Source organism: Rhyacophila brunnea, unplaced genomic scaffold (assembly GCF_057557595.1).
Source record: "Rhyacophila brunnea isolate RB1 unplaced genomic scaffold, BYU_Rbru_1.0 scaffold_17, whole genome shotgun sequence".
NCBI classification, from domain to species: domain Eukaryota; kingdom Metazoa; phylum Arthropoda; class Insecta; order Trichoptera; family Rhyacophilidae; genus Rhyacophila; species Rhyacophila brunnea.
In genome coordinates, this window is record NW_028232827.1 from 37,946,895 (window position 1) to 38,068,790 (window position 121,896).

Here is a 121,896-nt window from a genome sequence, read left to right on the forward strand (position 1 = left end):
CAATAATTACATATTACTAACAACTTTCTAGATATAGTTTTATCGGTATCTTTAGTTATAAGTTGTTTTGACTAACCTTATTCAAAAAATTTAATGCTATCGACCAACAGTATGTTACTTTATGGAATTTGAATAAAAATTCTTATTGATTTGTACTATTCCATTAGTCATTTTTAACTGTATTCATTGCCAGTGGAATGACAAATGGAATAGTACAAAACTTAAATCAAATTAGAATATAACCTTAAACATTTAATAATCTCTATTTTATATTAATGAATCTTACGTATCGGTTTATAGTAAGTGTAGTAACATTTGTTAATTCATTCATAATTGATCGTTGTTAATTTGTTAGTCGTTCTACTAAACCTCACAAGCTATAGTAACTAAAGTTAAAACCTAATAAAATTATTGTAGACCTTCATGGGATTAAAATAAAATATAACTACCTTGTTATTGACTTCCGGATAATAAAAACAATATTAATTTATAATAAAGTTTATATATTTTATCCACTGGTTTAATAACATAATATAATCATACAGTAATTGTATAAAGTATTAAAAGTATGCAAACAACATTCAATGTGAAGTTGTTGCCAACGCGTTCAAAATTGTAGTGACACTGATTCGGTCAGCTTGCAAGTCCGCTTCAGGTAAGAATTTGAGAATGTTGAAAAATGAATAATTTAATAATGTAATGAAATATGACTATATTCCAAACCACAGGTTACCAACCAATGGGTTGCGACCCTGAGCGGGGTCACCGGCTGAAACAGTAAACATAAAAAATATTGATTTTGAACCAAATCGCACTCCTAGTATGACAAACCAACAAAATTTACATTTTGAGTTTGTGTTGAGATCGTATATCTCCATAATTACAACATAAATATTATTATTTTCACGATTATCAGCTGAGATACAAATTTTCAAGGTTCCAGCTGCATTCGTTAATTTTAAAAGTTTTAATAGTTATAGGTACATCCAATGCACACACTAGAATCCAATCTAAGTTAACACTATCAATATTGCGAACTGCCATAGACAAATATGCCAGGTAGGTTATGAAAATAAGCTATTAGTTTCCGTAATGCAACAGAACTCAAGTGAGTCATCACAAGATTTAAAAGGGGGCCTCGAATATACAATAATTTATTAAAGTGGATATACAAAAATCTTAATGTGAAAAGATTTTTGTTTTAATAATAAAAAAAACTTTTATTTTTGATTATCGTTCACTCATAGTACACAAGCGATTTCTAAACTGGAAGGAGCGAAAAGTCCAACACAATTAATGTAGCCACAGGTTTGCAGTTTGCAAATACATAGTTTATAAAATGGCCGCTAGTTATAAAATACTTCAAAAAAAACAGTCCTATAAAAGGTTATTTGCAAACCTGTCTGAAAATATGGAGACTAATTTTATAATCCCTCACTTCAATAATACTATTATGAAGCGCGCTGGCTGTCTCGTAAAAAATTAAATAAAAGGGTCAAATCATAATGTTGAAATTTGAGGCAAATTAGTTTAAGAACGATAATTTTATTGTTACACTTTAAATTTTACTGTTAAGATTTTAAAAAAATTCAGTGAATAAATCAATGCAGGGACCACTATTGCATTCACTGATTTAAAAAGACAAAGTGAAAGCATTCATAAAAAATTGGAGCTATCAAAATTACAAGTTTGCCATGTTTCCACTTTTAAATGATTTCTGCGCCAGATATATTGAAGCAAACAAAAATCTATTCACCGAGTTCTTGGTTAGTTTGCTAATGCACTTTTCACATTATTTTATTAATAGTAAGTAGTTAACAGTATGGCGCTGTTTTTTTTCAGAGTTATTGAATATTTTAAATAATGTGGTTATACGCTGCAATTTGATGTGATATCTATATGATGATTGATATATAAAATATACTTAAATGATAACTCCCGTACATAATTTAGGAAATACTACATTAGAGCACCACACTGCCCTTAACCTCAGCGATAGGTAGATGGGTCCACCAAAGATCCTGGCCTGGAGGCCCGCTTCAGGATGTGGGGCCCATGATAGAATCCATTTGTCAATGAACGATGATGAATTTGGATTCACTACTATTGAAATTGATTGTGCTTATAAACAAGCACATTCATCGCATGAAAAACAAATTAATTTAAAAATTATTATAATACTTAACGGCCCACATGCTCAGCGTAGGTCAAAATGGAGCTTTTATGGTATTAACTAACCTAACCTAACCGAAAAAAAAATATTTTTTTAAAAACAGTACATGTTCAAACACGAGCGTTACCATGATCTTACTCCCTACTTCATTTATCGTTTGTCAATTAATAGCTACGGCCGTATGTTGTAGCTTAACCACTGGGAACTGCCAATAGAAATGGCGTATTTAAAAAAAATACTACCTTATTCTTAGGTCAATAATTATTATAAAGCAATCATTATTCGTTGGATGTTTATCACATTTGAATGGTCTAAGACATAGCTTATAAGTATATTTGAATTATCTTCAAATCTGTTAATCATGCCATTTTTTTAAATAATAAAATGCCTAATTCTTGTCAAATTTGGGATTGAAAAACTGGGAAGATTATAAAATATAATTTTTTATCGTAAATATGTCACTATATAATGTTAACATTAATTTTACTAATAGTTTTGTTAATGCGTTTAAAAATTAATAAAACTAAAATATCTTAACCCTTTATAGGGCAAAGCATTTTTTTCTTCATTTCAAACCGATCTCTATCATTTTGCATCAGATATTTAATATCTTAAGACAATTTCAATATAAAAATAAAAAATATCTATCAGAAATTTGGAAAAACTATAATTTATGATGGTTTTTTTATCAACCAGTGCCCATTCAGGTGTTTTTTTTTTGAGTTTTTGATAAATTTTTTTCAAATAAAACAAATAAATAATGGTTTTACATATTATTTATCTAATCTTAAGGAAAGTTAAAATTATTTTTTTATTTTTTTACACCCATTTACGTAATACTTTTCAAAACATAGTATGCAAAGCGGTACGTTACATTGCTTACAAAAATAAGATATGTTTTTTGGCTCTCTAGCCATACTACAATAAGCACATCGACAGCTCTTTTTCTTAGATTGAATGAACTGCAACAAATTAAAACATATTATCGTAACAATACCTACCGACCTACAACATTACCATATTACGAAATGACCGAGAAAAGTAGAGTATGATGGGGGAGGCCTTCATTCAGCAGTGGATAGACCCCAGCTGACGATGATGTTACTTCTACAGTCAAATATAATACAATACAAACCCATGAAAGTTGCGATATTGATAGTAATTTCGTACTTTAGCATTCAATTGATGTCACAACTAACAAAAAAACACCATTTCTTTGCGGATATTTTGAAAACTTTTCCGATCCCAAATATTTTGAGTAAAACTAAAATATATCTATGATAGTATACTATATTCACAATAAAACATAACTATACACAGCTGCCTAAGCTGCTTTTTTATTTTTAAAATAATTTTAGAAGTCAGCCGTGCGAATTGCAAATTTGAGGTTATGTACTTCCCGCTTGGCAATAGAATGATGAAACAAGTACTCTATCACAATATATTTGTAAAAAATATAATGTAAATCGATAAATAAATGCATATTAAATACTTATGTACATACCTTTTTAACACATAATATAAATGGGAACAAAATGACTTGCAAAGTCAAGTGTCACTCGCGAATTCGTCGAGTCGCGACCGCAAACGCGCAATGGCTGATACATCGACCAATCGTCTAAATAGTGTTTTGCGAGTGATTGACGTACACTTCATATTAGATGGTTTATTTCATAGCCAGAGAACGTTCTCGACAACGTCTTGACGCACTAAGGGTGATATTTCCATATTTAGTGTATGACTTATAGCTCATAAATGAGGTGGTCGATAAATAAACCGTTTTCGGCCTTTGCCCTATAAAGGGTTAACACCACTGCACATGGAAGTACTGAAATATGACTATATTCTAAAACATTGGAGTGAGAGGTTTAAAATACTATTTCATGTAATAAAAATACTTTATGCAGTCATCACACGTTTAAAATAAATATAAAGAATAATAAGGCTTCAAAATTATATAAATAGATTATCCAAAGCGTTTAAGGAATGTCCAGGGTTATGCTCTGAATATACCATAAAAGCTCCATTTTGACCTACGCTGAGCATGTGGGCCGTTAAAGCACGTTAAAATCAGTGACATGCCGTGGGACTATACAGGCCATGCGCTGTTTGGGACAGAAAATGAAGGCAGATAATTACATATCTTCAATAGTGAATTCCTTGGACATGAATTTTTATTAGTGAAAATAGGACGTTATATGATATACTTATATTAAAGATTGTATAATTTATAGAAAATAAAAAACAACTGTTTGAAAGCATGGACTTATTTAGGGAAAATTAAAATTTGTTTTTTCGTTTTTATTGTAGTGGGCCTCAAAATCAGTCATAGTGTCGGGCATCTACGTCAATAAACGCGCCACTGCATGCATGCTTGGTAATCAGGTCTTGTGTTCAAGACCATTTACTGCATGAAACTTTCGTCTGTCATCATGAGTAAATCGTGATAATTAAGTGTCAACCATTAGATCAACAATCATGGCAATTTTTCATCACGTACCAGAGGGTTTCACTCTACTTGAGATATTAGATGTACCAAACGACATGCCTGTATAAAAGTTTCACTTCAAAAAGAAGTCAAAAATATCTACCTGTACAACGCTATCAGCACCAAGAGGAAGTATGTCACCAATATTGACTGTCGCATATCCTGTGGTAATACGTACATTGGGATCAGTCTTCAATTCATCAGAAGACAGTATAATTATTTCTTCAGTAGCACCTTTCTGCTTATTACACGCCTTGTAATTGAAAGCATACCCACACACTCCCGATATCTTCCCCGATACACCAAAATAGTGGGATGCGTTTATATCTTGAGCTACAACTCTCCCCATGATATTTTCAAAAGAGCAATGTTCCAACTGACGGTTGTAATCGGATGATGATTTAAAAATAATCCACAATGCTTCATCAAGCTTGAACCCCCACCCCCAAAGTAGCTGGCTTTTTAGAATTTTTTTAACATTGACCTTACTATCGGAGAAGTTACTCTTTTGATCACATGTACTTTTGTGATCATCTCCAGCCAATTTAACAGATTTTGATAACATGTTCAGTGATTGAGGTAACAATGTTTTGCAAGAATCATACAACCTCGATACATTATCAACACTGCCTGGAAAGTTGATGATGAGTGTGGAAGCTCGAATTCCATAGTGAAACAAACAACGCACATCAGACGGAATAATGTCCAAGCATTTCATGGACAAAGTGGATGACGTATCTTCAATTTCATTGAGAATAATGCTTTTTGTAGCCTTAATAACCGAATGTTCAAATGAGACACCCATATTTCCCACGGTTATTATCAAATTGAACATCAAAGTGTCCGAATAAAACATTAAAGCTTTTTGAATAGTTTCTTCATCTTCAGATATACATTGAGTCTTAATTGTTGCTCGTTGAAATGTCTCTTGAAGTGCCTTCATCAGGTATGTTTCAGATTCCATAACACTCTCATTTTCTTCATCATTATCATTGGTAATTATCAATATAATGCACTTCATTTTCTGAAAAAGAAAAAATTATGACATAAAATGGTAAAGATACGATAATCTATATTGTTGTTGGTCTCAAAAGACCTCGAGCACAAGGATATGATGTAGGTACTGCATCTTTACAAACCACTAAACTTATTGATTAGGTAGGTACTGTAGTAGTAAAGACCTAGTGAATCCTAATGGATTTAGTGAATGTTTTTTCCCACAAACTACTACCATGGCTGGATGGATTCCGGTATACACCACCACCACACCCTATGATGAACCAAATTGGCGTAGCGTAGCGTACCGTACCAATGGTAAAATCAATACATATCTATACAGATAGTTTGCAGTGCTTATGGAACAAGACAACCCAATCAAATAATTAAATTGATTCAAGAAAATTCATTTTAATATCACAAATTTTTGTTGCGCACGCATCATGAAGATCAACCTTCACTTTGTGATAACAGCATATAATACACAATTTAAATTTGTGACAAAACATAAGACAATCCGCAAAATCATACACTTTGAAATAATTAGGGACATTTTACACGGGCAGATCACAAGCTACCGACACCATCAAACAGAACCATTGGTTTATAATAATTATTAACCCGTCTACACAAACGTTCTATCGACCATAGGAGGATGAGCTTGGAAAGCAGCGGCCGTCATATGTGATAAGTCAGTGTATGTGTTCTGGCGCTCAGATTAGCCGTGTTTTGACTGTCACTTATAGTTTGTAAATTTCAGAAGTAGTCGTTAACCAACCTGCAATGTTTTACCTGGTCGTGTGAAATGGCCTTCAAATTAACAATAGTGAAAATATGCAGTCATTGCAGGTTGTTTTTTTCAATCACTGTGGCGGCCACTGTGTTCGATTTCATCACTCAGTTTGGGTCTTTTTACTGGTTCTCCGCCACCGCTCTCTGTCATCTGTCAGTGAGCGCAGTGTTGCCAACCGAACTATAATTATAGTACATTTTGGTTCGCGTACTATTCGAAAAGTTACATTTTCGTCCGCGTACTATTAAAAAAGTATAGTACGTCAGAAATACAATTTTGAAAAATTTTATTAATTGAATTCACCGGTTTGGTTAGGGGTTCATATGTAGTTCCGTAAAATGTTCGTACTTCAATCATAGCAAATCGTAATAACGTGAAGCGAGGGACGTAGTAAGTATAATCTAGGTCTATAATATAAATAATATAAAATTTCAGTGTGTGATATTAGTCTATGGACGTGGTTTTGCGTTGTGTACTTATACTACTCTAAAAAACCTTCGTGACAGTTAATGACGGCGGACAGTGTTAGCATTTTTCGGTCGTAAGAGGTGTTATAATAAAGCAGGGCATCGGAATTTCTCGAATTCTCCTTTATGTTTATGTGACAAACAAAAAACTTTCATTTTCTACACGTCCTATAATTTTTGCCGAAATACTATAATGGCTTGGACCGCGTACTATAATTCGATAACAAAAAGATAGCTAAAATCCAAAATGGCGACTGACAGATTACGATGACGGAAATCAGTAAAAAGCACCCTCAGTTTATTTTTGACATTAATTTAATGACAACCCTATAGGAATTTGGTTAGGTACGCACATTTGCGGTTTTGTGGAAGGAACCACATGGGTTTGATTATTTTCCATTTAACTCCAGAATCACTCGACAAGCCGTTTATTTCAGATCTTATTATCTGTAAATTGACAAGTGGCACAATATGGTGGCCACTAAACTTTCGAAAGAGGTGACGACCTCCACTGCAGCAGTCATTATATATTATGAAGATGTCCTTTCAGTGCAATCAACGGCAAAAGTAGATATACGTAGGTATAATAGGTAAGTACTTACTGCATAATGTCACAAGACTCAAAACAGTATGCGTTTTACAATTAACAATTTCTACCAATAAGGCCAAACAAAGGAAATCGAAATGCCCACTCCAAGGACACTCTTGACCATATCATGTTTTATAACAAAAAGAGGATAGGTAGGTTAAAATATCAGAACCTACCTGTTTGGTAGAGAGACAAATGCACTGCTAATAATTGTAATAGGAAATAACTATTCTGAATGCACTTTTGCTGGATCCACAAACTGTTCTGTCTGGTATGATAAACACGGGAAAACTAAATAGACAGACATAGCCTATCGATGATTCATGCTTACCCAAAAACGGGGGAATGCCGATAAATATAGTTTCATCAGTCTAAGTGTTGCCATGTTGCGTCAAATACGCTGTCCAACAAATTAAAGTATTTCGGAAAAAGTTATAGTCCATGTAGTTTTTCGTTAAAAATATGTTTACACAGGAATTCAATATAACATGTATTCCGTTTCAGGTGAAAGACTATAACTTTTTTTCTTCAGTAACGAAAAATATTTTTGAAAAACGGTTGTAATCAAAGAGTTGGAAAGGTTGGAATCTATTTTCTTTGGTTGTAATCCACATTTTGAATGAATAAATCAAAATAAATGTGTAATACACCAATTCTTATTATACATTGTACATATTTCGTGAAAACGAAACACGACTACCTACACGTGCAAATGCAGGAATGGTCAATGGAAGTAGGACAGATGATTTGTTCCATATACAATCTGCCGCCAGTGTACTCGGTATCAAGGTACTGAAACACAGAAATAAACAAAAACCTAAGGAGCAAAGTCCGCTCCATGCGGCAAAGGATGCACCATAGGTTTTCCTTTATGTTAGGTTTTAGATCATGATTAAAAAATAATATCAACGGATTAACGGATAATGGATAGCGGAAAATTCAAAGGCTTTTTTTCTTGGTTCGCCAATTTTTTTTCTATTACGAAATTATAGTACTTTGCACCAATTTAAAGTACGGAAATATTAAAATTTTAGTACTTTTGAATATTTTTTCCGGTATTAAAAATTATAGTATTTTGGACGTACCTACTATACCTTTTTATATCGTACATAGTACGCCATAAAGGTATTAAATAAAAAAGGGGTAAGTAATCGGCTTTCTCATACAACTGAATGAAGCAAGCCAACAATAGCTGACAACCTGTGAAAAATAGTGACGCGATAAAAAAAAATGCAGGGCATCACGGAGGATTTACTTTGGTCATTATAACATACCCATATAATATAATGTAAACGTGGAAATTTTGCCGCAAATTGATTACCAGCCTGCCACACCATACTTGCCTTCACCATACTTTCATATTACCTGCCGCCCCTAGTAGTACGCGGACCAAAATTATAGTACAAATACTATAATTATAGTACGGTTGGCAGCACCAACACTGTCGACTACCTAGTTTATTTTTTATATAATGTTGCATCGATGGCAGTTGACAGAAAATTTTGACGAAATAGGTTATTCTTGGACTAGGTTATTCCATCATTCTTGAGACAAATGGTTGTTGCCATGTCTTCTGAAATTTCAGTAGAGCTACTGATATTTTAGTCAGGAAAAGACGAAAATATGATTTTTTTTATCTAATCTTCTCATATTTTTGTATATGATAAAGGGTCATATTTACCATGGTTTTTTGGTGAGTTTATAATAATATGCACGCCTAAAAGACTACTTTTCCGATGTTCATCAAGCAGAATCGTTGATTTTCATATATTTTGTGAAACTACTAGGTAGATGCATTTACTTGGAACACCCAACTTTGAATCTTTAATTTTTTTTGGTTGGATACGTTTGTACATGATTTTTTTTCACTGAGTTTTTGAAAAAGAAACCAAAAAGTCTGCTAATATGTATACCCAACAGTGTTGCTATTCGTACTATAATTATAGTATTTTAACTATAAGTTTCGTCTGCGTACTAGCATTGTAGTGTTATGGAATTGCTTCCACAACGTGAGCAAATAAACAAACTCAAGCAATAACGTGATATGTAGTTTATTAACTGAATTTTGATAGACAAATATGCTTCTTATATAGTACAAATATCAATGATGAATGACATCAATTATGAAACAATGAGTGGAAAGTTATAGAAAAACAAGTATTGACAATAATTAAGAATTAATCAAGTAGGTAAGTACAAAACAAAAGTTATTAAAAATAAGAAAGTACCTATATAATATTAGTGGTGCATCCGTAATGCGAATGCCGAGGCTAGTTGATATGCATGCGTACATTACTTAAGTACTATGATTTTAAATAACATATTTGATTGCAAATAGTGATAAGACATTTAATAGATAAGTATGGATTGGTAGGTATGTCATTATATTATATTATATATTCCATAACAGTAGTACCTATACGTATAGCAAAGAGATTGAAGACTCTCTTTGACGTATTATAGTAGGTACGCTCAAAATACTATAATTTTTAATACATATTGGAAAAAATACGCAAAAAATACCTACTCAAACTTAGATAAGTATTTTCGTACTATAAATTGGTCTAAAGTAGGAAAGTACTATAATTTCGCTATATTGAAAGTAGGTATGGAGAACCTGGAAAAAATGTTCTAAAAACGTAAAAAAAGCTCTTGGCTGCTTTAAAATGAAATTTCTTGAATAACTGGCCGATTAGCGTTTTTGGTCGGAAGAGGTAGGTAGGTAGGTACCTACTAAATAAAAAGGGGTCTCGGAATTTCTCGTACCTATTCTTAGTTATTTTTTTTTGTGAAAAGCAAAAATCTTCACATTTTCAACATATTAATATGACAACGCGTATTATAATTTTACCCAAAATACTATAACTTCTTGGACCACGTACATAAATTATAATTCGGTGACAAAAAGATGGCAACACTGATACCTATCCAATATTCTCCAGACTAGGTTATTCCCTCACTCTTGTGATAGTCCAGTGATAGCGATCGAAGGCACGCGAGATGATTATGCATGACTCGCGAATTTATTTTGAAGAGAAAAAAATAATTATTACAAAAAAGTTTTACAAAGAAATATATTACCTATACACATATAGACATAGCCATGCGCATTTTCTTCGGTTTATAATATAATTTAAAAATAATATATAACCAGTAATATTTTATCAATCGGTGCACAAAAGGAAATGGCGAAACTCATGCCATACATGATAGATCGCATTGTATAAAAAAAATAGCAGGCAAATACACTTCAAGAATACGTTTAATGTAAATGTATAATTGCATAGGTCGGTCCTTAGGCTTTATGCACCACACATAATATTATCGCACTGACCTTATGAGGCGGCGGAGGAAGTCGCACCGCGAACCTCTGACATTGATCGATTTACATGCTTGAGACCACTGTAGCTAGAGAATGCCTCATCCCCACATCTGCATCTCATACCCACAAAAATAAATGTAGGCACCTACCAAATAAGAAAAAAAGAAAACGGTTAAGCTAGTAGAGTCCTATAAACTTATCTAAATAACGGTCAAAAATGGAACTACGAACTACCATATGGACGCCATTTTGAAAACCATTCTGTCCAGCTAAGAGTCTTGATTGGGTAGTTTTCGACGGTGGCTCCCCCATCCATTATATGGATAATTTTTTAGGTCTGTAGTAGTAATTCTGACAGACAGTAAAAGTTAAAAATCGTTCAGTTATGGGGAATATAATATGAATAAAGTGTTTTTAAAATGCACGATCTCTTTGAAAATTTTGAAACCAAGAAAATAAATATTCAAAGAATAAAAGATACGCCTTCAGCTAGAAACACGTTGAAAGATAGAATCTCAAGAACTCAATTGTTATTTTTGAACATTTTTAATAGAATTCGTAAATACTACTTTTTCATTTTTCTCCATAAAAAACTGCAGTCAGCGCTCGAAATGAAAACGTTTACGAACCGGAGCGCTCGACAATTTTCTGAAGATATTTTCATAGTTATTAAATTTTATGTGTATTTTATAAAAATAAGTATGTTAGATTTTCTATTATATGGCATATCTAGCTCATACGGTCAAAATATTTTTTCCACGACACGGAGCGATAACTTTACTTATGTCATGAACCGGAACGGCGCTCCCAGGCACTCCGGTCCATTTCGAGCCCTGAAACTGCTCTGTTAGGCAGTCGAAAAATAATGTTTGTGAAATTTTGGCACGCGTACGTAAAAAGGTTCGCGAACCCTGTATTAGTCTATGCTCTGAGTTAAACCATTTACCAGTCTATAGCATAGATAACAGACGTATATATATATATATATATTCGTAAGTTCCATACGAGAAGATGCCCCCTATAATTGGCACCATCTATTGGCGTGACTAGAAGTTTTGGCTATGACAGAACCATAGATCCGAACCCAAAAAAGTATTTATAATTATAAAAACGAAATTGTGACAAAAACGAATAAAAGTCGATATTTCAATTCAGATAGGTACACTTTATTGCAATGATAATCATATTGACAAATTATGAGTAACAATATAAATTTATGAGGACATAATTATGTAATAATAATAATAGTAATGCACTCCCACCATGGAAATTATTTGTCAGCACTTCCTGTCAGATTGATGACTTCATTACGTATTTCATATATTGTGTAGCTTGAAGATTTCTTTATAAATTTTCATCGCTTGACGATCAACAACATATTGATGTAGATTCTGAAACAATAATTTTAAAATCTACTTAATCTCAAAATATAAAATGACAATGGTCGCCATTTACACTTTTGTAAGAATGCGCAAATATAATATAGACATTTTATATAGGTAGGTACGTAATTTACTCAAACATAATCTTCTTTATATACTCATACCTACCTATTTTTTATGTTTGCCTTGGTAGATTTGCAAACGTGAAAATTACAATAGGAAGGTACTATCATTATTTCGATACCACGACTGCAAAGAAATTTCAAGGGGCATACAATTGTACCTGTATACCTAAAAACATAATATAATAAAAGTAGACTTACCCATTAACTTATTTTATCAGCTATCGGATTGCAAAACCTTTTATCAATATGGTTTAAAAACGCCAAACAGCAATATTATTCTGACACTTGACGCTTGGACGACTGCTTTTGTTTTGAAAATATCATGTAGAATTGACATGGAATTTGAAAAGACTGATCGAAAGCTCGAATCTTGATTGGCTGGACCATGGGTGAGCTCTGATTGGTCATTGAAATGGCCTTGTATCATGCGACTTCGTGTGTGACCGTGCTACCATCTATTCTGAAAACTGAGTATTAGGTGGTCACGTTCGCTGTATGGAACTTTCATCCCCCTGGTCTATAGTCTATGCATATACTGATGTCATCTGGTATCGGTTCGGCGTCGTTCGTTCTCCTTTTTTGTTTTGTTTTACTATTTCTTTCAGTTTATGGTCGAGGGTGAGCTCTACAACCTTAATTACGTTCATCACTATTATCTACCAAACGGGTAAGCTTTATTTATCATTAAAATTAAGTGAAATGATCAGATATGTCCAAATTAGGTAGGCATCTCGACATATAATGGACATAAATTAGTATAGTTACCTATGTTGACATTTATTTGATCACTTTCATTATCCACTTTACTTCAACTTTTTAATTCTGGTTTTGCGCATGCCTCAAGCTGAATTTGGAAACTCATCTTCACGCCCACACTAAACTTGCAAACATTGCTATCAAATTCAATGTAGGTAGTTTGGTCAGTTTATGTCCTACTAATTAGAAACCATATTTCACAAGACCACGAATTGCTACTTTTGACGGAATATTGGTAAAAATAATCAAATGTTTATAATGGTACGTTTACATCTGACACTTAGGACTTGAACAGACAGAGAGCGATCAGCGTTCTGCGTTCAACCGACCGTTGACCGGTAGCGTTCTGTGTTCAACCAACCGTTGACCGGTAGCGTTCAATACGAGTTCCGACAGCAGACATGTGGCGGTCAACAATAATGCGTTCTATTTGTATACAAATGTTGTAGTGACACGGGCGCTGCATAATGCGAGACCGCTATATTCCGACTGCGAGTGGAAGTGAGAAAGCACCGCTGTTGCGTACTCACTCCCCCGTGTGGTTTCGCTCTATGTTTTTTGACAGCTCAAATTCCGAAGACGAACCATTGCTTTTGTGTCTTAAACAAAACACTGGATGCATCCGATAAATATGAAGCGAGAAGAAGGAGAATTTAATGTTCTTTTTCAGCAATTCATTAAAGATGAAAAACGATTTTTTATTTACTTTCGCATGTCAATACAAAGCTTCGATGAATTATATAATTTGATTACATTTGACATTGACTTGTAAACTAAATATAATCTAGGTACTAAAATTACTGCTGTAATCAATGCATTTTATCAAACCGGATATTTAAAAACTTAATATCGATGATTTTAAGCGAAGTCACATATAAACTTATTTTGTTTGTGTACCTACCTCTATCTATAATATTTGACATTTAGATTCTAACCTTTCAAATTTATTCTATTATTGAACTATGAAAACTATAAATCTCGCCAAATTATCAAGTATTTATGCACGTAAATCAATCAAGTGTTGATTTAAAAACAATATATTTGTATTAAAAACGATTATATAATTTGCGTCACTTAAATCAAGTATCAATCTTCTCTCTATCGATAAATTTTTCTGATCCAGACATTGCAACGGTTGAGAGGTACGGAGTTCTTTGTAATTGCGGGAATAGAACTCTAGAACGCTAGCGTTCCAATTGACCGGCGCGGTCTGACCGCCGGCTGTGTGCCCATACAGTATGAAGTCCATACAGTACAAAGAACGCCGAACTCCGAACGCAGACCGCCTGACCGCTCCCTGTCTGCGCAAGCCTTTATACTGTTATACTTATTTTATGTGTCTGACATAAAATTTCACTTACTGTTAACACCTGCATGGATCTGACATAAAATTCTCGTTTACTTCTCGTTGAAATAAAGTCTCTACACTCTATTCAATGGCAACATTTGGAATAAATATATATGCGGTGTTTAAATATGGTATTGTAACTTATTCGGACACTTATTTCGTATACTTCTCAAAAACGTTATGTCAGTTGTCAATATGGTGAGTGATATAATAAGTGACAGGTGAGTGTCGACACACGCAAAATAAGTGGCTGGTACAAATATAATTACTGTTTACACTTAGTGAATATGGTATCATACATAAATATGACAATATAAGTGTCAAATGTAAACGTACCATAAGCAATCAGTACCTATACAAGTGTAAGATTTGACCACTTTAAAATACGTACCTAGGTACATTCAATTTTATGAGTCACTGGTGAAAAATTCACATAAATGTGTAATTTGTTCCTAATAAATAAATAATCCGGTATATCAGCTATTTTCAATTTTTTTTTGTCGCTGGCTTCCCTTAAGGCTATAATATCTCAGTTGAGGCATGGTCAACGTGACCATTTATTTTTTCCTCAATACGGTACTAATTTTTAGGTGTGTAGTTTTTAATTAATAATGAAAACAGGATTGAACATGTGAAAATAAATAATTTATGTGGTCTTATATTTTTATGAAGAACAAATTTGCTTAAGTATAGGATAGGCACTTATTTGGTTTTGATTTTAAATAAGAATGAAATTCGTGGCAGGATTTCTTAAAATTTACTTTGATTATTAACATTGCTCCAAGAACTGCGACTTACATTGTTTTTTCTTAAATAAGAGAAAAATTCCTTTCTACCAGTGCTTTTCTATCGATTTTTTTTTTATTTTTCGCGCCTTTTTTTTTAATGGTTGCCATGGGCTGCTCTCTTGCTGAAAACGGGACATTTCGGCGTCCCGAAGCTGTGCTTGGGGACAACGGGATAGGCTGCCTAAAAACGGGACGTATGGTCACGTTAGGCATGGTCCAAAAAGATCGTGGCTAGGCGATGCGCGGATTGTGCAAATGACGCATGCCGAATGAATAAATGGGTAACGTTTTTTAGTCATCTTTACACGATTTAAGAATTAATACCCCCGTCGCCATCACGAAACAAATTGACGTGTTCACATGTCGACGTTCTCTCTCCGATTGCCAGCGAGTCCAAAATTTCGTCGCACCTATAGTTGAAAATTATTTTCCGTTTCACTGAAGTACCGTCTTTAACTGACAAGAACCTGATAAAATACTATAGCTGCTTTCAAATAATATAGTATCCTATTTTATACGTCTATAAAAAGTATGTCGAACAATCCGTGAAGGGAAGCGACAATGGTATTTTCATGGTAATAGCTGATCAAGTAATATAGAATGAATGTTTGATTGAACCAATGATGATAAAAATGAAAACAAGAATGTTATGAAATCAGGAACATTCCTGATGAAGGCACTTCACAAGACATTACGACAATCGCCAACTATTAAAACTCAATCTATATCTGAAGATGAAGATACCATTCGGAAAGCTTTAATGTTTTATTCGGAGACATTAATGTTCAATATGATATTAACTATTGGTGGTATGGATGTGTCATTAGAACACTCTGTTACTAATGCTACAAAAAGTATTATTCTCAATGAAACTGAAGATGTGTCATCCGCTTTGTGCTTGAAGTGTTTGGAGGTTCTGCCGTTTGATGTACGTTGTCTATTTCACTATGGAATCCGAGCTTCCACACTCATTATCAATTTCCCGGGCAGCGTTGATGATGTATCAAAGTTGTATAATTCCTGCAAAACAGTATTATGTGAATCACTGCATATGTTATCTAAAACTGTTGAAATTACTGGAATGTCAACCGAGAATGAACGAGAAAAGCATAGCAGTACACGTGATCAAAAGAGTGACTTTTCCAATAGTAAGGTTGATATTAAAAATATTCAAAAAAGCCAGCTACTTCCGAGCTTGTTAGAGCTTGAAGGAGCATTGTGTATTATTTTTAAGTCATCATCCAACTACAACCGTCAGCTGGAACATTGCTCTTTTGAAAATATCACAGGAAGAGTCTTGGCTGTTGATATAAAATGCCTCGGACTACTTTTTTCCCTCTGGTCTCATATCCGCTGTGAGTGGGTTTGCCTACAATTATGTTAAGGGAAATGAGTGCATTTCTGAAAATAAAGTCAGTTTGGAGTGTAAATTGTTGGGCGTTGATGCACTTGCGTCAGACTGTGTGAGAGTCAACACTGGTGACCTGATTCCCAAAATTAAGAGTCGATATAAGGTTAACGCCGAACGGCTTGGGTGTCTGCTTATAACATCGTGGGTCCCAGGTTCGAATCCTGTGTTTGGCAAATACACTTATTGTTTTCCAATTTGTATTTGAGTCAGTGTATGGGCCTAGTAGGTTGGGCAAGTGGCTAAGATCCATTTCTCGTAAATACAAGAATCTGTGGCCCATACGATCGTACAAGGATCGGACATGGTCAAAAAAAAAGAAGGCTAACAGTCAAATAACTTTCATATCGATAGTTTAAAAGTTATATAATTTTTTATTTTGTCATCGAAATTTACTGATCTTCATCATCAAATAGTGTCTTCTTTGTGTGACTTTGCATTAGGTATGGTGTTAGTTATTATCAATGACCTGTAATTATTTTTCTTTCTATAGGAAGAACTCAAGGATCTACGATTTTATGTTGGTGAAGTCGGTTTTCTTAAACAACCGTACCCCGGAATGAATATAATACGTCCTGATTCTGACAAAAATTATGTAATACTATGTAAAGGCAGTTTCATTGGTCCACTTGAAAAAGCTTTACTTACCAATCGGAATAGTCAAAGTTTTCCTGTATATGCAAGACCTATAGTCGCACACATTTCATTGGATTCGGATAATCGTCTGAATCCTCTGTCGAATTCAGCTTCCAACAGGACATTCATTAAAAGTTTACTAAGATATGTTGAAAATCTGTTAATACAAAACTCCACTCTGTGGAGGCCCATAATATGATCTTATTAGGATGGGGCATGGTCGGAAGAAAAAATGACAAAATTAGACTTTAATTGATAAGTAGACCACCTGGTTAAGTTCGTATATTATGACTTCATTATAAAGCATACCGTGATTATAGCGCCTGTACGTGGATGGATTTACTGGCACCAATAGTGTGTAAATCGAACTATCACGATGATGACTGTTTACACATTAAAGTGCTGACTGTCTCGCCAATATCATTCTTTAAATGTAAGCGAGATGCGTTGTCATTTTAACACATTAATGTTTTTTGTCATGACCGGGAATCGAACCCAGAACTCTCGGGTGGAAGGCCAGCGCCTTACCCACTGCACCACGAGGGCCGCCTGTGGTGCTATTTGACAGGTTCAGATAGGTCGTGAAAATCGATAAATGTCAAAATGCTCTGCTCGGTGTACTTTGTATTTTTTCCACCAAGTGTGCCACTATCATTCTACTGCGCAGGCGCAGATATCTCGCAAGTTCCAACTGTCACGTGAAAATTCAGATGCTGCTGAACTTTTTTTGATTCATGCATGCACTCTTGGAACTTACACGAAAATATGTGTTCACACTTGCATTTTCTTGTTCTGGCTGCGATAATACGTACTGTCGACAGTAAATCCATGCACATGTAAATCGGCTATTAAACAAGTTTAGGAAACTCAGCTATTAGTAGTAATTTATACCACGAGGAGGGTTGTTATCATCGATCTCTTCCATAAAAATGTGGTCATGCGCTACCTACCAAATACGCATAAGTGAGTAAAGAAAGCAGTGATATAGTTTTATACTTAAGGTTAAAGAAACGTATCTCATTTTTCTTTGCTTTACAGGAGACCCCAACCACAAGTAAATTTTCATTCCACTGACATTAACAAGAAAGTGTTTTCAGGAGATATGTACTAGAGACTGACAAGTTTAACGCGGCAGCTATGCAGTGGAGCCTCACGTTAAACTTGCCCGTCTCTATATTTCATCTTGGTTTTGAAACCATGTTGTTTCTGTTAATTCTACTTTAACTGATCTTAAACTGATTTAAATTCAAAATCACTATGCTTAGTCCTAAACGATGTGAAAGGTGGCCATACTCTATGTAATTAATACTTTTATTTTTGTTTTAGTGAACTGAACATAATTTACAACGATGCAGGACTAGTGATACCTGTCCCTAATGTTTTGAAAACAGCTTTGTATGAAGCCTTTAAGAAAAGTGACATAATCGTTGTTACAGCCGCTGTAAAAATAATTCATCCCTACAACCACGTTTTAAAATATATTCTGGCTGAAGACTTCCAAGCTTCAATTCATTTTATTAGAATTGGATTTATCCCTGACGTAGTAACCATCTTTGCCACGTGCGTCGTCGATCAAAGAATGAAGTTTATATTTAGTCTTCCTGAGGGCACTGTTAACACATGCGCGGCGTATAAACTGGTTGTTATGCCATCATTATATTGCTTCATGGGTCAAAATCATAAATGGAATGAGAATTTGGTTCGCGCAGACAACATTTATCATGCGGCATTATCTAAAGAAATTGAAGTGACAATGACACTTATTCCATGTCGCTATGTTTGAGTAATTTACCATTAGCCCTGTTACCTGCAGGTAACCAACATAACAATTGACCTTATGTTCCACAGATTGCCAAATTAATATAAAATGGGTGATGGTTAAATAAAACAATTAACATGCAGTTAAACCAATTATTTTATTATTAACTTGTAAAATTATTATATTGTGTAGTTAATAATATACCTAATTATTGAAGTGCTTCTCATAAAGTAATTCGAAACTCTCCACTATTGTAAAACTCTTCGGCTGAACTGGGCAACTCATATCCCAGCATGCGCTGGAGACAAGTACCAAAAATGGTACTCATTGGGAACCTGGGAGGAAGGTGACATTGGGTGTAATGAAAGGAAGTTGATGACGAGTGAAGCAAATGTTCTTAACGTTGAAGACCGGATAAATGCTGCAGAAAATCGAATCGGCTGGAGGACGCCAAGGCTTCAACTGAGAAGCGCCATTTAAAGCAGAATGAATACATGAAAATGGAGAATCGGTATCTGCAAGCTAAGCCTGAATGAACTCTATAGGAAAGATTTATATGTCAGGATTCCCCGTTGTTTCTCAACATAGAAATTATCATTTTCATTTTGTGATTTCGTCGCCGTAGATGTCGAAGGGAGCCAAGCCACAAATTTGGCGAACATGAGTAAAGTACACAAAAGCATTTTAAAATCATCAAAGATGCAGTGGTCAATGGATGGCCACAAAACTCTTTTGACTACATTTTTAGTACATTTCAATAGTCAGTGTGTCAAGAGATATAACACACATACCTTCTAAGATACATACTATTTTTATTAGTTATTTGTACAAAATAATAAAAAAAGATAACACCACAAAGTATATTCTATGTTCAAAGTTTCACCGTTATAACTTTATAAACAAAAAATTTAAATAAAAACGTTACTTTTTTGTCACACAAAATCTTTGCGCGCCTGTTTCTCAGCATTATGATTTTGTGGACTGGCTCCCTTGACATCTATGGCGACGATTTTATAAAACTTATTATTAATACCTACCATAAAAGAGTTAATATTTTAAATATAGTAGTGTAAAAATGGAGAAACAAGCCATATTTGAGTAGATGGCTGTGGTTACAGCACATTGATTATGATTTTGTCATCATTATGCATTCTATCTTCTATTTTAATATTATTATAATATTAACATAGGTAATTATAGTAAAATATATGTATTCAGTAAATAATTCATTTGAGTTTCCATTGAATTTTAGAAAAATTACGACATTTTGTGCTCTGAATTTATGATATAAATTTTTTATGATAGTTTTATGTATTTCAAGGTTCATTAGGGCCCATATTTTTTATCGGCGATTGTAATTGGAAACTAATTTCAACACAGAATGTAAAATCACATTCCATTATGTATCAATATTTTGATTTTAACTTTATTTAATGCTAAAGAATCGACCTTCAGATAATAATAATATAACTAACACACATACTATATTATATCATAGCAAATACACAGTGCAAAATTTCTATGTTGAGAAAAGACGAGGAAACAGTGATATGTACATCTTTCCTAAAAGTTTACAGGGAATTCAGACTCTCTTTTCTCCTGTAAATGGCGCTACTCAATTGAAGTCTTGGCCTCCGCCGCCTTACTCCAGCCTGCTCGATCCTCTGCGGCACCTATCCAGTCTTTGATGTTAAGAAGGGCTCTCGCTCTGACCTTCATCCCATCCTAACGGTGCACCCGATATCTCCTTCCTCCCGGGTTCCCAATGAGTACCATTTTTGGTAGTCGTCTTTAGCGTGCGTAGGAACATGGGATACCTGCCCGGTAGTATTACAAAGGTTGAGTTTCAAATTACTTTTGGGCATAGCATTTCGTGATGGATGATGGATGGAACAATGGTATATTGAAAATTTACCTGCCCGGTAGTATTACAAAGGTTGAGTTTCAAATTACTTTTGGGCATAGCATTTCGTGATGGATGATGGATGGAACAATGATATATTGAAAATTTTGTGAATGAAGGGTCTTGTTCGTCGATTAATTAAGTATAGTAGTTGATTGCCGTCAATAAATTATTTTTTAAGATTGAAATATCTTCGCCACTTATTAATTTTGAGGAATCATTTTGTAGAAAAGAATTTTATAAAGTTAGTAGCAGAAGCACCACATTGCCGACTTCTGGCTTACAATGTTTTCTTAATTTCTAAGTTTTTTTTTATATACCTTAAAAAACATTTTTTTTCCACAAGTATGAGGAATTAAAATTTCACTAATTTTATTACGTGTAGGTTTATCGTATATAATTGTTGACATTAAAACAATCTGGGTTGGTCATTGGTCAGCCTATTATTATGGTATGCAGCCAATCGGGTTTCAGCTGATTGGCTTAGAACAGTTTACAACCGATGATGTTTTACTATATTTATTACAATATCACTAAGACGCGTGAGCCCAAATTGAATGTGGACCGTGCACGATTTTCAATGAATACTCAAAATATAAGTGACTTTATTTTTATCGTAGGAGGTAAGGTAAGGATAGCTGATGGGTATAATGTAAATATAACTTTGTAATGTTTATACGTTATTTAGATGAACAACAGTATTTTACTTTTATATTATTCGCCATTGTTCTGATTTTAATATTGTGATTTTTGTTTTTGCAAGGAAAAATATTCAATTTCTGATGGATTTTGTGTTGAATGAGTGGTGGATTGACTGGCAACAGATGTATTGTGACTTCAATCACTACAATTGACCTAGTTCAGTGATTTTCAGAGGTCTTGTGGTACCATTTGTCTCTAAATTCACTGCGCTCTAAAATACCAATTAGTACATTCTCAAATCTCGGAATCAATCCACTTTTGGGTGTACTCAAAATGTAACCCCATATTTTTTTTAGTCTCGAAATCTAGGTACATAACATTACCTACTTCTATATTATTTTGCTTTTTAAAATGGATTTTAATTTTGGAAAAGAGATTAAAATTCTATTATACTTGCACACATTGTTAGTTTGCACCTCGAGTGTCATTTTTATCGACCCCATGAAATCTATTCATAAAAAGTCATATTAATCTCACTTATTCCTTATGTGTCACGTGATGACGTAGCCATGTGATGACACTGCAGCCACCTCTAATTCTCTCAGATCTTGAATCCGTGTGAAGTTGTCTATATTATCTCCCTGAAAATATTTTTGAAAGCGGTAGCTAAGATGAAATAGGTACTTGTTTTTGTAAAAAAAAAAAAAAAAAAACAATTTTACATCATGCAATCAGATCCTTATACTTATAAGGAGATAATAATTTACCAAATAGCATGTGGCGCCTGTGGGTGTTGTTTGCGAACATTTTGAATGTCACTGACCCAATTGATGTATTTTATTCATTTATTTTACAAAATGCATACTGCAAATGTAAACTTTAAAAAAAATTATGACATGTTTACTTTACTGAGCTGTTAATCTACAATGTGACCAATTATTTTGTCAAAATGGTTTTTTTAATCATTGTTCTGTTATATTACACCACATAGTTTTGTAAAACACTCTTATGTTCTATGCACAGCAGAACCTCGATATTATAACAGTCAAATGTGAAAATTGTTATAATATATCCTGTTAATATTATACATGTTTAAATCCAAGTTTAAATTGTAAATTACAAGCAAAAACATTGTCGTAATCCTACCCTTAAAATGTGGACAAACAGAAAAGAATTAATTTAACGTTAAATCAAAAACTCTGTGTGTCTCGTATATGTGGACAATATGGCATAAGAAAGCAAACTGTTTCGGACATTAAACATCATCGTTTAAAATCACATAATATTTTCAATCCATTTATGGGAACTTCACTGGCTTTGTATTGTGCTGTTTATTTTATTAATAAAAAACGCATTCGAAAAACCTACTTTTATATAACGGTCTTTCGGCTATAGCGGACACTCCTCACCGCATTAGTCCGTTACATCAAGGTTCTACTGTACTGACAAAATTAATATTTTTAATTACAAAAACCTCAGATTTAACATAATAATAAATTAATAAGATTATAATATCTCCAATATTTATTATGTAGACATCATAGAAACAGGTATTACAGAGCACCCAATGATCATAAGACATGACCTCCACTAGATTTTAGACGAAAGTCTACCTTAATTTTTGTACAATATGACAGTTTTTGTCACTTCTAAAATTTATATTTTATCAGAGGCCAACAGCTCTACGACACCATGTATTTACCAGTATTTAAATATTATATTCTTTACATTTATTGATTTGTCCTTAGTCAAGCTATAATTTACAATTCAGTATATTATATTCTTAAAAAGTATTGTTCTTATTGTCAGCCAGATAATAATGTTCATTACCTAGTTATTTAATTACCATTAATGTGGTCTGGGGGCCAGGGGGAAAAGGCCATAATGGTAATTAATATTACTGTGTTTTGAATAGTAATAATTAAAAAAAAAAAAAAATCTGGACCCATCACTTACTAATAGTGATTATTCTATTAATTAGTTTAATTGCAGAAAATATTCTGTCAATGATTGATTTTATGTTTTATTATTTCAATTTTTCAATTTCAATTTTAATTTATTTTACATATTGTGGACATTACAAATTATAAGTTTAAGACGTTCACAACATGACATTTAGAAACAAATAAATATTATTAAAAAAGTATTATGTAATATTGTAATTATGCAATATTAAGTTATTCTATAGTATAAATGTGTAAATACAAAAAATATGAAGTATATAGGTACAAGGAAGTACACCGGATGAGTTAAGCAGACCCTATTTTAAGAATTTATAAAATAACGTCCGCCTATACTCATTCTCACGTAGATGGAATATATCAACATCCGAAATTTATGTTTTTTGCTGTTCGTTTTGCAAAACACTTTTGTTTTAATTTTGCTACATAATTGTTACATTTTTTTATAATGCCATGTTTATTTTACTTGTATTATTGCTTTGTTTGTTTAATAATAGTTTATAAAGAGGCCGATGCAAGTAGTTGTCTTCAAATGCAAGTACCATTATTTTGTATCATTTTGCTGTAGACTGTAACTCTTCTGCGGTTACATGTAAATTGTACGTAAAACATTTCACCGTAGCACAGTTCGCTGTGAGCTTTGTATCGGAAAGAGATGACCATATACTATACGGTCTCCAATTTTATTAGATTCAATATGAACATTAATTCAATTTTCATAGCCGATTTTGTCAAAATGCATGAATTCAAGTATGTAAACCTAACCTAACAAATAATCCAGTATATTTTCAAAATTTGTTTTCCACTGGCTTTCTGTAAACTGACAAGAACCGTGTTTTATTTAGACCTGAATTTTATCTCAGTACTATACCCAAAGAGGTTGGACGGTCTTTAATAGAAGACCAAATTTTTCCGATACAACATCTTACGGTGAAGTGTGATACGGCGAACTTCATACGTACAAATTTCCAGACACGCTCTTCTGCTAGTTGCATTTGGTACTAAATTTTCTGCATAGGTACCAGTTTTGGTGTTGGCGGAGGGAAATGCGAGGGGCACGCAGTGCGAGTATTTAATATTTAAATATATTATAAATTTGTGTTCTACATATTATCAATAATTAATGTAATTTTCAGTTTAGTTCTTGCAGTTCACCTATAGAATTTTGCACGGGCATCCTTTTTCTGAAGGAGTTTTTCCAATTTCTATGGTGACATTTAACTTATTTAGTGCTAACACCGCGACTGGCGCATTTGGAGTACTTGGGCATTAGATATAATTAACATGTTATTTAAATGTGGTAATCAAAAGATTGTGTTTAAAGATGATTTTTAAAACCATCTGGATCTTGTCATATTTCTTTCATTCAACAATCGGATGCCCCATAGCTTAATCGTCTGCTAATTAAATTTCTTCTAAATCTGTCTTTTTTAATTTGAATTTTTATTCTGCAAACGTTCGCCAACACCACTGGACTATTCTAATTTCTTATCCAATCCTCATCTCATCCTGCTACTCATATGAAACTGAAAAAGTGCATACCTACCTGCAAGCCATGTGTGCTGATGATCCAAGTAGCCAACATATCAGTAACTTGCCAGAAGCACGCTGTTTCACTCCCATGTTTGCCTTAATGCTAAATTGTTTTTCCATTTATTTTAATTGTAAGTCATGATTCATTTATAATTTTAGTTTGTTCAGTAAAAAAATACCGTCACTAGAAAGTATTTCTTGAAATAAAATTTTATATGTTGATTGAAAAGTGTTTTTCTAATTTTTTATCCAGTTATTGCTACCCTTCATTCATTATTTATAAAGCCAGCTACAAACTATGTAACTGCATACCTGCGCAATTATTTTGTATGTATGCATGAACGTGACATTGCACAAGTGTTTTAAAAAATGTTTAAATTTCTATACTGTATACTTTACGCAGGTATAATAGGTGTGTATAGCAGAGACTTACGCGCAAGCTTGAACCATTGGTGTATTTTTTTTACCATTTTCGATCATAATTAGTTCAAATGTGGTAAGTTGTATTTTACAGATTTTTGTTTTTACGAGAAATGTATGTTGGCCACTTACTTAACCTATTAGTTCCTCTGGGTTCCAAATAAACATGTTTTTTGCCAGACCTGGGAACTATGACATTACAGGTTGACACATTACCGTTTGGCCATCGTGGGCATCTTGACAACATAGCTCATGCATAAACTGACACTGCTCATATATTGCGCCGCGTGGAGGCCGTCATGTATATTTGTGCAAAACAATTGCATATCGCTTGCAACCAGAGGGTTGGAGCGGACCCTTTTTTGAGTTACCCCGCTCCGGGACTTAATACTTGCTCTGGGTAAAAAGTTTTACATGTATACAAATGTTAAAAAATAGGTTGTTTTAAAATAATCGTGATTTTTATTATGTAAACTTTAAATTTAACTTTTTAATAGTAGTAAATTTTTTTCGGTTAGGTTAGTTTTTTTTCTTTTTTGTATTAAGTAGTACATTTTAGCTATTTAAAAAGGTGTCTGTATTATTTAATGAAATAAAGGAGGGGAGGCGCCAAAAGGGAGGCGTAGTAACATAAAGTTTGGAAACCACTGGGTTAGAGCATCAGGAAGAAGAAGTTACTGAAATAGCTATGGCTATAATAATTTATATTATGGTGAATATGGGTTAATTTAATGTCCTCTGAATAAATAAATAATTAAAAAAAACTTTATATTCACAGAAATAATACATTATACCTTTAGAAATGATCATATTATCCGGTTTTATTCATACAATATGAAAAATGGTATCTCAAAGAGGCTGCAATTTTTTGTGTGTTCACTCATGTTTCCTCTTAGGGGTAGAAGAGCATTTTTGATAATGCTAATCATGGCCCCCACATCCTGAAGCGGGCCCTCAGGCTAGGATCTTTGGCGGCCCCCCTACCTATTTTTAAGGTTAAATGTAATGGCCATGAAGTTTAATAGCGCTGCAGTTGACTTTTTATTTTAAAGCAAATTAGTAATGTGTGTTTATCTCACTTATTTGGTCAACCTGCCACGCCGGGCCCCCAGGCTAGAGCCCTGTCAGCCCCGCCGTTTGTGGGGGCCATGATGCTAATAATATAACAAGTTTTAACATCAGAAATCCTTTTTATTGAAAATATTAAATATAAATTCAAACACAAATACATAATAATAATTATATTATCACACCACCATAGATAAAGATTAATTAAGTCAAAAAGTATGCATGGAATTAATAATACTCAATAATCATATTAAAATGTGATTAACAATAATAATTTTTAAATGGGTACATTTACATAGTACACATTGTTTTTTATTCAATTTGAGTATGAGTCAGAGTATGGACGTAATAGGTTGAGCAAGTGGCTGACATCCATTTCTCGTAAAAACAAAATCTATTAATACAAACCTCCACACTGTGGAGGCCCATATGATCTTATTAGGATCGGACATGTTCGAAGAACACATTTTCATGACATAGAGACATCACCTAAATCGTCACATAAAGGAATTACAATCAATATGGTTACTACATAATAGTATTTTAATCAATTAAATGTAAGATAAAATATATTACGCTTATATCCACTCATTGCGAATCTGCGTATCGTATCATGATTGGGAAATAATGTTGACAGACAAACAGTACACCATTGCTTGTCAAAACGTGATACAAATATACGCAAATGTCTTGGTCGGCCTTTTGTCGGTACATCCAAGGGATGATATGCCTCTGCTATATTCAGTATGATCGGGAAGGGCTTATTGTCTATTCTTGTAATGAACGGTCATGAATAAACAATCAGGGGTTTTCTTTATTATCGGTTTTTACACAGATTCAATGTGAGTAGCCATTAGTGCTGATTGCTTTCATTGTAAATAATACTTAAGTTTTAAATGTAATGTAAATTACTTATATCAATGCATTGTACGGGGCTAGATAAATCGTATTGTTTTTGAACAGTTATTCTTAGAATATCGAATGTGATTAGTTTTGTTTTTGAAAAAGGAATGTTGAGAAAAAATTTAGCTTTCCGTGCCAATAATGTTAAGAAACCTTCTTCCATAGAGATGGAGCTTAAACATATGAGATATGGTAAAAAATAACCATTAGGTTCATACAACTTGCAGACAGGCAGAAACTCACGCATTGTTTTTTTTAATACAAAAATGGCACGTATGTCAAACTGAAACTTGCTTCAATAATTTTTATAGGGTAATCACATAAAGCACCACCTGAAAGAAAATTCAACATCTTTGGTCCATTCAGCTTTCCGTCCAAAGTTTTTCTTTTCAAGTCTCAAGACGTTTTGTCTAAAATAAAAATTCCATCCAGAATCTAAGCTTAAACCTTTTTTCTTACTTTCACTTACAATCTTTTTTCCAGAAAATCTCACAAATTGAATTTATTCGTAGTGAATCAAGAATGTGTCCTTTAAAGTCATATTACAATTCTTCACATATCTAACGTAGCATGCATGCCCGACTGGCGAACGACAGGTATTTTTGTAGGCGGCGCATGATGCACATATTACTCAAATTAAAAAACAGACATGAACAAAGAAAGATATTGTTCAAAACTTAATTGTAATCCCGCATACTCTGTTGCGGCCCTTCAAATTTTGTTGTCATTCTGTCAGGTCTTAAATCATTGCGAATTCTTCTAAAAGAAATGTTTGCACTGCAGTTTTAAGATGACTATTTCTTATTTTATTTTACCAATTTTGTTCACAATTAAAAAAGTTTTATGTCGAGTGATATCCAACATAAAACATGCGGGAATAAACTCGATATGGAGTCTGACTCGATATAAGACCAGAAGAGTTTAAAGAAAAATCAGACACTATTGCATCATATCACCGAATGATACCCAACGATGTAAGTATGACACGTGGATACGCAACAAGTGGATACCGACCTTATGAGAGTGTTAAATTTCCTATATAACTTGCAAGGCGTTTGTTAATCGTAATATTATAAAATAATAAAAACATTATTATATATATGTCATTATATTATTATATTTCTCGGTTACATTATAATGATTTTTAGTACACAGTTCGAAGTTTCTTCAATCAAATAAAGTATAACTTCTAAATCAATTTCCCGCAGATATTAAAATATTGCGACATTATTTTTCAGACTTGCATAATTCAACAGAAACAAAAAAAAAAACAAAATTGTGAAATTAATAAAAAAAAATCCAAATACACACAATAAATACACCTACTTACTAAATAATATGAGTACAAAATTAATGAAAAGTTAGTGACACGACTTCACACCTTTTGTGTACACGTGTAGGGCTGTGATATTAAAAGAAAAACTACCAAAGAAGACTATCAATACTAATAATCCATATCTGCATTGATAGAAAGCACTTTAGCACAAATTAGCTATGTCTACATTTGATCACTTCATCTTCCACTTCACTTCAACTTTTTAATTCTGGTTTTAACACAGTAGTTTTCTGTATAATTTAAGTTGAAAGCGTGTTAACTGTCTACACTTAAAATGAAAAAAACATTAAATAGTTTTCAATTTCTAACAGGAAGCAATGTTGTTATCTTTTCATAACGCTGATTTAAATACAAAGATGTAATAATTATAGTATTATCGACTATTACACATTTTTCGCAGAATAATTATTATTTTGTTAACACTGACGTGATGTTGAAAAGAAGTCCATCGGTGATGGAGCTACGTGCGCTAGCACTTTCATCATGAAAAACGGCTATTTTGAAACCGGTTTGTGGCAGACAATGCGCAGACTACACATGCACTGCGATGCATTCATCTAGTGAATGAAAAAATGCTCCAATGTAGACAGGACTATAGAAGTATCAGTCAAAAATATTGACACTTTTTAACGGCCCTACACACGTGCACACCTTTTATTAACATTAAACACAATATTGAGCAAAAAAAAACTAAATTAAAAAATTTCAACCATACAAAAAAAGGGTAAATTAAATGAAGCCTTATCTGTATCATAGCCGTAAATAAAATATTCAACGTGTCCTCATCAGCTAGCCAGGAATATAATGAAGGCACATATCAGTCGACTAAAATTATTAACATATTATTATCTACCCTCATTCAATTAACAATATTTATATATCTTGTAAAAAAAGATTTTTTTGTTTTGTAAATCCAATTCACAATACGTTCCAAAAGCAATGTTAATAAAAAGTCAAATGATGCAAGTAATAGGTATAAGTGATAAAATGCATTGATAATAAATATAGATTAGATTAAACGAGTAATTGATGCTAAATGATTCAAATATTTATTTATATTTAGGTGTTCCTGTTTTCATTCTTACTTCAACCCAGCTTGAAAAGCTCCCAAATATAGTAATAGTGTATTATGAAGGTAATTATTACAAATGAAAAAAACGTTCTGCAATTAATATACTTTATAATAATATTATGATTGTGACGCAATCCTGTGTAAGAACTTGCAGTGACTAATAAAATTAGGCAGTATTTCAATATAATTTTATGTACATATTATAACAATCCCTTTGATTACAAACAATTTTAATGTGTGCTTTGAGAACTTTACTATTCCAATGTGCTTTTGTTATATCAGTGCGAGCAACTTAAAAAAAACTAATTCTATAACAATGGATAGTACGAGATGGTGAAGGTGTGGAAAGGACGAACAAAATTTAGTATTTTGTTATAAAAAAAACTTGGTAAATAGCCCCAAGTGGTAAAAGTATTCGTTAACAATCAAATCTTTTTCAATTCGAAAAGAAATCTAATCATCTTTTTTATCAACTGACGACGACGCGCTGATTGTAATCTTCTTCTGAAGTTTGCTGTAGTCTTCGGTGAGTCTGTCGTATTCCTTGTTCAAGCTTTCGGCTTGCGATTTCATGGCAGTCTTGTCCTTCTTTTCCTTGGCGAGTTCGTCTTGCATAAGAGAAAGTTTGGCTTTCAACGATGTGACCTCCCTGTCGTGGGCCTCGTTCGAATTGTTCTGGGCCGCCTCGCCGGCCCCCTTTTCGGCGATCAATGTCCTTGCGGCGGTCGTGGCGCTCTGTGCCTGACGCAAATTTGCCTCTGCCTGCGCCAATAAAGTCGCCTGCGCGGAAATCAAGGTCACCAATCGTCGGATCACCAGGCAGAGAAATAGAGAAAATCCGCAGATGTAGAAGTTCCTCTGGGCTCTGAACAGCCTCATGTTTTCTTGCATTTCGGTTTCCAAATGCTTGTGCGTGTCATGATCAGAAATGTCAGTGGAGTATTTCCTTATCTCTCGAATCGAGTCAAGCAAGAAAAGAGCCAAAACGGCCAACAGCATAATGAAATATACTGACCCTTGGGCATTTATATGCTGCAGAATTCTTGATTTGAAGATTCTTTGCCATCGTTTCGGACTGAATACCGGCAAAACCATTAACAAAACAACTCCGATCTCGATGTAGAGGAATGTCGCTATTATAGTCCATTGGAAACTCATCTTGGCTGCGGTTTGTTGTTCACTGTGTTAACTCTGAATAACTGGGAACACTTTGAAAAGTGTGTATAAATAAAATTTGAATCTGACGTGTACTTTTGAGTGAAGAATATCTTATGAAACACCAAAATGACTCAGAATAGCAAATAGATAGATGATTGAAGATCAAAGTGTGGCCGTGTGTGGATCACTTAAAAAATTCCGCGAACAGGTTTAGAATGGGATTATCAAAATCTCTTTGCCCTAATTATTTATTACAGTTATGATACGTACAACAATAAACTTTTGAATTATTTTTTTGGAGCTGTCAAAAATATTGTACGATTTTTTTATTAAAAGGGTCAGTAGGCATCTGATCTAGGTATGTACACCTATTCGTTGTCACATAAAATATTTCACACTCATAGGTATTTTGAATAAATTAATGAAATATAAGTTATGTTTGATGAAAAAATTACATTTCTTATAAATTTAACCAGCTGTAAAAATATTAGTAAGTTGTTAGTGGAAACTGTAAGTCAAATATAGAAAAACAAATAATAAATAGTAACAAGTATACATAATACCATTATTCAGTGTAGTCAATACTCAATGATTCAGTGTTACCAACAGCTACAATCCTATGTGTCAGACTGTCATACTTTGACAGATTCTAATTTCATTTTGTGATAAAAATTCATTTCCTAATAATATCACTAGTTTTTTATTAAAAATCTTTCAATAAACATGGCAGACCCGAAGTACGAAAATCTTCCAGGAATTGTAAGTATTCGCAGTTTCAATAATTCTGCGTTTTCCCTGAAAATTCCCTGCAAAATCCCTGCTGGGTGTTAGCAAGTATGGCGATTTAACGAAATAAAGTCTGCAATTCACTATCAAATGCTGAACCGGCACTTCAAGTCAATGTGATGACATCTTCACTCCGCTACTGTAAGCTCCCACTGCCACCCTTGGCCTCATGGATGCAATCGCCCCACTTTCATTTGCGAGACGACAGGATATTCAACAACGCGTGTAATTCATAGTTGCACCGTATGCCATTTAATCACATAGCATCGTACTGAAAAGACTTCCTCTCATTTGGTAATGCCCTTCAACAGCTGCTTTGTGATGTTTTACAGGCTTATGACCAGCCCGACATCTACGAATCGGCTGATTTGCCGGAGGCCGATCAGCAAGAAGAGAATTCGGAAGAAGAGAATGAATGCATCGAAAAGATGCGCATCACCATGAGTGACTCCTTCACCAAGTTCAAAGGAAAGCAGATCGCCGGGAGCGTTGATTTCTCCGACAGGATCAGTCCAAGGATACGCACCGGTTATAAGTAAGCTTAAAACTTACAACTTATTAAATTACAATCATACTAATATGACTTAAGTGACTTTTTACCCATTATGCCACCGTCAATCGGTGATATTATTACTTTTTTAAACCGTACCAAATATAATATAATAGAAGATTATTCGTTGAATAATTTTTTTTTTTTTTTTTTCCCGACCATGTCAGATCCTAATAGGATCATATGGGCCTCCACAGAGTAGAGGTTTTGTATTAACAGATTTTGTTTTTTACGAGAAATGGATGTCAGCCACTTGCTCAACCTATTAGGTCCATACCCTGACTCACACACAAATTGAAAAAACAATATGTGTATTTGCCAGACCCAGGATTTGAACCTGGGACCCACGGCGTGATAGTCCAACGCGTAAGCCGCTCGGCCACCGTGGGTGTGACCTGGGACCCACGGCGTGATAGTCCAACGCGTAAGCCGCTCGGCCACCGTGGGTGTGGATGAATGGGTGAATAAAAAAAATAGTTAACCAAAAATTATGAGCAAGTTCAAATAGGTTACAACAAAAAATCTTGAAGTGATCCGTGACGTTGATTAGTACTTAATTAATGTAATACCTACTTTGATAATACAAAAGCCGATCGCCAATAGCAACTCAATTTGAAAAGCGCTTCAGAGAGTATTAAGAGCCATTAGTTAAAATTTGTCGCAATTAAGTATGGCGCCTATAGCATAGTGGTCTATGTGCATAGGCGCGAAACCCGAGAGATGCTGGTTCATTTCTGCTAGGGTGTCTTACTTTTTTCAAAAAAGATTTTTTCTATTGGTTATAATATATTTTATTTGTATTTGTATTTTATAATGTATTTTGAAAATTATGTATGTTATATTATAATAGAAGGTTTAAAAATGCTAGATTATGTTAGTAATGTCATTTACGTTAATTGATCATAAAGCGGATTGCCTCCTAATTGGTGAAATTTGAAGTCTTCTTCTCCCAGACATGAGTTCGAGTTGCACTTGGTCCAACCTTTTTTCTAATAATATGTATGTTTCTGAGGTTTTTTAAAATCAGTGATAGTAAAAAAGAATGCAGTAAACTCCTGATTATCTGGGCTAATGATGGTGATAAAGCGACATGGAGAATCCGAACCATTAATGTTTATTTCGTTATAAAATACCATTACATATTAAGTACAGTGGAACCCAATTTTACATGCCCGGAATTCACATTTATAGTATTGTATAAATACATTTTTGCTGGGAGAGGTTAAAAATCTATTGAGTTATGTTATAATTATATTTTAAATTTTATTGTTGAACTATAATATTATATGTACACACAAAATACTAGTACAGTACTCTCTCTAAGTGTCCAATTAGTGAAAGTATTTCGTAAAATAGTTTTTTTTTTGAGAAATTTGTACTAGCAAATTACGGTTTTATTTATAATCAAAATCAAGTATTTACTAAATTATACATATTTATAAACTAAGTTTATTAACTAGATATTCAAAAATATACTAAAAATTCAGCGAGGCAGATATTCTTGAATGGCTTAGGATTCCTGGCTTTCCCTATGACCAAAACCTTCAGTTTGTGTGTCCCGATTGCATTGGAGCAGGGCATAATTGTGATGCGGTCCTTGAGCACTTTCCTCCCTGGTACATTACTTTCTTCGCGATGAATGTACGTTTTACGAAGGAGAAGTTTCCAAAATAAACCCGTCTCATCTGCATTGTATACTTGTACGCAGCAGACTACTGAATTTGACAATCGAATACCGGCGAATTTTAGAGCTTGATTTTGTGCTGTCAACTAGTAAAAATAATGGCGGATTATAGTAGTTGTCGGATAATCGAACGGCGGATTACTGAAAGTGTACTGTATATAATATTGCTGGATGGGAATGTAGAATATGATTTTATGTATTATGTAGATTTTTTGTATGTTCGTTTTATTGACTTTGAAGAACTAAACTGGTTTTACATAAAATTTCGGTTTTTATGAAAAGAAAATATCCCAGAGTGCATTCTATGTCTTGCTTATTTAGTTAATTTGTCAATGGTATTTGTGAAGATGTGGAGAGTGGGAGCTGGCGGCAGAGAGCGAGGCTGAAAGTCCTCAGCAGAGGTACCAGAGACTGCGCTGTGAGACGACCGAACTGCTTGAGCAACTACTCGTCATGCAGGAGAAGAGTCCTGAAGATGAAAAGGTACTACTTCTTATTGTAACCAGAGCCGGAAATAGAACCGGAACCATACCCTGAGAACCCCATAATAATTTTGGAACCGGAACTGGAACGCATGATTATAAATATTGAGGACCCCAAACCGAAACCTGCCAAAAATGACAGGGATTCCATTGGTTTTTTAATTTACAATTTCATTCTATTGATATTTCATAATATTCATATCATGAAATACTTCATACTGGAGCCAGTTATATCAAAAAATATTAATTAATATGTTCTACATATTCCTACATAATGTTTAACCAAGTTTTTTTTTTACTACATTACTCGTTTAATGCCTACAAATTGAAGTCTCCGCATGGTCCACCTTAATAATTAGTATAGACGACTTATTGAGTTATATAAAAATCCATAAGATGTCTACTAGGTACTATAAATAGTGGAACAACTTTTACTTGAAACTGTGTAGATTGCGATTTATTCTACTGCGCACGAATTATTGTCACCGTTATTATTTCCGACTGCTCTTACATGAAGCCTATTACATTGTTTTCTCTCACTCAGCGTCGCTATAACTATGTCGTATTTTCTGTCAAAACTATCGAACTTGTTGTGTGGTATATTTATATAACTGTTATAACATAATTATTATGAGAATTATGTCGAGATGCGTGACACGATCGTGAATGATTTCTTTGTGCATTGAATTTAGCACACATATTTCAAATGAAAAACAACAGCATATTTATTTCGCATGTTTGTACGTGTACCGAACCGAAAAAGCCGATATTTTATTGTTCAGCTCGGTTTTCGTTCTGACAAAAATAACGGTTTTTCCGGTTTTTGGTTCAGTTCCGGTTCGAAGCCCTGGTTTTTACAATGTTTTGAATTTAACTTTTTTTTACGTATTTATGTCCTATTTTTCTAGCAAAGCCTTAAAAAGATGGCATCGCAAGTGTCGTCAACGAAGCAGATCTTAGATGAACTCAACTTTGATGAGAGTAGCGAGAATGACCCGCAGGCCGACAAACTCAAGTAAGAAAATTCTCTTCTTCTTCATTCTACACACATTAGTACCTCACTTAACACACTAGATGCGTTCCAAGATTTTACTTTGTTTATATTTTATTTTATTTCTTACAACAGTGATTGACCAATGTGGCACAATCCATAATTGTAAAAGTGCAAGATGTGTAATAATTATAAATAGTTAAATAAAACAAAAATTACATTAACTCATTTTGTGCCAACACCACGACTGGCGCGTTTGGAGTACTTTGCCATTAGATATAATTAACGTGTTATTTAAATTTGGTAATTAAAAGGTCAGCAGTAATTGTGTTTATGTATTTGAATGAATGTTTTTTCTCTTTTAGAAAACTTTTAAATCATGCCGGGCTAAAAGAAAGCAGTGAGAAGGGTCAAACAGCCACTACACTTATCAAGTTGAGACCTGACTCCACCGTCCTTGCCCAGACAACTCGACTCGCTCGACTTGAACACAGGTAAAAACTTTATTGTCGGGTTCTCCCCTCTCCCCGCGCAAGAGTTGAACTATTTGATTAATGTTAACGGTTGGAACAAAGCCATATGACTTATAAATTTCTATGAATATTACCGCTAATTTCTTCTCCTATCGAAGGTTGGCAATGAATTTGTGGTAGGTACACCCTTCAGGCCATATCCGAAGAGGGGCTCATGGTTTCAAGTCGTACCAGATCCCCAACACCTTGAACATTGAGCCACTTGCGTAGGTTGTGCAGACAAGCGATTCTCCTACATACCCCTTGCACTACGAGTAGGAGTAAATTATTCTTCTTACAGAAAATACGGCCAAAGTATGCAGCTTTCCAGCACTTGATATAAGATTTACTATATATTACTAATACTAACTGACCTGTCTTAAAAGTGTGATCAAGCCATTAGAGGTGTGCCGGGCCACGTTGAATATAGATGGCACTACAACATGGAGACCGGAGAGGTAGATATTCAATAGCATAAATAAAAATGTACCAAAGAATACCTATATAAATAATATGTTGTTTTGTTACCCGAAACGATAGGTTACACCTTCTAGAGTCTACAGTAGGACCATCTCCCGAAAGGCTAGAGAGGTTATCGGGCGAAGAGAGTGTGGGTGGACTGATAGCAGTGGCGGCAAACCTTTCGTCTCGAGCCGCCGCTTTGCAGTCGACGAACCTGGATGCTGCCGAACAACGTCTGGCTCGATTACTTCCTGCGATGGACGCCATCAAAGCTGCGTCTCCCGCCAATCCTGAAAGAGATGCGCAGGTTTGTTGCCATCTCAACTACAGTTATCAATACTGGTTTGTTACTCTCTATGTGAATGTGGAAACTAATCCATAGATTGAACAAGCAAGGCGTGTTTTTCTAAAAATGAGAATTACCGTGTAGAATAGACTGTGGACAGATGCCTTAAGGGCCCAGGTGGTGTACAATAGTCAAAATGATTAGTTTAAGGTCTCTAAAAGAGTATATTGTTATGTCGATAAAATGAAAATAAACGCACCCGTTTACTGCTGATTTTTGCTGGCATTAGTCATTGTGTGGCACTTATAGACCTCATAAAATATTATGTAATCGCTGTTATTACTATATTTTTATGAACGGCCAGCCGTGTTCTCAGTATTGAATGTTTTAAATTCGGCAAACAGATATTTAAAAATAAAAACCGGAGAAGGAATAAAATCAAAACATTTCAAATTTATTTATTTTACATATAATGAACATGACAAATTATAAATTCAAAGCGTTCACGACATGACATAAAGTAAGTGTTGACAATTTTTCAAATAAAAATACAGGGTAATATGAGTAAATAATAAAATCCTATAAAACAACGTCCACCTAAATTCACCCTCACGTAGAGTGGAATATATCAATATACAATGCGATTTGATTAAACATAGTTATTTCCCTCCCAATTGGCATTACTAATGGCAGGATAGTTCTGCTCCTTAGGAGAACGAACAACGGATGCCTTCGATTCCTAAGGAGACACACAAGCCAATACCATCAAGAATGGCAGTTTCCAGTTCCGTGAATATTGGAACAATACCAAATCTTACACGAGTCATGGATACGTGCATCTTAAAATTCATCAAAAAATGGCAAAATATGGCAATTCCAATATTCACAAAGGGCTGTAGTGATTTTTTAAATATAAATATTTAATAATACTTTATGTTTTTTGTAATCGTGTTTAAGCAAAAAAGATCAGTGTTAAAAAAGAATGAATGAATATGAAAGAATGGACTTTGAGATATAATTATTACATAGATAATGGCAAATATACAATGCAAAATATTATGATGTAATTTTAAACGATATCGTTTACAATAATACCCATTTAGTATTATTGTGACCGAGCTAAGCTCTGAAGGATATCACTCAAAATTCTTAATTGTAAACCTATACAGGGCGGGCATGTGGGCCCTAAAAGGATTGCAGAAAGATGGCAAATATATTTTTACTGTCACTCATATTTCACATGGATAATATTTAGACAGAATTTTACACTAGGTACCTACTATTATTTTATTTTGTGTTTTCAGATCAACGATCTGTATGACATGGTGAAGAAAACAGAAGGAATTTCTTATACCCAAATCTTGGAAAGAATGCAGGCTCTGGAAGCATTACACAAACAAGGTATACATTTTTATTATAAATATTGGACTGTGATATACCTCTCCGTAAGAAACATTAATTATATTATTGAATTAAATGGGTTTTCTAGCAATTGAAGGGTAAGCGGAAAGAAAGATCATTGTCCACAAAAATTGCAAAATGAGTTAATGATGCCATCTTGTGAAGAATTTTGTAACCTATTAGATGGCATACTTGGAAAAAATAATAAAAATCATTGTCCAAACACTGACTGACGTCAGAAAGAAAACATTGAAATTCAAAATAAAGATCATTATAGTAAAATCTCGTTAATACGACTTCCATGGGACCGAAAATCGAAAAAAAAATCGAATTACGAATTACGAAATGTATGGGAGACAAATATTAAAATTTTGAAAAATAAAAAAATTTTCTTTTCATTAATTTCGTTTCTGATGATAGATGTGCCTACCGAATTGGGTCATAAAATGTCAGGATTATTTTTATCACCATCATAAAATAAGTCATTTTTGATATTTTAACCCTTTATAGGGCAAAGCATTTTTTTCTTCATTTCAAACCGATCTCTAGCATTTAACACACAGATATTTAATATCTTAAGACAATTTCAATATAAAAATAAAAAATATCTATCAGAAATTTGGAAAAACTATAATTTATGGTGGTTTTTTTATCAACCAGTGCCCATTCAGGTGTGTTTTTTTTTTTTGATTTTTTGATATATTTTTTTCAAATAAAACAAATAAATAATGGTTGTACATATCGACCCTTAATCGGCAGAACAACGTAAGCGACAATTCATAAATTTTACAGGAGAAGGTTTTTTTTAAATTATTTCCGTAATTAGTTCCAAAAATGAATTCTGTTAATGTAGTTAATAATAATTGGCTACTGCCTATACGGAAATTATAAAACAATTGCATTAGTGCTTTTAGTTTTCGAGATAGTGGCGGTAACGCTGTTTTGCTTATGTCTATGACACGATATTTTTTCCAGGCATGTCGCTTACGCTATTTGGCGTAGTCGTTTTTATTTATAAATTTCATGCTAATTATCACCACAGGGCATTACTAATTAAGTATTAAAATAAATAACATAAGCACCCATTTATTTTACGAAAGGGGACGTTGTTAAATAAATTAAAAATATTTTGACTTTTTAAATTAATATTTTTGCTTGTAGATACTTATTCACATATAGGTAAAATAAAAATAAATGATTGGTATTTTTAAGGTTTCGCTTATATTATTAATATTATCAGGTATTGTTATTTTTCAAATTGAAATAGGTACGTATCTACTCGTACATAATTAAATATGGGGACCTACTAATTATGATAAAATAAAATTGTAATGAACTATTCAGTTTTACAAAAAAATTATTGTCCCACATTTTTTAAGCAGTAATCGCTGTATTATCCTCATTCACATCTTCCTGATCGGATTCCGGTAAAGTATCTTCCACTGATAATCCATGTGGCAGTTTCATAAACTCATCCGTCATCTCTGAGGGATATTACATTTAACACAGAGACTTTTATACTGTTACTCGTTATACTGGATTTCCGATATTGGTGATTTAGCACTATACAGCAAGGGTGGCTGCGCTTAAAGCATCACAGCACTTGATCGGGATCTGATGACATTTTCTAGGTCTAAGTGTGAGGCCTCAGTGCCAGCGTTCGGCGCAGCGTTGAGCGTTCTGCGCAACTCAAACGTATAACCGTATAAATGTATAACCAAAAAAAGACATTGTCTACGAACATTTTCACATTTGAACTTTGAAGGAATGCAAGTAGCAGCGAAAGATTTCCAGTCACGGAATTCTGCATATGACATGATGACCTAGCGTTGGAAATAATGGTGGGTCATTTTGATAGTGCCCAAACTACTATATAAATGACTCAATTGTCGCATGAATGGAATCGACCGGCATCGTAGTACGACCAGTGGGTCTATTCTATACTTATCGACCGCTAAAGTGATACGATATTATCAAACTTAGGGTAGGTTTATATAAAAGTGTTAGTACTTATTGCAACAATTATAATCAACGTATTGTAATTGTTACAATAAGTGCTAATTCTATAATACAAACCTACTCTAAGTTTGATAATATTTATCACTTTATCACTTTAGCGGTCGATAAATACAGAATAGACCCACTGGTAATAGAAAATGTATTTCTATCAATTCAATGAAAGTTGAATTTTTCATAAAATAAGATAGCATACCCAGTGTTGCCCGGTTCTTATTCTGACCAATCACAGTATAATAATTCCTTGATTTTTTTCCCGCTTTGTCAGGTCTGTCCAAAGATTTGTGCATGATTGCTGAGATCTCATTACTGCCACGTTTACCATCAGTTTCACCCCATAAAAAGCAGTATCCATTATTTGTTCCACTTTCGTAGATACTTTCATTATAGTATGCGTATTTCGACTAGGGAGTGTTTAGCACCTTCTCGAGGTCAAAACTTGCGCACAAAATGTCATTGTGATTTTTACTTTTGGCCAGATCATTAAAGAACATCTCCTTGCATTTATCCTTTACGGTAAGGGGACATTTGTAAGTATCCGTTTCAATTAGCCGAAGTCTCTCGTCACCAGACATATTTGTTACTTTCTCGCAAAAAGAACACTATTATCTTTTTTGGTAGATGAAAACCCAAGTTGAATTTACTGTCTATTAAATACGTTTCTGAAAACATTCCGAATCACGACATTAGTGGATTCATTCAAAGAATCCAAATTTTCAGTATAAATTTTATACTTATACATTTTTAACATTTCAAAAATCAGTACAATCAAAATCAGACAGTAGTGAGATGTAACGGCGGGTAATTATTGTTTAATAAACTCTATTACCAGGTTTATTTTATATCAGCCAGTTTTACTGGACGGCGCGAGCTTTGCTCCCAAATCGGTTTTCGCACAACTCACTACCAGACGGACCACCGTATAAACCGTACCGTAGCTTACACTATCAAATAACGTCGGTTACGTTGTTTTGCTCTACTTTATAATGCGATACAAGTTCAAACGCTAAAAGGCACAGACCCTAAAAAAATGTCACGCGATTGAGATCGGGCTCTAATATTTTTGTCACTTATGCGCTAGGTGATATTGAACAGTTCTCCATTTAAAACGCAATTTACCAAAAAGTGTCGCTTACGTTGTTCTGCCGATTAAGGGTCGATATTATTTATTTAATCATAAGAAAAGTTACAATTATTTTTTTATTTTTTTACACCCATTTACGTAATACTTTTCAAAACATAGTATGCAAAGCGGTACGTTACATTGCTTACAAAAATAAGATATGCGTTTTGGCTCTCTAGCCATACTACAATAAGCACATCGACAGCTCTTTTTCTTAAATTTACTGAACTGAAACAAAAATAAAACATATTATCGTAACAGTACCTACCGACCTATAACATTACCATATTACGAAATGACCGAGAAGTATGATGGGGGAGGCCTTCATCCAGCAGTGGATAGACCCCAGCTGATGATGATGTTACTATTTCAGTCAAATATAATACAATACAAACCAATGAAAGTTGCGATATTGATAGTAATTTAGTACTTTAGCATTCAATTGATGTCACAACTAACAAAAAAACACCATTTCTTCGCGGATATTTTGAAAACTTTTCCGATCCCAAATATTTTGAGTAAAACTAAAATATATTTATGATAGTATACTATAATCACAATAAAACATAGCCATACACAGCTGCCTTAGCCGCTTTTTTATTTTTAAAATAATTCTAGAAGTCAGCCGTGCAAATTGCAAATTTGAGGTTATGTACTTCCCGCTTGGCAAAAGAATGATGAAACAAGTACTCTATCACAATATATTTGTAAAAAATATAATGTAAATCGATAAATAAATGCACATTAAATACTTATGTACATACCTTTTTTCACAACACATAATATAAATGGCAACAAAATGACTTGCAAAGTCAAGTGTCACTCGCGAATTCGTCGAGTCGCGACCGCAAACGCGCAATGGCTGATACATCGACCAATCGTCGAAATAGTGTTTTGCGAGCGATTGACGTACACTTCATATTATATGGTTTATTTCATAGCCAGAGAACGTTCTCGACAACGTCTTGACGCACTAAGGTTGATATTTCCATATTTAGTGTATGACTTATAGCTCATAAATGAGGTGGTCGATAAATAAACCGTTTTCGGCCTTTGCCCTATAAAGGGTTAAGAAAAGTCTGTCACAATTTTCAATGACTAGCTCATGAAATAGTGTACTTTATTACGATTTATTGAATATTTTTATATGCGAATTACCAAATTCGAATTAAAGGTATGGTTTTATATGAGAATAATGTTCAAGGGACTTTTTTTTCGGGAAAATTTTGAATTACGGCGAATTTTGAATTATCAGTGTTCTTACTAACGGGGTTTTACTGTATCACAAACATTTGACAGAATACCTATTTATAATATACATTTTTCTTAGCAAAACTATATTTAACTATAGTGGTTTGTAATTGTAATTAATATTAAATTGACATGTAAGATAACTTTTAATTTAAGTTTAAAAAGTTATATAACAACGAAGATATTAAGTTTTTTCACTTTATCTCAAAACTGAGTTAATGTGACTTTTTTCCGCTTACCCTTCAATTGTGATTCCACTCATTTTTCTTTTGCGTAATGCGTCGATTCTTTCCGCTTTCCGATTGTCATTTTTTTTCTTCTTAGTCCATGTCTGTCGGTGGTGAAGAGTGGAGGTAGGGTGTTGATATCCGACATAAATAGTGCTCACTACTTTGTCAGTCATACTTATTTGTTTTCATTGAACTAAGAATAGACGCCCGAATTCTAATTCTAAGAATAGAATTCACGCCCACGGTGGCCGCGCGGCATAAGCGTTGGACTATAAAGCCGTGGGTCCCAGGTTCGAATCCTGGGTCTGGCAAGTACACATATTGTTTTTCAATTTGTGTGTGTCAGGGTATGGACCTAATTAGGTTGAGCAAGTGGCTGACATCCATTTCTCGTAAAAAACAAAAATCTGTCAATACAAACCTCCACTCTGTGGAGGCCCATATGATCCTATCAGGATCGGACATGGTCCAAAGAATAGATATTGCAGATGGTGTTGATTAGTTTTTAAAATTTAATTAAACACTGCCTAACCAAACAATAATATAAAAAATATTCTTCTATCTATAAAATGACTCAATTTATATATGAATTAATGGCATAAACCGTATTAACATAAGATTAATTATTTTTTTAACGAATAATTCACAAGATTTAAGAATGTAATATTCGAAGTATTGAACATACATAATTTTGAAATCGCGAGAAAGATAAGATAGCTAGTTAAGATATATTAAGAACACCACTACACATTTATGTACTGACACGGGCGCGAAACCCAAAAGATGCCGGTTCGATTTCTGCGGGGTGTCTTACTTTTTTCAAAAAGATTTTTTCTATTGGTTATAATACATTTTCTCGGAAGTGTTTCCAAAATAATTATCTATGTTCAATAATTAACTTTACTTTCAAATGAGTAAATATATGAGTTTAGATGAGAGATATTAACAAATTAATCTTTGTTTTAGCGAGCGATTTCGGAAAATCTATGGGTGAGTTGGAATCTCTACAGACAACGATCACGGCCGGCGTTCAGAACAACAAAGCCCTGCTGCAGGGCGTCCAAGAAGTCTTTGCGCACAATCTCGAACACATCCAGAAGGAGATCAAGAAACTCGACGAGAAGATGACCAAACTGGCCAAGAAATAGCTACCGTACTCGCACATTATAAGTTAGATACTATCGTTTAGTATTAATTATTTTTATTCAAGAGGTAGCAAAGAATATGACTTCAACTTTTATTTGTGAACTGTGGCTTGGTGCTTTCAGTTGGCAATGGGGAAATTGAAGCAATGTAGATTTTTTTTATTACATAACAGTAATTTATTGAATTTACAGTATAATGATTGTGTAATAATGGAAAGGAATATGTATAGTTACAATAGTTATTGTAACAACATTTCAAAATAAGATGTAACTATTTTTAATCAAGTATAAACAGTAGACGTAGAACGCCTGTCTCTGAAGTCAAAATCCTACTTCAAAAATTGCTTTTTTAAAGTGTATGTGATTCAGAATAGGGACCCGATGGATTGAGCAAATGGCTACTCACAATTCCTTGTAAAAATCTGTTTATATCCTTCATCAACAGATTTTTTACTGTATTCAATACATAACACATTAATATACATACCTGGTTCTGTATATTTTAAAAATTGTTTTTGTAAAATTCTAATTGATTTAAGTTTTCAATTGTTTTTAGCGATCTTTCAGCATTTTCAGGCACTATACATCTGTGGAAATTATACAACTGACACATATTTTAGTTGCGTACTGCTTGTATATTAAATTTCAAGCATTAAATTCAAATTTCATCAAGTAACTTCATTCTTTTATGAGATGAAGTTGTTCCTTGTGTTCTATTTACTTCACAATCTATAACCATGCCCAGTTTAGATATTTGTCTCTTTAGTTACCTCTTACATGCTAAATTTAAATTATTTTATATTGTATACTCACTCATAAATAATATTATTATAATCGGCAACATAATTTTTTTATCAACGCTTATTGTACTCAAAATGTATTGATTCCATTTTCATATCTTTGTTTTAAAAACTTATACATATTGTAGTTATTGCTATACCCAAATAAATAAACACATTTCCAAATATTTATTTCTGGTTGTATGAACAGCCATCAATGTATTTATACAAAATCATGTCAGTTTTTTGAAACCATAGACAATATTGAGCATATTTGAATGTGTACAGACCTACAAACTTATCTGAAGAATGGGATGGGGGAGCCACTGTCGAAAACTACCCAATCAAAACTCGCAACTGGACAGAATCTGACATTCAAATGACATTTTCAAAATGGCGTCCATATGGTAGTTCGTAGTTCCATTTTTGGCCATTATTTAGTTAAGTTTGTAGGTCTGTACTTTACCTTTGTGTTTGTGTTGCTACTATTCAAATAAAATGTGTACATAATAATATATTAATCCAGGATTCTAAAATAAAGCCTTAATAGTATTTAATCCAATTGCTTATAGCTTTATAACAAATTGAATAATTTATTTTATTATATTGGCAGCTAAAGGATCCTTTTGTGACATCATTTCATATTTATATAATGCATCATTGTCTGATTGTAGACCTAAAATATTTTATTGGATTGATTAGTAAAATAATATTAATAAGGTGATTCACAAAAGAGATCTATGTAATTTTGCCCATCATACATATGAACTGCAACTGTCTTATAATAAAATTAGCTTACTACAATATAATAATATGATACAACTGCTTTTCTTATAATATATTGAATGTCTTCTATCAAAACAAGAAGCAAATAAAACACGAATTATATTATGGTGCATGTCGCTGACTATCACGTAATGTCACAGTAAGCTGCCGCTATGGGAAAAAAGTGTGTAATGTCGTTTTTGTTGGTGTTTAAATTGTTATCAGACTGATGCTCCCACCCCGTAGCACGTTTTGAACCTTTAAACTAACATTATCAGTTAGCAAAATCTGCCGAAATCACCAGAACAACAATGAGGTCACCTCACGTTGAGCTGCACTGCATCGACACCTGGATGACTCAATGAACGTTTTTGTCATCTTCTACATGCCTACACTTTTCGATTGTCATGTTAAAATCACATTTTTTTGTTTTTAGCGGTTGGCACTATGTATCTTCTATAAGAATGTTGTCTATGGTACAATATTATCTATGTATGTCATGTCGCAAGTAATTTTAACGTACGCACACGTAGAAACTGTTAAAATAATTGAAATTAGCATGAATAATTAATAATAATTCAAATTATTAATACATTATAGTTGGTACTCTTCATCAGTGTCATTCTTCAGTGAATTTACAGAGATGGTGATCGTTCAAAATATTCTGCAAAATGACGTAACCATAGACTAAATTTGTCGCCGCGACATTGTGACAGTAGGCGACATGCACCTCAATTTGTTCAGATTTTAACAATCATGTTTCTTAATGGTGCATGCTCACGTGTCGATTTTTGTCATTCAACTGTATATTGAATGACAGTTGATATTCAATTGCTAAGTGGGAACCATATTTCTGTTGAATTGAAAGAATTGGAAGTTCATTTTTCTTTTAGCCAATTCAACAGTGAATCACCCTTTCGAGTCAACTGATTACCTTCACATCGGCACATGAAACTTGTGTGTTTCATTTGATGCCGACTTAATTACGACTCTGTTCAACTTACATCGATATGTGGTTTTTCAACATTCAGCAAAGAGTTGAGCAACAAAAATCGACATATGAGAATGCATAATAAGTCGATACATTCATTTTTTTATACTTAGAAACTAACTTTTGGTATTTATGAAACAGAAGAATAAAAATAAAAACCTTATATCAAAATACGTTTTGATTTTTATTTAACATTAAAGTATCCCAATATCCCAGAGAACTTCTTATAACTCAGATAGTCTAGAGAGTTGGTGTATTTGGGCCCCGCTCACGAAACGTGGCTTATGGTGGAGAAGGTTGAAAGACATTTTTGAGATTTTGAAGTTGTATGGATACTATCTATGATGGTTATCGATCGGGCTAATAGCGCCTGTACACGTGCATGGATTTACTGGCAGCAATAGTGTGTATTTTAAACTATCGTGACAATAACTGTTTACATGTAAAAGTCCTGACCGTCACTCCAATCATTCAAGAGTAAGCGAGACGCGATGTTGTCATTTTATGGTACTATTTGACAGGTACCTAGTGAAAATCGGTCAACTTCTAAATTCGTTCGTAGTTCATTTTTTTGCCGGCAGGTTCGCCACTATCATTCTACTGCACAGGCGCAGATCGAATAATTCTCAACTGTTACATAAAAATTCAGAAACTTCCAATCTTTTTTGATTTATGCATGCAATCTTGCAACTGCAGGATACATGTTACACATACATTTTCTTGTTAAGGCCGCGATAATACATACTGTCAACAGTAAATAGATGCACGTGTAAACGGTGTATAATCTTCTACCAGCAGCAAGCATACTCCAAAACCTAGAAACAGTGGACGAGTTTGTATATCTGGTATCGATCATTAATGGAAAAGGCGGATGTGAAGTAGAGATAACTAGGCGCACTCAGATTGCGAAAAATGCAATGACATGTCTTACCACTACATATATGGAAGGATCGGGGAATTTCAACTGCCATGAAAATAATGCTTGTGCAAACATTAGTGTTCTCCATATTTTTGGACGGTGTCAAGTCATTGACTGAGGGCAAGGGAGCGGAGGCAATCGATGCCTTCGAAATATGGTGTTGACGTCGAATGTTTCATATTTCTTGGACAGAGTACAGGATAAACCAGTTGATCATCCAGAGACTGTAGATATTGGAATGGCTCTTGACAATATGTTTGAGACGCATTCTACAGTTTTTCAGATATATTGTTCGGCGTAGACCGGATAACCTGAAGAGACTGGGAAGCAGGGGATTGAGAGGATGGGAAGTCTTGGTCGTTCAAAAAATGATAGAATTTAATGGTGGTCACGATCCTTCGCCATAAGGGAATGATCAAGAAGTAGAAGAGGATACTATACTATCTGTGGCTTTATCCAACTGACTTTCTGCTGAAGGTATGCTCATATACTATAGTCTAAAAGTTAGAAGAGACCTATATTTTTCTATGTATTTCTTCCACGGTGTACATGAGAACTTTGACATTCTCAGTAGTGTTGACCTGTGTATCCCTGATTGAATATCAGTGGTGAAGGGTGGAGGTAGGCTGTTAAGATTCGCTATAAATAGTGCACACTAAACTTTTTTAGTCATATCGACCGTGTTTAGGAAAAAGGGCGTAACCCACACAGAACAAATTTTACAGGAGAGGCAAAAAACGTTTTTTGAAAGATTTTGGTTTAATATTAATAAAAAAATAGGCACAGACATTGGGTGCAAGTTGATTGATGATTTGGTGTAATATCTTCTCGATCTACTAATAATTAAAAAGAAGTTATTAAAGAAAATCATTAAAATTGAGGGTAAATGCTTTTTTCCTTAAATTAAAATTGAATTAAAACTCGATTAAAACCTGAATTTAGATAATAAATCGGCATTTGCGGCTTACTTCTTTTTTACAGAACGTGTATTTAGTTGTATACATTGTTAATATCTAATAAAAGCACTTTTCGAAAAATCGAGGGTTACTCCTTTTTTCCTAAACACAGTCGATATGTATTTGTTTTTATTGAACTAAGACTACAATTTACAGATGGTGTTAGTTAGTTTTCAAAAATCAATTAAACCCTGCTTAAACGAAACCATAATAGTTTTGGTCTAATTTGGGCAATACGACAAAATTATGCACACTTTTTCATTCATCGTTATTTGTTTTCGTTGGATTAAAAATACATATTACACATATTGTTAGTTAATTTTTTTAATTCATTAAGCCCTGCCTAAACCAAACTATAATAAATAAAAAATATTATTCTATTTATAAAATATTCAAAGTTATGTATGATTTAATTGCATAATTTTAGATATTTTATAGATAGACATGTATATTTTGACTATTATCTATTATGGTTTTGTTTCTCATGGTTTAGTTGAATTTTAAAAAACTAACCCACACTATCTGTAAATTGTAGTCTTATTTCAATGAAAACAAATACGTGTGTCTGAAAAAGTTTAATGTGCACTGTTTATGGCGGATCTTAACAGCCTACCTCCACCCTTCGCCACTGTTGAATATCAGTAGTTTGTTCACTCGCAGAACTAACCTGCCATTAGTAATGCCAATTGGTACTTGGATTCGTTAAGCCTTTTAAATGTGTCAAGGCACTTGCGGGTATCAACACATCGAATTAAGATTGCCTGGGATTATTAAAATTTTTGAATAGGTATCCGAATATTCGCCCCAGGACACTGAGACACACACTTTGAAAACCTCTCCGTTATGGCAATATTTTTCATATTATGTATGAGTCTATGTATATAGGGGATTAGACATAAAACAAGACAATACTTTAACAAATTATATGCACTATAAATACCTACATTTCTTTGGATATTAGCTATCACCATATAGTATATTAGTCTATGGCTATCACTCTTTTTTATCTGAGAGATAACAGTTGCCATAGAAATAGCCCCTATCAAGAAAGTATCTCAATTTGTTTATTATTGACTACCAAAAGAGACAGAAAAATTTACTCAGAGAAGAAAAGATCTCATTTCTATACCTGGTAACCGTTGTCAACACTCTTGTTTTTTAAACAAACAATATACATTTGGCTTTGACACAACATTTTTTCTGTATTGATTTATCCTAACACAATTTTAACTTAACATTCATTATTACAGTGATTTATTTGACAAATTATAATCAAAAACTGTATTACATATTTACCAACATTGTATTTTATTAATTATTCGACATCCATCAAGATGTCTTGGTGCCTTCCGAAATTACCGGGTTATTCATTCCGTGATCCCACGCAAACTAGATTCCACGTGCCGAGGAAATTTGAATTTGTAAATGGTTTTCGAATACAGCGATCGGATCACATAGGAATCGGCGGGTTGCCAGTGGACACGGAAGGGTCCGGGCACGTCAATGTCTCTGAAACTTGCCAGTAAGTAATATTCAAATTGATAAAATGTAAAAGAAAAACAAAAAACCCGATGTAAGAAATGTAATATATCATTCAAAAGGATGGAATGAGCAAATAAAGTGCATGTCATTCTTAGTTGTTACGTTGAAAATGATACAACATTTCTATTTTAATTAACAAATTCACTCCTCGGTGAAAACTGTGGAAATTCTGCTGTTAGATAACGAACCACGGTCATTGTCTATTTGCGTCACTCAAGGAGAAAAGAATCAATAGAAGGAGAATGAAAGGAAATCATCACAACCAAAAGGCAATGAACCAAACCAGAATTTTAAAGTCTTCTAGTGACATCCACTATCGGAGGTCGGCTAGGGCGATCTTTACTTTATTGTCTGCTACCTGGAACATTATTAACGGAGGTTCTTAAGCCAAGAAATGCAGCATCTTCCTGTGTGATGTTTTTCATTGACCTTTCTTTGAATAATGAATTAGGAAATGCTGTACTTGTTGACACCCTCAGTGGCCGCGCGGCTTAAGCGTTGGACTATCACGCCGTGGGTCTCAGGTTCAAATCCTGGGTCTGGCAAGTACACATATTGTTTTTCAATTTGTGTGTGAGTCAGGGTATGGACCTAATAGGTTGAGCAAGTGGCTGACATCCATTTCTCGTAAAAAACAAAATCTGTTAATACAAACCTCTACTCTGTGGAGGCCCATATGATCCTATTAGGATTGGACATGGTTGGAAAAAAAAAATGAAAAATGTACTTGTTATCTTCTCATAATATGGCCGAGTTTTCGGACTTTGTTAAAACGTATAACTCTTCAGTCTTATTTCATTTGTTTGAGTATGTCAACATTTGTCACCCTGTCAGATGAAGGAGATTTGAGGATACATCTATACAGCCACAACTGAAAGGCTGTGATAATCCTTGGTTTAACGTCTCTACCTCCATGCTATAGAAAAGTATTGGGAGGACATATCAGCGAATCATATGCAGTCTCAGGTCTAGGTTAAAGTCTTGATTGATAAGGAGGTGTCTCATTTCAGGACTCCTTGCTATGGCTAGGTTTAGGTATATAAATATTCTTCAGTATGCTGAGACATGTTTATAGTTTGATAATGTTGAGAAGCACTCGACTACACCAATTAATAAAATATAATGTTTAATGTTGTCACTGTGCAGCTATGATCCGACATTAACCTATGGTCGGGTTCAGCAGCCTTCTCTTCCGGTGACTCTGCCGAAGTACGTCCACTACGACAAGAAGGCTCTCATCTTTGGAGGGTTCCTCAAGCAGTCTGTGGCCGAGTCTCCACTTGAACACTTCAGAGTTCGCCCTGTAAATATCATCTACTATCTGGAGGACGATACGTTGACGGTTATTGAGCCGTACGTCAAAGTATGTAAAAAATAACAATTTATCACCATCGGTAATTTACATATCACCACATCCCCAAGTTATAAGTTTTTTATTACCTACTAAAATTGTTTTACTCCCCTAGATCTATTTCCTGTGTATAAAATGTTAATATTTTCATGGTAACATATCAAATTTATTTTTAATGTTTTTGTCTGACTAGTACTGCTTCAAATACCAAACACACTAATCCACATAAATAAATGTCAATATTTTTCTTGGAACGGTAATAACAGATCATTTGAAAACAGGACCTTATTTACAGAATATTGAAAACAGTTATGTAGAATTTAAAATCAGATATTAAACTTTGGAGGTTGATTTATTTAAGGATTTTACTTACATAATATTATTTTGAAAATTTATATACATACCTATTTATTTATTTATATTTCACTAGATCTGGGCAGAACACAGAACAACATATTTTCGTATTTAACGTATTACATTTCACCGTAGCACATTTCGCCGTGAGCTTTCTTATCGGAAAGAGATGACCGTATACTATACGGTCATCTCTATAGCACCGTAGTATTGCTCTGAATTTCGAATTTAATTACATAGGTACCTATTTTCTTCTGTCTTTCCGTTGTATTCCGGTAGTTTTCATTACGGCTTTTGTAAGTGTTTTAGGTACAAGTCGGTTTACAGGAAGCCTGGCAGGAACCGCACTGATTTTGGTAAAATTGATGAATTCAAGAATGAAAACCTAACCTAACCTAACAAATAATCCAGAATATCGGCTATTTTCAAAATTTGTTTGTCGCTAGCTTCCTGTAAACCGACAAGAACCGTGTTCTATTTAGACATGAATTTTATCTCAGTACTATAACGACCCAAAAAGGTTAGGCGGTCTTTAATATACGACCATATATTTCCAATACAACATTTCACGGTGACTTGTGATACGGCGAATTGCATACGTACAAATTTCCGGACACGATTTTCTACTAAATTATTCCAAAGTTCAAAAGATCAAATAATTTATTATTAAAATCTGCAACCATGAGAAAATGTCATTTATGACAAATTTGGGTTATTGAGATTCTATGTACTTATGACATTAGGTTTTTTAGTTGTTATTGGATTGTCAATCGTATCGAATTGTAGTGGTCTATAGAAAGGAGGATTGCTCAAATAATATACTGTCAATTTTGCTCCCCAGCTTTAGAAACGACATATTTAATAGCAATCATAGATAAAGCCTCCTCCTTCGCACTTCTTCACAAGATTAAGCGGTTTCACTATAATCATTTTTATTAAATATTATTTTTGGTATTTCAGAATTCCGGTTTGTGGCAAGGTTGTATGGTAAGACGTGGGAAAATCTTGAAGAACAATTCTGGTGCAACGTGGCACTGGAAAGATCTAAACGTCGGCATGGACATTCCTATCTACGGAAAAGTTTTTCACACAGTCAGTTGTGACAACTTTACAAAGGTTTCAGCATTATAACTTACTATTCTATCTATTTTTGTAAATATCTCCAGTAGGGCTTCGCTTTTTCGATCCCTCCTGATGACTTTCAGCGGCTCCACCCTCTGCCAAATGATGATATTTCAATGTGAAAGTTCCATTAATTTTAAAAGTAGACCGATGACAACCATGGTTTTTCACAAACCATCTACAAGGAATCTATTAGTGAAGGTTTCAAATCAACAGAAAGTTGACTTTTTAAACTGCTCCCAATTTTTAATAGGATGCATTTTCATTGCATCAGTAAGTAGCTGTGTACCGAATTTCAAGTCTCTTGGTAAACGAGAAATAAGCGAAAAAGTTTTTTGAGTGGAACAGAAAAATGTTGCGTTATATGAATGTGTACATTATATTTCTTTCTCTTTTCAATAAATGTATTATTAATGGTACCTATATAGTTTCGTAGTGAAATTAAATATGTAAGTGTTTTAATAATAAATGCATATATGGTAAAATTCATACTAATAATAATGAAATACATAATATCAACAGACAGTAAATAAATTTGAAAGGCCTTTAGAGATGTAATGGTTTCCGTTTCCCTTCAGGAGTTTATGGAGTCTCAGGGCATAGAGTTGGTGGAGGAAGAGGAAATGCCCGACGATCCATATACCGTTGCACAAACTCAGCGCAAAGACGGACCGCATCCCAGACACGTGACTAATCCGTCAGACAATAATCTGAAAAGATTCCTGCAGTTCGATGGTAAAATTCTCAGGTGAAAAATTTTAAACCATAGTCTAATATTATTACTCTAATTATTTTTTTTATTGCAACCCGTGCGACTCAAAATGGGTGATTGTCCTAACATACCATGGGGCCCGTATGTTGAAGGTTTTCAATAATATATTTTATACGAATAAAAAAAAAAAATTCATTTATTTTGAGATATTGTCAGGATATTGCGCACACAAGGTCATTAGGTGAATAAAAAATTAATTCTAATTCTTCTTCATCGAGACCTCATGACTGAGGAACAGAAAACATTTGTTATTTCTTAAGCATTTGTTTACACTCCTTATCTTACCCTTGAACACAACCCTATTATTAAAACTAATAGTTGACATTTGAGTCCAACCGGTAGTACTTACTACTTAGGTACTTACCTCGTATTATATGCCAGATGATACTTAGGATTTTACTTAGGATACTTATTTAGGTATCTAATTGAAATGGGTTTTGTTCAAAGAGATTGGACTCCTCCCCAATCTCTTTGGTTTTGTTAGTATCTAATTATATTGAAACCTTTTATTTTAATTTTAATTAGATATGTTACAAAGATAGTTAATTAATTATTCCTTACGGCACTAACTCTCATTTATTTTTTGTTAGGTTCGAAGCTGCATGGGACGATCGTGACGAAGAGTGTGGCGAGATAAGGAAATACCAGATATTTTACTATCTCTATGACGACACTATGGCGGTGAAGGTAGGGCACTCTATAGCGATAACTTTTTATAACTACACTAGTGGGGTTCTGCTCTTCAACATCCTCTTGGGAGCTTGACTATAGCTCAGACAATGACAATACAATGCTTAAATTCCTGATGGAATTGATTCTTGTAATCTAAATTGTCTTCAGATTGATAGTCATTAACAAAAAAGTTAGTTTTTTAAGAACACACATTCTTCAATCATTCATTCAAGGACATTGTACAGAGAGTCTATGTTTGGAGTACCGGACTGCCCCCAAATGTTAATAGAATGTATTGTCACTGCATTAGTATCTGTGTACCACATTTCAAAACTCCAAAGTTGAATTTACTGAATATAGGTGAAAGAGTTTTTTGAATGGCACAGAAAGTTACAGATTGTAGATTATCTTTTGATATTATAGTCTGCCAAAAGCTTCCTGCACTGGGATGTGTGTCTCTTTCTATACAGTCTAACCCAGTGTTTTCCAACCTTTTTATATATTAATTAAAATAAACATTATAACCGTGAAAATAGGATAAATATATATAAATATATATAGGCAAAAAATATCTACGGACCGGCAGTTGGCAAACTCTGGTCTAACCTAATGCCCGGTTAACAGGCGTGGAGACATGGCGAGTAGTGGAGGGAAAAACAAGTCAAACCTACTGATCCCCTTTCGGGTAGTTGGGTGAGACAGTCTGCCCCACTGTTACGTACGAGGCGACAGAGCTGCCACAGTTTGTGGATAGTTAAATCTATATTTATTTTCCTAATAATATTACCTATATCATTATTTTAATGAGAAAATTCTCTATTTAGGAATGCTACTCCAAAATTGGTGGACGTGACCCGTTTCCAATGCTTTTGAAAAAAACCAAAATACCAAAGAACTGGAGAGAGAGAACAAGTATGTCAATATTAATATCACATTTTTTCTTCAATGTTATTGTCTGCCGATTCCTGGTGGAAAGACATTCATTGTCTGTGGATGTGTATATTATTACTAAATTAACGACAGTCGTACTTGGTTATTATTTGGAGATGGGACCGACTGAATTTGTTCGTTATAAGCGTTGCTCGTTATATCGGAGAACAGGTATTTTTAAATGAGCGATCACATAACACAAAAAGTCGCAATTCAAACAGAAATACACAATTAGAATTTTTTCCCGAAACAAGCATGGCATTCATAAACTACAAAAGAAGTTATTTATTGTGATGAACGCTGGTAGGTACCTACTGACTTCACAAACCTTGGATTTTTTAGATGCAATTTCAACCATATGCTTGAATACTTTTTCAATATTTTCGGCAAAAACACCAATCAGGTAGGTACTTAGACACTTAACTAGTGTCATAAACGTAATCCGATCCCGGCGGCATCCTGTCCGGTCGGATTTTATTGCTTAGTGTCGAAATTTTTTTAAACGATCGACGCATTAACAGTTTTAAGAAACTTTTTGATGATCTTTTAACTCGGTATACCCGATAAGTAGCTTGTTATAAAAGTGAATATACGTATGGAGAAAATCATAAACTAAAATGTCAACAAATGTTTCCTCGTTACATCCGAGATCTCGCTATATCCGTGATCGTAATAACCGAGATCGACTGTAATTAAACGATCGTAAATAATATAAAGCAATGACTTACAGTGCTGGTAGAGAAAGTATGCACTTCTTTATGGGCGGCGAATAAAGAAAGAAAAGATAATAACACAATTTTTACGACAGTATATGTCGACAGTAATATTTTCTTCTAAAACTCTACTTAGGCGTGAGAACATGCCAAAACAGAAAAATAAATGATTATGACACGACACGACAGCTCCAACAAACACGAGCTACATCGCTCTTAAAACAATCCTTTCATTCTTGTAACTATTTAGCTCAAATGATATTTGTTTTTGTGTAGTTGACACTCCGCTCATAAGTCACGAGCCAGTGATTTCTAAAGAGAACGAAGATGAATTTTACCGTCCGCATGATCTGATAATTGGCAATACAATTACCATTCTCGGAAGACAGTTCTTGCTCTACGACTGCGACTATTTCACAAGGAATTACTACAGGTGAGGCATCATACCAATAATTTCTTTATCAATTAAATATTTCATGTCACCGGTCACATAATGACTTATTATTATTCACTTTTGCAGAAACATACTGAATATCGAACAAGGTGCACCGATAAGTTTGCCAGCTATCGAAGAGAAGCAATTGCAACGGGTAATAAATAATATAGACATTCCATTTATTTCATTTTTCAATCTGTCGCTGTACTTATATTAAATATCTCCTATGTGGTTTGAATCATATTCTGAGCTAATCGAAAAAAACTGTTTTTAAAAATAATCGTAAATGGTTATGTTGAAACATTTTTTGTAGATCCTGGTCATAAATTAAAATTTGATAATCATATTTTTTTTATAATATATCTATTATTCAATAGAAAAATCGTAGCTTTTTCCATGTTATTATCACATAGGATTAATTCTATATGCCCCGTGTTGAATACGTTGAATCATGTGTAACCATGCCGTGTTCACATAAGATTATTTTAATACTGATCTATTGCAGCGGACGCTCACATAGGATTACGGTGCATGATGTTGGATGCTCTCAGATAGTATTAATTTAATATCGATTTTATTTGGAATCCCCTCATAGGAAGTATTTAATATACAGTGACGATAATACAGATGGTAGAGAAAAAAAATGCGCATCACATGGTATAAATAACTCATTTTCGTCAAAATCACGACATAGGAGGAAGTTAATATACAGCGACGAGTCATTAATTGAATTATAATTTACTTTTAAAGGGCAGGAACTCGTCTTCCTTACTTTCCTCTTATTTACAAATTATAAGCCGTGGGTTCGACGAAGTGTGTATGGTATATTTTATCTTTTAACTCTTTACATTATAATAATTTGATACAACGCGAATAAGTTTGCGGGGTAATTTATACTGAAACTACGGCATAGTCAGGCCATGTACCTAGTTCAATCGAATAGCTCACTTGACTCTGATAGGGCTTATGGCTTACCGCATTTATCCAATTTCAGAGTGCAAGCAAGACTACTGTAGTGAACAAGGTCAATTAGATCTCTTGACGAAGCCAAGCTTGACTGAATTTTAATTGATAACTGAAAAGGCAAACATCGCCTTATATAGTTAAATAGACGACCCCTTTTCGGTGCTGTATGCAACGTCCGATGAGTAAAAAAAAGAGTATTCAAAGGCCTACGCGCTATACTTTCCATTTTACATCATCCTCATTACAGCCCGATGCCATTCTTGGCCGCCTTTAGGAAAAGTATATTAGATTTTGCTGAAAGAGCTAGAAGCCATGATGTTTAAATAAAATCCATCATCCCTATTAATATATCAGGATTTTGGAATATTTCGATGGCATCCTTCACTAAGTTCGAAAAATATCCCTTATTTTGGTTTAGTCTCAAAGTCAAATTTGTGACCTGTGTCCATGGAGTGTTCGACTATCACTGACAGTGTGTAGCGACTTAACCCACGTCTCCTCCCGTGTTCCCCCACATGCTTTTTTACCATTCACGGGTTTGACCAATCTTCAAGGGCCATGCCAAGCAGGACTGGACAGCATCTGGGCGGCAGGTTTCAGAGTTATTAAAAAAATATACATTCAGCCACTAAAACTGAAACTTATGTTGAAGTATATAGTAACATAACATAAGTACATATGTATGTTGTGTACCGATGAAGGGCAGCACTTACCAAACTGTGGCAAATCAAAGAATTGATGCAAAATGTATTTAAAAATACATAATATTATACCTATTTTGGAGTCTAAGATCTCTGATTCACGACTAATGCATAACAGTAGTATATAAATATACCGAAAAGCATTCTCCCAAAGTCAACATAATAGGAGTAAAACATTTCTTTAAAAATGGACTGAAAACTTGTATGGACTGTCATAAAGATATATAATTTGAAGGGGCACACTTTCTCATGAATTTGTGTATTGATAGTAAACAGATTGCTTAAAATTATATATTATTATATGCGGGTGGATGGCATTTGGGCAGCGCCCACACTTGGGGCTTAATTCACACACCTTATAGTGGACTTAAATACATTATTTCTTGAAAATGATCCATGAAACGAGCCAAAAATGTAGAGAAAAGATATAATTACAACCCAAAAACCTAATAAGACAATAAACAATCGTTAAAGTCCCAACTAATGAACAAAAAAATAGTTTGATTAAGACTGTTACCATAAATATTTATTCTTCATTTTCAATCCAATGTAATAATTGATTTGTTTCTAATGTCATGCTTATGCTTCTTATTGTTAGCAAATACCTCCTCACATTGGAATCGGAGATCCTGAAGACACGTTGCTGTCATGCTTTACATTTCATTCAAAATCTCCTCGCAAGGACATCATTCAGTATAATTTGAATGCAAATAAGGTAATGTAAAATAATATTGACTGGTTTTAAAAGTATTTTGTTAATTCTAGGATATTTGAGCTATTTATGTTAGCTATTTCGGGCTGTAAAACTCATCTTCTGAACAACAATAAAATAGCTAATTTTTTACAGTGGCGTAGTTCAGTTGCTTTATTATTATTTATTTCACTTGAAAGATTTACTTCTACGGACTTGAAATATTCTTGTAAACCCTTTCAATTTCCACCTCGTCAAGCTACAGCCTGTGAGCTTTCTTACTATGGGTCACTAGAACGCACTAGGTCGCCAGATAAAACCAAATAGAAGAAGATATATGGAGCCTTCATTCACTAGTGGATTGTTCCAATAGAGTGAACAGTTCATCGTTTATGAAGTCATCACAAGAAAATCACTTTGTAATTCATTCAGAAATCCTGTTTGTGTGATAGATTTTCCAGGAACAGACTAGCATACTAATTATTTACTTTCTCATTATATTCTTTTCTGATATCTTCAAAAACTTACATTGAAGATACACATAATAATGTAACATAAAAAATATATATGAATTAATATTCTTATCAGTGGTTTGGGATCCATAGACGCTGTGAATGCGGCACATGCCTTAATTATATGATATTTATTATAAGTACCTATTGATAAACCCAATAAATTTAGTTGTCAAGTATGTATGGGAATCAAATGTGGTACGACTTGGGACTTAAGTACTTAGTTGTATCTTTTTCATGCTTTGTTAATATTTTCCCATTATTTTAAGACTGCGTTGTCAACGTATAATTTAATAATTAATAACTAATGACAGGAACATTACATTCATTTGTTTTGAAAATATGAAGTACTTAGGTATCTCAAAATACCCTTTATGATTTCAACCTACATGCTTTTTAAGAGCATGTCTGATCTCAAATTCTTTTTAACACTAACAGGCCATAGGGCCCAATGACAGTAGTGCAGTAGTAGAAGTTAAACGATCACATAAAAGCGCAGGATTTGAGAAAACCACAAAATAATATACAGTGAACTCACCGGGAATCGAACCTGGAACCCCAGGGTGAGAGCCCAGTACCACGAGGTCTGCCTATATTAAGTAGTTACTAGGAATCCGAATCAGGTGTATAAGTAAGGCTTGTATGAGACCCCACTTTGTGTGTGCGATGATATTCGGACCAAGAAGCACAACGTAGAGTCCTGCAACTTGTATGCTGTCACCAGAGGACTTTCAGACATATAAAAGATCGAAGCTGAGGTTGTTGCGTAGATTGATGCCGATTCCACTGTGACTTTTTTTGTGATTAGTTCTGTGATTTTGTTTTATGATGTCTTTTTTTATCAAAATTACTTCCTAATTGTTTTAACCGACGGGTTCTCTGCTCGATATCAAAGTAAAGCCTCCTTGGCTACATGGCTACATACCACCTCATAATAAATGACGGACCTGATTGCCTTATTATCAAAACTATGAACATATCAAAAAGCATCTTCGACCTGATAACCCTCTGTATTTGACAATCGTTTCAGTATCTCCGTTACTTATGCGAAATGGTATCGGTGTTTCCTGAAGACGCAGGCCGTAAATTTGTCCTGGCTTATCACCTCGCGGACAGTGCCATCCGCGTTGACGAAGTGCCACAGAGAAATTCAGGCTTGGTAGCGGGAAGGTTCAGCGGTCCGGGAAGGGTGCGGAAGCCCAATTCGCACGATTTTTACACTCCTGAAGAGTTTTATATCGGTGAGAAAAATATTCATTACCTTGAAGAAACATAATTTTGAAAAACCTTTGAAATATACCCTTATGACGCATTCTCACATTCTCAATGAAGGTGAATAGAACACTAGGGAAGGTGTTCACATTATGAATCTAAGTAGGTAAGTCAATAATTTGCACTGCCCTGCATTGGTTTAGTATAACTTTCAACTTTTAGTGTTACGCGCACAGAAAACGTATGGAAAAGGAATTTTGAAGTGGGAATTGGTAGATTAACATTTTAATGTCAACCTGGATTCTGAATTGAAATGTGATTTGTAGGACACAAGGTTCACGTTTTTTAATCATGTCAGATCCTAATATCGTTGGTCCCTATTAAAAAAGTCGGATCTGCAAAATGCTATTTTTCAGTACGAGCAATCAAAGATGTTTCATCAAATATCCTTTGTGACCTATTGCTTGCCGCATCTTGCTCACCCACGCCCAGCCAACAATGTCGGTTGGTAAGAACCGACATTATTATTCGGACACTCTCAGTAGATCCGTCATTTTTAACTTGAATATCTCGAAATATTTCAAACAAACAAAAAAAACTGTGATTGTGGTATAAATGTTTAAAGTGTTTAAATAACTTTTACGTAATAATCCGAAAATGAAAAAATTTCAGAACCGACTTTTTTAATATGGGCCTCCACAGAGATCATAATATGGGCCTCCACAGAGAGGAGGTTTGTATTGACAGATTTTACTTTTACAAGAAATGGATGTCAGCCTCTTGCTCAACCTATTAGGTCCATACTCTGACTCATACACAAATTGAAAAACAATATGTGTACTTGCTAGACCCAGGATTCAAACCTGGGACCCATGACGCTATAGGCCGACGTTTAAGCCGCGCGGCCATCGTCATAAGGTCATGTCAGAAGCTAATCCAAAATCATATTATCTTCTTTTATTTACTTAGCGTATTGATACCACGCAGCCCCTACAAGAATCCTGGTTATTCGCCAGTCTTCTTGCATCTTCCCAGGTCATATTATACCATGCAAGCGTCGAACAGGCAGCTTTTAGTTTTAACTGAATACAGTAGTCCCAGACATTCCGCACTGAGTTGAATGTTGCTCCAGCCGTTCCCATTTGGATAAGCAAGCTCTCTCTACGAAGTGCCATCTCATATTATTTAATTACACTAATCCAAATCACCACAAATCTGCATCGACTTACGAACTCGCACGTACAACCCGACTTCTATATTTTGGCTGACATGTCCGGAGCACTTTTAGATGATATTCATAAGAGCACTGTATGTGGGTATTAAATTATAGATGACGGTGGTATATATTATGTGTATACAAAATGTAGGGTGGATTATAGTAAGCGGGTGTCAAGGGAAAGGAGATGTACATTTAAGTGCAGAGGTATTTTTAGTTCCCCATATAGTCGCGACGATGTGTTTGGGAAGAATATAGAAGTCACACTGTAATTGAGTTGTATAAAAGCAAAAATGCCACTGTCATCGTAAAAAATCAAATAAAACCGATGCTGGGGTAATTCTAATACTTTATACAAACATGTGAGTTTTCAGTGAACTTTTATCAATATGGTGCAGAAACAAATATTTTTTTATATTAATATAATCCAAGTGACTAAATTTAATGATTAGTCATTTGTTGGACAGTGGTGAGTTTGCATGTGACCATGGCCCCCACAAGGGGGGGGGGGGCTGAGAGGGCTCTACCCTGGGGGCCCGGGCCCAGGAAGGGCTCGGCTCGGTGAGTCGACCAGATAAGTGAGATAAACACACATCACAAATTTGCTTTAATAGTAAAAAAGGCGCTATTTTCCTTAAATGATGTTATTATTTAAAATTATGTGGTTGTACGACACAATTTTTAACTGTGTATCGATACTCAAAACTCCATAATTCAAATGTATGTATTAAAATATACAAACACTAAATATAGGTACACATTAATTTTACCGCGTACACCATTTGGAAAATGCTACTGTAGAATGTCACACTGCCTTTATCCTTAGCGATGGGTAGGGGGACCCGCCAAAGATTCTAGCCTGGGGGCCCGCTTCAGGATGTGGGGGCCATGCATGTGACTATCAGTAATATAGGGTGGCCATTTTGCTAATTTCTTATGCTGTCTCCTAATTGGCTGGTTTAAACAATGGTGGATTTGAATGACGTCACTACGTGTGGACAATGGTGACTGCATGTAAACCTAATTTATAAATTCATTTTTCATGGATTTCTGGGGATATTGCATTTCATCTGTTAACTACACATACACAAGAATATGGAGAATATATGTATATTCATAATGTCATTTTCGAATTATTTTTGTGGACAGTGGCGTTTTTGTTTTTATACAACTCAATTATGCACATAACATTTAAAATCTTTGGCGGTACTATAAAATTCTCATTTCCTTGTTTCCAGGTGCTTTGGTCGTAATCAATCGTCATAAATTCAAAATCATAGGAGTGGATCTGTTTGTTTATCGATACATGACTGAAAATCCTGAGAAGTTTTCACCGTCTGCAATCGATAACATTCGTACGCATCTTTTGCTGGAAGGAAAACTTACTGAAAACGTAAAAAGTTTTAGATAATATGGTTTTGTATTATTATCAATTGTACCACTATTAAAATAAAATGATTAACATATTGATTGCATCCACTGATGTTCAGTTACGTGTTCATAAACTCTTCAATCACAATATAATCATTATGTCTAGAAAATCAATGATTTTAACCCTCAGAATGGCCCTCACTGTTTAAAAAATATTGTTGATTTGAAATGTTCTAGAATGCGAATGAAAGAAACGTTTCATCAGATGGTGACGCGGAGAAATGTTACCAGGAAAATGATCCAAATGTTAACAAAGCAGGCTTTCAGAGTACTCCATATAATGGCGTTCCCGAATGTACCCCACATGCAGACCATTCCAAAAGACGGTAAATATGTATTCCTACAAAATTAGAGGACACTTTTATTCATCGAATAACCTAACAGAAAAAATACGATGCCGGGCTTGACTCGAACCCACATCCATTGGATTCCCGACAATGTGGTTTACCAATTCAGTCACCCGCACCCTTACTGAGTATGATGAAATTATATGTTGTATGAAAACTTTTTAATGTTGCATTGTGAAGAGTTATTTCCGAAGATGTTCAATATAACACTGTACAGAGATGGAGCCTAAATATATGGGAGTGAAGCAGAAAAAAGGACCCCTGGTCTAGTAATTTTCATACAGGGGTCATACAGTTGTTTATTCTCCCAAGGTGCAGAACCAACCTGCCACTGATGATGCCAATTGGGAGGGCGATAACAATGTTCAACGAAATTGCTTCGGGTGTTGATATATTCCGCCTACGTGAGAATGAGTTTAGATGGACGTTGTTTTATAAATCTTTAAAATAGGGTCTGCTTAACTCATCCGGTGTACCTCCTTGTACCTATCTAATTCTGATCTATCTCTTTTTTTTATGTACTACTGTTATATTTATATATCTTTGTTTCTAAATGTCATGTTGTAAACGTCTTAAACTTATAATTTGTAATGTCCACAATATGTTAAAAAAAAAAAAAAATTGAAATTGAAATTAAATTGAATACAAAAAGTCTGCATGTCTGTCCTCGAGATCGCATAAAAAAATGGTTTTATGAGAAACTGGAGCTTTCTTTAACGATTTTAGTAAGGAAAGTACAGAAGGCAGAAAACAGCTCGCTCACTCTTGTCATAATATACTATGCCTGTATCCCGATTGTTTAGTATGGAACCGTGTGACCTTCCTCCGCCGCTGCAAGGCTTGGACAGCTTCAAAAGCATGTCCTTCGCCGATTGTTCTGGTGATAAACCGTCAGCACGAGAAGAGCAGCCGATCGTGTGTCTCTCCGGTCCGGCGGTATCCTACCAAGGTTATTTGGAAGAGCCGGAAAGCTTAGCTAAGGCGGTAAGTTTAGAATGGATTCCTCCGTGTGAAATACAATATACCTATTATTAAGTTTTTTTTGGGTTTCAAATATCTACAGTATCTTCTGGGCAAAGAGGTATCAGATTAAATGATGATAAGAATAGACCGCAATACATTTAAGAAGTAAGGTGCTACAAGTTTTATTTGACTGTTGTGAGCATTTTATTTCTCTAGACCCATGCCCTAATTCTTAAATGTGTCAGTATAATTGGCACAACTATGAAGGAGGAAGATTGAGGTTTTGTTATGCCAGAACACCAGCATTATAAATGGAAAGACATGGCAGGCGGTAAGATTATATTTTATAATTGTTTAACTGCCGCAAGCGCGTTCATGCACCCTCACTGTACGTTAATTACACTAATTAACTAATTGTGGCACAGAAAGGATTAACAACCCCCAAGATAATATGGTTATTAACGCAAGTTGCTAATGGTATCAGAGGATTATAACAGATAACTCACAATAATTGTAAGCATTCCAAATGTTGTGGACATAATTAAAGGTGTCTTGGATCAAATAAGTATAAAGAAATGACGACAGGTCATAAAAACAAATTTTGTAATTAAAATGCAGGTGGAGGAAACAGAGCAGGCTGGGTGTGCCCGAGTGAGATCGCCTCAATCACCGAAACCAGTGATCGCTGCCGGCAAGCCGACTAAGATGGTGACTTTTGCTGAACTTCCCATGTTTAGCAAACGAAAGCCTGCCCCGGAAGATTAAATAGATACAATGAAATCATTCATTTATGACAGGGTTGGCGAACCTTTTTACGTGCGCGTGCGAAATTTCCCCAAATATTATTTTTCGACTCTCTAACGTCCCAAAAAAAGTCTGTTGAAAATGTTTATAAATTACAATTGGGTTCTTGAGGTTCTATCTTCTATCATATTTCTAAACGAAGGCATATCTTTTATTCTTTGGATATTTTTTTCCTTGTTTCCAAAATTCTAAAAGAAATCGTGTGCATATTTTAATCACATTTCTTTCATATATTCCCTGTCACTGAACAGTTTTCAATTGTTAGCAATTATGTTTCAGGCAAAATAACAAGCTATAACAATAATGTCAATGGCAGTGTTGCCAGATTAAAAATGTATAGGTGTACGGAACGATGAAATATAAATAATGAGAATAACGGGTGCCATAGATTCGCCAACCCTGGTATATGATTATGATGTTCGACTGCTTAAGGGGGGACATGCTCGTCGAAGGTCAAAATTGAGTTTTTATTGTATTTTCAAACCATGATCCTGGACACTCCTTAAACGTTGTAGATAATCTATTTATATAATTTTGAAGCCTTATTATCCTTTATAGTTATTTTAACATTTGATGACTGCATAAAGTATTTTTGTTACATAAAATAGTATTCTTTTAAACCTCTCGCTCTAATGTTTTAGAATATAGTCATATTTCGGTATATAACTGTGCAGTGGTGTTAAGATTTTTTACATTTATTAATTTTTAAACGCATTTATAAAACCATTAGTATAATTTATTACGAGATAATTTTTGTAAAATATTCACGATAAAAAATTATATTGATAATCTCTGTGATCCCAAATTTGACAAGAATTAGGCATTTTATTATTCAAAAAATGGGCAAGATTAACACATCTGAAGATGATTCTAAATATATTTAATATAAGCTATGTCTTTGACCATTCAAGTGTGATAAACATCTTATAAATAATGATTGCTTTATAATAATTATTGACCTAAGAATAAGGTAGTGTTTTTTTGAAATACGCCATTTCTTTTGGCATTTCCCAGTAGTTAAGCTACAACATACGGCCGTAGCCATAAATTGACAAACTATAATTAAAGTAGAGAGTAAAATTATGTTAACGCGCGTGTTTGAACATGTACCTAACCGATTTATTTTTTATTTTTTTTTAAACGGTACATGTTCAAACACGTGCGTCAATATCATTTTACTCCCTACTTCAATTATAGTTTGTCACTTTATGGCTACGGCCGTATGTTGTAGCTTAACCACTGGGGAATGACAAAAGAAATGGCGTATTTCAAAAAAACACTACCTTATTCTTAGGTCAATATATATTATAAAGCAATCATTATTCATAAGATGTTTATCACACTTGAATGGTAAAAGACATAGCTTATAATACGTATCTTTAAAATCATCTTCAAATGTGTTAATCTTGCCAATTTTTTTAATAATAAAATGCCTAATTCTTGTCAAATTTGGGATCACAGAGATTATCAATATAATTTTTTATCGTGAATATTTTACAAAAATTATCTCGTAATAAATTATACTAATGGTTTTATAAATGCGTTTAAAAATTAATAAATGTAAAAAATCTTAACACCACTGCACAGTTATGTACCGAAATATGACTATATTCTAAAACATTAGAGCGAGAGGTTTAAAAGAATACTATTTTATGTAACAAAAATACTTTATGCAGTCATCAAATGTTTAAAATAACTATAAAGAATAATAAGGCTTCAAAATTATATAAATAGATTATCTACAACGTTTAAGGAGTGTCCAGGATCATGGTTTGAAAATACGATAAAAACTCAATTTTGACCTACGACGATAACGTGGGCCGTTAATCTGCAAACCGGCTAATTCCACTTGGGCAAATTGTTCAGGAAGGTGAAAAAACTTGATATTTTAACTATCGAGCAGAATTTAACAATTCGAAAAATACACAAAAAGCTGCACTATATTTTAGCTTTCCTTTAATATAAAAGATCGGGGTTGTTCCATTTACGATATTGGAAATTTGGCACCTGCAGTTGGCTGTTTTGTGTGAAGAACGATAACGAATTTATTTGTAGGTTTAGGAATTTGAAATTTTGTGAGCATAGAAAAAGGCCATCAAAATCTCATTATTGGTCAAAAGTGCAGTTTGCAAATCAAGCAGTCGTGTAGCAATTTATTGCTATAACATATTAGATTACATAGCAGGTTTTCGTAGTTATTTTGTAGTATTAATAATTGTTGGATGTTAATAAATTTTGTCACTGTCATTTATATCCAGTGATTTTTTGATTCAGTTGTAAGAAAACTGGGCCCATTTATCGGAAAAATGTTAATACTAAAAGTATATTAGTCTATGGTTAATACAATGACAGAATTGCAGACTAGTTCTAAAACAGTGTCATGATAAAACTAATGCAGATTGGTTTTCCCGTTCACTGGAAAGATTTAGTTAAGTCTTTTAAACTTAAGGGAAGGCAGAGTGTGTGAAAATCAATGTCAGCGATCGGCACAAGATAATAGGGGGTAGATTTTCTAGCTTTGACTGAAGGGCACTCATCACTCTTGCCTATGGTCAGATCAGGCCTAATACATAATCAGATTATTTGATACCTTCCCCGGATTGGAACATTTAAATGATTAGAATATCTTCTGTGTAGTCTTTTCATAATTTTTAAATAATATATTGTATCGATGAATAAAATATATCTAGGTACAGTAAAAACACAACAATGGTTCGGTTCGTGGATTGTATGCGTATACTGTTGTCAGGTTTAGAAGCGTTAACATCCGCATGCACATCAACCGAATCATTGTTTTGTTTTTACTGTACAAATCTATGTATTTTTTAGCTGCTCCAAATTTGTAATATTATCATTTACCCTTTAGCTGCTATGTTTTTCAAATTCCCAGTGAGAAATACTACCATTTATAATAAAATGATAAAAAAGATTGATAAAAAAAAAATGGCATTATTTATAATCACCCTATGTTGTTATTGATTGAACACATTGGCCATGGGAGACCGACCATTTTTGAGTATTTCAGCCCAAAGTTTTTATCACATCACAATAACTGTCAGTCGATGAACAATCGACACATGGACAATTTTTACAATACTAAAATATTACTTCATAATTGAATTATAATCTGTGGTAGACGTTACCATCATAAATCGTCTGGTGTTCGAATTCAGAACTAAGCTCATCACAGTATGAAAAGTTTTGAATATGTCGAACTGTTAAAGTGTGGCGCCCTCACTCAGCATACTGGTGGATGGATCTACACTATTAGATTGAATAGGTTGCCAAATTATCTAAAAACTTACAGATTGAGGATAGATGAATCTATATTCCCTGCTCAGGGACAAGCTGTTTTTATAATTTCTCACACTTCACCTGTGTAAACAAATGCCCCGTAGTATAATTCAGCCCATATCCTGAAAACGGCGTTCAGATATATTGGCAGTTTAACATTTCAGTTACGGATAAACAGCGAGCAACGCATGGTCAGTTTGTACTCTACTGCCACCTCTTGTTAGAATATCAAAGTAATATTTGGTGAGTGCATGTATAGGTGTATGCCGCGTAATTTAAACCGATCTACCAAAAAAGAGTTTTCACGATAACGCTTGTTTTCCGGATATGGGCTCAATTATTGATTGTTATATTGATTACATAACTGCTGATAACCTTAGATTATTTACTCTTGATTATGTGTCGATTCTATAATATTCAGAATAGGACACAATATTGTAAAACTTATACTAATCGCTGGCCCGCCCCCGCACATAATTGACTTTTTATTGAGTTAACTTTTAAAATGACATACCTACTGATGCCAAATATTACAATGCCTAAATCCCCACCAAAAATCTTGTAATCGACAGAGTTCGGATGATAATAATATTATGTTTGTAACTGTAAATGAGTCGAGGCCGGGCCAGGGTGCACAGCTAAACAAGCAAACAAAAAATACCGTTAATTGTTTCTGGGCAGACGAAGGACCGAGGCGATAGTAGGTAACCTACCCCCGAGCCCTTGAACGTCGCGTCTGAATATAATTTGCCACCTTTTCACGCCAGAGCGCGCGTTTACAAATGTTGCTAATAATTAATAAATTGTTACTTGTCTTAAGGCGAAGTCTTCACTGAGCCTTTTTTAAAGAGGCACCTAGCGGAAAAATACGAAGCTTGCAATTTGAGACATTTTTTTGATAATTTACAATTTCAACTGTATTAATGAATAAATATGTATCTGAAAACATTAAAAATAAAAATATTTTTTATTTTAAGTCAAAGACAAACTTACAATTGTAAAAAATGTGAATTTGTTCTATCGGTCCGCACCCTATTATTACATATATTTTATGGTCATATTTATTATTAAAATTTAGTTTATTAAGTTTTCTAAGCATCACCTAAGCGATTTTTAACAAATTCATAATTTTAATATTTTTTATATCTATTTTAAAAAACATCGATCTTTATAAAAAATATAAATGTGTATAACTTGAAATCCTTTTTATTTATATTTATAATAAAAATAATTGATTAGTCAATAGCCACGTAATAAGTCATTTTCCCAATAGCTTGGATACTAAAGATTAGATAAAATTAAGAGGAAAATTACCACTTTTACGTGATACCCAACCCATCTAGGTTGGAGATTAGAATAGGTTTTTTTATATACATAGAATGGTGTTGGCCATTGAGTCCTTCCTCCGTATCAAATACAAATGTGATCGAATGACTTCAAAGGGGGATAGACACTGCAAATACTGCACGATGAGTACAAAAATAAGTAAATTATACATCATTTTATAATATTGGGAAAGGATGTGGATTAGCAGGTATGCAAATAAAAGATTTTGGGTTGTGTCAATAATTTATTAACAGATTTTTGTTTGGGTTATCGTGTAAAATAATCATTTAGAACCTAAGCTTCTGGAAGAACCACTTGTTCTTCCCGCTCTTGTATCGCTCTTCGAACTTGACGCGGGTGGCGAAGCGCAGCTTCTTCTTCTTGACGGGGTCCTTGAGGTCCTTTGTCGTGATCTTTTGGTCTACGTGCTCCACCGTGTAGCGGGTGGGCATCAAGTGGTTATAATTCAATACCTGCAACAAGCGAGAATCCAAATCAGACAATGTTACGGTTTTACGGTCACTTGTACACTATTTAAGAAACCAAACTAAGTCAATTTCCACAGTGTCAGTAAAAACTTTACTTTGTAAGGCAGATGATGATTGATCTGCCGACAGGTTTTGACAAGACCATAACGTGTATCAAGATAGCGTTATGAGTGATTCGTGAGGATGGGTGTGCCTCACGTACCAAATTCCTGATAATAGGCTCAAATATACCCAAACATCTGGCAAAACGAGGCAATTTGATGGTTACATGTAAGACAAGCTATTTTTTTTTACCATGTTCGATCCTAAGAAAATTATATGGGACATAGTGGACTATTATAAAGTCGATTTTCTGAATGCTTGCTTATGTGACATAATTTAGATTAGTAGTGGTGATTTCCTTACGTTCAATGCCGACACCGCGTGAGTTGCGTTGATTGTTAACCTGACTGGTAGGCCGCAACGGGGTGTCAGCAATGAACGTGTTAAAATTGAAGCTATTTCATTTGATCACTTCACTTCAACTTTTTAATTCTGATTTTAAAATCCGAGTAGTTTTGAGCATGGTTCAGGTAGGTGGAAAGCATGTTACGCACCGTGTCAACTGCCTACATTTGTACGTCAAATAGTTTTCACTTTTTTTATGAGAAACCAGTGTTGCCATATTTTTATAATGCAGATTTTAATATAAAGGTGTAAAAATTATAATATTTTTATAACATTTCTCATTTTAAATCCTTCAAAACTATGATATTTTTGGCTTATTTGGATAATATTATACAATACATTTTTCGCGGAATCACTCGCTAAATGCGCATGCTAAACATGCACTGCAATGCGTTCATCTAGCGAATGAAAAAATGCCCTAATGTAGACAGGGCAATATATACCTACTTGCATACAATGAATCAATTATAGCGACCAAAAAATAGAAATGAACCAGAAACGTTTCAAATGAGATTTAGATTTTTTTTAAAAAATCCATTATTTGAGCAGTGTTATGCACTTGGAAATATTTTTAGGAAACTGAAATAATTGGCTTCAACTTTTAGGTATTACATAAACATGAAATGGGTGGTGCTCAATTCAAGCAACAATATTTGTGGTTTCCATTTTTCAAAAGTATCGATAGATGCAGATGACATTCATACATACTGTTTTTTTTAAATGTATGATTTATAAATACTATTGTCCAATTGTTGATAACAAGCAAATCATTAATATCATAATGATAATAAGGCAGATGGACAAATGAGCAAAATGTGAAACAAACATGTTTATAGGAGCAATTATATTATGCACTTGTCAGTTCATCATCATCATCAGCCTGAATCTATCCACTGCTGGATGAAGGCCTCTTCAAGTTGCTTCCACTTCTCTCGGTCCTGTGCATTGCGTTGCCACGTACTTCCGCAGAACTTTATCATTTCATCGATCCAGCGGCCTCTAGGTCTACCTTGTGGACGTTTTGTACTTCTTGGATACCACTGGATGACTAGATTTGTCCAACGATTGTCTCTTCTTCGAGCTATGTGTCCAGCCCATCTCCATTTAAGGCTTTTAATAAACTCTATTACATCTTAAACCCTTGTCTGCTTCCTTATCCACTCATTCCTCTTTTTGTCCTTTCGCGTTATGCCCAGCATGCACCTCTCCATACCACGTTGTGCTACTCTAAGTTTCTGGATCTCTCTTTTACTTAGGGTCCATGTTTCACACGCATATGTCATCACGGGAAGCACACACTGGTTGAACACTTTGCGCTTTGTCAGTTCACCAGTCATTAATTAAATTTCTTTTTAATCAATTCTTTTCTAAAAATATACTGTGCATCTGTTCCAGAGAAAACAAACTAAAAGAATTTTCTCTGACATATGAGATTAACATTACATTTACTAGGGCAAATTTGTAGTAAAATTGAATCAAAAACAATAACTTCACAGAAGAGCCAATGATTTTCAAAAACTTCTGACAGATACTGCATTCAACTCAAAATATTTCAACGAAACAATCGATTCACTGTTAGGTCAATATCTCTTTAATATTGCTCGATAATACTGAAGAGATAAAAAAAACTATGGTACCTAATGTCATCTTGGGTGTTTCGAGACCAAAACCCAACACAACCCTACCGAAGAACAACCCAAAACCTAACACAACCTACTTATTTTGGGTTACAGTAGGTTGCGTTAGGTTTTTGGTCTCAAAAGACCACAATCACAAAAACTATATGAAGTACTATAAAATCACCAAAACTATTTCTTTAGGGACGGTACGTACACAAATTTAGCATGGATATTAATCCACTTAAAGATACACCCACAATTTCAAAGATTCACTGGGTTAAAGTATTTATAAAGAGGTTATAGTAGAAAGGTAAAGTAAACATACCTTAATGAAGGGCTTGATCTTGGATCGCTTTTCAATCTTCTTCTTTCCTAACCGTTTGTGGACTTTCAATGGGTACCTGTCGATCCCCGCTACGATGGCATGTCCATACTGTTTCTCCGATGAACCATCATCGCAAGTCTTCATGACGATTGCCTTTCGTCCGGCATATCGTCCGCTCAGGACGAGCACCACCTTCCCCACTTTCATAATCTTACCCATTTTGGTTCTGCAAAATAAAATACGAATCACATTAAAACACTATATCCGACAAAATAGTACATGTCAAAAGAACTGGAAAAGTGAGGCTATGAAGTTATAACGTGACAACGGAGAGCGATTTGACAACTCGTACGAGTAATCATAATAATAACTGCGGATACGCGAAAATGTTGAAATTAAACCACTGGATACTTTGGATGGATAATTTGATCGAAGATGTGTATTTAAAAATACGTACACTTATCTATTGATTACGATTTTGACGGATTATTTTATTACAATTTTGTTTCGCACTTACGATCAACACAGCCAACCGGAAAAGGATTGAACGAGTGTGAAGTTGTAGCGGTTGAAAAAGACCGCCATATTCAAAAATTGATATCGACGTTCAGACCTGAAATAACAGATTTCAACAGTCACTCGACATAAATTCATTATTCATTCAATTATTAATGTCATAGGTATTGTTAAATGTATATTTTTGTGGCATTATTTTATTTTCGCTGACTGATAATTAACTGGCTATCGAAGTTTTATTCTAGTCGTTCATGTTTGGTAAGCTTTTTATATATTTATATGGCGACCGATATTTAAATAATATGGCCGTGTGAATATTTTCATAGAGAATACTTTTCAGTGTTTCACCAAATGTGTATGTACTAAAGAGATTGAAGAAGGAGTCCAATCTCTCTTTGGTAGGTACGAAAATTATTGAAAATTACACAAAACCCAAAGTGGTTGAACCGTGCCTTACAAAAAATGATATAGAAGATTTTTTATTATAATATACTTACATATTTTTAATAGGTATTTTCATTTCATATTTCACCATAAAAGATTTGTTTTTCGCCAAATTTAATATTTACATAAATGGGTGGTAATTTCAAAAATATTAGTACCACCTAAGTGGATTGAATATGGATGTACCATAAACTTCGTCTTCATATTATTAACATAAATAATTATTATTCCAGCTACATGATTGTTCTTTTCTTTAGTCCCCTATAATATTATTATTGTTGAGATCATAAAAACTTGCCTGGTGGCCAACTCCATTGCCAGGTGGATAGTATGGTTCCTTGAAGACATCCTGATGTTCGTAATGTCGTGTTCCATTCAGTCAACATCATAGACCATTCCATACAATGACTGTATTCTTGAAGAATCCATGATAAAAATATATATGGGACATATATAATTTTGAAAAACACTTTCTGAAAGAATATATTATTATAACCAATAGAAAAAATCTTTTTTGAAAAAAAGGAATCGAACCCCGTATCGCCCAGGTTTATCCTATATCTATCCGTGCATTACCACTATGCTACGAGGTGACATACTAATTGCAACAAATTTTAACTATTGGTCAATTTTAATACCTACTCATCAGTGCTCTTCCAAATCAAGCTACCTTGTAGGAAATGGGCCGCAGAAGATTGAATACATGTCATGATTTGGTCATTTTATTTCAGCCAATAAGACATCTCTTAGGTCAGGCAGAACTGACTAAAATCCACCGCACACGTGCCCTATACCATACAGGTCACTCTCCCCACGTCTGTCTTTAAATTGCTCGTAACATCAGGCTTACCTATATTATCTATGCACCAGGCACGTTATCTGGAATGTGATACACTATTATAATAATTAGTCATTGATGGCATGACCACTTGCAAAATGGCCAAAGGTGTTGAAGAAAACCTTCATCTAATCAATCCTAATTCAATATCTTTGTAAATGACTGACCTACAGGCAACTCCCGACTGTGGTTTCGTAAGTACTGCGTGTTGAACATGTCACGTAAGCCTCCGCCAAACATATTCCAAGCCGAATTCTGTGGGCTCCCTGCCTAACTAAAACGCAATAGTTATTTCGTGTGATTTAATGTTACCGAAATATGGTTAAAATTGAGCCCCTTTCTGGAAAAGTTGTTATTCCAAGTCATTTTGAGATAATTGCAATTAATCACAATGCACTAGTTCTTAATTCATGTGATTGCGCATCACTGGTCCATTACTTCGAGTGATATCTATTGTCGAGATTAAACGAAGGACACAAAAGTAAATAATGTCATCCGACATTTGTTCAAACAAAGATACAGGCTACCAATTTTCCCAAAAAATGGTGTCTTGTTTTTCCTTTTTATATTTATTCAATATGAATGATGTTTTCTATTATTTCATCCAAATTGGTTAGATAAAAATTAGAAACCTAATTTTTTTCGAAAATTGGTTGCCTCCTATTATTTACTCCTGAGCTCTTCAAATGATTTTTGGTTGATATGTTGACAAATTGTATGGCACTTCACTTGAAATCATTTACCGAACACAAATCCGGGTCAACTTAGCAAATAGGGCATGATATTAGAGCAAATTGATGGAGCTTGAAGGCATTGCCTCCATGTTTGGTTAATAAAAGAGATGTTTATTAGTATGGTTATATCAGGAATGTTTAACTTTAAACAGGCTGTGATCTTACTATCTTGTATAAAAACTGGCGGTGATCTACCACTTATTATTGTTGTTATTCTTCAATTTAAACAAACGTATTGTATTCGGCTGAGGACACTGAAGCATTACAAATTAAACATTTATCTTTCACCATCATAAAGTTTTGTTCTTCCTTTGGGCATTCATCGTCAACCTATTATCCTACTGTACAAAGAACCTAATGAGATTAAAAGAAACAAAAGCGCGGGTATTCACATCTTCTTTTTCTCCTACTCTTGCAACAGTTTGTAGTTGCATTGAATCTGTATGTGGAAGGCTGTTAGTGTGGACACATGGGTGAAATAAATAATCACTCTTCAGAAAGTTTTATTTTATTGGTGAATGTAACTCGTTTAAATCATCAAATTTATTTAACGGACTGCTTCGTTAAGTACCTTTATCGGCAGCCGCCCAAAACATTCCTGTAATAATATATAGACTTTAAACATTAAAATAAAAAATATATTATTTATTTATCAGGGATATTGTTACAACTATACATGTATTTATTACTAGTCGTACATCGTAGTAAACATGCATCAAAAACTGTGAGAATATATATATACAATATACAATAGGGCATTCGTACTTGAGGTAATTTAGGTTCTCGCGTTGTTAGTTCAATTCGACCAAACGATAATTAATTCAATTTTCAATCCACAGTTTAAATTTTATTCGATAGCATGAATTTCATCCGCCCGATCGATGAAAACGAGCAAATTTCATCCGAACGAAAGGGTTATATCAACATCACCGCTGCCTAAATTACTTCAAATTTTATTTTGTAATCTTCACTATCATATATTTACACACGAAAAGTCAATCAAACCAATCAATATAATAAATAAACAAACTGTTCACTATATATATAATATATAACTTCAACATGTTCATTAAATGAAAACTTTGAAAAATGTTTATTTATGGCGTTTTTTTGAACGGTCTTAATTATATGTATATAACTTCATAATGATATGTTACAAAGTCACTAGTATTCTGTACATTTTATCATTATATGAAAAAAAACTCTTTTAGACCAAATCCAATTTTTAATCGAAATACATTTATACAAAATAGCTAAACCGAAAACACTCTACATATATTTTACAATATAAAAATAATATGCTTTATGTTATATCTGGAGAAAGGTTGCAAACACAGACATTGATAATTTAGATGATTAATGACTTTTATGTAACAAAACAACGGTGTATGAAATACAAACAAATGTGCTTATAATAAAACTCTCATGTAAAAATAATGATTTGTTCCAAGATCCTCGCGGATGGTTTGCGAACATTTGGCGAAGTGTTAATGTACATTTTGGGCTGTCTATACAGATTTAATTGTTTGTGCCAGTGGCGTAGCTACCTCAAGAGTACGCAAAACATTGGAGCCCAGTCGGTCTTTAAATACACTCTGATAAATACTTTTTATATTACATAATATTAAGCAAAGGTGAAAAATAAAATGCACAATAAACTGAATCAGTTAAATTGTGTCACAAGCAATAATTCTTTAAGTATAAGCTTGGAAACTTATTATAAATTATATCAGAGACAATTCCTATTGTCGGCTTATTATTTTGATCAAAAATTATTCCAACATGTTATTTATATAATTTTAACACAGAGGCTCAGTATTTATAACTACCCCACTGGTTTATAGTGCCCCAACGCTTACCGACGGTTGGAAATGATCAGGGATCATTTTATCCCATACGTCGCCAACATAACAAATGCCATAACCATAAGTAATTTGGTGAAATGTCAATGCTACAATGTCAAATTAACGTGTTTTAAATGCTTGGGCTAAAATATTAGCTACCGGTTACCTTTCTTGCCCGTGTGCACAAAGCGTGTTAAATTGGCACAACTGCAGCGGAAACATATCTGTGTGCAAAAGGAAAAGGGTGATAAGTCTAAATGAGAAAATGCCAAATTAATCATAATGCACATATTATAATATATATATTATAATATATATATAATATAAAAGACCCAGTGAATTTCAAATAGAAATATAGAAGTTCCCATACAAAGTTGCCAAATATTCATTCTTCTTTCAGCTCTCATCAAAAGGGATAACTTTAAACATATGACCAAAGATGTTAAAAACCTCATTCTAAAGAGATGGAGCGTAAACGTATGAAATCGAACCAAAAAAATAAAAACCTCTGGTCTACTGATTAAGTTAGCTACATGTGACTTTGCATTGCTAGTTCATTTGAAGACAACTTACACTTCTACTATGAATTTCCACTATAATTATTTTAAATTCACCCAATTGATTATATACACGATTCTATGTGCAGATACTGCTAAAATAAACCTTGAATACTTAAATACATAGAATGGGAAGTGTATAATTCGATTTCAATTTGACATTCCTCACATCTCAGATATTGCAGGGTCAAAACAGACATCTGAATATAAAATTAAGCTATAAATAGCTGTGGAAAGATACTCCCTTCTCAATTTTACGTAGGCAACCTAATTAAACAAAGCAACAGTCTTCAAACCAGAACACAGGCCGTAATTTTGTTTTCGGGGCTGTCAATAGAAGAGAACTTGTTACCGATACAACCTCACACCTAATACGAAAAGCATATAAGACGCCTTCTTTCTATCTAGAGTGCAAATTCTTTGCTTATCGTAACTTTTCTTTCGCACACAGATATAGTCCTATTTAATCTCAAAATTGCCAATGTCAAAAAATTGTGTTTGCGGACCGTGAAGGATTCATTAAAAAAAAAATGATTTAATAATATTCACACATGTGTAGTATCTTTATTAATTCCAGTAACAATATTTATCATGTATTACAATGTATGAGATTTCTTATTAAAAAATTTATTGGCACTGAAATATTTTCAGTCGTTATTAATTTCTCAGTTGATTTTTTTTTTAAATTCCGCGGACTGAATGAAAAATGTGAACACGTCCGGTAATAATATATAATCAACTGACAAAATAAAAACTATAACATTGTTTTTCATTAAAAAACATAAACAACAAAACAACCCATGAACTGTTATATCATTATCGTGGAAGAAGTGTTTGAGATATTATCTTTTACAAATACTATTTATACATATTTACAAAATTCTCATTCGAATCCGACCGTTTTATTAATGCACCCTTGATGTGAATGTGGAAATAAAATTAATTAAATTAAATTATTATTATTTATAAAAACTTCCAAAGTTTTCTTAGTGTCAATAGTTGTCTTTAATAAAAAAAACGTAATCCTAATACCACAGCTGGAAAACCAGGATTTTGTTATGGATATAATTTTACGTCATTATAAAATAGTATGTAATAGTAGGAACCGTAAAGATTATCGACAATCCCAAATAAATTCCATAAAACGAGACATATATACCTTTAAAACTATTCTTTCTTTCTGACAAATGACGCTACGACAAAGTTTATCTTACATTGTACAAGAAAAATTGTCGCTTATGTACATCCTGAGTACACCTAGAGTACCAAAGAGAGCTCACTATCTGATCGGGAATAGCAGCGTGACATTCAACTCGATGTGGAATTCTGTGACACATGCTTGCACTCGGTTGAAACAAAATACCGCATGCTTGCATTCTGACAGTGCTGCTTTACAGTAGTGAATCATGGCACCTTATGAAGGTGAAGGTTCACACAGCAATCATATACTGAAACGTGGCTCGGTTGCACGCGAAAGAATCCTCAAGATAATTTCAATCTGGCGTGCCTATTCTTCAAACCAAACTGATTCCGGCGTCTTGAAAAGTCGTTAAATATCATCCGCAGGGTGTATACAGTGGAAGTACAGAATGCTAGCACGTCCTGGGAAGATGCAAAAAAACTGGCAAGCGACAATGATTTTTGTGACATCGATATACTTCAACTGAGGAGCGGGCATGGATCAGGGAGTAAACAAAAAGAACATATAAAATATACCAGTCCATCTTATTTAACTAATTTTAGTTGGGATGCCGATAAATATTCCTCGGTACCAAATTACATAATATTATTGTTTCAAAGGTTTATTACAATATTCGCCTGCATAATTTTTTTTTTCTTAGTAAGCTTTCAAATCATGCTACGCTATAAGGAGCAGAATTAAGACTGATACTATTCCCAAACTTTCAGTCGGTATCATTCAATCGGCAATTTTACTTTGATGCGGAAAACCATACAATTTATTGTAGCTTGCACACCATATATAGGTAAAGATGAACTTGAAACATACCACAGTAAAAACTTCCATATTTTGAGATAGAATACATCATTGAAATCAGTACCATGGAATTGGAATGTTACGAAATCAGTAGCAATTCTTAACAGATATAACTCACCAACTAATTAGCCAATAGTAACGAGTGATATCACGTTGGAAAATTAAAGATCCAAAGAAATTATCAAGATTCAGCGGTCATGCACATAAAGTGAGGGGTTACAGCCGTTAAAAGGGTACAAAGTGGTAATTATGTCATATATACAATCAAAAATAGTTGCCCTTTATATAATACTTCTTTTACTTAAGGTCTCTACTCCACAAAATTTAACAATGCTGATTTTGTAACTTTTGCAACAAATAAATGCATTGACTGAACGTATCCGTTGTTCCATTTCTCAACCACTTAACTCCAAAATGTATTCTACGTTCAAACATACGCCTGCCTCCACAGTATCGGCTTCTGATAATTTTTTACATCTAATATTACCTTATAGCGAAGGGGGATTCCAAAGCTTATTAGTTTTATGTTCTCCCTTACGAAACAATAATTAATCAGTCATAATATTATGATGAGGTATGAAATTATTAATCGCTATCAGACGTATTAATTATTTAAAAAAAGTCAAAAGTCTTATTTAATAAAGTTAGCGATGGGTTATTTTTGAGTCAAAATTTTATCTAAACAATACAAAATTGACAATAACAAATGAAAGAATGATAAATATCGACATTAACATCTGATATTTTTGTGATTCTTCCGAAAAAGTTGTTATATTACAATAGAAGTTGGCAACCGAGTAATAAATAATTTTTAAAGAAATGAAATCCATCATGTCAAAACATGGTGCGGAAGCTGTACATCATACGACTAGATGATATAAAGAGATGCAGGAAGATTTCATCTTTTATCCGTCACAGTAGATAACCAAAGTTGCCATCTTCTATCTATTAAAATAATCTAAATTTATCATTGCTTCATTCTTTTTCAAATAAAATTAAGTTATGTACCTAGTTAATGATTTTATATAATAATTTAATTTTGCATTTTATAATTTGAAATTTTAGCAAAGCATACCGGGTGAAGCATTCCTTTCACTGACATATCGATACAATTCATAATAATGAATTTTTCACCTGATAATAAATCAGATTTATTTAGCCATTTTGATTATTTTGAATTGTATGAGTGTTGGGAATACTTGTACCATAGTAATTACAAACAGTGTCATGCAAAAATATTTTTTTATGTCATTCTCCTACTGAAAATTTCAACATCTTCATTTCTAACATTTATTGAATATTATGCATGAAAAATATATTTATGTGTCAGGTATTATATACTGCGGCTTAAATATAAAATCTCAGCCAGAGACGCATAGAATATTGAGTTATATCGAAACAATATCATAACGACACGCATACATCAAAATATAATGAAGGCTGCGAAAGTCACAAGTATTCAGGCAACAGATTTCCCAATGATTGTTAAAATATTTAAAAAAATAAACGGCACAATATAAATTGAACAATAATTATGAATCAATAGTTGATAATAATATTAGCTTTAGTTGACAATAATTTAAACGTTGCCAAAGTAGTGCCTAACTGAATCAAATAGCCCATTGTAGAAACAATATACCTACCTAGTAAGGTATACTGGATTAATATATTTATTTTATTGAAATGGAAATAAATTGTGTGTATACAAAAGTAAATGTCAATATTATTGACAAAAGATTTAGATGTATTTAATACCGCTAGTCGTTAGTGATTGCGTATTTAATCGATATTATAAAAATTTCAAATGCTCGTAATTTTTTCGGTTGTCGCTTGCGTGAATACTCGTAAGTCACGAATGACAGATGTGACCTGTCTTTAGTCCCATGCGCATGATCATACGTACACTTTTTTTTTTCATCATCTGATAAACAGCAAAACAGTATTCAGCGATTCGAAACATTACTGAATTATTGAATTAATATTTTGATTGTAGATAGTTGCCAGTGTCGAAAATTTTTTTTGGCACTTTAATCATTAGTTATTGCACAACACCGTTTGTAATATTTTGCTTACGTGAATTTGGATAAACAATATTGGATAACTTAACGGAATATATTATTATGCATATGAGATGGCCGGGTAAATTCTCTATTTTTTATTAATCATTGTTACAATCGTCAGTTTTAAAAATAACAAACTTGCATGTTTTGACTAGATAGATTATGGACAATGTTTTTTTTTTTTAAATTTCTATAATCATAAATACGCTTATTAGGGCAACAAACTGTCTCGAGAAAATCCTTCTCTCACGAGAAAGAATTGAGTAAAAAACAATACATATTAATAACATAATAATAATATAACTAAAAGTTTATTTGCACTGTACCATTTTGATAACGAAACATAAAAAATAAAATATATATTCGATACAATAGTTTTTGTTTTTAACATATTTTTATCGTATGTGAACATTGTTTTGATCGAAGGGGATTGAAAATACTTGCAGACCTCCACTGTTATTTAATTAATTAAAAAACAAAAAATAATATAATGTCAGAGGTCTACGAGGGTTAATAGTTTTTTTATAAACGGAATGTTATTAGCAAGTCCACGAGTTTACATTATCAATTCACAGTATATATAAAAAGTGTTTAAAAAAACCTAGAGATGGATCACACGACAGTATTAATATATTATAATGCAGTATTAACTAAAGAATAGCAAAATAATACAACTATTTAAACGTAACATTATGCATTCACTCGATTGGCTGCCATTTTCCTACACAAGTTCTTGCATCCATACGTCATCTATAAAAGTACAGCTGACTATTTAGCTTAAACGTAAACTGGTACACGATAATTTATTTGGATCAGCGGCCCTCTGACTGTCGCATTATTGTTTGGTCAATATCTTCTCTATGAGACATTTTGAGCACATCAATACTTAACTGGTTTAGAAAACTTTTACAACAAAGTTTTGATTTTTATCAACCGGGCTACGAATCGCTTCGACCCGCCGTATCAGTCTACAAATGAAATGATGCGGTGCTTAACACGCCCAATGGATTTTTACATCCATTTTGAAAGTTCAAAAAACTCTATTGCAGAATAACAGTAAAGTTAACCGACAATGCCATTGAGATTGGTGCTATTCCTAGTCTGCTTGTTGTTAAACAAATGGTTAAAATTAATCTGCTTTCGGAGGTAGTAAGGATATGGTGATCTTCCAAATAAAACGATCGTCGCGATGGGGTTAGCGGGATTTGTCGAAGATTTATTAAGTCACAAGATTAGTTTGAAATGTCACTTATAAAAAAATAGAATAAAATTCTCAAACAAACGTTTTGATCGTCGTAAAGGGGCTGTTCGTAGATTTCTTTTAAGTCTGAAATTGGTATTTCCACACTCGGGGAAGTCCGGTTTTCCGTCGACGAATAAGATTCAGAGAAAAGCCGAACGGAGGGGCGCGAAGAACGACATCTCGGACGAGAGTCGTAGAGTTTTATACAAAAATACAACAATTAATTAATATCTTTACAAATCTAGATGAAAAAAATCCTCGTACTCTATATTTACACAACAATTCACGCGGACATTCTCAGCGCACTCGGATCACATCACTTCACCGTCTTTCTTCTCGGTTTGCTCGGTCAACCCGCGGGGGTCGCCGAGCGACACGACACGACACTCTCACACGGATCGGAGTCTTCCGTCAGCGGTCGGCTCGCTGCTCCCTCGCGTCGACTCGCCGTTCGGGGGAGAGGAGGGAGGGGGCGGGGGATGGTGGGCGGCACGCCTAGTGCCGGGGCCAGCCCTATACGGATATCTCGTAGTTCATGTCGTAGACGGAGGCCCTCTCCGGAGGAGCGGGGGCTGCGGGGGGCGAGCCTCCCGACAGAGAGTCTGACACCTCCAGCGCCCGCACGAAGCTCATGGGGCGGGGATGGCGTGCCGGCAGCGGGGGATGAGGCGGATGTTGGGGCGCCCTCTGCTGCTGCGGGGGTGCCCGGCGGCGGGGAGCGTGCGGGGATGGCTGCGGGGGCAGGACGGGCACACCCCCGCGCAGCGCGGGGTGGTAGGCGGGCGGCTGGGGGCGCGGCGCGGGTGAGGCGGGGTACACATCGCGCGCAGAGGGCGGCGGCTGGCCGGGGCTGGTGTCTTTCCAGAGGTATACTCCGCGCTGCGGGCTGCCCGCCAGCTCCCGGATGTTGTCGCTGGTGTTGTTGGCGCGGGGGCGGGCGAGATCGGCGCGGAGTAACTCCCCCTCGGAGAGGAAGCGGCGCTGCGGACTGGCGTGGGCGCGCCCCCCATCCGCCGCGTCTCCCGCCCCCTCCGACGACACCCCGATGAAGTCGGGCCGGCGAGGCTGCGTGGGCGTCCCGGGATTCGATCTGCGTCATACGGGGGGCCATTCAATTATCTCATTTCTACCGACCTCCACTTAAACGTACCCGCCGGAGAGGGGCTCTCCGGGCCCCGCGGGAGTCGCCCTCGGGGCCGTGTTCCGACCGGAAAGCCTACAAAACAGTCGTTTTTGCCACACTTGAAAGAAAAAACAAAAGCAAAATAAGGCGTTTGCGAGAGATCTTCTACTCAAAATGCAGCAAAGTGATGAATGTCAACAACATTTACGATGATGGTTGATCAAAAATACATGTGATGAAAATGATGCATCTGTGCCAAAGAAAACCAACACTTGTCAAATTACCTACAAACGCAAAACTGAAAGTAATACCTCTAACGAATGAACTATCTAATAGGTATAATATGTATTATCATTTAAACACGGACATCTCTTGCTCATGTCACCTCTCTCATCAAATCAACACAATATCAAAATCAAAGCGTTTTTAAGATACTTTATAAAGATTATATTCCGACAGAGGTGACAATTTATTTTCAAATAAAAAACTAAATAATACAACTACCGGTCAAAATTGTAAGGGCCAGATGCAAAGATTCCCACGTTATAACCGACCATCAACTCGTTGCACACAGCTTAACGAAACTAGATACATAAAACGGCAACATTGCCTTTTGCGATTGAGTGCTATTTTTTAAATACCTATTTCCTACATAAAAAGAATAATTATAAATTTACAGTCAATATAAACTGTAAATAGAGAATGTAACAGTTGCTTTAATTGAACAAATGCACATATAGCGGATACAGTGTCCCTTGTATTCAGAGCTACATTTATTTGAACTGAAACACTACGTCAAATACAATGTATATAATGCATGCTTATAAAAAAATTCAAACTGCCGGTTTGGCCAGGTTGAATAATATAATAAATTATTACACTGATAGTCTTCCGCATTTGTGTACATAATTGGTAAATAGTATCAATATTATATTTACTTAATTTCTGTCAACGAAATTTATGTAATTTCGCAGCCGTCACTTGTGTTTTCAATTTCTCAATACATCTGCCAAACACACTCGGCGTGTGGCACATGATGCCACTCGAGTATGACTATGCATCTGGCCCTAATATTTCAAACAGCGACAACGCTCCGTTACCAAATGAATACACTACGCCGTCAGCCAGTAACAAGATGGAGGTTCTGAGATGATTTTGATGAGTCATGGAAGGAGTCAGCCGGAGATCGGTCAGCCAAAGCGAATTACCGGTAGCCGCAGCCCGCACACAGAGATAGCATACTCCATATTTGATATCAAGTATTACCATTTCGAGAGATGGCTGAATGGATTTTGTTATGTCCACCTATCGCCGGACAGCCAAAAAAGCACAAACAAAAAGACACCAAACGGTACGGATTAGTCATAATTAGGTGTGACACACAAATGATAAACACACAAACACGTAAAATAAGCACATAATAACATATAATTGCGTCCACTGTGAACAATGAACAATGTAAAACAACGGTGTAAGAATTCCTAATCTTTACCAGAATCATTTAAAAGTTATCAGGTACCAGAGTCAGAATAGTCAGTCAAACAAATATATTTTTTATTTATCATACGAAGGGTCTATTTTCAAAAACCAATATTCCAATATAAAGTACAGGCATATTCTTTAATATCTAATTTCACACAATATGTAATGATCTACAACTTCCGCAACCCGCCAAAAGTTTAAAAACTTGGTGACACAGAAACGAATAAATTAAAATGGTACAAACAAATGCCGATGTGTTCAATTTTGTTTTGTTTATATTTATTTCAATTAATTATTGTCAATCTACTTTATGCTTGAAGTGTCATTTATAGACCGAACACATTACAATCACCTCACATGCTGTCACGCTGAGATAGAAGCGTTAAGACAGAGACAATGAATCACTATCTCAGCGTGACAGCATGTGACGTGATGGTAACGTGTTCGGGCCATTACCATATAATATATCGGTATCTGAAGATAAACACCTTATCTTATATATTATACATTGTATCATTATTGATACTGTAATACTGGCTATTATCATTACGCATTATTTCTCCTTCACCTCTTTTATCATACCTATGCGATTGGTATCATGAAAATATTGCCATCTGTCAGCAGTGATTAATATCCTATATGAACTACAATAAATGATTGTTAAATTTTTAATTGAAACTTCTTTAGTCGCTGTAACATAAAATCACCTGAAGTAAATGTAAGACCAAATTTTGTTTCTAAATATCATATGCTCCCTTCTCCATCGAAACTGATGAGCCAGTAGAGTAAGCCCGTGTACGAGTTGTTCTCAGATGCCTTCTGGCGTGAGTATAGTATATGAACTGACTGTAGGTGTCTATACCCCACCCCGTGTTGCTAACATCTTGCGTAGGCAAACAAAGAAATGGTAGCGCCACAAGTGTAAGTGCTCCATGTGATTTTTAACTTCTGTATCAATTTTAATAAAGAATATTTATATCGTAATCATAAAATAATCGTTTCTTAATCCGATCTGATACGATTTGAATTTTTAAATAAAACCTGACTTCACAAATTCCTTCGAACCATTTGCATGCCTGCACAGAAAAATTCTGTTACGCGTGTTATTTTTTTAATGTTTTAATTGAAAACTGTCCATTTCAATAATTATTGTTATAAAATCTAACAAGTATCACAGAATCAACAATTATATTATATTAAAACACATTTTGCAAAAATATATCAAGTAATTTAATCCAAAGACAAATTGTTATGATCGATTACCATCTGAACCTTCACAAACGTCAATAAGAAAAATTAAAAAGGGGAAGAATGTCGATTCAAAGAGTTTTAAATTCAATGTAATCGATTGGGAATCGACGTTTAAAAGAGGAGGCGGTTGGTTGGCTGTTATTAGAAACACTAATTTCAAGGCAGATATGAAAAATCGTTTGTCATTACAAAAACATATTTTATATTATAAAAGTTTAGTTAATTCATTTAGCATTTATCGAATGGTAAAGAATGGACCATTATGAAATCATAGCATAACTAATTTATATTATATAAACATAGTTTTTTTTCTGAATCCTTCTACTCGAAACTTTCTTACCAAAATTGTAAACTTTTTACCTATGGCAACAGCACCACACTCTTTAGAATTTGTATATCTACATTATAGTAAAAGCATAGCTTGATGTATAGATGCATTATGTTTTAATTAACTATTGTACACCAGCGCATCTATTCTATACACAAGACTGCTTTCGGCCACTATCTAGGGTAGGAAAGTATTGGCAACTAACTTATTGTAATTGTTACAATAAGTGTTGATATTTCGATACTTTCCTACCCTAGTTAATTGCCGTAAAGGCCGAAAGCAGTCTTGTGTATAGAATAGATGCGCAGAATGAAGTCAGCAAACACAAAAAAAACAATAAAAAGGCTGACCTATATATAAATTTTGGTTAGTTCAGTCTTTTATAACAAAAACAATAAAATTTCTTTCACATAATATAAATAGTTATTTTCCCATACTTTGGCCATGTTTATATGTATTGTATTGACACCGGAAAGTCCAATCATTGCTCTACCATTTTGACACTAATTACAACCACATAAATTAGATAATGTGATGAAGATTGTGTCAAGTATATAAGTATATAGAAGATTTCTCTTTAACTGTTAAGCGCCGGCTAGACGCTCATGCTTTACGACAAGCTTACCTGTGCAAACCGGTTTGTATCGGGAATCCCGTGTGTATGGACGGGAAAACGGAAGCTCACGCAAACCGAAAAACGCTGTCAAAGTCTATACCGCACAGGCAAGTCGCTGCCATCTAGCCGGCGCATTAAAATTAAAATCATCACAGCAGAGTGCACAATAGGAATTCTCTATGTCAATATTCCACTACCAAATAGAGTATGTTTATTATAATATTTCTTATCATTATAATACAACACTACGTGAATTTTAAACTGTGGAATGGATAGATTTGTCGACTAGTCCACGACGGGCGCAGTTCTCATTTAAAATGTTTTAATTTTGTTAAATAGATACCTACTTAATCTCAGTAGCACAATATGACGGTGGACAAGGTTGAAAGGCATTGTTAAATCTCATTCCGTACCCAAACAGAGAACAAAAAATATAACTCAAGATGTTTGAAAACAGAAGGAGATACATAATAATAACATGTATCAATGAATCAGTTCAAACTGATTACATTTTATATAATACTACCAGCAAAAATTTAGCAACATATTTCAATTCAAATTCAAGACATACTAACTGCCATACGAGGATAGTTTGAAAAGTTTGTTGAGTCACTTAGGATTTGATGCGTAGTTGACGTTTGAGAACCATTTTAAAATTAACGCACACTTTCGCAATTCAGAAGCAATGCAAAAAAACCAGTTCTGTGCTGTCATAGAAGATTTTTTATTTAAAAACGGCAATGAGATATTGGTGTTTATCTTTGGATAAATGAGTTTAAATGTAGCCGTAGTAGCACCACCGAAGATGAATCGGATGCCCAATTGAGGTCACCGTGGAAATCATTGAAAGAATCCATGGAAGTATAATGGAAGACCCTCAAGTGCACTAGGTTGCTGTGTCTGTGGACATCTCAAGTGAATGGGTGCACAATATCCTTAAAATAATTAGATATGAAAAAGTTAAGAGAACAACGACTGTTGCGATTGTTGACTATCGACCAAAGATGCAACTCGAATACACTAAAAAGTTCTTCCATCAGATGAATTGACTGTTACAACCACAAATTGCATGAATTGTGCTTCGAAATGGTTGCTCTGAGTGATATCTTCCTGTTTACGAATTGAAAAATTTCATAGGGAATCAGGATGTCATCGATGACTATTTTGCAGAACTGGACAAAAACTATTTTTCAGACGGTCCTAAAAGACTGACCATATTGAAAAATAAAATTGTTTTGTTCCAAAAAAAATATTTTTTAACAAAACTTTCCAAATTACTCTAGTAATTTATTGTACAACAGGTTGAGACAAGGCTTATCTGTGGTCATGTACGGAAAAAAATATTAATAACATTATACCAGTATGGTTTATTGTATGTAATTATAGTTGCGGTGAACGGCTAAATTGACTACTATATTTTTCCAAACTAAAGAAATTAACAGTAATCGGTTCTCCACTTCTGATTTCAAACAACTCGTTATATATTAGCCGACATTGTCTACATAAATGCTGAAGCCACATATTTATATTGCGAAAGAGCAATATAAATATAATCATTTTATCCGATCCAGGCACTGGAAGCTGTAAATGAAAATCTTCATTCGATACCTAGAGATGATTCACACGTATTATACAAAAAATATATGAATAATATATTATATATATGAATAATAAAAGATAATTTTATGCTTTGGTTATATATAGCGGGTAACTGATCTGTTGGCGTGATTCCAAAGTTCTGCAAATAAAAAACAATCACTGAACATTTTGTGATAAAGATTCCGAAAATACACACTGTATACAAAAAAGCATGATGCCTAAAATGTGTAAATAACAAGACATGTTTATCTGAGATGGGACACAAATCAAAATATATTTAACTAATGCGGTAACAAACACCTGCTATATACTGAAAAATGAAGTTAATTAATTAATTCCTTGTTTCTCACAGTTTTGGTACTTCATAATCTTACTAACGGAGACTGCATCTGAATATAATAGGGCCTCGTACACGACCCTGCTTATAAACATCTGGTTATGTTAATTCAAACTTGAATCTTCCATAAACAGATTAATGCAGTTGAAAAATGAACTCTACCTTGATTGCAATAAGAAGAGTGGATATTGAAATTCTGCATTAATGTCTTTAGAGCATTGTTATCCTATTCTGCTGTAATGGTGGTACTGCTTACAATAATTAAGTTGCGCATATCCGATTTATTCCTGCACACAGTGACTAATAAGACTAATTTAGTGTATACTGTCACTATCGCCGACAGTGTTTAGATTGCGTCTGTTGTATTGCCATGTCTTACTCGGCAACCTTCACACTCCTTATTGTGTTCTGTCCAAACTATCAAACCATAATTTTGGTACATTTATATGTCTGCTTAAATATTGCCACATATAAAAACATTCTACATTGTATGGAAAAATTAATTCTACCTATATCGTAATACAGAGCATACTGCGAATTCGTGTTAATGTCTTTGACTAATTCTGCTAATGTGTCTACTTTAATATTGAGATTGTGTATCTATTGTAATGTCTATTATAAAAATACAATATTATCATGAGATTCGACAGTTATGACAGAAAACATGAGATATGTAGTCAGAGGGCAGGCGCCAAACAGGAGAAAGCAACACAATATTGTCGATGTCAGTGCAGTCGACAATAGCAACCGTAACAATAATAACATTACTCCTGCCTAATTCCTACAAACTGGAAGAAATCGCATTTGCGCATGTCCAATGAGTCAACGAAGTACTGAGTTCAATATACTCGATAGATTTTATTGTGTCTTTCCCTTCCACCAATTTGGGACATCACAATCCTAAGCCATTTAATGCATAAAATAAGCCATAAATGAGAAGTTTAAAACACAACATGAATAAGTCCACATCGATGTATTATGCATTCAATTGTGTATGCCACAATCCACTACAAGTTGCTGTGAAATCGGGGCGCTTTTATCTCATGGTATCGAAAAATATTGCATAATGGATATTTCCACAATTTAAAATTATCTACATTTCGGAAAAATTTAATACGATGAATATTTTTAGTATTGCACCTAATATTTGACAGCTCATTTTATAGTTTTCAGTTCAAACGTAGTAAGTAGAAAAGTTTTTTCGGTTTATCTTTATGGAGTGTCTTTTTTGGTTCACGAGACAAGATTGTCAAAACATCAATATTGATAATGAATAAAGTGTAAAAATTATTTTATGATTTGAGACAGACTGAGAATTTTAAACCTCTGTATCTCAGAAAATATGACTCCTTTATTACATATTAGTATACTTACACAGCAACTATATTTGACAATATGTAGTAATTTCCAAAAAAATTATGATTATTTCGAGAATACCATCCGTGGATATAATTCATGTTGCCTTTTTAACCCTTCAATTACACGACAATACGACAAAAATATATTGCTTTTATACCACACCAATAAATTAATCCATATGTGAATATGATTTGACACTAAAATTATTGATAAAGATCCAAAAATAGTAATATAAAAATACTATCATAATATTATGTCGATTACAATATACCTTACTGTATAAAATTAATATGATCGACTGAGGGTACTTGCTGGAAATTTATCAGCACCCTGAAGGTACTGAAAGACGAAACCCAAGTTGCAAAAACTGATCGTAATGGAAAAATAAAAAAAAATTGTTGTAAATACTCGAGCCTCCCAATAAACATGTCAGTTGAAAAATCAGAAAATGATCTGTTGTTGCATTGACCGGGTTTCGAACTCGGGACCTTTCAAAAGCAAAATTGCTAGTTTTTTTTCTTGCGTAAGTTAATATAACATAGCTTGGCTGTTCCTAGTAGAAAAAAAACACTATAATACAAAGGAATTTTGACAATGTGACTGTGACTGTAATTGAGCAGTCACTTAATTGAATTTGAAATAGTGTCATCCATTGGATAGTGCAGTGTTTATATTTGAAGCAGCCAAGTGATGCCGCCTAGACGGGGAAAGGCAACGGAAGGGATGGTATCTCACCTCCTGACGGGGCTGCTGACAGCGAGGGGAGTCGGCACGCCGAGAGCCTTGATGCGCTGCTGCATGGTGGGGGTGGGCGTGGGCGATGGCGAGGGGCGGTGGTGCAGACCCATGGCGATGTGCTGCTGCTGCTGGCGCAACTGCTGCTGTAATTGCTGCTGCAGCTGCTGTTGCATCTGCTGTTGCTGCTGCTGCTGCATTTGCTGTTGGATGAGCTGCTGCTGGACCTGCTGGTCCTCTACTAAGTAACCTCTGTGAACAGATACATGCAACAAGTTACAATAACACATTTTAGACCAATAAGGATTGAAGGAATACAAGTGTATTGAAAATATCAAGTTTAACATAGAATTAGTATTTAGCACCATAAAATACATTGAAACACTAAATTTAAAATCAGTCCAATCAGACATTAATTAAGAAAACGTTAATTTTTAGCCACCATATTGATATTTAAAGGCTTCCAATTAAAAATGTTAATTTTAACTTCAAGCTACTATTTATCTCCGTAAAATACATGTCCAAACTGAAAATAAGTAAAATCAGACAGTAATAATTATAGAACATTTAAATTTTCTCCGCCATTTTGGAATTAAGAGGTTCAGTATTATAAAAATTACCCTATTCATCGTGCAGGTCACACCTACTTACACAATTCCTACGATTTCAGACTATTAGATCTATAATCAGACTATTATTACTATTCCAAGAACGGAAATTGGTATTTCTATATACGTATTATGTAATTGAATTATGAGTATCAAAAATATTGTTACCTATTCCTGGAGTGCGGACTGTGCCTTTGGAAGTGGTGTGGCGGTGCGGCCCTCTGCGGTACCAGCTGGGTGTCCTGAGCCTGCGGCTGCGCCTGTCCCAGGAAGAAGTTGCTCTTGGAGCCGTGCCTCTGCAGGGGCGGAGGCGTCGGCTCGCAGTCCACGCTCTGCGACGCCTGCGGGTCCATATCCGTGTCCGAGCCCTCGCGACCAGGAGACAGCTGCATGTCACACACATTGCAATATTTTCATACTAATCTATATGCTATGCAGATACATTTTACTCAAGATACCGAGGTACACTTGAACATTCTGCATGATACTATCTACAGTTAACCTACTTGATAGTACTATATATTTTTTTCAAACAATTTAATATCCTACGGTTTGGGTAAAACTATGCAATTGCATCGCTTAATAAAAAATATTACATTCTTAAATATAATGTTTAATAATTAAACACCCACGATGGCCGCGTGGCTTAACCGCCGGCCTATAGAGTCGAGGATCCCAGGTTCGAATCCTGGGTCTGGCAAGTACACATGTTGTTTTTCAATTTGTGTATGAGTCAGAGTGTGGAACTAATAGGTTGAGCAAGTGGCTGACATCCATTTCTCGTAAAAATAAAATCTGTTAATACAAACCTCCACTCCGTGGAGGCCCATATGATCCTATTAGGATCGGACATGGTCGAAAGAATAGAAGAAGAAATATAATGTTTTATTAAAAAAAATTTAATGTTCCGACCTAGCATGTGATCCCAATAAGTTGTACAAATGATTAAATTATCCATCCTCCCAAAAACAAATCTCACTTTATCTCACATAATAATATTATGTTACACAGTATTACAGATCATTTTGTTCGACATTTTTCCTTGGCATTGTTTATTTAAAATATTAGTATAATAACGAATGTATTATTAGTTTGTTTTTTTCATTTTCTCTACAATCTGATGTGGATCTTACTCGCTCCCCAAATAGGAAATATCATTGGTTTTAGAAATTCTACTGAAACCACACAATATCACCCTTTGCCTTTCGCAAACAGATGTAAATGTTTATAAACCACAAATTAAGTAATTAACTAAGTACATAATGGTTTATCCAATTGAATAATTTATTCACCATGAGGACTGTGATATTCTAATCTAAGGGGGGCAACTTATATGAAAGAATAGTTAGAGTAATTCCGCTATTCAAGGTCACCCAGACAGGCACGATACCGGATTCAGGACGTAAGAGTCAGTATCGCTATTTACTGACATGACTGTCATACTAATGCGATACTTGATACATTGATGATTGACCGCTGATGTAAGTCATACTCACATATAGTTGATGAGTCAACATGAGCCATGGGGAGATCATAATAGAATAGATTCTCTACGACCACCGGCATTCCTCCTTCACAATCCTTCCTCATCAAGAGCAACTGCCAAAAGTACGTCTAATTCCAAAAAGCGATAAGTCCAGATTTGGTCAAAATCGAGAAAAAAATACGCACGTATTCTTTGTATAATTTTACACAATATGTTCCGACCATGTCCGATCCTAATAGGATCATATGGGCCTCCACAGAGTAGAGGTTTGTATTAACAGATTTTTTTTTTTTACGAGAAATGGATGTTAGCCACTTGCTCAACCTATTAGGTCCATACCCTGACGCACACACATATTGAAAAACAATATGTGTACTTGCCAGACCCAGGATTCGGATCACAGGACACCATATGTATTAATCTATAAATTCTAAAACGCGACATAACCCAACGAAAAAAAATATTTTAAGTCTCGATTTATTACAAAAAGCGCCAAGTCCGTGTTTCATATTATATAAAGCTTGGTCGATTTCGCGCGTGTTTAAGTCAACCAATAAGGGAATGTTCAATATTGAAAAGGGTGTCTCCCATGCTGTAGCATCTGGTAAACTCATGACAGTGCTACGGAAATATGTGCCTTATGCGGAGTAAATTAAAAAGTGAGCTACAAATAGCGCTACGTCCAATTGAATTTTGCCTATATTTATTACATTTAAGAGTTTATCGGCTGAAACGAATTGCCATTTGGTTCTAATTTCGACATAGAATACAACGGAAAAAATAATCTCACATTAAAACAAATAATTGAAGCTTGAAACATAAAAACGTTGTTTCCCGAAAATATTGAATTGTGGACTTGTCGCTTCCTCAGATGACATATCTATAATTACTTTCCACTGCGATACCGCATTACCGAAGGGGTCTACCGATAGTGATAAAATCGCTTTTCTTGATATGCCACCGTCATGTGGTGGCTTTCATTTACCGTAAATGTAATAAGAAATTGTCCCGCATCCAGTATCATTTCTGTCTGTGGAGCACTTTAGTCTGATAAGAATTAATTAATATCATATGACTCAACGGCGAAAAAACTATTGTAAATAATCTGCATCTATTTTCAAACGTCGGTTTTGTTTTATTGTAGTATAAAGAAGCCGTACAGTCACTGTATCAGTTTATCTAGCCTAATTATGCAACTCCAAAATGCAATCGATTTTTAATCGAGTGTTTTGAATCATATAAACTATACACTATACATTAATTACACTGATACAATATAGTTAAAGAATATGTAGTTATAATCTAGTCTGTTTGATCACACTACAGTGGACTGTTTCCCACGCGAACATCAGATAATTGAACATGCAACCGTAGAAATAACACGACACGGACGAAATATCCAGATATCAGTTGGAGACACTGTTCATAATAGTAGAAGAAGAAGAGAATAAGGGTCAGAGCCAGACTTGAGAGCGTACTTCAATCCACAAGTATTGGTTTCGACACGGTCATACGACATTTAACTTGTGCAAAAACAATAATGATTAATAATTATTTACAAAAAGTGAAGTATATTGAAAGATAAGTAGATAAGAGAAAGTGCTTTGTACAATAATTATGTGAATTGAAGATTTCATCATAAGCATCGTCTAATAGAAGCGGTTGCAAAAAAACATCAATCTACTGACTATTAATATAATAACAAATTATAAACAATGTGTAACGTATTTATTTACATGTATGAAGAGATTATCAACAAATGATTTCTACACAAAACTGCGAGATCTATTCCAACTATGCGCACACCTAGCACCATAATAACCTTGTTACTTTGTCGGCTCTGAGTTAACAATATTGTGTAATGTATATATTTCAGAGTTCAAAATGGAACGGAAACTGAATCTTTCAACTCCTTAATTATTTTGGAACTGGAATCCTTGTCACTGACTTTTATTAATTTTGAGATTGTTACAAGTGATGTTTGACTAACCCTAAAAATTGCGGCGAAGATACATAATGCTCGGAATACATCATAGCATAATGTATCCTGATTTTTAAAAATTTCAGAGCTAAGGGTTACGTTGGAATAGATCTGCCGGGATGAATAGTTAGCTATGATCCTAATCTTTGTGATATTAATAAGGAACACTAGTCAAAATAGAGATTGTAGGAGCAAAAAGATGATGAATATCCAATAAGATTTGATAAATCTAATGACATCAAGCTCTTCGAAGAGTTTTTAGGGTTAATGATTGTAGAACCATCCTCGCAAATGGAACCAAAGAAGATTTTATTATACTCAATCACTGAGGGTTAATGTCCATGTCTCCCATTGTAGCACGCGTTACCGCTGACGATCTTCCTCTTCATTTCAACGCTCATAATTTTATCGGTACTCTGCAGGGTTAGATCCAAGGTAGACAAACTCATCCACTGTCTCAATGCATTCATTGTTTAGTATGAGGCGGCCCAGTAGTATGATTTTGTCAATGGTATAAATTTGGGTTCACTTTTAGTCCAGTTAGCTGTACAATAGCGAAATAGAACCTCACTGGCTGTACACGGCGTCTTGTGAATAAGCAGCCTCTATTGCATTACACGGAATATTAAAATCATATAAGTGTCAAAAAGTGTGAGCGTGATATAATTTTGATGCACAGAGTATTGTTGTTTTACGAAGATGGCTTGTAGGCCAGTTCATCAATTCATTGACAAGGTGATGATAAGTGACTAACACTACACACCTGTGCATGATGATTTAAAAAAACTTCTTAAAAGGGTCTTTTCCAAGGTAATATGTATAATGTAATATATCATATACTGACAATTGGATTGTATTATATATATTACATCTACAGATTACCTTAGGGGTAGTAAACCTGGTCCCTACCGCCCACTAGTGGGCGTTCAGGCTTTTATGGTGGGCGGTAGGGGTTTTAAAAACATTTACATGACGTTTTCATAAAATTCCCCCGTGACAATTTAAATTTCAGAAAATATACTATTTGTATCGACCTCGCATATAATATTATTTAATGACAAACTTGAACTACTACGTTATAATCTATTGAAGAGAGAATTTTATCACTTTCCTGAATTATTGTCATCTATAAAAGATGATGTAACTCCAGAGGACATTGACAGATTCAGTAGCCACCTCAACGAACTTAAATTGGACATGGAAAAACGATTTGAAGATATTTTGAAATTGAAGGTGTATGACTGGATGAAAAATATTTTTACCGCAAATATTGAAGAGCCTGATACAACTTGCTAAGAAGAACTATTAGAAATTAGATATGATGAAGAAAGTAAACATAAATTCTATAGTGGTGGATATGAAAACCAAACTTAGCAGAAGTCTGACAAAGTATTTGGTAAGTAATTATTATTATATGCTCTAACTTGCTGTAATTCAGCTTTATAAATTTTATAAAGCAAAGTTACTTTCCTACTTTATAAATCACCATTACTGTGGAACCGTGGTCGGTTAGAAAATTTAATACTAACAGAGATACAAAAGTGGGCGGTAGGTATAAAAAGGTTGACTACCACTGGGTTACCTGAATAAAAATGGATTGCATGACAAGTTAGAATTCTTTGACTCTACAATCCGATATGGATCTTATCCGCTACCCGTGCTGTTCTCACAACGGACAGATATTTTACAACGAATGATTGTTATTCATTCAATTCAGCTGCACATGTGAACTTAGGGCCGAACGCTCTGTCGACTGCTCCATTATAGGTACAATGTGGAAGGCATCGATAACGAATTTATTGCTTCATTCTGTGTCACTACATCATCTTTGTTTTTAGCTGGTCTTACACCATCATCTCAATTGACACCATTTTAATGGTCGATTCAATTAATCAAATTGACAGTGAACTATGATACTTGTAACAATGTACTTACTACACAGTGACAAAGTAATAATACATAATGAAAAAAATCGATTCAGGTTTTTTTTTTTTCTATAAATGCAAAAATAAACAATTGAAAGATATTATTAAATATGACGAAAAGTATAAAAACAATATTGTATATTATGAAGTATTTTCAACATCAAAATAAAAATGGCTACAAAGAAAATTACTAGCATTATAATCGTTACAAACATAATATGCAAAATGTGATATGGCGGCGTATGGTCCTGCATATAAATCATACGCAGGAAGTATTCAAATGTTATTACGACTGTAAAAGTATTTCTTCCCTTCCTTTATTTATCTCAGGATATTTACAAATGATGACGTCTGTCACAGCACGAGTGTTAATTTTTGGTATATTAATACTGGGCACTAGAACTATGCACATGCAAAGTCTCGTCTCTACGGGAATTATTTCCTGGTTAACGGTTATTTTGACCTAAAATATGACTGACCTCTATGCAGGCAGATATTTCTCAAAAGTCAGATATTAATTAGGCATGTTCTCCAGATTCGTCAACTTCAGTTGCAAAGACAGTTCTCATTGAGGAATTGTTAAAGAATTAAATGAAACCATTTTACCGCGTTAATTATTTTTTTTTCAGATATATTTAATATAGTTGGTGGACTGCGGTGGAATCGCTGCTTTTGGGTCTGAGTATATACCCATAATATACTATACATAGTGCTGTTGAAGAAATCTATTGCAAAACAACCACCCATCCTATGTTAAAATCATAGGGAAATAAATCGCTTCAGCTAAGCAAGTTTGTAATGGGACTTTCCAGGTGCGACACTCATCGGAGGGTGCCATATCACAGGGTGCATATGTATGGTTGGGAGAATGCATTAGGGGGGCGGGGGGCAGCGTGCTGGCTCTCACCTTATTGTAGTGGGCGTGGGCGGCGCTGGTGGCGGTCCGATGGGCGGTGCCGTTGTTGTCGGCCGTGTACGTCTTTACCTGGTTGCCGCTCTGGTTGTGGTTGTTGGCCGTGATGGTGCTGATGGCCGATGGGGCGCCACCGCTGCCGCTGCCGCCTCCTCCCGGTCCCAGCAGCACGCCTCGCTTCACTGCCGACCGGGACATCCTTTGCAAACTGGAAATTGCAAGAACAATCAATTATATTCATGAGAAATGAGTCGCTTAAATGTGAATAGAAAAATTTGAGCCAATTACATTCGAGGCTATATATTAGATTCATTGTCGGTTACCTTCACTATTTTTTTGTTGAATATTTTCATGATTCTGGTTGACGAAGTACTTTTCCATTGTATGTAAGTTCATTAATTATTTAATCCAGCTCTATTGTCAGTAAGATAGTATTGAAACGGAAAATAGGTTATACCCATCAGCCGCCATTTCTTAACCCATAGCTTACGGGCCGCACAAAATTGTGTTTTTGCTAATTACTTTTCAAATGCAAATTAACACGTTAATTACAAAATTAATTAAAAGGGCCCGTAAGCATTGTGTTAAGTTTCGACCAACTTTAAAAATGATCCCAAAATAATTTGAATGTGTTTCAGGCAAAGTATCACGTGAATTTATTTACATTTCAAAATTCATTTGAATCACAAGATAAAAATTCCTTACAAAAGTTACGCAATATAACTCGGGAATAACATGAGTCATTCCGCAAGTCTCCCATTCATATCACAGATCACAATCAATATCTGTCTCTGTGTCTACACTGGAACCTTCTTAACCTCTTGCTCCCTCATGACTTGAGATAATTCATTTTAAATGACACGAGCTTTAGAGAGAATGAAGCTGCCGTATGGATCATTGTGATGACCTTCGGTTTCGCGAACGACGCATGTCTAATCTATTATTAACATCCTCAAATGTAATGCTTCACAGGTTGAAAAAATTCCATGTGCGAATGACCTTAAAAAAGTAATGTTCGTTAAGTCGACAACTAATCTTATTACTTAATTTCGTTAGTAAGTATTTCTTATATAATATATGAATTTTTTATTTAAAATCATAGCAGTTGTAATTGGAAAGCGTTGTGCAATTGTGGGCTAAAATAAAAATCATGACACATCGGAAGCAGTCAGTTGCTCAATAATGATGTACTTCAAGGAGGACTGGAGCTAGTTGACGATTTTGTCCTTGGCTCTTGTATTACTGTCGAACAAGAACTTCTTCTCCACGTGTTAAACTTGTGAACTAACCAGCCCCTCTTATTTAGTCGACTACAGCGACTTCCGGTTATCGACGAGATATTGTCGTCGGACAGGTCGAACAAGAACTTTTTGTCCACGTATCAAAACTGTGAACTAACAAGCCCCTCCTGTTTAGTCGACTACAGCGACTTCTGGTTATCGACAAGATCTTGTTGTCAGATAGTACAAACACCGAAGGTTGTGAAAAGAAGATTAATCACGGAATGGTCATCGCAAAGGGGAAAATTGCAGGCTTGGACAAAATATGTTAAAATACAATAGAACCCTAATTTTGCATACCCGGAATAAACGTTTTCCCGCTTTTGCGTTCACTTTATTCAGTCCAATTTCATTGTACTACATTTAATTACCCGGCGTTACGTTTCTATTTCCCGCAATAATTCAAAATTCAATTAATTGTAACACATTCAATCAAACGCATTTAATGAAATGCAAATGTCCGCAGTGCCCAAAGCCAATGTTACACAATGCGATTGCAGGGCAATCTTTCATTCTAGCCAATTAGGGGCGGTTATTGCTTGCATTTTGGCTTGAGTGTTATGGTCACTTGTTAACAATCATTCAAATAATAATATGTGGACGAAGAAAAACATTGTCAGCTTAAGAGATAAGAAACATTAACAAAATGGCAAAAGAACATGACATAATATGCACCAAACTAATTTGTATTTTTTTTTTAATATAACACGAATTAAATTTTTCAAAACCCCCATTGCACTGTAGTGCCATATCAAAACGGTCCATGAAAGTTGGCCTGGCTAAAGCTCTGGTCCTCACAGACAGGGACACACGAAAACATCATACATCTGATCTAAATTGCTTGCCATGGGTTTCATCCAAATAATAACGGTTCATTGTATAAAAAGCTTATGACAGGCTTGGCTTTAAACAGTAGGTAGCGTGAGGTATTTTTATCTTGAGGCAACACATGAGAAACTTGCTCCAAATTAATCTTCAATGCAAAACGGCATGCAGATAGTTTTATCAAGTGCGACACATTTACAAAGAACCATAGTAGTGACGATTGTTAGTCCTGCAAACATTATAATTCTTCAAATTATCGCAATTCATTCAAATAGTGTCGAATTCTAGTAACGTTAATTATTTCAACATCACTTTCATTTTTAATTAGACTGTCTTTATATTTCTATAAAATATGGTTTTTTCTATCATTGATTAAAACATACAAGTGACCTGTCATAAAGGCCATTGAATACTGAAGACTAGTCGAGCCATTGAAATTTAGTGTTACAAAAGTTGTAGTATAAACAAAACTGATACCTAGGATACTGCGGGCCGAACTGAGTATAGCAGCAATTGTTCCAGCATCCTCTGGAGAAGGGGTTGTAGCCACCCTTGAACTTGCCCGTCACCTGCTCGTTTGTGGTGCGCCCCCGAGACACGAGCACCATGTGGAACCCCGTCAGGCCAAAGATGGGAATAGCTAGCAGGGCGACTATTCCCATTATCACTATCCTGTGGTCATTAACTTACAGTCAAGGAAATATTATTTCAAGAAAAATAAAATCATTAATACCGACTGCCCACTTCTAAAAATATTTCAATTAAATTATAATTTTTTTATTAAATACTGCATAGCACAAGATTTAAGAATGTTAATTTCTTCTTAAGTATATCATTTCGAAATACCTTAGAGAAAACATGGAAAAAAAGTTGGCCTAATGGGCGTTGAAATAAAATTAGTGACTGATCTTTTCCATTGAGCTATCGGTCTGCCTATGACTCATACGAATTAAATCTAATGTTTACGGGATCGAGGGTATATCAAACATCGCCATGGTGAAGCAGCTGGCTTTGTAATAAAATCGAAGTATTGATATTACTATGGCAACAGTCCTGTATAAATTCAGTACCTATTAAATAGAATATGATAAATTCAATGTGTACAAGACTATAAAATGGTCATAAATAAATTTAGCTAACGCCCAGTACTGTCTGTATGTTTCATTGGTTCTATATTCCGGTGTAAATTTTGCCACCCATCAAGGAGGTTTCCGAACAGATAGCCATTCTCTCAGTCCATTAGGTCTATGCTGTGGTTCCAAAAGAGTGATTTTAGCCCGTAACCTATGGTTTCAAGTGGGCTTAAGAGTAATACTAAACAATACTAATTGTGTCTTAACAATATCTGCAAATTGAATAAAATTCACTAAATGAGCGAAACTAAAATTGTTTCAAAATGTTTGCAAATTTGACAGATGTGAACAATAACAATGGAAAGTTTGTTGCAAATGAATCTACAATGCAAAATGACTTGCAACTAATTTAATCATTAGTTTTAGTGACCTCGGTTTGTAGCATCACTCTCAGGCACTTTCTTCAAAGCATTTAGTTTGTGCCGATGCTGAACAAAATCTTATGGTATGGAAACAGTAGATATACAACATTCCGTGTTTTAAAATACCTAATAAAATTTTCTCGGCTATAATTTTAGCCCAAAACAGTCATTTGCAAATTGGTTACTCTGCCAATTAGCAATTTCATTCCATTTCCAAATGCGTGCGGATATAAATTATAAAACAAGTAGAAGGATACGCTATGATGGGCTCGACATTGGAGATTGGTTCTTTGCTGTTCAACACGGAGATTAAGCTCAGACTAAAGATGCTGAGCATGTGGATCGACAGCGATATCAGGAAGAAGAAGAAAAATCGGTAATTTCGCCGTCCAATGCAATTGTTCACCCATGGACAATGGTGATCGAAAGTCTGAAAGTAGAACAAAACAGAATTAAACGCAATGAAGTAATATAATTTTCATTTCGTCCGAGACACAGATCTCCCTTAGTCTTCTGTACTTTACCGTATCACACAGTGCTGTCATCTATGTTGTCCTTACATCATCCGCTCGGTCGTTGACAGTTGCCCAACCTTCTAAATATTAGAGCACACTCCACTAGTCGGATTGAATTTGCACTAGCCACATTAGCGTGTTGGGCAGGGAAAAGCGGGAGACAAATTCTGATGATACATTAGAATGATTACAACTTACGACATATATTATTTTCTTTGGTGGTTACGCGAGCTGGCATGACAAGACAATAGCTGAAATATGATGCAACGACTATTTAAATGACTTAATTATATTAACTTTACGGAGGCACAGAGTGACCATTTAGGTTACAGATGGTTACTGCGGATACAGGGTATAACTTTAAAAGTAAGCAGAAGATAAAAGAGCAGACTATGAAGCCTTTCAATACACTGAGAGTGAAGTGACGTTAAACCTGGCTCGACCACCTGCCACGGGTGCTGGAAGAGAATTTCTACCTCCCCAGCCTGTTTTGAAGCTGAACAAATTCTGGCACCCTAGAAGGTCGCTTAATACCGTCCATAGGATATATGCAGATAAATAATGATGTGCATGATCTGCGAAGATGCGAGTAGACTTGCGAGCGACAGGGATTCTTGGAGGGCCGCGTGGTGTCCATATGCTCCAACTGACGAGCAGACATGGTCAAAAAAGAAGAAGAATTATCTTCCAACTTCTGTTACTTGCCATAAGCTGGCATGTGGAATTTTGAAAGATTGCAGGTGTCATCAGGTTTATTTAGTGTTTCGTAGGCTCCATTCCAGTACACATTTGCTTCATCTGTTATTTGGCCTTGTACAACGTGACTTGATAGTTTCTATTACAACCAAATATTAATCACCGGTAGCTTTCATTCCTACTGTATGAAGATGTGCACATCACTTATCACTTATCACGAAGAACTAAGCCCATTGATTTGTGACTTTACAGACGTATTATAATCCTTACTTAGTATTACAACCTTTTACAGCGATGCCCAGATTATCATAAACGGATAAGTTAACGGTATGAGTGGTTCATTTAACTATTGCTAGACTATAATAATAAGATGGTGAGCAGACCTCAATGCAGTGATTGCAGACTGAACAGTGTGAGCAGCGCGGCGGGCGGTAGAATTTGCAGGTGGCACACCACTTCATGCGCACCGTGATATTGTTAATCTCCACACTCTTGTAGAGAGGCGCTCTCATGTCGTCTCGGTCCTCATCCGGGGGCGCTGCAATCATGCGTGTATTATCATCATAATAGATTCAACATAGCTCACTTAATATATATATATAATATAATGGCAGCAAAGCATTGGTAATTTGAAATTCAATATTAAGATTACGATTTACAAAATACATACGATTTTCAATTAATATAATAATATTATGTGTTCATAGTGCTTGCTAATTATACACAAAACAGAAATGTTATATCACAAAGCCTCACATGCGCGAAATATATTATGGTGCATGACGCAGACTATCACGTGACGTCACAGTAAGCTGCCGTTATGGGAAAAAGTGTGTGATGTCATTTTTCTTGATGTTTAAAATGTTATCAGACTGATGGTCCTATCCCGTAGCACATTTTGAACCTTTAAACGAACATTGTCAGTTGGCAAAATCTGTCGAAATCACCAAAACAACAATAAGGTCACCTCACGTTGAACCGCACTGCATTGACACCTGCATGACGCTTTGAACGTTTTCATCATTTTCTATATGTCTACACTTTTTAGAATCATGTCAAAATCACATTTTTTGTTTTTAGTTATTGGCACTATGTAGTTTCTATAAGAATATTGTCAATTATCTATGGTCTGCAGGTTGGGTTCTGTTCAAAATATTATCTATAGATATAATATTGTCAGTAATTTTAACGTACGCATGAAATTAGCATGAATAATTATTAATAATTCAAAATACTAATACATTACAGTTGGCACTCTCTATAATTGAATTTAGAAAGGTGGTGATCGTTCAAAATATTCTGAAAAATGACGAAACCACAGACGTTTGTCGCCGTGACATGCGTCTCAATTTGATCACAACTAAAGAGTCTCGTAGTGTTATTTTGTTTATTAACTCTGTGGTAAGTACTGTGTGCGCTGCCAAAACCGGGAGATGGTACCATTTAAGTGACATTTATTTCCAGTTCATTGGATTACCAATTTCGTAGCTGCCTTCAAATCTGAAACTACTGCCGTATTTGTAACAATATTCTTTCAGTTATTGCAGATATGCTTATTCTTGAAGAGTATTTGCCTGCTATTTTTTATCCAATGCGATCTGTCATTCTTGCATGACTTTCGTCGATTCCGTTTGCGCATCGAGTGGTAAATATTATTGGTAAAAATAATATTAAAAACCAAAGAAAACATGCATTGCTATGTCGTCATCACTTTTCAATATTATATACTTACTTATAGGTACATTTATTTGTAAAACTTCTTTGTATTTCCTTTTAATTATTGTAGGTTTTTTTCTCTTTTCAAAATAAAACATTCGCGTGCCATAGGTTTGCCATTATTGGGATAGACCATTAGCAAACTTCACACAGATTTGATACGTACGCATTTTTTGATAGTTTGTAAAACATTCATTGGTCAGCATATTGATATTAAATGGTATGCAGCCAATGAGGTATCGACTGATTAGTATGGAGCGGTTTTCAGCCAATGAGATTTTATATATCGAGGGCTTAGTGTCAAACAACACTATCTACAAAAGTGCAACTTTACAGGAGAGCCAAAAATCATTATTTTAGATTCTTGTAACTCAACAAGGGAAATGTTTATTTAAAAGCTAATGTTAATATTTTATAATTTATTGTGTATTGTACATTTATCTTGCTTATGATGATGTTAAAATTTATAGGGATAGTTTAAAAAAAATATGAAAACAAGGCTAACTTATGTAGTTAGCGTTAAACTTTACTGACGATTTAATCAGAAATTAAAAAAGATTGACATAACGTTGTTTGACTATCATATAGCCGTACATGTAAAATAACGTTATCTCAAAAAAAACAAAAAACACTTTTTTGTAGATAACGTTGTCTGACTTTAAGAACTCGATATCGGGTTTGCCCAAACTGAAGGTGGGCAATGTACGTTTGTAAGAAATTCATCTATTTTCACCATATCAAAGGATTTGTAAACATATTTGACAAACACTCCATGAATGAATTAATAAATAAAACTTATCTAAAAATTACTTCTTTGCTTTAAATATTTTGCAAGCGTAGTACTTCAAAATAAATGTTCGAAGCGTCGATTTATGGCAAAACCTCCGCAGATATCATTTTATGTAATAAGCCGTTTAAAAACTCGCTACATATTTACCTTTGGGGACAACCCCAGGGTCCATAAATGTGGCCAAAGTGAAATTTGCAAGAACAAAAAACGTGATAACACCTTGGTATGCCGGGACCCATGGATGCCGGAATATGTAATACTGGCATCTGAAAAATTCAACACATCTTAATTAAACAAATCCATAATACCCATACATAATAATGTGGATACACTATCCCTTTCACATAGTGCAAATCGAGCGGTAGACCTTGAGCCTGCCGCCCATTATGACGGCTAGACAAAACCACAGTTTCGCAGTTTATAAACATTAGCGTGAGGTTTAATATCATGAAGCAACTAATATTCACAATGGTGCCGAGTGAGAGAAAGAAATGCAATAGGCTTCATGTAAGTACAATCTATGAAAGAAACCTGTGTCTGTAAACTTGTACGTATGCAGCTCGCCGTATCACACTTCACAGTGAAATGTTGTATTCGAAATATATGGCCGTATATTAAAGACTGTCCAACCTCTTTGGGTCGTATAGTACTGACATAAAATTCTTGTCTAAATAAAACATAGTGCTTGTCGGTTTACACTTTACAGGAAAACGGTGTACTGGATTATATGTTACGTCAAGTTAGGGTAGGTTTTCATTCTTGAATTGATGAATTTTGCCAAAATCAGCTACGAAAATTAAATTAATGTTCATTTTGAATCTAATAAAATTGGATAACGTATAGTATATGATCATCTCTTTCTGATAGAAAGCTCACGGCGAACTGTGCCACGGTGAAATGTTTTACATACAATTTACATGTAACCAAAGCCATATTTAGCCTTGCGTAATTCCTGCCATTGAGAAGAAAATCGGCATATATTCAAAGTTATTGATTCCACTGAATATGACAGCGATATTTCGCAGCAAAAGCGGAGATCAATTGAAGAACTATGACAGGTAACTCCCCCCAGTCATGTCATCCTTTTGATTGTCGCCGATTGACTAGCGAGAGAAATCTCTGCATTCCCGCGTGTAATATTCCATGTATGAAATGTTCTTGAAATGTTTATCCAGACTGTTACATCCTGCAAGTTAAGCGATTTACAGTCATCTCAAATTAAATTAAATTATATCAAAGAGCTTGAAGATCTCAAATTGCTTATGCAGAAATACAGTACCGATTATATTCCCAGTGTATTATTATGGTTGGCTACTCTTTATTTTCCATCGTTTGCTTTTAACTGTCATAACTGGGAAATCCATTGTCGACGATTATAGTCAATTGGTAGCAAGCGCAAACAATAATCAATTGCTGTCTGTACATTGGGTGATGTTTTGAGGTTCTTGTAATTCATGGAATGTAGCACAGTAAGACGCCTTGCTTCAATATTTATCTTCTTCTTTTTCTTTTGACCATGTCCGATCTTAATAGGATCATAATATGAGTCTCCACAGAGTGGAGGTTTGTATTAGCAGTTTTGTTTTTGTTTTTACGAGAAATGGATGTTGCTCTTGCCACTTGCTCAATCTATTAGGTCCATACTCTGACTTCAAACGTAAGTTGAAAAACAATATGTGTATTTGCCAGACCCAGGACTCGAATCTGGGACCCACTACATTATAAGCCAACTCGTAAGACGTTCGGGCATCCTGGCATCTCCTTATATAATATGTGTCAACTCAAGCTCATTGCCAAATTGTATGGATGATGGAAAGAAAACTGTAATAAAGGCATTGAATACTATAATATTTATATTTTGTATTTTCCTAATGTCTCTCATATGTGCCTGTCCTCCCGGCAAAGAGGTACAATCACTTGGTTCTCCAACTACATTTCCAGGAGTGCTGGAGAGGCTAGATAAAACTGCTTATCTAATACGCATGAAGAGTAGCTTCATCAGCAATGTTCAGACCTAAAACCTCATTACTAAAATATTCTCCCACTGTGCAAAAAGCCTACTACGTAATGGTAAGGGGAAACTATGCCTTAGTTTAAAGCGTGGGGATTCACATCTTTTCTTTCTCTCACTACTGCGGCAGGCTGTGAGTGAAACAATTTGAATCAAGTGATACAACGAGGTCATGTAGGTTTGTAGAAGTTTTATATATAGCCGTACAACTGTCATATCGTTGTCTATGGTCATTTATAGACCATATACAACAGCGCAACGGAAATGAAACAGTCGGCCTTCCTATAATGTCGTCGACACGCGGGACTGTTCCGCGTCTCACTGTATCAAAATTCCAAAGTTTAATGTAAACCTTTTTACTCAAACTAAAATCGATTTGATAGTCATTTCTTAGTGCCGTGTTTATCCGAACTTTATTACTTTAAAATAAAACCAAGAAAATACCAACCCGTGTATGAACATACCATGTCACACACACACAAGCAACCTTCAGAACTTAAACATATCATCGGGGGTAAGAATAACATCACGTTCATCCCCCTGATAGGTTTCCTCATGGTTAATTTGAAAACAACAATCATGTAAGTGGATTAAGTAAATAAAAATAGGAATTTATTATATTACAACTGAATATACACGATATTTAGATTTTCACGACTCAATACCTATGCGATCAACCAAAATTCATCGCTCCCGCGATTGACATGCCTGATCTAGATAATATGAATTTTAATTAGGTAATGAATATTATATTATAATAAATTAACATTATTCACTATTTAATATTACTACTACAAGCAAACATATATCAGTCACTACATGACGAGTTGTTTACGTTATTAATCAAATTCGTAACTTCTGACATAATATGTATACCAAATCATTATCAATTTAAGTGTTAAGACACATTATAGGGAGGGTGTAAGATGCAAATTCCACAGATAGACAGAAAGCTGGTAAGACAAAATGATTTAAATCATTCTATCCGCAAAAGCCGAAGATTGAGGAATCCAATAGTTACTTTAGTATAATACTTAATATATTATTTTAAAATATATTTTTATTTTGCATCCATATTCGTGACAAGGCCTCACCATATATCTCAACATATTCTATCATCATTATTATTTATTTTTTATTCTGACAGCATTGTAGAATATATCTACAAATTTAATACAAAATTGCGAATAATAAAATAACGTACGATACAAACAATAATCCATTGTTGTGGTGAATGGTGAATATCACTATCCACAGCTATTAATAATTAATTTTACTATGTTAAATTCTTTCTGTGTGTAAAACCAAGTATAGGGTAAAAATGAAAAAAAATGTGCAAGTCAGCGAACAAACAACGAGTTCATATAATATAAAAGAGTCACGATGATTTCAATTATTTGAATTTTGATTGTCATTTACTGCAATGGTATACACAATAAAATATCACAACATGGATCTATTATTGAATATAATTCTTTTGTTACGCGTAATTCACTGCCGTTTTTCATTATTTCGTGTATTTCTTATGGTAATGGATAGTCAAGGATAGAGATACATTCATTTTTAGAGCAGGTTAAATCATAATTTGATTTTTCTCACGGTTGACGTAAATTAGGTCTTGCGAATGTGGACAAACAGTCAAGTTGTCAAATAAACACACATACCGAATCTTTCACAGCCATGATTTAATAGTGATAAGATGGTGAATTATATATACGCAATATGCAAAAGAGATTTTTCTAAGATGTTACTATCTAATTAATACTTTCGGATGTCAAAATGATAAAAATGGACATGGGACTGAAAACCATGAAATAAAGAACTTACGGAAAATAGAAAAAAAGGGCGGTCGTGCCCAACAACAGTGTCCAGGCAAATGTTGCGGGGATATATCTTGTTTTGGCATCGCATTTGGGCATATTGGGAGCTGTTATATCCCGCAAAACAGATTTAGTAAAATAATTCTCTACTACGGATCAACATGGCCGCACCTACTACATTGACAGAACTGAAGCTACCGCTGCAACTTCAGACTCGTTTATAATTCGTAGCTATCCTCGTAGCGGTTGTTAATCGGGTTGTTATGTAGCTATTAAAATTATGTACGTCAAGAAGGTGATACTGAGTGCCACTTCTGTGATACTTGCAGTCCCCGATGCTTCTTTTCTATGGTGTAACTTTGTTTTGAACTAATTTTTATCCGAACAATAATAAATTTTATTAATCTGATTTTTCAATAAAACACCAAGGTTCCATTTTCATTATTTGAACGGATTTATCATTGGAATAGGTAGGTAGGTAGGTATACAAACACAAAAAAACATAAAAGTAAAATGCCCTTCAAAGAAATGAATTTCAGTAAAATGTGTAGAATGTAGATAATGGTAAATGTTTTTAATTTGACTTATACCTATTTGAATATGAGCTATTTTCAGCTCACGATCAAAATTTTACAAAAATTGTCTTTAAATTGTCTTAAAAAAAATGAAAGGAGTTTCACCTACCAATAAAACTCTTATTATTTATGTTGACTTTGAAGTCCTTGAGATAGGGTTTGCTCTTTCTTCTTCGCGTGAGGTTATATTCTACTAATTTATTTTCCCTTATCTTGTCGTTGGTCAATCCTCCGTTTTTATTTACTGGTCATACCCGCGCGTCCATTTTTTATGTATGGAGTTTGGGATCCCTTTGTTCATTATGATATGACTCAAGGAACCAGGTAGAAGTTACCTGGACTTCAAAGTCAACATGAATAATAAGAGTTTTATTGGTAGGTAAAACTCCTTTCATTATTCGAATTTGACTTTGAAGTCCTTGAGATATCTGTTTGTTATCACCTGGAGTTGGATATGCCAAATTCCTGTATGTGACAATGATTCATTGACGAGGTATAGACCATCGTGACTTTCAATGTATATGGTTGAATTGAAAAGTTAATGGGTTCTTATGATGGTGGTGTGTCCATCGTTCTCCGATGGTTGTCGTGAAATATCGACTCACTCCGCCAGTTACCTTTCTTTAAGATATCATATATTGGGTACCTATATTTACAGTTTAAGGAAGCCACCACTGAGCGGACACTGCCTGGTGGTTCTTGTACCCCTGCTTCCAACAGTACTGACCATATCCGATTCCCTATAACTGTCCTGGTGGCTGGTTTTGGTGATCCTCTTGAAGATATAAATAGTTCCGAAATATCCCCACCTTCCCCTCTCCTTGGGTTTGACATGCAGAAGAGTTTCCGTAACCAGAATACTGGGTCGATGTTTTGACACGTGGAAGCGCTTAGCTTCCATCCGATTGACGATGCTTGGCGGTATCTGTATTTGCGCCAAACATTGGCCATACAATTATGTGGTCACTTTTATCCACTAATCCATTGTCTACTATTACTGAGTAGTGTGAGGTCATGAACCATTCGACCCGATGCGGGAAGCAGCCGAGTAGGTAGCTGTCCTGCGAGACGTTTCGAATAGGTTGTACTCCACCGGTGTTGTTTTCCTAAGATGATCTACCACTCGTCCTGGATCCCAAACCGGTGGTTTGACGGGTTTCGTTTTATGTACCGAAATTGCCTGTAACATATTGTGTTGTACTACCACGTTGATGCTGATATCTACAATGATAATCGGTTTGCAAAATGTGGCTATGGCTGACTTATGCACCAGTATGGTGTTGTACGACAAACCCTCCATGTTGTGCATGTAGCCTAGGTATCTGGCCAATTCCATTGGTTGAGGGCTATTATGATCCATTATGTTCATGTTACCCATGTCATTGTCTCCCATTTCTTCCAAGCTGGTTTGTAAGTTTTTAGAGTCGAAGGCCGCCATCTGGAAGTAAGGAGTGCCCTTTTTTCCACTATTCAATTTGATGTTATTTCCACCCCACCCGAAATTATCCATAGTTAAAGGGACAGATCCTGGGTTCTTGGAGGTGGACGGTTGGTCTCCATACCTACTAGTGTCGTGTGTGGGTGAGGCTTTGTATAAGGAGGTACTATCGCCCTTTTTCGTAAGTCCACTCCCCAAAAGCATTGTTTCCAGCTCGGTGCCACTAGTAAGTACTTCCCTTTTGCTGAGTTCAGGTGCGCTAGGACTCGTGAAAGTATGTTTGGTGGGGGAAATATCTACGCCAGTCTGAAGTCCTACACTCCGCTGAAGGCGTCGTGAAACAGCACGCCACTGTCTGTAACGTCTCGTGTCACATACGTTGCAATGACATATTGTGCTATTTAGCTTGCGAATAAATCCACCTCAGGAACAAGCCATCTTTGAAACAGGGGGGTGGTTGCGGTATTGATGAGGTACCATTCGGGAATGAGTTGTCTGCGGGAGAGATGATCTGCCACGCAGTTGTAATTTCTGCGGAAGTATTGTGCAGTAAACGTGATGTTGGCTCGACTGGTAAATACTAGTATCTGTCAGCATTGGTGACAGATTTTGTGCCGCCCTCGTTGTTGATGTATGCCACAACTGTTTTGTTGTCTGTCTGCAGAAGCAGATCTGATCATATGATTGATTGTACCTGAGATTGAATTGCAAACATTTCCTTCCTGTTGGAATGCCATGCCATGCTAACTGGTCTTGTTCCCACGTACCTGATAGGTGGTGTTCATTCAGTTGAGCTCCATAGCCTGTGTCGGCTTCGTCTGTCGTCAGGAAGTGATTGATGTGTGTCAACTCTGAGCCTATCACCTGGAGGATTGTCGTCTATTGGCAAGAATGGGACCTCGACAATATTGATGACTGGAGCTTTGTAGCCGTCGGCAATACAACCTTCCTCGTGGAGGTATGATGTGAAGTTGAGTCGCCCCAGAAGGGATTGGATATGTGCCTGTCTGAGGGACCAACTGCTTTTTTGTACCTGCGCTGTGTCAACTCTGAGGATCATATAGCCTAGAGCCACCACATGATGTCCCGTTGGGCCTGTAGTAAGATTGTCATCAATTGGCGAGGATGGGACCTCGGCCATATTGATGACTGGAGCGTTGCAGCCGTCGGCAATGCAACCCTCCTCGTGGAGGTAGGATGTGAAGTTGAGTCGCCCCAAAAGGGATTGGATATGTGCCTGTCTGAGGGACCAACTGCCTTTTTGTACCTGCATTAGCAGATGGTGACGGAGTGCTACACACTTCTCCGGCGACAGAAACCTCCGCTTGTTGTGTGTGTCTTACGTGATGTCCAGGAACCCTCATTGTTGGCTTGGGTTCAGACAGGTTCCTTTAATATTTATTAACCACCCTAAAGACTGTAGGAAGGTTATCCTGTATTCCACCTGAACCGAGACTGTTTCTCGGATTGGTTGGCTACTAAGAAGTCGTCTAGGTAGGTGAATATTCTCAGCCATTCTTTCGTAGGCGTTCGGCGACCCAATTGGTCAGGGATGCCAACATAATCGGAGCGGCTGGCAGCACGGACGGGAGACACGTGAATTGTAGGAGCTCCCCTTGATAGGCTAGTCGAACGAATCGACGATGTTGAGAAGCCATTGGTACCTGGAGGTACGCCTGGCTTAGATCTATTATTACTGTCTTCTGTTTGTAAGACGGCTGGAACCTCGTAATGGTGAATTAGTTTGAATGGCTTTGGCTGTACGAACGCATTCAAACGCTTTCGGTTGAAAACAGGGCATAGGGCCCCGTCTTCTTTCTTGATCAGAAACAGGGTTGAGAGAAAAACTGGGGGTTTGACTCGTTTCTTCTAGAACCCCTGAGTTCTGTAAGTCCTCGATCTCGAGAGTGACCTCTGCTAATTGTTGTGTTTGAATTTTTTTTCCGTAAAAGTAAAGAAGGACTTACCAATGGTGGTGTCCGCACAAAAGGTATGCGGGCTACGGCTATTATTTTTACAAATGTTGGGGGGGGGGGTACACTACGCCATCCAGACTCCCCGAAAGTCTCTTAGGCGGCCCCCAATGTTGTTGGTCGTCCAGATGCGGTCAGCTTCGCTTAGAGTACGGATCCCTGGTGGAGCCCGTACCTCCGATGGAGAACTCCCTTCCCACAGGACGTCGCCCCTTGGGAGTACCCCGGCCATAATCTGAGTTCGAGGGCCTTCCGGGACTCTCAGCTCGGAGGAATCCTTGATAGTGCCTCCCGAGTGAAGGTATCCTTCCGGTAAGGATCTGAGTCATGTTCTCGAAAATTTTATTATGCCTTGTCCCCAAAACACTCTTAGATTTTTTGGTACAGGCTCATCGCTGTTATGATGTTTTGAGGATTGGTTGCCCAATCCACTAACCCTTGCATACCCTTCCAGAAGCTGTACCGTTGGGAAAACATCGCATTCTGGAGGGCCGCGATGGTCCTCTCCGTCAGATAGTTAGCTGATGACGAGTGGTCGCACCGACGGAACTTGTCATTTAGACCTAACTCTACGACTGTAGGGGCTGCTAAGAATTGTTTTTGGGCGTTGTGCCACTCCTTGCCGGTCCTTCTGCTGAAATAAGGTACGTAACGAGGATACCTCAAACATCAGCATCTTAATAGACGCTCGTACGTTGAACTTTTCCTCCTGTAGCAGTTTTGCTTCGCCGTCTGGTGTCCATTGCTTTTAGAATATCCTCCTCACGGTCATTCAGATGTTGCGCCATAATCACTGATCACTTAACGTTCGTCCAAGATATTTTTTTTGATAGTTAGAATGAACTGTCAGACGCGACATGTAAACAATAAGAAAGTCAAATTCAGAATGAACAAAGGGATCCCAAACTCCATAGATAAAAAATGGACGCGCGGGTATGACCAGTAAATAAAAACGGAGGAATGACCAACGACAAGAAAAAGGAAAATAAATTAGTAGAATATAACCTCACGCGAAGAAGAAATAACAAACCCTATCTCAAGGACTTCAAAGTCAAATTCGAATAATATATATTGGTTAACACTAGACTAGGTGATAAAAACGATTTATTAAATTCTATAAATAATTTAGTCGTATTTTGTTTTACATGAATCAATTTGTTACATCTATTCTGTCTAGGTAGGTACTTCAAAATATGACGGCACCGGTATTGTTTTCATCTTGATTGTGATTTTTCATAGACTAATCACTATAGCATAGACTAATGTAGTAATTATAGAGTCATAACTATTATCTATGGTCATAACCTATTTCGTTTGACAGTTGGGTTTTTGGGTAGTAAACAAAATTTGACATTTCCAAACAGAAACATCAGCATGGAGACGAAAAAGAAGAAGGGTAAATTAAGTAACGATCCTGAAGACAAACCCCGCGTCGTTAAATGCCCAGCAGATCTACAAAGACTACGATTAGAGAAATTAATGAAAAACCCCGTAAGTTTATACAGAATATTGTAAAATATGGCATTAGAGCAACTTGCTCATCAATCCAAGATGATTTTCTAACGCACATTAATATCAGTAGACTATTACAGTTTTGTAATTTGTTTCGTAATCTTTTTTAGGAAAAGCCAGTAATCATCCCTGAGCGTCCCAAAGGCAAGAACATGCCAACGGCGCCGGATTTTGTGCGGAACGTAATGGGGTCAAGTGCTGGCGCTGGTTCTGGCGAGTTTCATGTGTACCGACATCTGAGGAGAAAGGAATACGCCAGACAGAAGTTCATTCAGGATAAAGGTGAAAAGGTGAATATGAAGCATTGTAGTCAATAATATTAATTAATGTCAATGTGTTCTTTCATCTTCGAGAATGTTACTTTTCTATTGAACTGAAAATGTTTTTCTTCACTGAGACATTATTATTATTCCCTTTTTCTGTTCTATCTTAGATTATGCATAGGTATGTATATATTTATATTATGAAAATGTTACATTTTCGTCTATAATTATTGTATAGTAGCAGAGCCAACTGGGCGAATGCGGAATTACGAGATGTAAATTACCATCAGTTCCTTGGTTTGTTTTCTGTTCCTTGAGATTTGGCCCAATTAACCGGTGGCGCAATTAATTATAACTGTCTGTATATACTCACAACTTAAATAATAAATAATAATGGTACGTTATACATACAACAATTCTTTTGCACTTGTAAAACTACTGCATGTCGCTTAAACCCAGTGAAGCCCTGGTAATTAAATATTACTTTAAATTAAACTTTGCAACAAATGAAACTAATTTAACCATTAGTCTTTTTAACTCGTTGTTTTTGCATAGACAAAGGTTTTTCTTTTACATCTTTATAGTAATATGAAGAATTTCATTGATTCATTTCTCATTTACCCCTGATTTTATAAATATTATAATAAATTATTTCTAGGAAATAATGGAAGATGAATATCACCAGAAGCTTGAAGATAATAAAAGGAAAGCGGAAGAGCAGACGGCAAAGAGGAGAGCCAAGAGACTTAAAAAGAAGCAAAACGCCAAAGCGAAAGGAAAGAAACCCAAAATGGAGACTGCCAAGTCGGATGAAAGCGAAAGCGAGGAAGGGAGCGACAGTGAAAATGAGAATGAAGTAATCAATGCAGCCGATAATGTTAATAATGCAGCAGTTAAATCAGAAGAACATAACAATGAATCATCAAGTAAAACAAATGAAGAAGAAGATACTTAGGCCGAGATGCATAGAATGTCATAAAACATTTAGCATTAGAGTAAATATGCATAGAATGATGTGCGCATGAGACAGATAATCTGTTTAATAGTTTTTAATGTTTACGTTTACCTACTTTCGAGAAAGAAAGATTATGTTGAGTATCGATTATATGTGCAAATATAAAAGACTAGCAGTATTAACATTCTTGAGATCTACTTCCATAGATGCACGCTATCTTAATACAATAAACAGGTCAATTAAAAAAATTATGTGAATCAAAATATAATTTATAGGTAATTAAAACACGGTGATAATGTAACCATTAAATTATACTACAAAAAATATTGAAATAATAATCGGGCAATTGACATTTTTAAAACTGGCAATGACTCTGATTTAAGAACATGACGTAGCCTCACTAATTTCACGGCTCTTGATCTATTAATGGCATTTTAGCATTACTTTGATTTCACATATCTTGACATTCTATGAATCTCGACCTTGGAATATTGTAAAAATCTTAGTAAATAATCGAAGTGACAATACTGTTGATAAATTAAATACAATAGGTCCTCATTATATGCTTAGTCATTAAATGGCTTTTCGATATAATGACCCTTTTTCAATTAGTGTGCAATTTCGATTTACTTTTCCGTATTATATTTTTGTTATTTCGAATATTGTGCCCATAAAAATATATTATGTATTCTACATGAATGCATAAAAATTTTGGTGAATAAATAATTCGAGGATATTTGGACCAGATGTACAAGAGTAACAAATGAACGCCTGCATCATAAATTTTGCCAAAAATGACACGTAACGAAAACTAGTAACCTTGGAAGGATTTGTCAAACCATCCAATTTAAAATAGATACTGATGAAAAACGTATTATTTTTGTAATGAAAATGTGATTTTGAAAAAAATAAAATGCAATTTCAACTAAAACTTTCAGATTGTCTTTTGTTTTCTAAAATTGGAAATCGGTCCTATGTCAATTGTATTGATTTGTATGGAAATAAATGATTCATCATACGGCGTTTTACTTTACGGCCAATTATCTCATCCATTAAGTGAAGTATTAGTGTACAGCAGAGGTGGGAAAACTGGTCGATTTTGAAGACTAACTATACTTACTACCAGTATAAAAAAATACTTAGTATCGAAACTTGTTCCGAAATACTTACTAGTATTTGAAATATCGGCTTTAATATAATCGTTAAAAATACATCGGCTTTCCGAAAAGTCCCATTTTCGAGACAGGTACAGCTGGAAATGTGGCGCTAGTCACTCCTGTTTCAGTAGAAAATACTGAAGCATTAAAAGCACTGGTTTCATTTATTTGTTAAGTATTTTCATGTACAGGTGGAACCACTGGCGGCTCCCTCTATAGGTCATTCGGTCATTGACCTGCCAAAATAAATACCTAAAAGTGCGGCCACACCGGCAACAAGTCGCGCGACAACTCGTTAAATTTTACGATAATTATCATAATTGCTTAAGAAATTTTACGATAATTATCATGCTTATCGTAAAATTTAACGAGTTGTCGCCCGACTTGTTTTCGGTGTGGACCCGGCATTACAATCGACATAATAATATTAATAATATGTGCAATGTCATATATAATAATATTAATAATAATCGGTGGATTTGAAATTATAGGGCGCGCGATATTGTGTCAACCCAGTCTATTGGGCTTTTTTTGTTTGGGCGATAATTCCCCGAACAAAAATATTGTGTTCGCCGGCAGTCTGAAAATTGACCCAAATTGAATATTTTTATAAAATTTTCTCTCTCGTTTCTCATACATAAGACAGAGATCGATATAACACAAAATACGAGATCGAAGCTTGTAACGGTGCGTGAATTACTGTAATATCGGCAATGCCCGAGTGTGAGACAAAAGATTTTTTCACCTAATTAAATGAAACAGAATGATAACACTGACTAGATAATTGGTCTCAAGACGCAACTGTGTATGCGGTTCGGATTCGTTGACAGGTTTTGACGAATGCCTTTGGTTATTTTAATAATATATAAGGAGTTTTTGGTGATTTATAACATTTTTGTGAAGCAGTTAGTACGCACGCAGTAGCAATTGAAGTCTGTGATACAATTATAATGGAAATGGAAGCACGATTTGCATCCAACGATCATCTCATTATATCCGATTTGTTCAATAAAGAAAATTACACTGATTTTAAAAATAATTTTCGCACACGTCAAGTAAATTTGGTAAAACTGTTAGAAGAAATAAACATAATCAAGTTAAAAAATGAATTATTGGTGTTTTATCAACGAGATGATTTGCATGGCGCTATTAGTGCAGTTTCTCTTCTACATTTTTTACTCAGCAATAATTTCAACGAAACATTTTCCGAGTCGATCAAAGTTCTCCAATTTATTTGCGTCATACCAATGACAACAGTTGAAAGTGAAAGATGTTTTTCCACTCTCAAAAGAATAAAAACCTTTCTACGCAATAGGGCCAGGATAGACTGACCGCTCTTGCAATGCTCAGTATTGAAAAAAAATATGTGGGAAAAATAGACAATTTTTATAATCGTGTGATTGATGATTTTTCAAAAAGCAAAGAAAGAAAAGTGGACCTGATTTACAAAAAATTATAACGCGTTGTGTGCAATTTCGGTTAACGATGGGTTGGCGTTATGAAAAACGGACATTTTTTGAAGGGTTAGTAGGTACCGACCTATAACAATTTCTAGCACTTATTCTATAATGTATAAAAAGTCAATTTGCAATACGTCTTTTCAGTATACAACGAAAAGGCAAATTAAAATAATATATTCAAAATTGACCTGCTAGGTTTTTCCGGATTAAGCCGCCAATGGGTGGAACTATAATATTTTGCCTGGCAAATTCAATATGAATAGTTGGGTGCTTGCGCTGTAAATGTTTCTTCAAATTTGACATTGACTTATATGAAATTTTTATTTTACAAATATGGCATAATTTGTATCTATTTCTTTGAAATGATTCCACATGAAACTTAACCTTTTAGTAGCCATTTTTACACAAATTGTTTATTAAGTATAATATAATTACTATCCATTTATAGAATCACGCATAAAATTTGAATTCAGTTTATGTTTATAAGTTCCAATTAAAACACTAAAAAATCGAGAAACTCGACATGACGAATAAAAGCGTAGTCAGTCAGCGTTATCAGAACTCGAATACTAGTACCTATTCCGGGACTTGAGACTGACGTCAACTCGATGTAAGTCTCATACTCAACTGAAACTAAAACTAACTCCATAGTATTACTATAAAACGAACATGTTACTATTTCTGTCCTTCACTATACAAATTTTACACCTAGGGAGAAAGGTAGAGCAATGACAGTTGAGTATATCACAGCTAGACATACGTGTATTATGCTATTTCGCTTGCGTGCATGTAATGTCAATAGCATTGAAAGTCTACCAACAATACGAATTAGCGAGTCACGTTGATGATATCATCGAACTTCTAATACGTTTGAAGTTTCTTGAACAAGTTTATTGGGCCACACGTACTGAGTATGAGTACTGAATCTCCTGATCATTTTGGAACCGGAACCCTTGTTTATGAATCTTAAGAACCCCAACCCAGAACCGGAACCCCTTAAAATGATGGGGTTTTGGAGGTTCTGTTGTTCTATTATTTATGTTATTCCAAAAATAGTATAATGTTTGACTTTCATGGTTGTTTTTAACGTAATAGATTCTTGAGTTTCCACCGCATGCACTTATTCTTGATAATGGCCTCTGCAATGAGCCTGAAACATCGAGGAAAGAAGGAAGATGTTTGCGCGGTGAAAACCCAAGAAACTATTACGCCAAAAATAGCAATTATAGAAATAGAAGTTTCACACAATATTAAATTCTATATATTATACTAAAAGGATTTCGAATTATACACATTTTTATTTTTTAGGATAATCATTGTTTTTTAAAATAAATATAAAATACATTAAGACTGAATTATTCAAAAATATTTACGCTGCATAAAAAATCTTAATAAACTAAATTTTTATGATAAACATAACCGTAAAATAATATGTAATAATAAGATGGGAACCTTTAACGAATTCACATTGGCCTTACCCGTTCCTCGGGACACAGATCTTTCAATAAAGCCATTGACCACCGATATTGGTTCAGTGGTTTTCTGCAGAATTTCGTGTGGAATACAGAATTATATAGATGTCATAAAAAATTGGACAAATAAACTATTAAAAATGGAAATATTCGGACCAGATGCAGAATAATTAATAATAAGTCATGAACACTTGCATCATACAATTTGTCAAATGAGGCGTCTAATTACAAAAAGCGACAAGTCCGCAATTCAATATTATCGGGAAACAACGTTTTTATGTTTCTAGCTTCAATTATTTGTTTTAACGTGAGATTTTTTTTCCCGTTGTATTATATATGGAAATTAGAACCAAATGGCAATTTATTTCAGCCGATAAACTCTTAAATGTAATAAATATAGGCAAAATAAAATTGGACTTAGCGCTACTTGTACTTCACTTTTTAATTTATCCCGCATAAGGCACATATTTCCGTGGCACTGTCATAAGTTTACCAGATGCTACAGCATGGGAGACGCCCTTTTCATTATTGAACGTTCCCTTATTGGTTGACTTAAACACGCGCAAAATCAATCAAGCTTTAAATAATATGAAACACGGACTTGGCGCTTTTTGTAATAAATCGAGACTTAAAATATTTTTTTTCGTAAGGCTATGTCGCATTTTGGAATTTATAGATCAATGCATATTGTGTAAAATTATACAAAGAATACGTGGGTATTTTTTTCTCGATTTTGACCAAATGTGGACTTATCGCTTTTTGGAATTAGACGCCTCAAATGACACATTCGACCAACACAAAAATTTGTCAAAAGCATTTTATCATTGCAAACAAGAATCAACATCTAGAATGCATTTATTTTAGCAATGAAAATGTGATTTTGAAAAAGATTAAATGCAATTTTAACTAAAAACGATTGAAACCGAGACCATGAATTTTTATGGAAATAATTGATTCTTTATCGGTACGGCATTTTGCTTTGCAGGTAACTTTCCAGCACATCTATTTTATACACAAGGCTGCTATCGAGGGTAGTTTATCATGTTTATGTATTGAGGCGGTTAATTGTTACAATAAGTCTGAACTATCAAAAAGTGCTATGTTTTAACAGCACCTCTTTTAGCTGTGTTAACTTTTAGAGCAATTTAGACAGTTTAGACGGCTAACTTATTGTCATCAAAATATTCATAATATTGTAACAAAATTTATGACACAGTAAATAGGTATATAACATTCTGAATTATGACTTGAATCAATCGGTATGTATCAATGGACCACAGAAGCATAATGTATAAAAAAATATTTAATAACGTGGATGAAATTGTTGCCTCTTTGCTGTCCGTGAATGGAACTCAAAAAACAAATTATTGTTTTTTCTG

General features: G+C 34.7%; 7 protein-coding genes across 8 annotated transcripts in view; 3 read left to right on the forward strand and 4 right to left on the reverse strand.

The window, feature by feature from the left end:
• Positions 1-6,634, reverse strand: part of LOC147074036 (gephyrin-like) — an 11,457-nt gene extending 4,823 nt beyond the window's left edge. The window contains exons 1-2 of the mRNA XM_085944994.1: positions 6,436-6,634; positions 4,765-5,685 (exon numbers count right to left, since the gene is read on the reverse strand). Of these exons, the coding sequence (XP_085801120.1) occupies positions 4,765-5,682 (918 nt within the window). The 5' untranslated portion in view covers positions 5,683-5,685; positions 6,436-6,634. The remainder of the gene's footprint in view (positions 1-4,764; positions 5,686-6,435) is intronic.
• Positions 6,635-29,051: 22,417 nt separating this feature from the next.
• On the reverse strand, positions 29,052-31,229 carry LOC147074037 (B-cell receptor-associated protein 31). Its single transcript, XM_085944253.1, has one exon. The coding sequence runs from the start codon at positions 31,024-31,026 to the stop codon at positions 30,322-30,324; it is 705 nt and encodes a 234-aa protein (XP_085800379.1). The 5' UTR covers positions 31,027-31,229; the 3' UTR covers positions 29,052-30,321.
• Positions 31,230-31,641: 412 nt separating this feature from the next.
• DCTN2-p50 (dynactin subunit 2) lies at positions 31,642-44,952 on the forward strand. The gene is made up of 8 exons (XM_085944689.1): positions 31,642-31,785; positions 32,145-32,347; positions 34,394-34,529; positions 35,437-35,543; positions 35,885-36,013; positions 36,572-36,800; positions 38,084-38,180; positions 43,767-44,952. Exons 1-8 carry the CDS (start codon positions 31,750-31,752, stop codon positions 43,946-43,948), a joined length of 1,119 nt encoding a protein of 372 aa, XP_085800815.1. The 5' UTR covers positions 31,642-31,749; the 3' UTR covers positions 43,949-44,952.
• Positions 44,953-49,689: 4,737 nt separating this feature from the next.
• Positions 49,690-65,051, forward strand: LOC147074039 (EF-hand domain-containing protein 1-like). The gene is made up of 14 exons (XM_085944226.1): positions 49,690-49,877; positions 51,044-51,260; positions 52,563-52,718; positions 53,303-53,472; positions 54,087-54,183; positions 54,993-55,080; positions 56,088-56,244; positions 56,332-56,401; positions 58,513-58,629; positions 60,148-60,358; positions 62,784-62,938; positions 63,154-63,302; positions 64,127-64,307; positions 64,905-65,051. Exons 1-14 carry the CDS (start codon positions 49,690-49,692, stop codon positions 65,049-65,051), a joined length of 2,103 nt encoding a protein of 700 aa, XP_085800352.1.
• Positions 65,052-69,941: 4,890 nt separating this feature from the next.
• On the reverse strand, positions 69,942-73,144 carry RpL27 (ribosomal protein L27). 2 transcript variants are annotated; one of them, XM_085944260.1, is made up of 3 exons: positions 73,107-73,144; positions 72,590-72,815; positions 69,942-70,183 (listed from the first exon to the last, which is right to left on the reverse strand). In XM_085944260.1, the coding sequence occupies exons 2-3, from the start codon at positions 72,806-72,808 to the stop codon at positions 69,998-70,000; spliced, it is 405 nt and encodes a 134-aa protein (XP_085800386.1). In that variant the 5' UTR covers positions 72,809-72,815; positions 73,107-73,144; the 3' UTR covers positions 69,942-69,997. The 2 variants fall into 2 exon arrangements, with proteins under 2 accessions (XP_085800386.1, XP_085800387.1); XM_085944261.1 differs by having other exon boundaries at positions 73,047-73,130.
• Positions 73,145-81,768: 8,624 nt separating this feature from the next.
• Zdhhc8 (zinc finger DHHC-type containing 8) lies at positions 81,769-109,902 on the reverse strand. The gene is made up of 9 exons (XM_085944448.1): positions 109,720-109,902; positions 106,029-106,147; positions 103,759-103,913; positions 102,422-102,594; positions 101,147-101,341; positions 98,559-98,772; positions 92,428-92,645; positions 91,652-91,903; positions 81,769-83,911 (listed from the first exon to the last, which is right to left on the reverse strand). The coding sequence occupies exons 1-9, from the start codon at positions 109,809-109,811 to the stop codon at positions 83,335-83,337; spliced, it is 1,995 nt and encodes a 664-aa protein (XP_085800574.1). The 5' UTR covers positions 109,812-109,902; the 3' UTR covers positions 81,769-83,334.
• A 5,127-nt stretch (positions 109,903-115,029) lies between these two features.
• On the forward strand, positions 115,030-117,445 carry LOC147074042 (PRKR-interacting protein 1 homolog). The gene is made up of 3 exons (XM_085944212.1): positions 115,030-115,189; positions 115,321-115,500; positions 116,132-117,445. The coding sequence occupies exons 1-3, from the start codon at positions 115,073-115,075 to the stop codon at positions 116,426-116,428; spliced, it is 594 nt and encodes a 197-aa protein (XP_085800338.1). The 5' UTR covers positions 115,030-115,072; the 3' UTR covers positions 116,429-117,445.
• The last annotated feature ends 4,451 nt before the right edge of the window (positions 117,446-121,896 follow it).

Bases quoted from the DNA above. Each gene is read 5' to 3' on its own strand.
- LOC147074042 (XM_085944212.1), top strand. From the start codon at position 115,073: ATGGAGACGAAAAAGAAGAAGGGTAAATTAAGTAACGATCCTGAAGAC. The intron at 115,190-115,320 runs GTAAGTTTATAC...AATCTTTTTTAG, and splicing joins AGAAATTAATGAAAAACCCC to GAAAAGCCAGTAATCATCCC. The intron at 115,501-116,131 runs GTGAATATGAAG...AATTATTTCTAG, and splicing joins TTCAGGATAAAGGTGAAAAG to GAAATAATGGAAGATGAATA.
- Zdhhc8 (XM_085944448.1), bottom strand. From the start codon at position 109,811: ATGCCCAAATGCGATGCCAAAACAAGATATATCCCCGCAACATTTGCC. The intron at 102,595-103,758 runs GTCTGCTCACCA...TTCTACTTTCAG, and splicing joins TCTGCAATCACTGCATTGAG to ACTTTCGATCACCATTGTCC. The intron at 92,646-98,558 runs GTGAGAGCCAGC...TGTGACATGCAG, and splicing joins CCCACGCCCACTACAATAAG to CTGTCTCCTGGTCGCGAGGG.
- LOC147074039 (XM_085944226.1), top strand. From the start codon at position 49,690: ATGTCTTGGTGCCTTCCGAAATTACCGGGTTATTCATTCCGTGATCCC. The intron at 49,878-51,043 runs GTAAGTAATATT...GTCACTGTGCAG, and splicing joins AATGTCTCTGAAACTTGCCA to CTATGATCCGACATTAACCT. The intron at 58,630-60,147 runs GTAATGTAAAAT...CAATCGTTTCAG, and splicing joins ATAATTTGAATGCAAATAAG to TATCTCCGTTACTTATGCGA.
- DCTN2-p50 (XM_085944689.1), top strand. From the start codon at position 31,750: ATGGCAGACCCGAAGTACGAAAATCTTCCAGGAATT. The intron at 32,348-34,393 runs GTAAGCTTAAAA...GTATTTGTGAAG, and splicing joins AGGATACGCACCGGTTATAA to ATGTGGAGAGTGGGAGCTGG. The intron at 36,014-36,571 runs GTAAAAACTTTA...CCGAAACGATAG, and splicing joins CTCGCTCGACTTGAACACAG to GTTACACCTTCTAGAGTCTA.
- LOC147074037 (XM_085944253.1), bottom strand. From the start codon at position 31,026: ATGAGTTTCCAATGGACTATAATAGCGACATTCCTCTACATCGAGATC.
- RpL27 (XM_085944260.1), bottom strand. From the start codon at position 72,808: ATGGGTAAGATTATGAAAGTGGGGAAGGTGGTGCTCGTCCTGAGCGGA. The intron at 70,184-72,589 runs GTATGTTTACTT...CGCTTGTTGCAG, and splicing joins AGATCAAGCCCTTCATTAAG to GTATTGAATTATAACCACTT.